General features: G+C 42.4%; 2 protein-coding genes and 1 long non-coding RNA gene across 9 annotated transcripts in view; 1 reads left to right on the forward strand and 2 right to left on the reverse strand.

The window, feature by feature from the left end:
- The first annotated feature begins 2721 nt into the window (after positions 1-2721).
- PACSIN1 (protein kinase C and casein kinase substrate in neurons 1) lies at positions 2722-121388 on the forward strand. 4 transcript variants are annotated; one of them, XM_056818061.1, is made up of 10 exons: positions 2722-3451; positions 102102-102231; positions 105110-105266; positions 107069-107304; positions 108803-108958; positions 109801-109976; positions 112127-112247; positions 112385-112512; positions 114260-114447; positions 115012-121388. In XM_056818061.1, the coding sequence occupies exons 2-10, from the start codon at positions 102169-102171 to the stop codon at positions 115119-115121; spliced, it is 1335 nt and encodes a 444-aa protein (XP_056674039.1). In that variant the 5' UTR covers positions 2722-3451; positions 102102-102168; the 3' UTR covers positions 115122-121388. The 4 variants fall into 4 exon arrangements, with proteins under 4 accessions (XP_056674039.1, XP_056674040.1, XP_056674037.1 ...); XM_056818062.1 differs by lacking the exon at positions 2722-3451 and adding an exon at positions 19948-20050; XM_056818059.1 differs by lacking the exon at positions 2722-3451 and adding an exon at positions 76881-77210.
- On the reverse strand, positions 99154-100828 carry LOC130457343 (uncharacterized). The gene is made up of 2 exons (XR_008916518.1): positions 100580-100828; positions 99154-99332 (listed from the first exon to the last, which is right to left on the reverse strand). It is a non-coding gene; the product is annotated as an uncharacterized LOC130457343 (long non-coding RNA).
- A 2156-nt stretch (positions 121389-123544) lies between the features above and the next one.
- The window catches only part of SPDEF (SAM pointed domain containing ETS transcription factor), a 53673-nt gene continuing 41362 nt past the window's right edge, over positions 123545-135855 (reverse strand). Inside the window, exons 4-7 of one of the 4 annotated variants that reach the window (XM_007483705.3) lie at positions 129537-129734; positions 128499-128543; positions 128229-128372; positions 123545-124725 (exon numbers count right to left, since the gene is read on the reverse strand). In XM_007483705.3, the coding sequence (XP_007483767.1) occupies positions 124547-124725; positions 128229-128372; positions 128499-128543; positions 129537-129734 (566 nt within the window). In that variant the 3' untranslated portion in view covers positions 123545-124546. Of the gene's footprint in view, positions 124726-128228; positions 128376-128498; positions 128589-129536; positions 129735-135855 lie in introns of all 4 variants that reach the window. The other 3 variants (XM_001369752.4, XM_007483704.3, XM_007483703.3) reach the window with 3 other exon arrangements.

A 135855-nucleotide genomic window follows, 5' to 3' on the forward strand; every position in this document is an offset into this window, starting at 1 on the left:
ACAGTTTGACACATAGTAGGCACTTAATTAACACTTATTAATGGATTTCATCTTATGAAATCTGCTTGCATTTTGACAAGAGCTTCTTGGGAAGAGTTACCTTGATTTAAAATAATAAATGTCTTTAAAAAGTGGCATGTGGGGGGGGGGGGCAAATGATCTTCACATCACATGGCATCAACAAATTACCTCTTTTGCCGAGACTGACTCAGTTTGGTCGTTAGTCTAAGTGAGTTTGCTATGAGTGGCTGTGAATTTCATGTGTGTCCATTAAGGTGTTAGATGATAACTTAATACTGTTCAATACATTGAAGACAGTGCCAGACTAGCAGGTGTCTCAGTGGAATGAGAGCTAGGCCTGGAGATGGGAGGTCCTTGGTTCAAATTTGACTTCAGACATGTCCTAGCTGTGACCCTGGACAAGTCACTTAACCCGTTGCCATTTCTGTCTTGAAACCCATAGTTAATAACGATTCTAAGATGAAAGGACAGGGTTAAAAGCAGAAGAAAACCTGGGTTTAGCTCTCATCTTTTCTCTACCATTCTATTCACCTTTCCCTAGGCACAACTTTCGCCCCCATGCTTTCAATAGGTTTCTCATGCCAGAATAATTTCCTTTGTGTTTCCATCTATCCTAATTCTTCCCATTCTTCAAAGATAATAATAATAATAGCTAACATTTATAGAGCACTTATTATGTGCCAGGCACTTTACTTTTTATTTAGCATCTCAATGGATCCTCACAATGCCCTTAGATGGTAGGTGCTATTATTATCCCTGGAAACTAAGGTTAAATGACTTGTCCAAGGTCACCTCGCTAATAAGTGTCTGAGGCTAGATTGGAATGGAGGTCTTTCTAATTTTGGGACTAGTACTTTACATACTAGGCCACTTAGCTTAAAAGTTATTATCCCTTCCCATCCCCTATGCCCAACTTCCCTTCTCAGAACAGAGCATCCGGCAGCACTCATATGGTGTTTATTATTTATTGCATTGAATTGCTATATGCATACATGCCTACCTCCTCCACTTGGAAACAGGAACCTCCTTGAGAGCATAAGGTCCTGTCATACATCTCTCAATCTCCCATAGTGCCTAGCAAGTGCCTTTTGCATTATTGCTCATTGAATGAATGAAAATCACCCCCATTCCTCAGGGCCCCTGCCTTCAATTCCCTTGAGGGCTGATGGCCCCTTTCTTCAGCTTTCTAATCCCTCAGATTCTCCAGGTTTAGGTAAACCCCACAGGCTAAAAATAGAAGTTTAGGAGAGGTCAGAGCTGTTGCTTCACTTCTAGTGGTTCTTCCAGCCCCCAAGAATGAAGGAGGAAGACAGGGATGCTTTGAGGATAGCTGATATAGGCCAATAGAGAACAAAGGGATTAGCGGAATCCTCTCCAGTGGGGTCCTGGACCGCTAGACTGAAAGGCTGTTTAACAGACTTAGAAGATTTAAAACTAGAAGGGACCTCAGAGAACACTAGTCTAACTCCTTCATTTTACCGACGAGGGAAGTGAGGCCCAAGGGCACTTTCTTTTTTTGTGAATTGAGTACATTTTAAATTTCAGAGCTTAACAATTACAAATGTTTGTGATCATTTAGTCAATCAAGAATGAAACCTCGGTCGAATCCACTAAATATACACATTGGAATAAAAAAGTACGTCATGAAAAGAATGCTGGGGGTTTTCTTTACCACAAGGAAATAATTAACGAGGTTAAACTATCTTGCACACTGAACATATGAAAATGACCAAGGTGACATAGATAGTCAGCCCTAGAGCTGGAAATCAAACCCAAATCCTGTGATTCCAAATGTAGGGATATTTTCTGTATCTAGATGGTTATCAATCAGCAAACAAGCAGACTGTCCTCAGGCGGCAGAAATCACTGCCCATCCCCCCTCCATCTCCCAATTCCCCCTCCACCCCCACACACACACACAGTTTGCCCTTCTCAGCAACTATATGTTCCTGCCCTACAGCCCAGTAGATTGTCAAATGTCTTTTCTTTCAGGAAGCCTTCCTTGATTTCCCCTGCCAATAATTACCCTCTGACCTCAAATAGAGGGTAAGCGTTAGACCGGGAGGGACTTTTACAGGCCATCTTTCCTTCATTTTAAAATGAGAAAACCGAAGCCTTGAGAGATTAGGAGACTTGTCCAGGGCCATACCAAAAAAGTAAATGGCAGACTTCAAATTCGAACCCAGGATCTCTGGTTCCAAATGCAATCTTTTCCCAATATGTCCCAACTGCCTCCCAAAAAGAACAGCAAGCAGTGAGGAAAATGGTATCCATCCGCCCCATCACCTTAATCTTTATTAATGACTAACAGATATTAAATGTAAAATTTAGCTAGTACTGTTTTTTCACCAACACTCATCCCAGGGCTTGGCACACAGAAGGCGCATGTTTATGGACTGATTATTGATTGGCTGATTTACACCTCTCGAACGCATTTACCGTGTAATATTGAGGATTTTACTTATCGGCGTTGTGCGCGTCTAGATGATATATTCGCTGAGAAGAGGAATTATGTCTTCCCTAAAGTTTCAGTATCCCCTAGCGCTTGCAACCGGGCTTTTGCATCCAGTATTGACTTTCAGGAGTGAGGGCAGTGGGGAAAGGAAGTGGGAGAGGGGGAGAGGCAATGGAGGCGTGTCGGGGGAGGGGAGAAAATCCCCACAGAGAACAAGTGTAAGAGGGAGGAATGAACGTGGGAGAGAGAAACCTAGAGAACGCAGAAGGGAAATTAGGAAGGAGGAGGGAATGGAGAAGAGAGGAGAGAGGAAAAGGGAGATGTCCTACGCAGCCGCACACTTCTCCTCCAGTCCCCCCAGTGGCCTGGCCGGAGCCAGGGGACTGGCAGGGCGGCGCGCAGCCCTAAGCCTATTTACTGCTTTTTCAGCAATCATGTTTTCACCTTGTGCTGTCACGGAGCCCGTCGTCCCCGCAGCCTGGCCTCCTATTGGCTCGCTAAAAATGCTTCTCTAATCTGCAGGCTGATCTTTTACACTGCCTCCCCCCCTCCCCTTTTTCCTCCTCCTCCTCATCCGCGCTGACCTTCCTCTTTCCAATAGACCCAGCTGAAAGGGGGAGAGAGGAAGAGAGAGGGAAGGAGGTGGGAGGGGGAAGGGGGAGAGAGAGAGAGAGAGAGAGAGAGAGAGAGAGAGAGAGAGAGAGAGAGAGAGAGAGAGAGAGAGAGAGAGAGAGAGAGAGAGAGAGAGAGAGAGAGAGAGAGAGAGAGAGAGAGAAACAGGGAGGGAGGGAGGCAGGGAGGGAGGGAGGGAGAGAGACGCTAGGCAGACGCGGGAGCCATCCTGCCCCCCTGGAAGCCATCTGGACTTGAAGGACTGGCCTGTGCAGCCTGGGATCTCCCTCTTTCCTAGCTGCCCCCACCATCCTCTCTGGAATCTCCAATGGTGACTGGCTCACTGACTGTCCCTGTCCCAAGGTAGGTCTTTGGCCCTTTACTCTCGATGAGATGTTTTTAGGGGGGTACTATATTTAAACATATAGCTCCTTTAGCCCCTGGGGGAAGGTGGGGATGCTAAATGGGTTAACCTGGGACCTACCTACAGTTTGTCTGGGCTGCTGGCCAAGAATGGTGATAGCTTTGGGGACTTCACCACTCTACTGCTACCCCCCCTCCCCTTTCATGTCCACCCCTAATGTCCATGCCCAAGCTTACAGGCATACCTGGTCTGGAAGGGGGAGGTGTCAGAGGGGTTGCAGGTATCACCTAGGTAGTAGAAGGGAGAAGTGGGGGCAGTTGCTGAATATATCACTTCCAATTCGATGGAAATTAATGTCTTTGCTCCCAGGGGAAAGGACAGGAAATGGATGCCTTGGGAAGCTTGGGCCCCTGATGGGGGGTGGGGGGAGGAGAGGGAAAGGAGACGGCAGCCATGGTTTTGAGGGGTTTTCCTGCTCTTTTTGCAAGGTTTTCAATGTTTGTTCAGGGTCTGTTTGGATGGATAGGTGAGAGGGTGCCAGAGCTGCTTGTTATATTTATGGATGCAGCTGGTAGGAGAGGAACACAACCTCCTGTGTCATCAGCCCTGTGCCTTTATCATACGGAGAGTGTCCGAGTCCTCCTAGGTATACAGGTCAGGGTGGCTGGTGGATCAGGGCCCTCCCACCTAGGGTACTAGATAAGTGCAAGAAGTAAGGTAGGGAAAGAAGAACGGATTGTGAAGCTTAAAGTGTTCAATTGTATAGACGACTGAGACAGCTGACTGCCTAGCAACAATATCTTTTCCACATCTCCCTCAGTCTGCCCTTTGGTGACTTTTTGCTCCATGAAGGCAGCCAATGAATGTTCATTTTAGCCTGATTTCATCTATACTGAAATGTCAAGAGGAGAAGGATCCACACAAAATGATTTGCTTTCAGACTTAGCATCCTTCCTTTCCTCTCCCCTCCCCAGCAGGACCCAGGAATGGTTCTGGTGTGCTTGGAACATGTGTCACGCTATTGTAACTACATGTGACATGCCAAAGGGGCCCCTGGGGAAATAACATTCTGTATGGTTGAAAGAACTGGTCATGTATAGCCTGGAGAAAAGAAAACAGAGGGAGAGGGGGCATCATCTGCTGTCTCACGGTATTTGAAGAGCTGTCATATAGATGAAGAATTAGACTTGTTTCTGCTTGACCCCAGAGGGCAGAACTAGATGCATTGGCTACCTAAAGAAGTAGTGGATCCTGTCCAAAGGAGATGGAATGAGAATACATCTGGGATATTGTAGAAGATACTCCTGTTCAAGTATAAGTCAGACCAGATGACCCCTAAGGTCCCTTCCGACTCAGATTTTATGATTTTGTGTGAATCAAAAGTATATAGGACTTAAAGCTAAAATTACCTATAGTGACCATCTACAAAGACTCAGAGAAGGAAAATTATTTGCCCAAGGTCATATATAGAGTAAGTCCCAAGACCAGATTTGAATTTAAGCCCTCTGACACCAAATCTAGGACCCTTTCCTTAATAATTCCCTTATAGCTTCTCCTCAGACACTTTCTTCTGATGGGGCCCTTTCTTTTCCCTTGGCTGGCAGAAAGAAGCTTCTGAGACCAATAGAGAGTTCAATTAAATCCCATTTTTTGTCCCCAGAAGTGAGGGAGGTGTGTCGGGAATTTATGAATTAGGAAAAAATCACAGATGAGCACTCCATATATACATTGAATATAATTTGTCATTGGTCTTTTGTTCTTTAATAGGGAGATTGCCTGAGGGTTAGTCTGTGCTTGGATCTCTCAGACCTGAGAGACAGTAAATATCCTTTCGAAAGGGAACCAGATTTAGAGTCAGAAGACACAAGTTCAAATCTTAACTCTTGTTAATGTGCTTTTGAGTAAGTCCCTTAATTTCTCAGACCTTTCATTTCCCAAGATGGAGATGTTTATATTTGTACTTGCTCACCTCATAGGACTGCTGTCATGAAGTGAATTGTTACTTATTGAACCTTATCATATCATTGTGAGAGGGCAGGCGTCTTTGTCCCCATTTTATAAGTGAGCAAAAAAGACATGTTGAAGTGAAATCACTTGTCCAGGGTTACACGTATAGTTAGCTACAGAACTACATACAGTTCAAGACCAAGTCTTCTGATTCCTAAATTTTCCTTTCTTTAGGAAAACTCTCTCTCTCTCTGTCTCTCTCTCTCTGTCTCTCTGTCTCTCTCTGTCTCTCTGTCTCTTTCTCTGTCTCTGTCTGTCTGTCTGTCTGTCTGTCTGTCTGTCTGTCTGTCTCTCTCTCTCTCTCTCTCTCCTTCCCCTCTCCCTTCCTCTCTTCTCCATGGAGGCATACATTCCAAGGACTGTTGGAATTTAAGTTAAGTATAAGCTCAGAATGGATGGATAAAGATATCAAGATGATTTCATAGTGAAAATAAAGGGCAGTGTGGATCAGTGAATGGAGTGCTGACCCTCCAATCAGAGAGCAGAGTCCAAATCCTACTTTTGACATTATCTGCTTGTGTGACTCTGTACAAATCATGGCAATTCTCTGGGCCAAAGTTTCTTCATCTGTAAAATGAAAGGGCTGGATAGATGGACTCTGAGGACCCTTCTGGCTCTCAACCTTTGGTTCTGTAAGACTTAAGTTGGATCTTTTTTTTTTTTTAAACCCTTACCTTATATACTATGTATTGGTTCCAAGATTGAAGAGTGTTATGGGCAGGATCACACAGCTGGGAAGTATCTTAATCCAGATTTGAACCCATCTCTAGACCTGGCTCTCAAAACTCCACTGAGTTACCAGCTGCTTCTTAAGTTGGATCTTAAAAGATCAAATGGAAGGAGTAAGTATTGTGCTTGAGATGCCAGGGTGGTTTGGTTAGGAAGGACTGGTTAGTGGAGGCAGGACCTTGGACAGGGCATTGTGTCCTTTGGAAATTTTGAGAACTACACTAACATTAAACACTGTTCCCCAATATGACTTTTACAGTATGGAACTTGATATAGTAGAATTGTAGATTTAATACTAGAAGGGACCTTAGGGGCCAGCTAATATAAGCCACTTATTTTATAGATAAGGGAACTGAGAAATGAAGAATTGAAGGGACTTGCCCAAGGTTATACAAGTAGGAAAGGCCAGCCAAATTTGAACTCATGACCTCTGAATCCAAAGTCAACATTCTATTGCATCATGTTGTTAAGTCAAGCCTGACTCTTCATGATCCCATTTCCTCCCTCCCTCCTTCCCTCCCTCTCTCTCTCTCTCTCTCTCTCTCTCTCTCTCTCTCTTCTTCCTTCCTTTCTTCCTTTCTTCCTTTCTTCCTTCCTTTCTTTCTTTCTTTCTTTCTTTCTTTCTTTCTTTCTTTCTTTCTTTCTTTCTTTCTTTCTTTCTTTCTTTCTTTCTTTCTTTCTTTCTTTCTTTCTTTCTTTCTTTCTTTCTTCTTTCTTTCTTTCTTTCTTTCTTTCTTTCTTTCTTTCTTTCTTTCTTTCTTTCTTTCTTTCTTTCTTTCTTTCTTCTTCTTCCTTTCTTTCTTCTTTCTCCCTTCTATCTTAGAATCAATACTAATAATCTATTTTTATATAAAGTCATATAAATGGTAAGGTTTTTGGCAATTGGAGTTAAGTGACTTGAGCAGGATCACATAGTTAGGCAGTATCTAAGGTCAGGTCCTCCTGAAAATGACTCCAGACCTGGATTTCTATCCACTGTGCTATCTAGCTGTTCCTATTTGGGCTTTTCTTGGCAAAAATAATGGAGTGGTTTACCATTTCCTTCTCCAGCTCATTGTAAAGATGAGGAAACTGAGGCAAACAGGGTTAACTGACTTTCTCAGGATCTCAAAGCTAGTATATTTCTGAGGTCAGATTTGCATTCAGGTCTTCCTTGACTCCAGATCCTTTGGCTGACGCATCATACATCTTGTAAACATCTCTAGGCCACAGAGAAGGGAATTTTCTTACAATATAGATGTGTATTTATGAAAAGAATAATTAAATAATATCCCTGGTGTTTCTCCTTGTGTGTATTTGTGCTCCAGGCAACTGCCTACCTTGCTTCTCTCTTGTCTTGGGTCTGAATAAAGGACTTTGGATGTCGGTTTTGAGACATTTCAGTTTTATCTTTCAATGACTAGGACTCTTGGGATGAGCAGTGACACAATCAGAGTAGAATTTTTAGAAAGCAGAATGTGTATGACAGACTTTTGTGGGGTAGAGGGAACCCAGAATTAGGGAGAACAGTTACTTATAAGGGGAAGAAGGTCTGAGATAAGATGATAGAAATAGGAACAGAAAAGAAGGAATGAATTTGAGATATTTTCCAAGTTCTTGTTTTAATGGCTTAGCTAAGGTGTAAGAAGAATGAAGAAGAAGGATTCAAAGTAGTCTGTCTCCAAGGTACTGAGAATTCTGATGCCACTGACAGTGCAGAGGTGAAAGGGAGGCAGGTGAAGATGATGAGCTCAGGTGTGGACCTGGTAAGTTGTGATAGGGGGCAGCTAGATGGTACAGTGGATAGAGTGCCAGACCTGCAGTCAGGAAGACTCATTTTCTTGAGTTTTTTTTTAACCGTTACAGTCTGTCTTAGCATCAGTTCTAAGTTAGAAGAGTGGCAAGGGCTAGGCAACTGGGACTAAGTAGCGTGCTCAGTCACACAGCTAGGAAGTGTCTGAGGCCATATTTGAACCCAAATGCTCCTAATGACTCTCCACTGGGCTACCTGGCTGTCACATCTTGAATTAAAATTTGGCCTCAGATACTTACTTGCTAGCTGTGTGACTCTGAGGAACTAATTTTACTCTGTTTTCTCAGTTTCCTTATCTATAAAATGAGCTGGAGAAAGAGATGGCAAACTACAGCAGTGTCTTTGCCAATAAAATGTCAAATGGAGTCATGAAGAGTTGGATGGGACTGAAAAATATCTGAATAACAACAGGACATTTAGCGAACTGAAAGGTTGGGGAAGGCAGCAAGTTAGAATTTAGGAGGTCTTAGACAAATGATTAGAGAAGGTTGCCTGAGGTTACTACATATCCCCCCTCATCCTTCATTTTAATTACAGTGAATATTTTATATATGCTTTTTTAAACTTGGGAATGAAAAATATCTGATATTGTTATTGTTCAGATCTGTGATTTCATTTTGTGTATGGTAACTCCAGATATGGCAACCACCTCTACTGATACAAATCAGCAATTCCTTTGTAACTGATAGTACTACAGATTTTCTAGGGGGCAGTAAGGGGTTAAGTGATTTGTCCAATGTCAGTATTAGAGGCAGGATTTGAACTCAAGCTTTCCAAACTCTAAGTTCAGTTCTCTATTTCTATATTGTATTGCCTTTCAAAGTTTCTTTTAAGTTGAATAATTCAGGGACAGCTCAATGGATGGAGAGCCAGGCCCAGAGACAGGAGGTCCTGGGTTCAAATCTGGCCTTAGATAATTCCTAGCTGTGTGACTCTGGGCAAGTCATTTAACCTCCATTGACTGGTCCTTTACTTCTCTGCTGCCTTGAAACCAATATACAGTATTGATTCTTATATGGAAGATAAGGCTTTTAAAATAAATAAAATAGATTGAATAATGTCAGGGTCAGCTAGGTGGCTCAGTGGATTGAGAACCACGCCTAGAGAGTCAGGAGGTCCTAGGTTCAAATTTGGCCTCGGACACTTCCCAGCTGTGTGACCCTGGGCAAGTCACTTAACCTCATTTGCCTAACCCTTATCAATCTTCTGCCTTGAAACAGATATTTAGCATTAATCCTAAAATAGAAGTTAAAGAGTTTTAAGAAAAAGAATAAATATAAACCACCAACAGAAAGTTTTATGGTGCTCTGTTCTACTAGTTTTGTATACCATATGAGTAGGATTCGTGTATGTCATTCATTTGTCAATCTCAATTCTGCCTTTTGTGATCTCCATTTCTACCTTCACTAATTTGCTAAAGCTCTTGTATCTATTAACCACAGGCCTTAATTGAGTGGAGGAAAATGAGATAAGGAGGGGTAAGTACACAGACACCTTTACAAGGAACTGAACATCAATCAGCTAATAAACATTTATTAAGCACCTACTGTGTTCAGGCTCCAGGAAAGTCCTCTGATGCCTCTTTGTTGTATGGAGGTGACCCTGGAGTGTCAAAGACTTATGACAACCCCCCCTCTAAACCCAAACAAACAAAAAGACTTATGCCAGCAGAATCTGAGTTCATGGAGTCTTATAAAGCGTGAAAGGTTTTGAGTTTGGACCTTGAAATGGACTTCATCTGTAACTAGAGAACCAGCTAGGCTCAGTTCAGAAAAGTTCGTCACCAAAAGGTCAGCTACCAAGTGACTAATTTTGGGACAGGGGAAGAAGAGGACAGCGAAATATGTATACTGTCTATGAAGGTCTGATAGGGAGGATCTCTGTGGATAAAACAAGTAGCCACACTAAGGAAACCATGTCTTAAAATTGTTTTTGAGCTCTTCTGTCTTAGTATCAATTCTAAGGCAGAAGAGCTACAAGGGCTAGGCAAAGGGGGTTCAGTGACTTGCCCAGGGTCACACACTTAGGATGTGTCTGAGGTCCAATTTGAACCCAGGTCCTCCTGACTCCGGGCCTGGTTCTCTATCCACTGAACCACCTACCTGCCTCAGCCATGTGTTTTAGACACATTGAGTAGTATATTGAAACTATGCTCCCTCTATATTAGGGACTATCAGCCAGTAAAGCATTTAATAATAATAGCTAGAATTTATATAGTGCCTACTATGTGTTAAATACTGTCCTAAGTGCCTTACAAATATTATCTAATTTAATTCTCAGAACAATCCTAGGAAGTAGACGATATTATAATCCCCATTTTACAGTTGAGGGAACCATAGCAAACATTTGTTAAATGACTTGCCCATGGCCCCACAAGCTAGTAAAGGTCTGAGGGTCAAATTTGAACTCAGATCTTCTTGATACCTGGTCTAGCACTCCACCCATTGTGCTGCCTCTACATTTATTTAGTAATTTAATGAATTTATTTTTCATTTATTAATTTAAGAGCTTTTAAATTTAAATTTTAAAAAATTAAAAATTTAATGATTAATTTAGACATATTAAATCAAGAGCTAACTATGTGGGGATAATTAGATGGCTCAGTGGATTGAGAGCCAGGCCTAGAAACAGGAGGTTCTGGGTTCAAATTTGACCTCAGACACTTCCTAACTGTGTGACCCTGAGCAAGTCATTTAATCCCAATTGCCTGGCCTTTATAACTCTTCTGCCTTGAAACTAATATACAGCATTGGCTCAAAGACGGAAGGTATGGGTTTAAAAAAATTTTTTTTTTTAAAGAGCAAACTATGTCAGGCATTGTGCTAAATGCTGAAGATACTAGAAAAGATAAAAATCACATTGGAAATAAAGCATCTAAGTGGCACACTGGATTGAGCTAGATTGAGGCTAGAAGATCTGAGTTCAAATTTGGCTTCAGATGCCAAATAATAGTACCTCGTTCCCAGGGTTGTTGTGAAGATAAAGTATTGTTTGTAAAGAGCTTTGAAACATTCAAGTTCTATACAGATGCTCAATAAACAAGAGACTTGGTTGCTCTCAAGGAGTTGATGATCTTGTACCCTTACCTTCCATCTTGGAATCAATACTGTGTATTGGCTCCAAGGCAGAAGAGTGGTAAGGGCTAGGCAATGGGGGTCAAGTGACTTGCCCAGGGTCACCCAGCTGGGAAGTGTCTGAGGCCAGATTTGAACCTAGGACCTCCCGTCTCTAGGCCTGGCTCTCAATCCACTGAGCCACCCAGCTGCCCCCATTGATGATCTTGTTGGAGAGAAGCTGCAGACACCACAGAAGCTGTTACTAGCCACATCACCTGGCAGGTGCCATGAGGGTTCAGAGGAGGTCGAGATTGTCCAAGAGTGAAGGAGCTGGGAGACATTCCCCGGAGGATTAGATCTGACAGATTCGGAAGTCCCTTCCAGCCTCAATCCCATAATCTCCAATACTCCAAACCTAGTCAAGTGATGTTAGTTCTGAAAGCCTCCATTTCCTCATCTGTAAAACTGGGGAGGAACAGGAATAGCATTTGTATTACTGACCTCACAGAATTACTGCAATTGTGTCGTAAACCCTTAAAATCCAATCAAATGCGAACTCTTGTTTTTGTTGGACTGTGATTGGGGAACCCAAATCCCAAGACTGTGAGTCTCAACTGCAGTCTCCCCCACTGGACAGGCAGCCGTATTAACATGTCTTTCCTATCAACCAGTTCCAAAGACCTTGAGAGCTGGCCAGGACTATGGACTGCTTTTTCTTTCTTCTTCACACTCCCCTCCCTCCCCCCAAGCTAACATTGTGCCAGGGACACAATAATGGCCCAATAAATATTTTATAGAATTCGGGAACAGTAGAGCTCACCTGGAGCCATTCCTCCATTTGCCCTCTTCTCCCCATTATATAGGCTGTCCCAAAAGTCTTTGTGCAATTTTAGGAATTCAAAGAAGCCAAAACATTATGGTGCACTGAGACTTTTGGGACACCCCATACTGAAGGAAAAGAGCTTTATGGTTCTGAAACTTTTGATAGCACTTTCACATCCATGACTATCTTATTTTATCCTCAGGTTGACCTTCTGAAGTAGGCAGTGCAATTCTCTGTCTTTCAGAGAAGGAAACTGAGTCTCATAGTTGTGAAGTAGAATCTTGGGATCAGGACCTAGGTCTCCTGGCACCTAGTGCAGAGGGAAGAGCAGTGGACCAGGAAATGGAAGATCCATTTCTGCCACTTTTTCACCTCATTTCTCTCAGTCTTATTTTCCTCATTCATAAAATGGGTGTATAATAATACACAAACTACATGTAAAATCTATGTCATATTGCTTACCATCATAGGGAGGGGAAATGGGAGAAAGAATTTAGAATTCAAAAAAAGTTTTTAAATGTTAAAAATTATTTTTATGTGCAATTGGGGGAAAAATAAAATAGTATTTAAAAAATAGTAATACCCTATTTGCTTCTCAGAGTTATTGGGGGCATCAAAAGGGATGAAGTATGTCAAGGGCCATATAAATATCATCATTATTATTATTACTACAATAAATTATTATCAACTGGTTGTGTTCTAGGCTTTTTCCCATAGTCCCAGGTTTAAGGGCCTGACCCTAATGCTCATCCCTTCTACTTCAGTAGTTCCCTCTTCTATAGGGTGTGTTCTTCATGGTGCTTGGACTCATGCCAGATGAGCATTTTCCTCCCAACAGTATTGCCTAGTCCCAAACCACCTCCGGTGTCCGATGTCTCTTCTATCAGAGACTCCATCAGACACCAAGGCTGCCTGCTGCTTGCAGAGCGTTGGGTATCCAGCCTTAGCAGTATCAGCTGGCCCACTTGGCCCAGCCCCAGGGTCGGGTGCTTCTGATGTAAGGTACTTACCCCTTCCTCCCATTTGGTGCTGTCTCTGCCACTGGCCCATTTCCAGCTGCCCCCTCCCTCTCTCCTCTCCTAGCTATTGTCACCGGCTCTCTGGCCCCGACACCTTGAGCAGACCCAGAACTACTCTGGGCATAAGTTTCCCCATAAACATAGTAGGAGCTTGAAAGTCCCTTTGGCAATAGTCTCTCTCCCTCAGCCCTCAGAATTCCACAGCTAAGCTGTGTTTCATTCTGTGGCCTGGATTCCCTAGGAAGGGCTCATGGGAGGAGCCAGAGCAGGGCTGATCACAAGGGGTCCCTCTTTCTCCTCATCTTCATCCCTTTCCAGAGTTTTTGCAGAGATGAAGCCAGCTTACAAAGCATTGTAATAGCAGAGCATCTTACAACTGGAATGGCCATCGGAGGTCATGGACTCCTAGCCTAGACATGGACACCCTCTGGTGATAAGTGGTCATCCAGACTTCTTGAGGAGAACTCACTGCTTCCTGAGATAGTACAGTCCACTATGGGATAACTTAGTTGAGAAGACTGCAACAAGCTTACTTTTTATTCATCAAGAAGATTCAGAACAGCTTTAGAAGGGAAAAATATAGAGAAGGGCAGGCTTTGTGAGTGTACAGAGAGGAAAGAGTACAATTCCATTTATTTCCTTTAAAAATGGAGGGGGGGATTTATGGGCTGATTAGATACACAGGAAGCACAGATCTTTTTTTCAGCCCCAGAAGATAGAACCTCTTCCTTCATCTCTGTTCAACCACTAGCAAGAAGGGTGGAGGAGGAGGGAGGAACGGAGAGTGGGAAGGGGGCGTGAGTGGAAAAGAGGTAAACTAGTCTCAGCCATGCTTCTACTCAAATACAAATAAACATTTATTTTGTACAATTGTGGGGGAAAGAGGAAAGATAAAAGTTTGGTCAAGCCTAGGTCCCATCCCTCACTGAGTTTACTTACAAAAATATAAAATAAAAACAGAGATAAGTATGATAAACAATGACTCATGAAAGAGGTATAAAATAAGGCACTCTGTAAAGGTGGGATCAGGAAGATCATTACAAGCAGAGATTATCTAGGAAGGCTTGATGGAGGAGATGGCATTTGTGTTGGGTTTCAAAGTATGGGTAGACAAGTTGAAGCATGCTACCAATCTCTTGACAGAGGTGGTGATCTCAGGGTACAGTGAGATGTATATTGTCTGAATGTGGTCCATGAGGGAATTCATAACATATTGTTACTAAGGGTTTGTTTTTCTTTTTCTTTTTCCCTCGTAGGATGGGTTGGGAGGGAGAGAAAAAAAATTTTGTTCACTAAAAAAATTAAACTAAGAAAAACATTAAAGAATGGGTAGGAATTCTATAGATATATGGGTTCCATATATGTATGTATATATATGTATACATATATATATACATATATCTTTAGATCCCATGTATCTGTCTGTCTGCCTATCTGCCTGTCTGTCTATCTATCTATCTATCCATCCATCTATCCATCTCTCTCTCTCTCATCTGCCTGTCTACCTGCCTGTCTGCCTGTCTGTCTGCCTGTTCATCCATCTATCTATCTATCTATCTATCTATCCATCTATGTATCTATCCATCCATCTCTCTCTCTCTCATCTGTCTGTCTGCCTATCTGTCTATCTATTTATGGAAAATATTCCAGTACAACAGAGTGACTAATTTGAATCCCAGAGGAAGGAGAGTGATGTATATGCTCCCAGGGGCAAAGGCTTAGGGACCACTGTCTTGAGCTCCTTGTGACTTTTATACCAATCTCCTCCCTGAGTTGTCTGCCTAGAAAGGATTCACTGACTTCATAGGACATATTTTTTGGCTTTAGTCTCACTTTGCCAGTCTTCTCCTGGAATGTCATTTGGTGATTTTCCACTCAGGACCTGGTATGATTCAATTTGCAGAGTTCATACCTCAACTCCTCCCAGTTTAGGGGTCCCATGACATTATTTCCCATCTCCAAGGGAAGCCCTTTCTTAGAGTTGGCAGAAATAAAGGGGGTGGAGAGTTCCAGATCCCCTCATTTCCCCTGTCCACTGCACTATCCTGTTGTCTCTGAGTATGGAGCAGACTCTACTCTGGGATTCTCATCCTTCTCATTTCTGAGGCTTTGTTCAGGGACCACTTCAAGGAGGTGGAGCCAAACCTAGAGGTGGAACAGCCTGGGTCAACCCATACTGATAACAGCAGCATCGTGCAGGGAATATTTCTATGCATTTGGCACCAAATTATTAGAATGCAAAACATACGCAAAATGAATGCAAATAAGCCATTCAGATGATTGCAGCTGCCAGCTTGAACATTATGCCACTTATACAGGATAGTAAAAAGGAACTGTAGAGCTATGATCTTTTAAAAATCCTATTCAGGGCCTAGGATTCTCCCCTGAGTAGTCAGGGTTTTGAATTTGGGAGGGGAGGAAGGATGGCAAAGGTAGTAGATACTCATGCCCAGAATAAGATTATTGGACCCAAGGGGATCACTATGATGTCAGTGAGAATCCTGTTTTTCAGCCCCTGAAGTGTGCTTTAGGAGGCTAATATGTTTGGAAGGCAAAGGCAGATTCTGTCATTTAAATAACTAAAGGAATCTTACATTATTCAAGAGAGAGCCAATTAAACCTTCTAAATTCAAGTCAATTTACAGAATTAACCTATGGAAGATCTCAGGATTTTGGAGCTGAATGGGGTCTTCAAGACCAATATAGAGAACTGTTCTCTTTTGCAGATGAGGAAACTGAGGTCTAGAGAAGTTTATGATTTGCCCAAGAGCCCAGAAGCAGGAAGAATTTGAATCTACATCTTTTGACTATAGCCAAGATTTGTTCTGCTAAGTCACACTGTATCTTTTTGAGACCTTCCACAATTTCCCCAGTTTACTTCCCTAGATTTATCTTCATCATTGCTCTAGATTTTCTTTCCCTTTTTCATTCCTTTTCATAGAGCCATGAATCTCTATTTTATATATAGCTTGTTTTTTGAAAAAAATATATATATATTTATATATAAGATTTGGGGCTGCAGGTCATTCAGTAGAGAGCCAGGCCTCGAGGTGGGTGGTCCTGGGTTCAACTTTGGCCTTGGACACCTCTTATAATGTGACCCAGGCAAGTCACTTAATCCTAGTTGCTTGGTCCTCTGCCTTGGAACAATGGATACTTAGTATCCATTCTAAGACAGAAAGTAAGAGTTTTAAAAGAAAAAGTATGTATTAGATTTAACAGAGTAGCAACACATTGCCATCCTTGTTCGTGTTCCCTTATGAATTTTCTTCTGTTCACGTCTATGTATTTTTAAAAAACGCTTACTTAGACTCAATACTAAATATCAGTTCCAAGGCAGAAGAACAGAAGTTATGAAATATATCCACTTCCTTTCCCCTCTAATTTGTTTAGGTATGACGTGAGATACTTGGCTAAACCTAATAATTACCAGATTGCTTTTCAGTCCCCCCCCCCCAATTTTATTGAATAGTAAATCTCTTCCCCAGTAGGTGTTGTCCTTGGTTTTACTAAATTATATATATGTATATATATATGTGTGTGTGTGTGTGTGTGTGTGTGTGTGTTTTATTAAATGCTATATATGTGTATATATATATAAATGTTCAGTTGCTTCTGGGTCTTTTGTATCTAATTTGTTGCACCGTAACTTTTCTCTTTTCACAATCCCAAATCATTTTGATGATTGCTATTTTGTAATAGAGTTTGAGACCAGGTATAACTAGACCACTTGTGCTGAAAAGTGGGCAGAGAGAAGTAGGGCTCTCTTTATGGAAAGGAAGGGGAGCTGGAAGGTCTCTTACAGGACTGTTTCCCTTTTTGTGTTCCTCAGTCAGCATCTGAGCTCCAGCTCCCATCACATCCTTCTGTTTTGCTGAAGGAATATATGTTTCATTTTTTTAACCCTTCAATTTTCCTATCCTGAGTCAAAGCTGGGCTAATTCTGTCTCTGCCCTGTAAGAAGTCTTCAGCAAGAGACCATAGAAACCAGCTCTAAAATGATGGAATTTGCAGAGTTTAGCTTAGAAGATGGAGATAGGGCACCTGACCGGAGAAAAACCGTCAAGGGGAAGTCATGTTGCAAATGCTGTAAGCAATGTGACGCGATTCCATTTGGAGCAGTGCTTTGAGTAAGGCAGGAGGCAGCTAGCACACTGAGGCTGGAACTCAGAATAGCAGGCCAAGTATAGCCTGAGCTAGGAGAGATTAAAAGTGGCTCAGCCTTATCTGAGAGTGATATTTAGAGGACAACTGTGAGGAGGTAACCGGCACCTATATTATATTATAACCAATTCTGAACAGACAGGAAGAAGGTTGGCAGCCAAGAGCTGAGAATTCATTGAAGGGATGCCTGGGAAGTGAAAGGTTTAATTAAGTCAAGGGTTCCTAACCTGGTGTATGCAGCCATTTAAAAAATTTACATTTTGATAGTCATTTTTTTTGGTGGGGAGGACCCCTTACCTTCCATCTTAGAGTCAATGCTAATACTGGTTCCAAGGCAGAAGAGCTAGGCTATTGGGGTTAAGTGACTTACTCAGAGTCACACAATTGGGAAGTATCTGAGGTCAGATTTGAATGCTCCCCTCTCCAGGTCTGGCTCTCTATCCACTGAACCACCTAGCTGCCTTTGTCCCTAGCCTCAGTTAGCACCAGGAAGACCCAAATTCAAATTTGATTTCAGATATATTCTAGTTGTGTGATCCTGGACAAATAACTTAACTTGTTTGGCCCGATTTTAAGAAAAAAAAAACAACCCTTACCTTTTGTCTTAGTATCAATTCTAAGAGAGAAAAGCAGCAAGGGCTAAGCAATTAAGGTTAAATGACTTGCCCAGGGTCACACAGCTAGGAAGTGTCTGAGACCAGATACCTCACTTTCTTCCTAGATAAATGGGGATAATAATAGCACCTACTTCTCAGAGTTATTGTGATGCTCAGATAAGAGAATAATTGTAACTAGTACAATGTCTGACATATAGTAGGTACTATATCAATGTTATCTAGTAGAAGTAATAGTAGAAGGAGTTGTTCAATCATTTTAGATGTGTTCAATGATTTGTGACCTCATTTAGGTTTTATTGGCAAAAATACCAAAGTAGTTTGCCATTTTATTTTCTGGCTCATTTTACTAATGAGGAAGAGAAGCAAACAGGGTTAAGTGACTTGCCCAGGGTCATATAGCCAGTAAGTGTCTGAGGCCAAATTTGAATTTCTATCTATCTATCTATCTATCTATCTATCTATCTATCTATCTATCTATCTATTCCAGGACTGGAATTCTATCCACAGCACCACCTAACTGTCGTCATCATTGTCATCATTGTAGTAATGGTGGTAGTAGTAGTAGTAGTAGTAGTAGTAGTAGTAGTAGTAGTAGTAGTAGTAGTAGTAGTACTGGCAGTGGTGGTGGCGGTAGCAGTGGTGTAATAACTACTGCATTATTACTATGCTAAGTGTGATATCCTAAGAACAGTTGGTACAAAGCTTTCTTTTCCAGTCAGGGTAATAATCTCTCCTTGTACATGTAAGGTGCCTGGGGAGAATGGGATAAAACTCAAATTACAAGAGTAGTGAGGTATATACATGTAGGCAAAAGAGTACTCCAGGAATTCTGATAGTGGGAGTCCTTTTCTTTCTTTCTTTCTCTTTCTTTTTTAAGTTTCTTAATTATAATTTATTTATTTATTTAGAATATTTTCCCATAGTTACATGATGCATGATTCCCCCTGCTGCCCTCCTCACTTCCAAAGCTGACAAGCAGTTCCACATACATATATCATTGTTCAAAACCTATTTACATATTATTCATATTTGCAATAGAGTGATCTTTTAATGCCAATACCCCAATCATATCCCCATCAAACCACATGACCCATCATATATTTTTCTTCTGCATCTCTAAGTGGGAGTCCTTTTCTTTCTTTGGGGAGCCCTCATTAAGTTCCCTCTAGATGTAACTCTACTGGGCTCTAAGGAATGGTGACTTTTTTCTAGGGTTCATTGCTGGCATTCTTTCCACCATCAGGAATCCTATTTCTTGAAGTTGCATAAGGAGGCTTGGGAGATAAATTTGGCTGAGACCCACTGTGGGGCTCTTTTTGGAGAGCTTGTGCTTTTGGTAAAGTGTTGCAGGTGTGAGTCTATGGCTCTCTTTTCTCTACTCACTTGACTGAAAGAATCCTTTTCTTTTCCCTCTCTTTTGATTATTATTACAATCCTACATATTTTTTTTTAAATATATTTTATTTGATCATTTCCAAGCATTATTCGTTAAAGACATAGATCATTTTCTTTTCCTCCCCCCCCCCACCCCCCATAGCCGACGCGTAAGTCCACTGGGCATTAGATGTTATCTTGATTTGAACCCATTGCTTTGTTGATAGTATTTGCATTAGAGTGTTCATTTAGAGTCTATCCTCTGTCATGTCCCCTCAACCTCTGTATTCAGGCAGTTGCTTTTTCTCGGTGTTTCCACTCCCATAGCTTATGAATGGTGTTTTTTTCTCCTGGGTCCCTGCAAGTTGTTCAGGGACATTACACCACCACCAATGGAGAAGTCCATTACGTTCGATGATACCACAGTGTGTTTGTCTCTGTGTACAATGTTCTCCTGGTTCTGCTCCTCTCGCTCTGCATCACTTCCTGGAGGTTGTTCCAGTCTCCATGGAACTTCTCCACTTTATTATTCCTTTTAGCACAATAGTACTCCATCACCAACATATACCACAGTTTGTTCAGCCATTCCCCAATTGATGGGCATCCCCTCGTTTTCCAGTTTTGGGCCACCACAAAGAGCGCGGCTATGAATATTTTTGTACAAGTCTTTGTGTCCATTATCTCTTTGGGGTACAGACCCAGCAGTGCTATGGCTGGGTCAAAGGAATCCTACATATTTTTTAAATACTAGGAGTATTTATTCATTTTTACTCCTACAATTTTTGGCAACCATGAAGGGATTTCAGAACTAGAGGAACTTCTCCTGCTGTGGCTTTCTCTCTCCCCTCTTCCCTCTTCCTTCTCCCTTTTCCACTCTGGGAAACCCTTCAAAGCTCTCTCAGGCTCATTGCCTACACCTGCCTACCACGAGAGACCAAGTAGCTGCGTCTCTCCCTCATAGAGGCTGTTTCTGCTAACTCCTTCTGCTGTTACTGCTGCTCCCTATTGCTGCTACTGGTAAGCTTTAAACTCCCTGCCCACAACCACAGCCCAGCAGAGGGGGATCCCTTTCCCCTTTTTAGGGGGGTCTGGTCCTCTCTCTTCACTGTCTTTTTCCAAAACATCCTACCCAGCTTCCTATACTTCATCTTAGCTAAAATTCTCTTCCTACTCCAACTAAGAGGAGTCCTCACAGATAAAGCCAGCCCATAATCCTTAGCGTAAACCTCCTCACCCTTGCCACTAGAAGCTATCCATTATCTAGTTGAGCCTGAGTTTGTCTTGTGATATGTCTCTCTCTTCTTCTGGTCACATGGTTCTTATCCTCCTAGTCACTTCTCTTGGATGATATGGTCAATGGAAGGAGGCAGGAGAAGAAAAAAAACTCTTTCTTCCACTCTCCCTCCCCCAGAGTGGTTCCCTCTCTGATTCTTGGCTTGAATGACAGTCTTCAACTCTTAAATTGAAATTTTTTACCACTGAGCTGAAGTTTTTGAACTGTAGAATTGCTGGGAGTTGTCTGATAGACAGATAGATATAGGTAGGTGGCACTGTAGATAGAATGCCAAGCATGGGACCAGAAAGACTCATCTTCCTAAGTTCAAATCTGGCCTCAGCCACTTCCTACATGTGTGACCCTGGGCAAGTCACCTCACCCTGTTTGACTCAGTTTCATTATCTGTAAAATTAATTGGAGAAAAAAATGAGCTGGAGAAGGAAATGGCAAACCACTTCAGAATCTTTGCCAAAAAACCCCCAAGTCCAAATGGGGTCACAGAAAGTTGGACATGACTGAACAACAACAACAACTACAACAACAACAAATGAGCCAGTTATGTTGCTAAATGGGTGAAAGCTAGGTGGATAGAGCAGTGGCCCTAGAGTCAGGAAGACCTATTAAAATCCAGCCTCAGATACTTAGTACCTGTGTGACCCTGGGCAAGTCACTTAACCTCTGTTTCTTTTAATTCACTAGAGATGGAAATGGCAAACCATTCCAGTATCTTTACCAAGAAAACCTCATGGACAGTATAGTCCAAAAAGTCATGGAGTCAGACAGGACAAAAATGTTAAAATGCTAGAGATCCAAATTCAAGCAAAATAGTTCCTCCCCTCAAGGAATTTACATTCTAGAGAGGAAAGATAACACATACAGGGTGCTGAAAAGTGGGAATGGGGTAGAGCATACATTTGGAGCAGGGGTGATGTGGCAGGAGGTTGGGCAAAATGTGGCTGGAGTTCTTCCTAAAATGTTGGTGCTGGGAGAGAGTCATCAGTGGAAGGCTTAGCTGAGAGTTTTCCCATGGGAACAATGAAGTAGGTTGGCAGATCAGGAGGAGGAAGAATCTCTGCTAACTGGTTAGGTTAATCAATTGTGATTTTTCTCTTCTTGATCGAATCAAAGAAGTTCTCACCTTAGGGTACACACAAGTGAATCTATCTGTTTGTGTCTGTGATGTCTGTGTATCTATATATCATCTATTTATCTGTCTGTCTATCTGTTCAATCTGTCTATCTATTTTTTCAGCAAGTGATACTGAAAAGGTTTGCCATTTCCTTCTCTGGATCATTTTTACAGATGAGGAAACTGAAGCAAACAGAATTTAAATGACTTGCCCAGAGTCACACAGCTAGGAAGTGTCTAAAGCTAGATTTGAACTCAGAAAGATGAGTCTTCCTGACTGCAGGTCTGGCACTCTATCCATTGTGTCACCTAGCAGCCCCCAAGCTTATTTGTACAGATTTTAAACAACAAATTATCATTTTATAGATTCTGTAACTCAAAGAGGCAGGCTTTCCTGATAAAGATATCAGAGCAATGAGCAGCTTGTTAATTGAAGTGGGAGGGCAGAACTCCACCTGTCACAAATTTAATAGTTATATTTTAGTATGTAATGCATGAATGAGTGATCCTTGTTTCTCTACTTTCTCAGGAGATCTCAGCCTACACATAGGTTATCCAATGGGTGGGAACCCCCAAAAACCAGGCAGAATGTCTAGAGGGAATTAATCTGTCTCCATAATACTTACAACTTTAAAGCTGTCTTACAACTCTAAACCTAATGAGTGACAATGAATGTCACCGTTTTAGAGGATAAAAGGAGGTTGCTGCTGCTATTGCTGTAAGTCACTGAATGGGTACAAAATATTCAGGTAGCACTCCCAGAATCTTAGAATTGGGAGAGACCTCAGGGGCTAAGTCAATCCACCCTCTGATCCACAAATCCCTTCTTTGATATCTAATTCTGTCCAAACTAACACTTGCTATGTGTGTAAGAAAATTAGTTCATTTACTTTTTGTACAGATCTAATTATTGGGATTTTTTGTTTTTGTTTTTCTGAATGATGTGCAGGTAAATTTTTAACAAGCAAAACTGAAAAATGTATCCTACAGGAGTATCTAGGTAACTCAATGAATAGAGAATGGGGCTGGGAGTGAAGAGGTCCTGGGTTCAAATCTGTCCTCAGATACTTCCTAGTTATGTGACTCTAGGAAAGCCACTTGACTCTAATTCCATAGCCCTTACCACTCATCTGCCTTGGAACCAATACTTAGTATTTATTCCAAGACAGAAGGTAAGGGTTTAAAAGTATTCTTCACACTTTTAAGTTTAATCTGCATTACTATCATCTCCTCTCTCACTTTTTAAAAAGTTCATTTATTTAATTAATTTAGAATATTTGTCCATGGTTATATGATTCATGTTCTTTCCCTCCCCTCCCCACCCTGTAGCCAATGCATAATTCCACTGGGTTTTACATGTGTCATTGATCCAGACCCATGTCCTTATTAATATTTGCACTAGGGTGATCATTCAGAGTCTACATCCCCAATCATATCCCCATCAAACCATGTAATCAAGCAGTTGTTTTTCTTCTGTGTTTCTACTCCCACAATTCTTCCTCTGGGTGCTCTATCACTTTCTTAAGTATAGACAATCAACAAAACAATAAACCTTGATTTGTAGCATTTATTGATTTCCACAGTACCTACCTACCAGCGTTATTGTAAGGCTCAGATGAGATAATGTTTGTAATGCTTAGCACAGCGTCTGACATATAGTTAGGTACTCATAGATGTTTATTCCCTATTTCCCCTTAATGTGGCTTTTGATAGCATTAACTTTTTGTATGCCACCCTGTTGAGTCATTTGGGTATCTAGTCCATCAAGACCCTTCTTTTGCACAGAAATTGTTCATCAATGCTCTCTTCATCCTGTATTTGTGAAGTTATTTTCATTTTTAAGTAAACTTAACTGACAACAAAAACAAAACTTTAAAACAGATCTTACATGGAACACTTAACATTTAAGTAGAACCAAATGCAGAAAGAAAGAAAGGGAGGGAGAGAAGAAGGAAGAAAGAACATGTTTCTGTTTTATAGCTCTAAAGTCTCTTTGAATTTCCACCTTCCTTCCTTCCCTCCCTTCCTCCCTTCCTTCCTTCCTTCCTTCCTTCCTTCCTTCCTTCCTTCCTTCCTTCCTTCCTTCCTTCCTTCCTTCCTTCCTTCCTTCCTTCCTTCCTTCCTTCCTTCCTGCCTTCCTTCCTGCCTTCCTTCCTCTCTCCCTTATTTCTTTTCCTTTCTCCTTCCTTTCACCCCTCCTTCCCTCTTCTTTATCTTCCTATCTTTCCTCTGATTTTGTTGACTTTGCTTAGATAGATAAAAATCAATAAAGCTTATATTTGTTAGCAGAAGATAACCCAAAGAGGAATGTTAGAAGGGATAGGAGGAGTTAATATGGCAAGATGTGTAGTTCAGAGAATTAAGGCAAGAGAAAGGTGAAGCAAGACTGGAGTCCTTCCTAGATTGGTAGTCCTGGGAAGAGAGCCAGGAATCATATGAAGAAGAAAACTTGGGAAGCTGATTTCTTAAACCAGAAATGAAGAACTTCATATCATTACTTGATTTAGTTTCTTTCAAATTGTCCCAAAGTTCTAACATTGGTATAAATCCTTTAGAATTTGACTCTCTGATCCAACATATGAACTATCCCTCTAAGCTTTCTGTCAATTTGACTCTCTTCACTCACCTTGAGTCTATAGTCTATAGTCTTTTGTCTTTTTTTTTTTTTGCCAAACATGGCCCTTGGAATTTTTTTTAAAACCCTTACCTTCTGTCTTAGAATCACACTAAGTATCAGTTCCAAAGCAGAAGAGCAGTAAAGGTTAGGCAATTAGAGTTAAGTGACTTGCCCAGGGTCACACAGCTGGGAAGTGTCTGAGGCCAAATTTGAACCTGGGACCTCCCACCTCTAGTCCTGGCTCTCAATCCACTGAGCTATCCAGCTGCTCCCCATATACCTAGTTTTAAGAAGGAAACAAGCAATTAATAAACACTTGCCACATGCCAGGCAATATGTTAGGTAATTTACAAATATTATCTCAGCTTTTTGATACCTCTGGGAGGGAAGTACTCCATTATGACTTCCATGCTTTGGGAAGGACATCTGTGACTTGAAGCTCTGCTAAAAGAATGAGACTAGGATGGTGAGGGAACCAGAGATCTTGGGTTATAAATCCTGGAATATAGAGAAACTAAGAATATTTAATTTAGAGAAGAGAAGATTGAGGGGAGAGACATAAGAGATGCTTTCAAATATTTGGACGCTTGCCCTGTGGAAGAAGAATTAAACTTGTTCTTCTTGGCTCTAGGAAGCAGGACTAGGAGCAATGGGCAGAAACTGTAGAGAAGCAGATTTTGGCTCTTCGTGAGTAAAATCTTTATAACAATTAGATTGTCTAAAAATGGAATGGAGAATATTTAGACATAATATTTATATATCGCTTTAAGGCTTGCAAAGCACTTTACATATATTATCTCATTTGACTTTCACAACAATCCTGGGAGGAGGGTAGATATTATCATTATCCTTATTTTGCAGATGAGGGAAGTGAGGCAAACAGATATTAAATGACTTGACTAAGGTCATTCAAGTGATAAAAATCTGAGGCCAAATTTGAACACCAGCACTGAGCCACACTTGAACACACCACACTGAAACACACATTTGAACAACACTGTACCATAGGGTTGTTATAGAGGGAACTCCTAATCAAGAATGAGTTTTACAAGATGCTGGCATGGTGGAGAAGTCCGAAGGAGTACAGCCAGATGGGAAAAGAGGAGATGGCTGTCCTGGGTGCCATGACAAATGAAATCTTGCAAGACCATTTCAGCTTTGGAATTCAGACCTCAGTAGTACCCTTTGCCTCTGAGTCCCTCTCATTAGAAGGTGGAATGGACAGCTCCTCTCACAACCTCTATTTAGACATCTCTTCATTTCCCATCAGCTGCTCTGCTTGGAGTCAACATCCTTTTGTATGTTATCTCCCCCAATTAGATTGTAAACTCCTTTAGGGCAGGGACTACGGTTCTTTTTTCCCTACTTAATACATGTTTAATTATTAATAACATAGACTGGCTGACTAGATGGTTGTTGGTTATTTCTTTCAGAGGTCCTCTGAGATTATGATTCTGTGACTTAGTTTTGTCCAGGCAAGTAATTTTTCCTTTGTGAGCCTCAGTTTCTTGATTTGTAAAACAAGAGTGAAAGTAACATTTGCACTACTCTACTTTGCAGGGTTGTTGTGAGGAAAAGTTTTTGCAAACTGAAAGTGCTCTAGGAATGTGAGCTGTTTGTATGAATGCATACTTTGTACAGTAACCTGCAATTTCGTGGAATCCCTGGGCTGTAAAAAAAGACTCTGCAATTTACTGTCTTAAGAGAGGTTGCCCAGGGTGACTCAGTCAGTACATGCCCAAGGCATATTCCGACTATAGTTATGTCTATCTTGCATATTTTCACTATGATTTCTCCAGGTAAGGAATTTCCTTTACCATATTTCTTAGTATATATGTATATTTTGCATTTTATACACATGCATGTATTATACATATATGTACACACAGCATATTCTTAGATGAAATTTTAAGCTATTAAAGCTTAAAAATGCACCAAGACTTTGGGGATACCCTATGTAAATAGATTTATACACACACACATACATACAGACACATGTATATGTATGTACATACATGTGTGTACATGTATGTATATGTACCACACATGCATATATATACACACATACACACATTTCTTATAAAATAGTTTGTACTTACCTAAACTTTCTTTTAGATCCAGCATGGTATTCTACACTTAGGAGGAACTTTAAAAAATTATTTTATTTTTCAATTAATAAGCATTTATTTTCTGTAACAAGGGAATCACTTTAAAAGACTGATATATATTAATTTAAGGTCGCCAAGGAATCAGCTATGTAATTCCTAAATGAAAAACTCAAGTCAGCCGTCAGCCTTTTTTGGAATTTAATTACAATAGGAGTAAGAAAGGAATTAGAGATAGAGAGAGAGAAAAAGGGAGAGAAGGGAATAGGGCTTAAATACCCCTTCTGTTTAGGCTGGGCCAAAAGGCCCAAGCCCTTAGATAGCTGGGGCAAAGAAAAGAGATCAGTCCCTATTACTCACGTGTCCAAAATGGAGAAACAGTCTCAGAGGCCCCCACCTTCAGCTTCCTTCAGAGCAAGCCTTCTCAGAGCCCACAGGAACCACACCGACCAACTCTCCCCTCCCCTGGAGTCTTCAGACCCCCTATCTTTAAGGAAACCATCCAAGTTCCTCCCCTCAGTTCTCCCATCTACCAATCACTGTTCATCAATTTCCCTGTGCCAATGGAGGCTCTAGCTTAACCCAGGACCGCCCAGAGGTTTCTGGCTTTTGCACATGTCTGTTGAAGGTCATATTTTCAAATGATTAAATCTTTACTCCTTTGCTACAGCCCTTTCTAAATCCTGTTAACCTGAGTAGGGTAGAGATTGGAATAATTAAATTTTGATCTAGGCTGCAGCCCTTACTCAATCCTATTAGGACTGAATAGGGTGGAGATTTATTCCAAGTATCTCCATTGTATCAATTCTAAAATCAATCAAGACTCAAAGAAATTCCTGTTCTATGCTTAAGCATAGGTCAAAGTCCTTTCCATTGTTCAGCAAAGGGTTTCTGTCCTAAAGTAATCTTAAGAAGGGAAGAGAAGGAACCTCCCATGCCAATGGGGTTCCCATTCCAATAGACTATCAGTAAGAAATTTTCCAAGTATGAAATATCCCAATGGTGAAATTTCCAACATTTATAAGTCTAAGGAAATTTGAGGTTTACATTTCTCTTCTTCCTGTTCCTTTGCCCTAATTGAAAAGAAAAACAGGAGGCAGGTGGGTCACGCAGACTTAAAGTTGGGAGGTCCTGGGTTCAAATCTGGCCTCAGATACTTCCCAACTGGGTGACCCTGGGTAAATCACTTAACCCCCATTGCCTAGCCCTTACCTCTCTTCTGTGTTGGCACCAATATACAGTACTGGTTCTAAGACAGAAGGTTAAGGGTTTAAAAATTACAAAAAAAAAAAAAGAAAGAAAAACAAAACCCTGATAACAAGTATACGTAGTCAAGCAAACAAATTCCCACATTAGCTACTTCTAAAAATGTATGTCTCATTTTGCATCTTGAATCCATGATATCTATCATTCCCCCCACCATTTCATTGTTTCAAGGAATCACTGACCAGTAAAAAGGGACTCTGCAATTTATTTTCTTTCAGAGGACTACCTGGTATGGTCAGATCTTCAATACTTTGCCCAGGATGACTCAGTGTGGGTACCACATTTCATCATTGGTCCTTTGGCATGGTGGTGGTCCTTGCATTGATTAGAGTTCCTAAGTTTTTCAGAGCTGTCTTTTATATCACTATGATGATTCTTCTGGTTCTACTCACTTTTCCTCTGCATCAGTTCATAAGTTCCCAAGTTGCTATGAAACTGTCCCTTTTGCTATTTCTTATGAAACAATAGTGTTCCCTTATATTCATAATTTGTTCAGTCAGTCTCTACTTGGTGGACATTTTCCTTAGTTTTCCATTCTTTATCATCACTAAAATAGTTGATATAGATATTTTTGCACATATAGGTCCTTTTCCTCTTTCTCTGATCTCATTGGGATAATAGACAGTAGGTGCCTAATAAACATTGGGTGAATGAATGGTGTTAATGGGCAGAACTGAATCTATGGTGGAGACACTAGACCTTTGTTACAGGGCATGAAATTTAGAGCATCCTCTGCTGAGGAAGCTTCTCATCTTGATTGCCTTACTTTTAGGAGCAGCAGTAGTTCCTTGGGAATTAAGTCTTTCCTAGTCAGCAGCTTAGAAATGTTGCATTGTCTCAGATGACCTTTCTTTCCCCTTCAGTCATACCTTAAGTGAGTCACCCACCCACCATGCTCACCCCACACTCTACCACTCCCATTCGCCTCTGTGGAAAAATTGCTGGTTTTCCTAAGCCAGAGAAATAGCATGTTCTTCAAATCTACCCTGGGGTTATGAGGAATTTCTCCTTCATGACAAGCTATAGAGAGTGATATGTAATAGATAGTAATTCCTGAGGGTGTCTATTTGATTGATTCTGGATAACTAATGGATCAAGTTTTTCCTACCCTCCTCCCTGTTCTCACCCTCTCTTCAAAAGCCTTTCAGCTTCCCCTCCCCCCTTTCCAGTTTCACTTAGTGTGAACTATGCTTTAGAGAAAATACTCTTTTCTCTTCTTTAATTCAAGTAAGGGTTTATTTGGGGAAGACATGAAAGGATGGAGAATAAGGTAAGAGGGATAGGTTTCCCTATTCTCTACAAGGAGCCTTGGTTTGGAGGATATTGGGGAAATGGGAAATGTCACAACTGTGACACAGAGTCAGTCAGAGAGATATGAGGACAATTGTCTGTCTTCTTTCTTCTTCTAATCAGCCAGGTAACCTCAGCAGCTAGTCAGCAAAAGCTTCAGGGTCTTCACCATCAGCCACACATAGCCAAAAGCTTAGTCCTCCAAGCCTCTCAGCCCAGTTCAGAATGGCTTGGCTCCAACTGTCTTACCCAGTAACATTCCAAAATGGAATGTTCATTTTGATTGACATTATATGTCAATATATCCTCTCTTTTACAGGTAGGGCCATAAAACTTTTCTGTTTTATCCAATCAAGTCTTCTTACAGGGAGCAGAGGCAAATTTTGTCCCCTTTTGCTTCTCTTTTTCAAACCAGAGGACAACACAGACCCCTCCTCCATAAGAGTATTTCCCTCTTTCAGGCACTTAATGGCCCTGGAGAGTATAAGCCCAGCTTGCTCTTCACATAGCAGCAGGATTTCGATCTCCTCTAGCAGTTTTAGCCCCTTTCAGGATTCAGTCAGCTCTCAGCTGTCTCAACCCATCCATTTGCTACATTCTGGAAGCAGCTTTTCTCATGACCTTCTGTGCCTTCTGCCTCTGACTCCTTATGAATGTGGTTTCTCTCTCTTCTCTTCCTTTTCCACTCATTTTATGCTAGCTTCTTCTTTGGTTTTCATGCTTCAAATCAATACCTCTTTAAAAAGCAGTGATCCATCTCTAACTTTAAATTTAACAATTATATCTATCAAATGTGATTCCTAGAGTTCTTATACAATATTCTAATAATCTCTTGTCAGTTATTTGATGGAAAGGCCTTGGTTATAACTTAACATAAACTCTGTAAAGAGTCTTAGACTTAAATGAGTTGTTGGACCACAATGTTCTTCAGCCTCTGATTTACTCTACAATAGACCCTCTCAGTGTGTTCATCTAAGGAGTTCTCTATCTCATCCTCAGAATGTTAACTGAACTCAATATTTTATCTGAGATGCTATGTTTCTTTTCAAGATGACTTTTATCAGTTTTCTTCATATAAATTTTTTTTGTTGCCTCATTCCGAAACCAGAATGTCCACATACAAAAGTCATATTTGGGTGCAGGTACTATTATGCCCATTTTACAGAAAAAAGTGAGATTTAGAGAGATTGAATATCTTGCTGAAAGCCATGCAGATGTTAAACCCACCCAGAGGGTGTTGAGTAGGACTATTGCTGTTGTCATGATGTCAACATCCTCCTAGCCATCTGGTATAGACTTCCTTGTGTAATAAATGGCCAGAAAGAGACACACACACACAGACACTGGGGAACTGGAGAGAGGGAGAGTAAGAATTGAGAGAATGAAGAGGGGGAAGAGACTGATCTTCCCCTCTCTTCCCTTTGGGGAAAGTAACTTGGCTTTGTCTCCTTGAGGGACAGAATATGTCTCCTCAGAGAGTGGTTCTGGGAGGTCGAGGTTAAGAAGTAGAGGAAAGAGCTTTGGTGAAATGGCACATAGCTTCCCTTCTTGGTCTCAGCTATTGTTGAGAGACCAGATGAACCTTCCTCTCTTCAAGCACACCAACTGCCATTTCTCCCCACCTCAAGATCTGGGGTTACTCCTCTACCCAGGGGAGAGGATTGCCCCATGGATCAAATTATTTGGATCCCTAGGATCCTGAGTTAACCCTCCTTTTTGGGGAGAGGTTATGGGTCTCCCCAAATCTTTAGCCCCCTTCTTTAGTGTTAGGAACTAGACAGACCTGATCTAAGTAGTAAGCACTTTGGGTTCACTCAGGGAAGGGAGAGATGAAGGTATTAGGTGAGGAAAGTGCATAGGCAGGAATCCCTATTGATAATTGGCTGACTGACCCTCCCAAATCTCGGTGGGGATCCAGGCTTTCTGCTTCAACCCCTCTTCCGGTCAGCTGTTGGCTTGGTCCTACTCCTGGGCTAATATAGTTTTTTTTTTTTAAACCCTTGCCTTCCGTCTTGGAGTCAATACTGTGTATTGGCTCCAAGGCAGAAGAGTGGTAAGGGCTAGGGAATGGGGGTCAAGTGACTTGCCCAGGGTCACACAGCTGGGAAGTGTCTGAGGCCAGATTTGAACCTAGGACCTCTCATCTCAAGGCCTGGCTCTCAATCCACTGAGCCACCCAGCTGCCCCCTGCTAATATAGTTTGAGGAATGGAGTCCAGGACAAGTTAAGGAGAGAGGTGGAGAATAGATCTTTGGGGAGAAGATTCCTCAGTAGACGGCTTCCTTCAAAGTCCCAGTCTACTGTATTTTAAGCCGAGTGAGGGATTTCAGAGGTTCACTGGGAAACAATTGATATCCAGAGGGATCCCAGCTTAGAAGATCCTCTTCTCAGGCTCTCAGCTGGAGGAGTGAGGTGAGCTGGCAGTTTTTGAGTTTTCTCAGCTTCTGTTTTCTCACTCCTGGGTTTTTTCTTCTTGCCCCTCCCTCATGTGAGCTGCTCTTTGCTCCACTGGATCTGGTTTCTCTCTTTTACAAATTCCTCTCTTACACTTGTTTTTCAGGAAATGTTAGCATTGGGGCAATAGAAAGAATGCTGAATTTGAATTCAGAAGATGGGGTTTCAAATTTTACCTCTAATGCTTACTTTTTGAATGACTTTGGGCAAGACAATTCATTTCTGTAGATCTTAGTTTCCTCTTGAATAAAGTAAGAAAGTTTGATTAATTAGCTGGTCTTTTCTAGCTCTCTACCTGGGTCTTAAACCCAAGTCTTCTGATGCAACACTAAATGTCCTTTCTTCCCATCACTCCAGCCTATTTTACCTTTGCATCTATAAGTCTTAGTTAATACATTTATTGAATGTGAGATCACTGAGAACATGAATTGTTTCTGCCTTTTTTTTTTGTATCCCCAGTGTTTGGCACATTGTAGTACCTTAAATTCTTTTTCACTTGAAATGAATTCCTGAGAATCTCTTATGTGCCTAATATTGTATAAGGCTAGTGAGGGAATTTCTGTACTCCTGTGGGATTCAAAGGTTAATAAAACCCAGTTCATGTTTCAAAGAACTAAGAATTTGGTTGATCAGATGGATACCTAGGGCAATGATGGTGAACTTTTTAGAGGGGCAAGGGATGTGAGAAATGTCTTCAGGCAACTGTGGAGAGGGGAAGAGGAGCAGCCCAGCCCCACATGCCTCTGGCTTTCTAGTAACAAATTCTGGCAAACTCTGTACTGGGGTGATGGCATTCGTGCCCATAGAGAGGGCTCTGAATGCCCCCCTCTGGCACACATGCCTTAGGTTTGTCACCATGGACCTAGAAAGTATTCAAATACCAAATGAATACCTAGGAGGAGATAAAACTAATAACTGTGAACCAATCAGAGTATACTGTCATGCTCTTTGCAGTACATTATGGATACCTATTAGGTAGGTATCCGTAAGAATCTTGTGAGTCAGCTGGTCAAGGAAGATCTTGTGAAAGAGATAGGAGAGGAGTCTGAGTAGGACTTGGTTGGGGTTGAGGGAAGGGAGGGATATAGTTCCCAAACAAAAAGAAATGAAAAGAGAACAAAAATATGGCCAGGAGGAATTATAGCCAATCAGGGCAGCATTGCAAATACATGTTTTATTTGTTATATACTTTAAAAGAAAAGCAAGAACTACAAAATGGAGAGTCACAGTTTTATATGCAAAACCCTTCTATTCTATAATGTTTATGGAAATGTTCATTTTACTTGATGTTCATGAAATTCAGAATTCTTTCAAGAAGAAAAGAACTTTATCAACTTGAAAGCAATAAAAGAATCAATCACATTATTATTAATGTCAGCTCTAATGGATTATAGTGAAGGCTCAAAGCTTTAGGAGAATAGGAGTAATATATAGACAATAAAGTTGTCAAATCTTGACTTGGTCTTGTCAGGCTGTTGCTTAGGAATCTCATATTAATCTATTCCTGTATTCCTGGTTTCAATCTAATTTAACCAGAGTGCATAGTCTTTGTAACATATTGTTTTAGCCTTTTTACTGTATTATTTAAATATTTACATCAATATTCATTAGAGATGTTGGAATAGTTTTCTTTGTCTGTTTTGACTCTTCCTGGTTTCTATATCAAAACCATTTTTGTGTAATAGCAGAAATTTGGTAAGGTCTCTTCTACTTTTGCCAACAATTTGTGTGGTATTGGTATTAATTGTTCTTTGAATATTAAAAAGAATACATTTGTAGATCCATCTGGTCCTGGAGTTTTTTTTTCCCCTGGAAATTCTTATGACTTGATCAAATTCTCTTCTGAAACTGGGTTGTTTAAATTCTCTATTCCTATTTCTGTTAATTTAGGTATTTTATAATTTTGTTAATATTGATTTCACACAAAGTAGTCAATTTTATTGTTACATAATTGGGAAAAAGTTTCATATTATAACTGTTATTTCTTCTTTATTTGTGGTGAATTCTCCTTTTTTCATTTTTTTATATTGGTAATTTGGTTTTTGGTTTCTTCCTTTCAGTCAAATTAACTAATTCACTAAATTCAATAGAAGTAATTCCTACCTGTGTCCATGATACCACATCTTACTAACTCATAGAATATCAAAGTTGAATTTAGTCCAATTCATTCAGTCTAGTTCCTACCTGAACAAGAATACCTCCTTATAATACTCCCAACAAATGGTCATGCAACCTTAAAGGAAGACATCTAAGAAGGGATAGCTTACTTTCTCCTATGGAGACTCATTCTACTGTTGGATGGCTCTGGTTGTTAGGAAGTTTTTCCTTGCAGAAACCCTAAATGTATCTCTTTAAAGCTTCTATCAATTGTTCCTAGTTCTGTCCTCCTGATCTTCTCAGATGTTCATGTTTCTCCCCATCTTACTCCCCTTGTATCTGTTGATATCTAGTGTATGTGCAGTGAGTGCCATGCCTGAAGTCAGGAAAATTCATCTTCCTGAGTTCAAATCTGGCTTTAGATACTTGCTAGCTGTTTGGCCTTGGGCAAGTCACTTCACCCTGTTTGTCTCAGTTGCTCCATCTGTGAAATGAGAAGGAAATAATAAACCACTACAGTATCTTGGCCAAGAAAACCCCAAATGGGGCCAGGAAGAGTCAGATAGGACTGAACAACAAACATATGTACAAGTTGTCTCTTCCATTGCAATGCAAGGAGTTTGTCTTTGTATCCCTAGTGCCTACCACAGTACCTGGCATATAGTAGTCACTTAGTAAATGCTTATTGATTCATTAATAAACAGAACAATGTTTAAAGGAACAGATATATTTCTTCTTCTTCCATATGACAGTTTTTCATATACATTTACAAAGTTACCATGTCGTCCCTGTCTGCCCTTCTCTAGGATAAAAACCCCTAATTCCTTCAATTAACCATTAATAATTAATAATTCAAAAGTTTGTTAGATGGCATGATCTTGAAACAGCACAAGGCCAAGAAAAGATCCCTGGGGTGCTCTACTAAAGACCATCTCCCAAGCTGACACTAAGCCATCAATAAGTATTTCACCAGTTCTGAATTGATGTCTCAACTTCCTCTCATTTTCTCTTTTTTAAAACCCTTATCTTATGTCTTAGAATCAATACTGAGTATCAATTTCAATGGAGAAAAACAGTAAGGGCTAGGCAATTGGGGTTAAATGACTTGTCCAGGGTCACATAGCTGGGAAATGTCAGATATGAACCCAGGTCCTTCCATCTCCAGGACTGGCACTTTATGCATTGAGCCACCTCACTTGCCTTTCTTGCTTTCTTCTGAACTCTCTCTAGTTAGACTTCTGGTCTCATCATTTAAGAACTCTCATTCAATTCATTCACATTCATTCAAACTCATCATTCATCATTCTCTCCAAAGTTAATTACCAGTGATCTTTCAGTTGCCAAATCTAATGCCCTTGTCCCAATTTTCATCCTTTTTGACTTCTCTACAACCTTTGACACGTTTTCTTCACTTTGATATTCTCTTCTCTCTTGATTGTTTGGGCTCTACCCTCTCTTGGTTCTCCTCCAATTTGATTGCTCCTTTTCAATCTCCCTTTTGAGCTCTTCATCCAGATCGCTCCTTCCTTCTTCAAGGCTGTGCCTTGGATCAATTTCTCTCCTATATCATTACACTTCAAGATCTCATCATTTTCCCTGAATTCAATTATCATCACGAAGGATCTTCAGATCAATTTATCCACCCCTAATTTACTCTTCTGACCTCACATTTCCAACTGCTTGTTGAATTTTCAAGCTGGATTTCCCATTGATTAACCCTCTGTTCTTCTCAACTTCCCTATTACTGTTGAGGGCACAGCATATGTCCAGTTAATGAGGTTCAAAATCCTGGTGTTAGCCTCAACTCCTCACTCTCCACCTATCTATAGCCAATCTGTTGCAAGGTCCTATCAGTTCTACCTTCACAACACTTCTCACATATACCCCCTTCTCTTTTCTGAAACAGCTGCCAGGACCTCATCACCTGTTTTCTATACTCTTGCTGAGGATTTCTGGACAGTCTCTCTGCCTTTGCCAATCCATTCTCTACTCAGCTACAAAAGCAATCAGAGAAAATCTGACCATGTGATATCGCCTTCTACCACCCCAATAAACCCATAGTGGCTCCATATTACCTTCAGAATCTAATGTAAAATCCTCTGCTGGCTCTTCAGAAATTTCTAGTATTCTTTCTTTTTCCTTTCCAATCTTCTTACATTTTATTCCCCTCTTTGTACCTTAGCAATGGTGGCCTTCTTGTTTCCCCTCAAACATACTCCATCTGGAGACGGACTGTCAACTTTGGGTGGCTGTGTCTGTCTTATACTTGGAATGTTCTCTCTTCAGCTCCACCTTCTGTTTTCCTTCCTGGATTCCTTCAGGATTTTCCTTAAATCTTACCTTCTAAGAGGCTTTTCTTAGTCTTCTCCATTGCTAATTCCTTGCCTCTGAAAGTTCCTCTAATTTACACCATGTGTATCTTCTATGTACATGCTATCTCACATACTCATATTTGAACTTCTTGAAGACTAACACTGCTTTTTGTCTTTCTTTGTACCTGGCACAAACTATCCTTGATAAAGCCATTTTGATTTTCTGCAAACACCACTTTCTTTTCTAGATGTGGGCTAGTTAACTACCCTGTTATTTAACAGTCTAGAATCTTTAGCAGGAATTGATCTGAATCTCACTAGTCAAAAGTTCATAGATTCCATTCTTCCCCTTTTTTGAACACTGGTACAACATTCACTCTTCTCTAATCATGAAGCCTCCTTTCCTTTCTCTGTGATCTTTCAAAGCTCACGGATACTGGTTCAGCAATCACATTCCTCAGTATTTTCAGCACCTTAGGTTATGATTCACCTAGGCTTGATGATGAACTTAGCTAGGTTCTTGCTTATCATTTTTCTATTTATTTGGTGTATCAATTCTCCATTATTAATTTTTTTAAACCCTTACCTTCCATCTTGGAATCAATACTGTGTATGGGCTAGGCAATGGGGGTCAAGTGACTTGCCCAGGGTCACACAGCTGGAAAGTGTCTGAGGTCAGATTTGAACCTAGGACCTCCTGTCTCTAGGCCTGGCTCTAAATCCACTGAGCCCCCTCCATTATTAATTTTTTTATGAAATTCAGTTGCAAAATATTTTGTTGGTTCCTCAATTTTGAAAGAAATTATCTTTTATTTTTAGTTTATTTTTAACTTTCTTTTTCTTTTTAAATTGAGTTATAAATTCTCTCTCTCCTTTCTACCTTTTCCCTACCGATTGAGAAGGCAAGCAAAATTATATCAATAATACATGTGAAGTCATGTAAATCATATTTCTATATCAGTCATTTTCACATTAACAAAACAATCACAGAAAACAAAGGAAGTGAGAAAATTATACTTCAGTTTTCACTCAGGGTTCAATGGTTCTCTCTGGAGGTAAATAGCATTTTTTTTTCATCATGAGTTGTTTGGATCTTGGATCATTATATTGATCAGATTTGCCATATCTTTCACAGTTGATCATCTTTACAACTTGCTGTTACTGGGTGTACTGCTCTCCTGGTTCTTTTCACTTCACTTTGGATCAGTTCATATAAGTCTTGCCATGATTTTTCTCAAAATATCTTTCTTGTAATTTCTTATAGCACAATAGTATTCCATAACAATTATATCATAGCCATTCCCCAAATGATGAGCATTTTCTCAATTTCCATTTCTTTACCACCACCACAAAAAGCTGCTATAAATATTTTTGTACACATGGATTTCCCCTCATCCTTTTTAAACAATCTCTTTAGGGTACAGATCTGGTAGTAGCATTAAAAGGTCAAAAGGTATGCACAATTTTATAGCCCTTTGAAATATATTTGTTCTCCAGAATGGTTGTATCAGTTCAAAACTCCACCAACAGTTTACTAATGTATGTATTTCCCCTCATCTTCTTCAGCATTTGTTATTTCTCATAGATGTGAGATGGTACCATAGACTTATCTTAATGTTCATTTCTCTTAATAGTGATTTAAAAACATTTTCTAAATATGATATAGATAGATTGATTTCTTCCGTTAAAAACTGCCTGTTCAATTGCCCCTTTTACCTTTTATCAATTGAGGAATGGTTCTTATTTGTATAAATTTGATTCAGTTCCCTATGTATTTGAGAAATAAAGCCTTTATCAGAGAAACTTTCAATATTTTCAATATTACTTGATTGTTTATGACACCTTTTAGAAAAATATAGTTTCCCTAATTACCTCTTTTAATTAGGTTGATTTTTGCTTTAACTATATCTGAGATCATGTTTGCTATCCTTGTCTTTTTTTTAACTTCATTTAAAGCTTAAGAGATTCTTCTGTTGTCCATTATTTTAACTCTGTACGTGTCTTTATGTTTCAAGTGTGTATCTTATAAACAATATACTATTGGATTCTACTTTCTAATCCATTCTGCTTTCACTTCCATTTTATAGATGAACTTATCTCATTCATATTTACAGTTCTAATCACTAACTGTGTATTTTCCCCTAGCTCAGTGGTTCTCAACCTTTCTAATGCCGTGATCCCGCAATACAGTTCCTCATGTTGCAGTGACCCCAAACCAAAAAATTATTTTGGTGTTTACTTCAAAACTGTAATTTTGCTACAGTTATGATTTGGAATGTAAATACCTGATATGCATTATGTATTCTCATTGCTACAAATTAAGAGGTTGAGAACCGCTGCTCTACCCTATTTTATTCTGGTTATCTATCTCTATTTCTTTTTATCCAATCTTTCCTCAAGTCTATTTTACTTCTGACCATTGTCTCTTTTAATCTACCTTCTCTTTTATCATTCCCTCCCCCATCCATAATTCTTATCCCCTTCCCTTTGTCTTTCCCTATTGTGTAAGATAAATTTCTATATCCAACTGAGTATGTCTAGGCATATCTCATTTTATTGCACTTTGCAGAATTTTTTTAACAGTTTGACGTTTGTGGCAATAATAGAACAAACCTATCGTCATCGTTTCTTGAACAGCAGGTGCTCACATCACATCTCCATGTACATTTTAGTGATTCTTTCAATATTTCAAACACTTTCATTATTATTATATCTGTTATAGTGATCTGTGATCAGTGAACTTTGATGTTTACTATTGTAATTGTTTTGGAGTACCACAAACTATTCCTATACTAGATGGTGAATGGAATCAATTAATGTTGTGTGTTTTCTGAGTGCTCCACAGATTAGCTATTCCCCTGGCCCTAAACCCATCTCTTCTGTCTTAGCATCAATGCTGGGTATTGGTTATAAAGCAAAAGAGTGGTAAGGACTAAGCAATGAGGATTAAGTGACTTGCCCAGCTAGGAAGTGCCCAAATTCATATTTGAACTCAGGACTTCCCACCTCTAAGCATGGTTCTTGACTCACTGAGCCACCTAGCTTCCCTCTGTTAATTTTCTATTTATAATTTCCTTGCAACACGCTTATTTCTTTCTATGTTTTTTTCCTCTACCAATCATCTCTTTCTTTAATATTTACAGGAATTCTTGTGGGTTTTGGAGCAATTTGTATTTTTTTTGAGGCTTTGTTTGTAGTTGTTTTCACATTGTTCTCTTCTGAGTTTATGTCTTGGTCTTCCTTACCACCATAGTAGCCTTTTTATAATCAAGTTCTTTTTTTGTTGTGATTTGCTCATTTTTTCCAATTTTTTGCTCCTTTTTCTTTATTTTGAGCCTTTTGTTAAGTTGGACTCTGCTCACTTCTAGGTGTCCTGCTATTTTCAGAGCTAGTTCTCAGAGTCTGCAAATTTTAAGCGCTTTCAAAGTGGTGTTATCTGGGAGGAAGTGTGGTTACTGATCTTTTGGTCTGCATTCTGGTCTTTTATCTAGCTGCTGCTGCAGGTGCTATCACTCCTCTTGCTCCTGGACCTGTGACTAGGTCCTCTGCTCTCCTTCAGCCACAAAATGCTAAGGTTTCTCCTCTCTGCCTTGGAAATTTGACCAGAGCCCCTGCTGTAGCCCCTGTGACCAATCACAAGCCCTCCTCTCTGCCTTGGAACCACAACCCAGAAATTCTTATGGTTAATAGACTTGCCAGTCATCACCAACTGCAATCATTGCTAGCAAAGGATCTTCTGTACTCTCTGGTCAGTTGTCTGATCTCCTTAACACTCTGAGCTGAGAACCCCCCAAACTGCTCTGCTTCTGCCGCTGCTGCTGGCACCCACCAAAATGTCACAGACCTCTGCTTCTAATCACTTTATCTTTGGCTAAAAAAATCACTTACCTTGACCTTTTGCTGGCTTTGCCACTCCAAAATTTGATTTGAGGAGTTCTTTTAAAAGCTATCTAGAAGCTGTTGGGAGAGTTAAGCTGGGTGTTGCCTGTACTCCACCACCTTGGATCCACCTCTATGAAATTGTCTTTAATGCAAGTCAAGAAATTATGAGCTGTTCTGCTCAGGACAGAGTAAGAGCTCAAAAAGATAGTCAGATAATTGAATTCCTCCATCACTTTTCTACCATGCTTCCATTAAAGGTTTATAATCTGTTTCCAGAGCTTTTCATCCGTTTCTTCTTCTGGCCCAAATGGTTCGGCATTATTGCTTCTATTTTTGTTTTCATCGATCTTCATCCAAACGTTCTCCACTTTGCTTCCCATATCTTCATAATTTACTACTTTATATCCTTCCTACCTCCAACTTTTACCCATCTTGTTCCTTTTTAATAAGGTATGTGCTTCCAAAGCCACATTCAAGTAGTGGGATTTAAGCTCATGAGATCAAACTGGTCTCTGAATTAGGATTTGTGTGCATTTATGTATAGACTACTAAGGGCATGAGTTTTACTACTGCTAGTCTTTGCAGACCTTAAATAACTAAGAAAATGCTAGCTATTTCTATCATCATTCCTACTGGGGAAAGTTAACATTAATCTGAACCCCTTTTTGGCACCCCAAGACAACCTTTGAATTTTAAGGGGTTTGAGTTTAAGACTGTAGCTATGAACTTGCTTCTCCCCTACTTGCTAAAGTAGAGTACATTGAAGACAAATTCTTTGTTTATCTGTAAACAAGTCTCTTGAGTGGTGAAGCAATTAAATGAGCTAGGCAGAGCCAGATGGAAAAGTGTACACATGTGCTGTGTGGCCATTCTAAATGTCAAGTTGTGATGCATAGTAGCGATTCCTGGTGTTGGGAAGACTTTTCTCTTGTCTGGACTGAGGTCAGCATCATCTGATCAAGGAGGCTTGGGAAAGGGACATCACAAAGAGCATAAATTTGGAGGAACGGGGAGGAAATCTCTCCTTTCACTTGGAATCATGGACTGAGGAGGCATGAGATCTGGCTTAGGGATGACACAATTGGGCCTGGGGAAAAGACTGCTAAGAGTGGCCAGTGTTTTTTCTTTCACTGGCCCACTTTTTATTATTTAATAAGTAATTATAAATTAATATGTGATTGCCTGAGAATTTTAATCATAGCACTATATATGTTACTACTCCCTATGGTAGCTAGTTAATGGTCTATTGGCAGTTTTCTCTTTCCTCCAGCTTAAAATAAGTTGATTTCACAAGATTATGGCTTTACCAGGTATGGTTTTACTAGCCTTTATTAGGTCATACTTTATCTCTAGCCAGGATCCTGTTATTCTTATATTTTTAAAGCCACAATCCAGAAATCTGCACATTGTTCTCAGATGTCATTTTTTAACCAACTATCTTCTTCCTAAATTTGCCTTTCTGTTATGAAAGTCTTTCCTTTGAACAGCAGCAGTGATTATAGATTTTTCAAGCTCTTGCCTCATCTAGGATTTTACACCATCAATCATTTCTTCTCATGCAGCTTCAGTCTCTCTTTTGCCACCAGTCCTTCCCCATTTGAGGAATCCTAAAAAGTTCTTCTCTGGATCTTCTATGCTATCCAGCTATCATCCAGCCTATGTCTTCCTCTTCTATGATTAATTTTTTATCTTTATTTTATTTCAATAACAAATTTCCATGTTTTCTCAAGTTACATATTTCATGTTGTCTCTCTCCCCTCTCACCTCCCAGAGCTGACAAGCAATTCCACTGGGTTATATATGTAATATATGCTAAAAATTTAAAAAAAGACATCTTCATCTAATGCCTCCACTTCTCCACTACCCACTCTTATCTCTGACACCCTGCCATCTGGCTGTATTTCCTTTCTTTAAATTAGAAATTGTCCTTCTAAACAACAAATCCAGTGGTTCTTGTCCAGTCTTCATCCTCCTTCATTTCTCCAAAGTTTTTGACATTGTTGGCCATCCATTCCTGTAATATTTTTTTCTCCCTTGTCTTCAGAAGCTCTATACCTTTTTTTTTAAACCCTTACCTTCCTAGAATCAATACTAAGTTCAAAGGCAGAAGAGTGGTAAGGGCTAGGCAATTAGGATTAAGTGAATTGCCCATCATCACACAACTGGGATGTATCTAAGGCAAGATTTGAACCCAGAACCTCCCATCTCCAGGTCTGGCTATCTATCTTCTGAGCTGCTTAAGCTCCATGCCTTCTTCTTTTTTTTTTCCTTTTTTAAATCCTAACCTTCCATCTTGGAATCAATACTATGAAGATCAGTAAGGGCTAGGCAAATGGGGTTAAGTGACTTATTCAGGGTTACACAAGTAGGACGTGTCTGAGGTCACATTTGAACTCACAACTTTTCTCCAAGCCTGGTTTTCTATCCATTGAGCCACCTACCTACCTCAGCTCTATACCTTCTAGAGTCTCTTCCCTCCTCTGTAATCAAATTTTCTCTGTCTCCTTCACTAGCCTATTATCCTTTTTTTCCTGTTTTCTCTGCAGTGGCTCTTTCATTTACTCTTATGACTTCAACAATCACTTCTAGGCAGATAGATGCCTCTGTAGGACTTAAATTAATATACAACACTCCAAGAATTATATTTTATGAAGATTATTAATAATCACTTGAAGCAGAAGGAATAAAAAGGAAATAGAAGTAAAAAAACCTAATTATTTAATTAAAAATTAAGACCACGTGACTAAGTTCTCCTTGCCTGTTTAAAAAGCCGGCTCCACCAAAGCAACAGGAAGGGAAGAGAGTGAGAGGAGAGGTTTGCACCAAATTTATATCCTCCCTATGTCAGCTCATAACGTGAGGAGAGTGGGGTGCTGGGAACTATAATTTTTAAGGTAACAGATTCTAATTATACACCTCACAGATCTATATCTTCAGTCCTGAGCCCACACCAGAGCCCTAGATTTGCTTCTTCAGATTCCTACAGTATTGTTCTTCTCTAGACATCTAGCCTTTCAGACTCAACATCTTCCCTTCTAAATCCATTTCTCCTTCTGCCTTCACTTTTTCTGCTATGGGTCCACACTTAGTTCACATAGTGGAGAGACTTAGGAGACCCAGAGATAATCTTGAAGACCCAGAAGACCTAGATTCATATCTTTCCTGTGTTATGATTAAAATTCCCTGGAGACTGTATATTAATTTATAATTATTTATTAGTAAAAGTTAAAAAGAAAGAGAAAATCGCAGACCACTAATTAATCTGAGTTTGCCTTGCTTGTCATTGTTTGTCAGCCAAAAGTGGCCATCTCAGCAAGTCTCCAGCCCGAAGGAGTCAAGAATAGAATGCCCCAAAAGAGACCCCCTCACTTCCTCAATCCCTTCTCTGGTAAAGCCTTTGGTATCCTCCTTCTGAGTCTCTCTGGTTGGACAGACCTGACCTCAGCCCCAGTCAGAGCCCAGTCTTCTGGATGCCAGGAGTCATTCAGGATTAGAGGCCAGCCTCTTCTGAGAGGCCAGGGAACAAGGAGCTCTCTGGCATCCTTCCTTAGTATATATAGATTCTCACCCAGTCAAAGGGTGGGACTGATACCAACCAAAAGGGTTTCCAAAAGTAACAAAGGATAGAATTTATATTAAATTCACACACCCATGACATTTAGCTATATGACCATATCAGATTTTTTGAGCATCTATTGTGATGCCCACCTTGGAAGACCAAGTAGGATAATATACAGCCTGTAGGATGTTTTTTAAGTTTTAAAACATGATTTCATGCTGGTTATTGGTATGAACTTCCCAGTTTTGCCTCATTTTATGACCTCTCTACCCAAGTTTTTGTCCCTGGGCATCATATTGGCCCCCAATTAGAACCAGGGCTCTGATACTAAGATACTCAGACCAGATTCTCTGGTTCATTTTCTTTAGCTATTCAACAATTCCACAAGCATTTATGAAGTGCTCATTTGGTGTCAGGCAATGTGCTAACCCCAAATAAGACTTTCTCTCAGGCTCTTTTCTCTTCCTTTTCTTTTTTCTCTTCTTTTTGCTGGCTTATACTCATAGAGTCCTTTGAGGGTCATAGTAATCCTGTGAAATGGGTGCTGTTATTACCTCCATTTTAGAGATGGCAAAACTGAGCCTGAAAGAGTGACTTGAACAGGGCCACTCAGCTAAAAAGTATCTGAGAGAAGATTTGAACTTAGGTCTATCTGACTTCAAGGACAGCATTTTACCCATTTTGCCCCCTAGCTACCACAGTATCGACCATAATAAACATTATTGGGGTGGGGGATACAGCTAGGTGGCTCAGTAGAAAGAACACCAGGCTTGGAGATGAGAAGTCCTGGGTTCAGATTTGGCCTTAGATAAAACTGTGTGACACTTAACCCCAATTGCCTAGTCCTTACCACTCTTTTGCCTTGGATCCAATTCTTAGTATTGATTCTAAGATAGGTAAGGGTTTTAAAAAATTCTAAGGTAAGGGTTTAAAAAAAAACAGTATATCAGAAAGGGTATTGGATTTAGAGTCAGAGGAGATGAATTCAAATCCTGTTTCTTTCTCTTCCTGTGTGACCTTAGGAAAGTCACTAAGCCTCTTTGGACCTTAACTTCCTCATCTGTAAAATGTAAAATGGTTGGATTAGATAGACGATATCTGAATACCCTTTCAGCTCTAAAATTATGATTCTAAATCAGTCATCAACAGGCATTTATTAAGCACCTACTACATGCCAGGCACTGTACTAAGAGTTGGGGCTATAAAGAGAGGCAAAAGACAGTCCTTGCTCACAAGGACATTCCAATGGGGAAGATTATACATTAGTAAACAGTTCCACAGCCATCTAAATACAGAAGGCACAAGCAGCTAAGAGAACAAGGGAAAGCCTCCTGAAGAAGGTAGCATCTGAGCTGAGCCTTGGAGGAAGCCAAGGAAATGAAGAACAAAGACGAAGTGGGAAAACTTGCCCAGTGATGGGTCAGTAAAGGCACTGAGAGGGAAGATGGTGGGATGTGTGCGGGGATGGCAAATATCCAAACAACAAGGACTGTGATTGTTGTAATATTATATGGGCCAAGACATAGGTTAGCATCTCTTAAGAGTTCATCATGGTTCCTGCCAAGCACCCACCTTTGCCCTTTCTGTCTTTCCTCATCTCTTGAAGTCCCACAGAAGAACTAGAGCCAAATTCTGCTTCTTTCACTTATTGTGACCTTGGGAAAGTCACTAAACCTCAGGAGAGTGGGGGATGATGGGAGAGTGAAGTGTGGAGTGGGATCATTCGGAAATATTTTATTGTGACAGGGAAATGTGTGTTCTAGGAACTAGAAGGGTAGCAGAGTTAGCCCCTTCCTTTCCCTTTAAGGTTCAGGTTATCTGAGAAAGGGGAGGAGAGGAGAGGAAAAGGGAGGGAAGGGGAGGAGAGGAAAGGAAAGGAGAAGGGAAGAGAGGGAAAGGGAGGAGAGGTGAGGAGAAGGGAGGAAAGGAGAAAGGAGGGGAGGGGAAAAGAGATGGGGAGGGGAAAAGAGAGAGGAGAGGAGGAGAGGAAAGGAGAAAAGAAGATAAGGGAGGGAAAGGGAAGAAAGGAGAGGAGAAGGGGAGAAAAGGAAAAGAGGTGACCAAGGCCCCCCTTGTGGACTCTAAAGCAGAGGCATCCTGCCCCCTCCCCAGGGAGCCCCCAGCCTAGCCCTTCTACCCGTGGCAGGAAGGAGCTAGTCAATTATAGATGACCTTTCCACCACCTGGAGATGGCATGTAAATTAGAGTCATTTGCATGTGTAATCTTCATAATTACCACAGCAATTATTCCCAGATGAGCCACTGAGGGCCGCGCCTGCCATCTTCCCAGTGCCCTGGATTGCTCTCCTGACACCCCCAGACCAGAGTGTTCCCCTCCTTCCACACCTAGTGAGTCCCTTCTGGGAGGGGAGAGCAGCGCCTCCAGGGAGAGGCTGCTCCTGACCTGAGGGCCTGGAGAGGGGAGGAAACCCAGAGGAAGCCTCTTCTTCCAAACTGCCAAGCACATTCCTGTCTGAAGGGTGAGCTTTGTAGGACTGGCTGTGTGTGTATGAAGGAGAAGGAAGGGTGTCCAGAACATTATTTCTCTGGGGCTGCACCCATGGCCACAAGGTTCAAATTCCTATTTACCTGGAAAGTGTTATAGAAGAGGCACAAGGACACAACCCCTCCCTACCAGGGGACCTCCAAAACCTCCAAAAAGGGGCTCAGGCTCTGACAAAGTATATTCCTTTTGCAAAACCTTATTAAAAGATGTTTTGTGTTCTCGAAATGAAGAACTGTCCTAGAAGATCTCTGGCCCCACACAGGGTCAGAAGCCATAGATTTAGAACTGGAAGGGACTTCCAAACTCATCTAGTTCAATCTCTTCATTTTACAAATGAGAGACTGAGGACAAGAGAAGTTAGATGACTTGTTCAGGGTCACAAAATCAGAGCTGAGATTCAAACCCAGGTCTTCCTGACTCCATTACACCAGAGTTGTGAGTACATGTATAAATACGTCACTGGTTTCATCAGATGTCCCTGCATACCTGCTTTAGACTGGGTTGGGTCCTCTGACTCTGAATCTTGTACCCTCTCCCCTGTCCAGTGCTGTTCCTCTCCCTACACCCATCATATTGCCTGAAATTCTTTCCCTTCAAATTGGCAGGACCTGAAGTTCTGCTAATAATAAATTCAGTCATTCACACCCAATCATTCACACCTTAGTGTGAATTAATTTTATGCTGTCGACACCTAGCCTCGAAGGAAAGAAGTGGGAAGAGTCCTGGACTATCCCTCGGCAGTTTAGGAGAAGTTGGCAGACGTGAAAGGATGCCGGGGTTTGATCCAGAGCACTTATATTTGAAGAATCCGGGTCTTACCACTCACTCACTCACCGTATCATCTTGGATTAGTTCATTTTCTTGTAGGGGAAGCATCAGTTTCCTCATCTGTAAACTTAGGGAGATTGAACTAGATAATCTCCAAGATCCTTTCCAGCTCTAAATCTTATGATCCTATTGTCATGGGGGTGGGGGGAGAAGGTCAAGGGGAAACTGAAGGAGCTGGCACAGGAAACAGAGCACTGGGCTTGGAATCAAGAAGACTTTGGTTCAAATGCAGCCTTGTATACATACTAGCTGTGTGAAATCACTTAAACCTTTGTTTGTCTCAGTTTCCTCATCTATGAAATGGGGATAATAAATCTTTATCCTAGAGCTGTTATAAGGAGCAAATGAAATAATAATTGTAGGACACTTGGTACAGTGCCTGACACATAAGTGCTCTATGAATGTGAGCTAACTGTGACCCTAGGCAAATCACTCAACCTCTGTTTGCCTCAGTTTACTCCTCTGTAAAATGGGGATAATAATAATAGTGCTGCTTCCCTGGATTGTTGTGAGGAACAAATGAGATAACATTTATTGTTTCTGTTTTATCTTTATTTCATGAGATAACATTTGTGGAGCCCTTAGCACAGTGCCTGGCACATAGTGGGTGCTATATAAATCTTTATTCCCTTCCCCTAAAGGCAGGCTTTTTGTTTTGTCTGTTGATTTGGATTGAATCTGATTCCCCTCATTTTACAGAGGAGGAAGCTGAGTCTCAGAGAAAGGAAGGGACTAGACAGATCACGCAGCTCAAGAGACCCTGCTGGGATTAATACTTGATTCTCCTCAGTCTCAGCTCAGTGCTCTTACCTCTATGGTTGGGGTACATGCTCAATATTGGACACAGGGTACTTACAATTGGGAAGAAAATGTGGAGCAACTCAGTAAGAGGCAGCCCTGGACTAATTTTTTTCTTTTACCCTTACCTTCTGTCTTAGAGTTGATACTAAGTGTTGGTCCCAAGGCAGAAAAGTGGTAAGGACTAGGCAATGGGGGTTAAGTGACTTGCCCAGTGTCACATAGCTAGTACATGAGATTTGAACCCAGGACTTCCCATTCTCTAGGTCTGGTTCTCTAGCCACTGGGCCACCTAGTTGCCCCCTCTGAGCTAATTTTTGCAAAGTACGTAGCACAGTGCTTGGCACATGCTTTTGTTGTTCCAGTCATGTCCAAGTCTTTGTGATCCCGTTTGAGATTTTCTTGACAAAGATACTAGAGTAGTTTTCCATTTCCTTTTCTAGCTCGTTTGACAGATGAGGAAACTGAGGCCAATAGGATGAAGTTATTTGCCCAGGGTCACACAGCTAGAATGTGTCTGAAATCAGTTTTGAATTCAGGAAGAGGAGTCTTCCTAATTCCAAGCCCAGTTCTCTAGCCATTGCACTACCTAGCTTACCTGTTACCTGGTATTACACAGAATACCTGGCACTTAGTAGGTACTTAAAAAAGGCTTGTTCCCTTTCTCTCCCACTTCTTGTCTGGATTAGGAGTCAGGAGCCTGGGTTCTTATCTAGCTTCTGGCACTAATTCCTGGGATGTCATCAGACTGGCCAGACTGGAGGCTTCACATACCTGGACCTGAGATCTCTTATCTGTAAATTGAGGGGGCTGGGATGGAAGAGCTCCAAAGTCTCTTCCTCCTCTAACAATCTGATTCTAGCTCATATTTAATGCACTAATAATTGATTGGGGAGGGAGAAAGGGCACCTGTTTAGGTGATGTAGTAAACTGGAGCCTGGTAGGTCAACTTTGAAAGATGTGGTTTCCTTCCAGAGTCATCTCAAGTGTCCCTTTCTACCTTCCCTGGACCCTTCAGTTGCTAGTCCTTTCCCTTCAAGGTTATCTCATCTCTGTTTGTGTTTTAATGTGCTTGTTAATTCATTTCAAGATACTGTAGTATTTTGCCTTTTCCTTCTCCAGCTCATTTTACATATGGGGAAACTGAGGCAAACAAGGTGAAGTGATTTGCCCAGGGTTGCACAGCTAGTGGTTTGTAATTTCTTTCATTTTTCAGATGAGGAAACTGACGCAAATAAAATTCAGTGACTTGCCCAGGGTCACACAGCTAGAAAGTGTTTGAGGGCAGATTTGAACTCAGGAAGAGGAGTCTTCCTGATTCTAAACCTAGTGTACTGTGGCACACAGCTGTCTTGTGTATACCTCTATAAACTCCTGTAATCTCCCTGAGGGAAAGAAATTACTATCTTCCTGTCCATAGCTCAGTGAATAAGATAGAAGGTACTTAGCAAATGCTTATTGATTGATTAATATATTTATATACACACACACACACACACACACATATATATATATATATATTCAACTTGGTAAAGGAAAGGGAACATTGAAGAAATCTCATACAGTTTTCCTTTCTACCAACCTTTTCTAGGCCCACCTGATAGTCTAAGGTACCAGTTCTTTCCTACTGCCAAAATTCATATCTTTCTGAATAGTGCTTCATTTTGGATTATAAAATTAATTATCTTTTCTTTCTTCTACTTTTTCCTATAAAAACTCAGTTTCTTAGTTCCTCTTATCTCAGACAAGAAAAACAAATTCATGTTGAGGTGCTACCTTGGAAATTAATGTTGGGGGGCTCAGAAGATAGAGTCAGGCCTGAAGATAGGTAGTCCTGAATTAAAATCTGGCATTGGACAGTTGCTAGCTGTGTGATCCTGGGCAAGTAAGTCATTTAACCCCAATTACTTAGCCTTTATTGCTTTTTTGTATTTGGATCCAATACTTAGTATCAATTCTAAGGCAGAAAGTAAGATTTTTTTTAAAAAAAGAAAAGAAAATTGATGTTAAAGAAAACTAATCAAGATACTTTCATCAATGTATTTTCTCCTAGTCCAGTTAATGAAACTGGGACAGGTAAGAAAGACAAGACAAAAAGGTGTCTGAACCCTGTTACTCCTTTATAAAGTGTGAAGATGTCCTTGATGGAATTAGCTATTGGCTGAAAAAAAAATATGCTGATGGTGACTCTAAAATGAATGCTCTTGAATAGGATTTTGCTAACTTTGTTTAAAAATTGATATATATATATATAAAATTGTATTTTAATATCCCTTGATATAAATGATTAATATGAACTTAAAAACATTATTTTGAGAAGGGCTTCATCAGATTGCAGAAGGGGTCCCTGACACAAAAGCATTCTAAATAGGAAGCAGCTTCAAAGAATGCTACCATCAGAGCAAGAGGAGATTTCTTTCTCCCCCTTCCCTTATCAGTCATGATGACTTGCTGTGGAAGTACTCAGTAGGAAATGTCCTAACTAGAAGAAAGTAGACATCAGTGGAAGAAGTTCCAAGGAGAGAGACTTCTGGCAGCAGAGAAAAGAGCCAGCTATGGATTCAAGAGAATTAGCTTTGGCATTTGGGAGACAGACTTTGAACCAGAACAGACCCAGGGTGCCCTGCTGACAGAGCTTCTCACTAGAAAGGAGAGCATTACAAAAATATAAAGATCACCGGGCTCTGAAATGCCTTATGAGTTGCTTTGCCCAACTGTGGATTCACCATTTATGCCCACTTGTCCCACTGATGCTATATATATTTCTGGGGAAGTATGTCTTAGCTTTATGGGAGCTAGATAAATAAATGGATGGAAGGATGGATGGATAGATATTTAACATATAGATAGAACAGTTTCTAAGCCTTTAATATGTGCCAGGCATTGTGCTAAGGGCTGAGGATACAAAAATAGGAGAACAAGGCAATATCTACTCTTGAGGTGCTTGCATTCTAATATTTTTCAGTTGTTGCAGTTATATCTGATTCTTTGCGATCCCATTTGGAGTTTTCTGGGTAGAGATACTTCCCTTTTCTTCTCCAGCTCATTTTGCAGATGCAAAAGGGAGGCAAACAGGGTAAAGTGATTTGCTTCAAGCCACACAGCTTAGTAAGTGTTTAAGATCAAGTTTGAACTCAAGTCTTCCTATCTGACTGCCCATTGCTCTATCTGCTGCACCACCTACCTGCCTCCTAGAAATGCTGTTATTATTATAAATTGCTGAATATGTTTATTGTAAACATACTGATATAAACCACTAGAATCACAGTTCTCTTCTCAGTAGAATATAAGCTTCTTAAGAATAGGAAAAACCTTTCATTTTTGCCTTTGTATTCTCAGCACTCAGTATAATGGCAGCACATAGTAGGTGCTGTCTCAAGTGCTGAATTAAATTGAATATTGTATAAGAACAGCCTCTGCCTCTGAAGAATTTATAATCTAGTCAGGATTAAACACTTTACCTTTTGGTCCTGTGGATGTAATTTGTCCCTCCAGGGAAAATCATACCTATCCATGACTTCAGTTCTGAGCCATTCCTCCGGCATGAGGGGAGTCCCTCCTGTGAAGACATAGGATTCTTCTATTAACCCCTTCTTTCTCTATCTGGGCTCACAATTCCCAACTTCCCCAGTGTAGACATGGCTGTCTCTAGGTTAAGTCCTTATCTGGGTGACCAGTTATGTCCAAGGAAGGCTCTCCCCCCTCAATGAGTTTGGGTGCCAAAAATGGCATATAAAACAACAGGAGTCAGTACAGTGCAAACCTTTACTGCAAGCAACAGGGAAGAGAGGGAAGGGGAGAGGGGAAAAGGGCACCCAACATACAGCTCAGGCAAACATGTTATTAACATAATTATTAACATAATTCATGTAAGGACAGTGCTGTGGGGGGAGCACAGAGATATGAGTCCATTCAATTTTATTTTTTTTATAAACGTTTGTGTCTGACTGAGTTGAATATCAGGAGTCAGGACAAAATATTATTTGTTGTTATCATGGAGAAAAAATCAAACTGTGGTAGACAAAATTATTACTCGGGGGATTTGTTATCAGAAAGAAAAGCTATTGGTAGACAAAATATTATTTTAGGGGTTTGTAATCAGGGAAAAAGATAAGCTGGCAGGAGACACAGCTATATTAACCTTTGAAAAACAATATTGCTAGTATTTTTCCACTATAAACTTAACAGCCTCCCTTAAGGGGAAACTATCATGATGGCCTCAAAACTATCAAACCTATCTTACAAGAATGGGTTCTATGCCGAGATTCTACAAGCTACAGCCCTTCTTAAGGTGGAGTTGTCATAGTGGTCTCAAGACCACTGGTCTAATCTTATGACAACTTCTCACAATTCTTTCCAGGTCTTGCTCTTGGAAAGTCATCATAAAAGATGGATCCTGGGATCTGGAGGCAGGCAGGGAGCCACTTCTAAGAACTGCAGTGTAGGGATTCTTGGGAGTGCCCCTCTCCCTAGGCTGATCTGCCTATTGTTGCTTAATCAGGGTTGCTGGGAAGGAACCCTTGTGTAATATGACCCCCCTTGGTCACTCTCATGCCAAAAGAAAGCCCAGTTGTTGGTTGACCTAAAAAGTCTGAACCCAACGCAAGCTAGAAGCTATCAAAATTGTTGGCTTCCCCCCTAAGAGAAAATAATTAGCCTTGTGCCAATTTGGCCTAAAAAAGTGAGGTTTCCTGGAAGTAACACAGCATAGGAACAGACAGGTCAATGGGATATGTTAGGGACTAAAAAAAAATAAGAGAAGGAAAGAAAAGAAAAAGAAAAATTGGGCCTGTTGTCAAAAGACCTGGATTTTTAGTCTTGGCTCTGTTTCTTACTCCCTGTGTGTAACTAAGGACAAGCTATTTGATTCTTATTGAGTCTTGGTTTTCCTCATCTCTAAAATGAGGGGATTGGACTAAATGGCTTCAGAGGTCCCTGCAAAATCCCCATGATCCCAAATCATTTCACCACTATAAGCCTCAGTTTCCTTATATCTAAAATGGAGACAATACCACATGCATGACCTATCTCACAAGGTTGTTATAAGAAAATTGCTTTAGCTTTAAAGTAAGAGGGAGTAGCCCCTCTATAGTGGACCCTTTGGTGTCTTAAACCAACAGATTCTACTGCACCTCAAAGAGGCATGCAAAGACACCTTATAAGTAGAGTGACCTATTTTTATACACACTCACAGCTTTGTTGTTCAGTCTTTTCAGTGATGTCTGACTCTTTGTGATCCCATTTCTAGCTTGCTTTCTTTTTTAGTTTTTATTTTCCCAGGATTGGTTTATTGTATTTTCCCCCTCCATTATATGCAGAAACAATTTTTGACATTTGTTTTCTGATATTTTGTGATTCAAATTCTCTCCCTCCTTTCTCTCTTTTCCTGTCCCTGAGACAGCAAGTGCTCTGATATTGGGTATACATGTGCTATCATGCAATATATACTTCCATATGAAAGAAGATACATATTGCACTTACAAGAAAAAATTCATGGAGGAAATAAAATGAAAAATTATATGCTTCAATATGCATTCAGAATCTATCAGATCTTTCTATGGTGGTGGATAGCATTTTTCATAGTGAGTTGCTTGGAGTTGGATTCTTGCATTGCTGATAATAATCAAGCCATTCACAACTGATCATCATACATTATTGTGGTTACTATATACACTGTTTTCCTGGTTCTGCTCATTTCACTTCGCATCAGTTCATATAAATATTTCAAGGGTCTTCGGAAATAACCTTGTTTGTCATTTCTAATGGTACAATAGTATTCATTCCCTTACAACCATATATCACAACTTGTTCATCAGTTTATGAACATCTCAGTTTCCAATTTTTTGCTACAGCAAAAAGAGATGTTATGAATATTTTGGACAAATTGGTCCTTTTCCCCTTTCTTTGATTTCTTTGGATACAGACTTGGTTGATTAACTTTGGCTTTCAAGACACTATTTTCTCAATTTAGTTCAAGTGCCTCTGTTTCCAGGTGATTTATCTTGATTTTTAAGTTCTTTTCCTAGTGGTCTTCAGCCTCTCTTAATTGTTTTTTGAATTGTATTTTGAGTTCTTCCAAAGCCTGTGTCCAATTCACTGGAGTTTATGTGTTTTTGCTTGGTATTCCTTGATCTTCCTCTGTTTCATTTGCTCTTTGTTCATTGCCTGGATAGAAGCTGTCGATTGTAATTTCTTTTTTATTTTTCTGTTGTTTCTGTTTCCCCCCTCTTTCCCTCCTGCAGTTGCCTGTAGTCTTGCTCCTCTAATTATGTGCTGGATCTATGGGTTTAGGCTTTTCTGTCCTGAAGGGACTCCTCTGCTCTGCTGATTGGTCAAGTGGAGTCCTGATGTCAGATCTTCCCCAGCTGTCAGCAGAAACTGAAAAGGAGCTGGGCTTCCCACCTTGTTATTAAGGTGTTCTGTAGTAGTTGCATCCTTCACTCTTGGAGTTTGATCAGCAAGGCTCTCAGAGCAGTCTGTGGGGGAGGGGTGTTAGAGTTTGAACTTCCTTGCCTTCTGAAGGCTTGATAAGATTAAGCCAGGGTGGAGTTGATCTTGCAGAGCTAGATGGGAATGTGGGAGGGGGTGAGGGAAGGGGCAAAGGAAAGGGAGGGGGAAATGGAGTGTCTCTGCTGCTATTTGGCTGCCTTCTCTGAGCTTCTCCTCCAATTGCCTCCCTGCTGCCTGTGTTCAAAGCCTTGAGCCTGATATTGCTTTGCCCGCAAGGTACTCCCTCCAGACTAGTGTCCTTGCCCACCCAGAGATTCCAGCCACTGCTGGAGGCTCATTACTGTAGGTGGAGGAGGGGTCCTGGGACCTTCCTTCCTTCTCCTTAAACCTGAGTGTCCTCAAATTCAGATTTTTGGGGGGTGTACCTTTTAAGTTGAGTCCAGCAGGAGGGTTCCTTAGCTCTGTCCTGTTGTTAGATTTGGTTTTCAGTTCCCTAGAAGTATTTTGTTTTTAATGCATGAGGAAGGGTTTTCAGAGGTCTGAACTTTTGCTGCCTCCATGCTGCCATCTTGACTCCCTCTCCTCAGCTTTTTGTCAGGATACAGACTTATAAGTGGTATTTCTGGATCAAAGAGTATGCTCGATTTTAAAGCCCTTTGGGTATGGTTCCAGATTGCTCTCCAGAATGGTTGTATCCATTCACAGTTCCACCAGAGGTTCATTAGTGGCTCCATTTCTCCACATCCCCTCCAACATATATCATTTTTACTTTTTTTTTTTTAACATTTGCCAATCTGATAGGTTTGAGATGGTACTTTTGTGGTTTTCTTGGCAAAGATATTATAGTGGTTTGCTATTTCTTTCTTCAGCTTATTTTATGAATGAGGAAACTGAGGTAAGTAGGATGAAGTGACTTGCCCAGGGTCTCAAAACTAGGAAGTGTCTGAGGCCAGATATGGACCCCGGAAGATGAGTATTCTTGACTCCTGATCCAGCAGCATATTCTCCACTGGTATAATGGATAAGACTGTAGTACCTGGAGTCCAGAAGGTTCAGATTCAAATCCTGCCTCAGATTTACTAGCTATATGATTCTAGGCAAGTCACTCTCCCTATTCCTCAGTTTCTCATCTGCAAAATAAGGAGGGTGTTGGACTTTAGAGTCTCTTTTAAAAAAAGAAAAATAACTTATCTTCCATCTTAGAATTGATACTTATTATCAGTTCCAGTGCAGAAAAGGGATAAGAACTAGGCAATTTGGGGTAAAAAACTGGCACAGAGTCACACAGCTAGGAAGTATCTGGCTAGATTTGAACTCAGAGGCCCCCAGTCTCTAGGCTTGATTCTTTACCCACTGAGCAGCCTAGCTACCCCTCTTAAGGTAGCCTCAAGCTCCATCTTTACATTAGCTGCCCACTATGCCTGGATTCTTTCCCTGCACACCTCTACCTCCTAGAATCCTTATCTTCCTTCAAGGCCCAGTTCATAATAATAATAAAAACAGCAGCATTTCTATTTATTACCAGTAAAGTCTAAGAGCAAGAGATAGAAAGAGGAAGTGCTTTTAAAATAACTAGGCAATCTAAAATACTTGGGAATCAACCTGCCAAGATAAACCCAGGAAATACATCAAGACAACTACAAAGCACTTTTCACACAAATAAAAATGATTCTGAACAACTGGGAAAATATTTATTCCTCCTGAGTAGGCTGTGAGATTCTCACAACAACCCTGGAAGATAGTTGTTATTAATATTCCCATTTCACAGGTGAGAAAACTGAAGTAAAGAGAGATCAAGTGACTTTTCCAAGATTGTACAACTAGTAAGTGTCTGAGACTAGATTTATTTATTTTTATTTATTGAAAAACCCTTATCTTCTGCCTTAGAATCAACACTATGTATTGGTTCCAAGGCAGAAGAGTAGAAAGGGCCAGGCAATGGGGAACAAGTGATTTGCCCAGGGTCACACAGCTAGGATGAGACTAGATTTAAAGCCAGGTTCTTCCTGACTCCAGGTTCAGTGCTCCATCTACCATACCACATTGTTGTTGAGTCGTTTCAGTCTTATCTTACTCTTTGTGACCCCATTTGGGGTTTTCTTGGCCAAGGTACTGGAGTGGTTTGTCATTTCTTTCTCAAGGAAACTGAGGCAAAGAGGTTTAAGTGACTTGCTCAGGGTCACACAGCTAGTAAGTGTCTGAAGCCAGATTTGAACTCATGAAGAGGGGTCTTGCTGACTCTACACCCAGTTTTCTATCCATTGAACCATCTGGATGCCCCCACCACATAGCCACATCTCAGTCAAATGCTACCTTCTGCAGCAGTCCTTTCCCAGATGCTAATGCCTATCCTTTGAGATGATCTGTCAGCAACTCTGCACATCTTGAAAGTAGCAACTGTACAAATGGGCCATCTTGTCCATTAGAATGTAAGTTCCTTGAGGGCAGAGACAGTTTTTGCCTCTCTTTGTATCCCCAGCACTTAGTACAGTGTCTGACAAAGCAATCAGTCAATCAGCATTAGAGTCAGCTATTCACCAGACTCTGGGCAATGTTCCAGGAATACCATGCATATTCTAATGGGAGAAACAAGAACATATATAAGCATATGCCACATATAATTGTTCAGTGATGCCTGATTCTCTGTGACCCTGTGAACTACAGCATGCCAATACCATCCATGGGATTTTCTCGTAAATGAAGTGGTTTGCAATTTTCTTTTCCAGTGGATGTTAAGGGACTTGCCAGGGGTAACACAGTGTTTGAGGCTAGATTTGAACCCAGGACCTTCCATCTCCAGACCTAGCTTTCAATCCACTGAGCTACCCAGCTGCCCTCCATTTGGCATTTTCTTGGCAAAGATAATGGCATCTTTTGCCATTTCCTTCTCCTACTCATTTGACAGATGAAGAAACTGAGGCAGACAGGGTTAAGTAGATTGCCCAGGGTCATACAATTAGTAAGTGTCTGAGGACAGATTTGAACCTGGGTCTTTCTGACTCCAGGTCCAGCACTCTATCCACTAAATCACTTACCTGCCTCTTATATGGCACATAATGGATGTTTAATAAATTACTGCTGATTTACTGATTGATCAATTAATTCATCCCCTGACATTTCTTACAAAAGAATACATATCATATCCAAGTCACACGCTCCCACACTCTGCTGCTGACCAGACTCCATCCTGGGAATTGTCTATCACAGAATATTAGAGCTGGAAGTAGAGCAAAATATCTATAACACCTCTCCTTGTGGTAGCCAAGAACTACAAACAGTACCTATCGATTGATGAATGACTTAAAAAAAAAAATCCATGGTACGTGAATGTGATGGGCTATTTCGGTGAAGCAAGAAAGGATGACTATGAGGAATTCTGGGTAACTGCCTAATGTACCCCTCAATTTCAGGAAGGCTTCAGTCATACTTCATTCCCTATTGCCCGAGGCCATCTTCTTTCCCCACCCCCCACCCCCACCTCCAGCTATGGAACCATGAGATCAGCTCCATTTAGTATATAGAAGGAGTGTATCCTTCAGCTCCCCAATCAGCCCCAGGACTCTCTGGACCACAGTGCCACTCACTAGGGAGAAGGGAAGTCTTGGAAGTGGGAGGGCTACCATGCCACTTGGTCTGCCTATGTGCTAAGCACTCTAAAATTATGATCTCATTTGATCCTCACAAGAACCCAGGAAGGTAGGTGCTATTATTGTCATCTCCATTTTACAGATGAAGAAACTGAGGCAAACAGAGGTTAAGTGACTTGCTCAGGGTCATACAGTTCTGATTACAAGCCTTGAATTCTATCTACTGGACCTTCTAGTAAAGATTTTTTTCCCCACTCATTCACCTTAGAATATTTGCATGAACTCATACTAAGCTAGACAACATTATAACCCTTTTTGAATAGTGGAGAAAACATGTATGTATGTATATATATATATATATATATATATATATAATTATATACATGCTAAATTCATGAGCTTATATTCTAATGGTGGAGACAACATAAGAGAGGCTTGAGGGAGGGGAACCGATTAGGAGAATATTGTAGTAGTCCATGAGAGAGGGGATGCTTTAACTAGTGATTCTGTAAGTAGTAGCTTGGGCAGTTCAGTGGTGAAGTAGATAGAGCACTGGACTTAGAGCCAGGAAGATTCACCTTCCTGAATTAAAATGAGAGAGAAAGAGAGAGAGAGAAAATATGAATGAATGAATACGAGAATGAATATCCAGGAAAGGATGCCCTAATTCTTCCCTATGAGACTAAAGGCAAGTTGAGAGGAGGAGCCACTAGATGGCATAGTTGAAAGAGCACGGGACTTGAAGTCAGGAAGACCTGAGTTCAAATTTTGTCTTTGTCACTTACAATGTGACCAGCAAGATAGTTCTCAGCCTCTGTTTTCCCATCTCTAAAATGGGAATAATGATCATAGCCCTTACCTTGCTGGTTATTGTGAGGATGAAATGACAAATCATATGGACAGTGTTTCAGGAACCTTAATGTACTTTATAAGTATTAATGGTTCTTATCTCTCTTTTACGAATATTTGTTGAAACAACTAAATCTCACAATACAGACCTACACATGGCCTTGCACATTGACACTAGGGCTCAAAGAGTCATAGGATTCCAGTTTGGGAGGTGGCAGGAACCTGATGAATTATCTAGTTCAAGCCCTTATTCATTTTACTGATGACTCCTCTCTGCATGATATCAGACAGTTCTCCCAGTTCCCATCTGCCCAAGTCTATGAGGTCTGACAGCTCATTAACTATGCCAGTCCCTTTCTTCCCCTTTCTTCCCCTCTAGCAAATACTTGGGTCCAGATCCCAGGGTGATTCTGTGGAATAACACCAGAGACAGCCTGGGTCCTGGATTCAAGTCCCAGCTCTGTAGAGTCCTAACTGTGTGACCTTGAGAGATTTTTTCTTTTTGTCTTCTTTCTGTAAAATGAAAGACTTAAAATTAAAGTGGAGGAAAATTAATTCTGTATAATTACGATGACTAATGCTTTATTCATTTATTCATTGAGGAGAAGGGAATATGAAAGGGAAAAGAAGAGGGGAGGGGAGAAATGGTGGGAAAGAGAGGGAAGGAAAGAAAGGAAGGAGAGGAAAGAAGAGGGAAAGGGAGGACACTTCTCTACTTCCTTCTTCTGGGGTAGCTAGGGTCCAATAAATACCTGGGAGGGGTCAAGTGGCTTATCAAGGAATATTCTCATTCTCATTTATAAGTTTGTGAGGTAGCCACATGATATGCAATGGAAAAAAGGATAGATTGATTGATTGATGATAGACAGACAGATAGACAGATGGATAGATAGGTAGGTAGGTAGATAGATACTATATAATACAACAACATTTATCAACCACCTACTATATGCCAGGCACTGTGCTAATGCAAAAAGAAGCAAAAGATAGTCCCTGCCCTGTGGAAGCTTGCAGTCTAATCAGGGAGAAGGCATGCAAACAAATATAAACAAAGCAAACTATATGCAGGATAAATAGAAAACAATTATTAGAAAGTAGACACTGTAATTAAGAGGGGTAGAGGAAAACATTTTGTTTGGGACTTAAAGAAAGCCAGAAAGATCAGTAGTCAGAGGGAGAACGTTCCAGGAAGAGGGGGACAGCCAGTTCAGTCACTACCTGTGTGACTTTGAACAAGTGACTTTTGGCTCTTCTGATCAATAAAAATCCAAAGGTTTTATGATGAAATCTACTCTCCACCTCCAGAGAGAGAACTGATAGTCTGAGCACAGATTATAATATAACTTTCTTCCATTTCTTTATTTCTCTTGCCTCCTTTTTACAACACAGCTAAAATTTAAACAAATAATTTCAAATGTATAACTTTTCAGATTTCTTGCTTAAAGTAAGGGTGGTCAGGGAGAGAGAGAACTCAGAACTCAATTAAAAAAAAAGAATGTTAAGAATAAATAATAAATTAAAAGAAAGAACAAGTCACTTAGCCTGAGGGGAGAGGGTGTCTCAGTTCTTCATCTATAAAATGGGATATTGGACTTGATCAGTCATTCCTCAGTTGTGCCTGACTCTTCATGATCCCATTTGGGTTTTTCTTGGCAAAGATACTAGAGTGGTTTGCCATTTCCTTCTCCAGCTCATTAGACTGAGGCAAACAGGGTAACAGCTAGTAAGTGTCTGAGGCCAGATTTGAGCTCAGGAAGATGAGTCTTCCTGATTCCAAGTTCAGTGCTCTATCCAGAGTCATCCAGCTGCCTGGAGTCAGGAAGACCTGATTTCAAATCCCATCTCAGACATTAACTAGCTGTGTGATCCTTGCCACATCACTTAACCTCTGCTTGTCTCAGTTTCCTCATCTGTAAAATGGGTATAATAATAGCACTTATACATTGGGGTTGTGAGAATCAAATGAGATGATATATATATAGTGCTTTTTAAACCTTAAAGTGCTATATAAATGCTAGTACTAGTAGTAATTGTAAAAATTCATTCAATAATTCATATTTATGATAACTTTTGAAGTCTTTTCTCCCCATGATATTCTATCATTCTCTAAAAGGGGACAGAAAGGTTGTAGAAACTCTCTTTCACGATGATGTTTCCAAGGGTCCTGGGGACAATCAAAGACTTGTGGGAAGGAAGCAGAGACTAGCATCCTTGCTTTTTTTCCCTAGTGGACAAAGGGTTATTGACCAAGGCTGTAGCTGGCCTCTCCAGTGAGTCATATTAATAGAGATTTTAGCAGCTGAAATAATCAACTATAACAATGGAAGAAAACTCGGCACATTCAGAGAAGCCTGAGTGGTAGAGCAGAAAGAAGCTCAAGGTTTTCATTATTTCCAGTGAAAGGTAAGAGACACGGACTTATAGTGTTAAGGACACAGTCAATTAAACTTAACAAGGCTTAATAATGGTTCCATGAACTATATTATGAGGAGCCCAGTTAGGTCAAGTCCTGATACCTGGGGAGTTTCTTCTTGGGAGCTGCTTCTGATTTGTGTTCTCCCTCTTTCATCCAGTTAAGAAACCCAAATGAGTAAGGGAAAGGGACTGAATTTTGCATGTGACCTCTGGTATTACTCTCCTTCCTTTATAGTCACACCTAGTGTATTGTTACAGAATATCAGAGCTGGAAGGGAACCTTAGAAACCATCTGAAAATCACAGAGGTTTAGTGAAAAGAGGGAAAAAAGAAACAAGTGTTTAATCACTACCTACTATGTGCCAGGCACTGTGCTAAGCATTTTATAAATTCATTTGATCTTCAAAACAACCCTGAGAGAGAAGTGCTATTATTTATCCCCATTTTATAGTTGAAAAAATTGAGATTTCCCAGGGTAACACAGCTAGTAAGTTGTTTTTTTATTTTAATTTTAAAATATTTTTCCATGTTTACACGATTCATTTTCTTTCCCTTCCCTCTTCCCTCCCCACTACCAGAGCTTACAAGCAATTCCACTGGCTTATACAAATGTTATCACTTGATACCTATTTCCATATTATTCATTTTTGCTATAGAATGATCTTTTAACGCCTAAACCCCAAATCACATACCCATATATACTTGTGGTAAGTGATGTCATATGTTCTTCTTTTGTATTTCTACTCCCGTAGTTCTTTCTCTTACTGTGGATAACGTTCTTTCCCATAAGTCCTTCAGGAGTGTCCTGGTTTGTTGCATTGCTATTAGTAGCAAAGTCCATTACATTGAATTGTTCCACAATGTTTCACTTTCTGTGTACCATGTTCTCCTGGTTCTGTTCATTTCACTCTGCATCAGTTCATTGAGGTTCTCCCAGTTCACATAGAAATCCTTCAGACATCAATCCTTATAGCACAATAATAGTATTTCATCACCATCCACAGTTTATTCAGTCAGTCCCCAATTGAGGGACACCCTCTCATTTTCCAGTTTTTTTGCCACCACAAAGAGCACAGCTATCAATATTTTTGTACAAGTCTTTTTCCTTATTACCTCTTTGGGGTACAAACCCAGCAGTGGTATGACTGGATCAAAGGACAAGGAGTCTTTTAAAGTCCTTTGGGTGTAATTCCAAATTGCCCTCCAGAGTGGCTGGATTAATTCACAACTCCACCAATAATGCATCAGTGTCCCGATTTTGCCATATTCCCACCAAGTTTTTTTGGATTTTTTTAACCCCTTACCTTCCATCTTCCATAGAATCAATATTAAATATTGGTTCCAAGACAGAAGAGTATGTGTAATTAGAATTTTGTACCCCAGGATTCCATTTCCCAGAATTCTACTTCTGTCCCCACGTTATGCCCTTACATTTTGGAGATAAAGTTTCTGTAACCCTGCCCCCTTCTCTCTCTTCTCTATCACAATTGGGAAAACTTCTCTTCACTCAGGTTCTTTCTCTTTCCTCTACTTCAAGCGATTATTAATAAATTTTATAAAATATAATACTCGGAGTTATTGCATAATGATTTTAATCTTACAAGTGGTAAGGGCTAGGTAACGACGGTTTCATGACTTGACCAGGGTCACACAACTAGAAAGTGTCTGAGGCCAGATTTGAACCTAGGACCTTCCATCTTTAAGTCTGGCTTTCAATCCACTGAGCTACCTAGCTGCCCCCAGCTAATAAGTTTTTGTGGCTGGATTTGATCTTGGATATTCTTGTGTAGGAGTCCAGCACCCTATCTACTGTACATGCCTGAGGTCACTTAGCTAGTCAGTGCCAGAGCCAGAATTAGACTTCAGGATACTAGATTCCTAGGTCAAATGCTCCTTCTACTATAAAAATCCTAGATTCAAGGAGACTGTGAACAGGAAAACTGCACAAACTTATCATGGTTCCCATAGCGTGAGAGTAGCAGAGAAGAGGCTTTGCCAGGAAGGACAGCAAATCTCAGAAAAGAGGTTTTGCTTGCCAGGTGATGCATGGTGCAGTCTGTTATCTCAGAAGTCTCAGGATGGCTGGGTTTGTAGTCCAAAGTAAGGAATTGCCCTGGGAATATGGATTTCCCTATTCATGTGATTCTCTTCTAGGTTTTTGTAGGGTATTCTCACTTTCCTCCACAGATTCTGTGTGTATTAGTGGAAGAGTGAATTGTAGAATTATGAGTAAACTTATATTTTGTTTTTTCTTGTCTTTCTGTTGAGTAAATCCTGCTTTTGCCTTATTGCTAAGTCACTGTTTCATGTTAAATGACCATACTTTCCCCCTGTAAGAATATAGTCAGTTTTGCTGGATAGTAGATTCTTGGTTGTAGACCTAGTTCCCTTGCTTTCCAGAATATCATATTCCATGCCTTTTAGTTCTTTAGTGTAGATTCAGCCAGATCCTGTGTTATCCTCACTGTGGTTCTATGGTATCTGAATGACTTCTTTTTAGCAGCTTATAATACTTTTTCCTTGGTCTGATAGTTCTTGAATTTGGCTATAACGTTCCTGGGTGTTGTCAGTTGGGGATTAAGTATAGGAGGTGATCTGTGGATTCTTTCGATCTCCATTTTTCCCTCTTATTCTAGAATATCAGGGCAGTTTTCTTGGATAATTTCCTGTAGGATGATATCCAGGCTTTTTCTTTTGTCATGGTCTTCTGGTAGACCAATGACTCTTAAGTTGTCTCTCCTGGAACGATTTTCTAAATCTTCTGTTTTGTGAATGAAGTGCTTCATATTTTCCTCATTTTTTTCATTCTTTTGATTTTGTTTTATAGTGTCCTGCTGCATTGTGAGGTCATTTGCTTCTAATTGTTGTATTCTGCTTCTTAAAGACTGGATTTCATTCCTGGCTTTTTGGTCACCCTTCTCCTTTGCCTCATTTTCAAGCTGATTGATTTTGGCTTTCAAGGCACTACTTTCTGTTTCCAGTTGACTTATCTTACTTTTTAAGTTTTAAGTCTTTTCTCAATTGTCTTCAGCCTCTCTTAATTGTGTTTTGAATTGTATTTTGAGTTTTTCCAAAGTCTGTATCCAATTCCTTGGGTTTTCTGTTTTATTGCTTGGTGTTCCCGCCTCCTTCTCTGCTCCATTTGCTCTTTGTTCATTGTCTGTATAGAAGCTGTTGATTGTAATTTCTTTTTTCTTTTTCTGTTGTTTGCTCATATTTACCCCTTCTTTACTTTCTTTACACAGTTGTCTGTGCTCTTGCTCCTCTCATTTTTTTGGGGGGGGGGGTTTGTGCTTTTCTGTCAGTCTTCCCTCTTGGAGCTTTGTCAGCAAATCTCTCAGTGCAGTCTGTGGGGGAGGGGTTTTGGAGCTTGAGCTTCCCTACCCTGATTGATGGGATTAAGTCCAGCTAGGTTGGGCTGGATGTGCCCTGAGGCCAAAACCTCTTGGAAGGGGGGAGCAATATGGAGGGTCTCCACTGCTGCAACTAGGCTGCCCGCTCTGCGCTCCTTCTCTAACTCCTTCCCCACCACCTGTGTTCAATGCTCTGAGCCTGGCACAGCTTTGCCCGCAAGGTACTCCCTCCAGACCAGTGCCTTTGTCCACCCAGAGGCTCCAGCTATAGCTGGAGGCTTAGATGGGGGAGGGGTCCTGGGACCTTCCTTCTTCCTTCTCCTTAAACCCTTGAATTCTGGCTTTTGGGGGGCATACCTTTTAAATTGAGTCCAGCAGGAGGGTTCCTTGGCTCTATCTTGTTGTTAGGTTTGATTTTTCAGTCCCCTAGGACATATAGTTTGTAATAGGTAAGGAAGGGTTTTCAGAGGTCTGAATTTTCTCTGCCTCTACACAGCCATCTTGACTCCACCTCCCCTAAGTCACTGTTTCGTGGTTAAGGATCAGTAGTGTCACTGTGACTGATTTATGTAAATGGGAAGCAGAGTGTGGGAGATCAGGGGTTAGAGCACTCAGTATTATAAGTGCATTTCTTTTTTTTCTAGCTCAATTTATTTTTTAATAAAAATTTAAATATAATTTTAATTGCATTAAATTTTCTTCCATGGTTACATTATTTGTGTTCTCTCCCTCCCCACTCCCAGAGCTGCCAAACAATTCCTAGAAGTGTATTTCTGCCCACTACCCTGGACTGTTATCCCTAGGACCCTTAAAGAGATGTTGAATTGTAGCCAGTTCCATGGTCATAGGCAAAGATGGCCCCATATTTGGGAAAAACCTCCAGATCTGTTACTCCAAGTGAATAAGCAAGCCCAAAAAGAGAGAAAGGAGTTACAAGTGTCATGATGGGCACCATGCCCACAGGCTATATTGTTCATGTAAGTGCATCAGGGCTCATTCTTGGTCTCCATGTCTAAAGTATTCTGTACCTGAAATCTAGTACATAAATATCAACTTTTTAAAAAAGACTAAATTAATGATTTCATTGGCAGAGGGAATTACCAATGAAAAGACCAGCATCTGCACTAAAACTTATAGTCTTAGAAAGCTAACTAAGGCACCAAAAAGTTATGTGACTTGCCCAGGGTCATATAACCAGCATGTTTCAGATGTAGGACTTGAACTCAGGGCTTCCTGAATGATATTTTACAAACTTTAGAGACTTATATTAATGCCAGCTATTTCTATTATTATTAAGCCACATTGCTGATAAAATGTAAGCTATTATTATTATTATCTTGTAAGGGGCCTTCAGGATCATCTAATCCAATTCCTTCATATTACAGAAAGAAATATGGAAACTTAGATTGAGGAGGTTTTTGTTGTTTGATCACATCTTTATGACTTTGTGGACCATAGTACATCAGTACTATGTTCATGAGGTTTTCTTGGCAAATATTTTGGAGTGATTTGCCATTTCTAGCTCCTTAAGGCAAACAGAGGTTAAGTGATTTGTACAAGGTCACACAAATAGTGCATGGCTGAATCCAAATTTGAACTCGGGTCTTCCTGATGCCAGGTCTGAGGTCACATGGCAAATTACTAATGGAGGGAGATTTTAAAATTAGTCTAATTTGGCAGAGTCTAAAGCTAGGATGACCTGTTCATTCATTCTCTTCAACTCTGTTTCTCTTTTCCTTCCCAAGTCTCTCTCTGGCTCTAATTCCTTCCTTACCTCTGTTACTATCTTTTAGTATTCTACTTCTTACACCTATCACTCCCCTCTTCCCCTACATACTCTTCTGTCCAGGTATATCAACATCCTTGTTGTTCCTTGAACAATTCCATCCCTTGGTTCCTTCTGACTCTCTCATACCTCTTGTCTTCCCTCTTTTGATTATTTTCTGCTTAAATTGTATTGACAAATGATCAAAGGATGCAAACAGGCAATTCTCAGATGAAGAAATTAAAACTATCTTTAGTCATATGAAAAAATGTTCCAAATCACTATTAATTAGAGAAACACAAATTAAAAAAAACTCTGGGGTACCACTTCATATCCATCAGAGTGGCTAATATGACAAAAATGGGAAATGATAAATGTTGGAGGGGATGTGGAAAAATTGGGACACTAATCCACTATTGGTGGAGTGGTAAACAGATACAACTATTCTTAAGAGCAATCTGGAACCATGCCCAAAAGACCATAAAATTGTGCATACCTTTTGACCCACAAATATACTAGGACTATATCCCAAAAGTGAAAAGGACTTCCCTTTACAAAAATCTTCATGACAATTTTTGTGGTGGCAACGAATTGGAAACTGAAGGGATGTTCATCAATTGGGAAATGGCTGGACAAATTGTGGTATGTACTTATAAAGGAATACTGTTGAACATCTCTTACATGGTTGTGGAGTATCTGTGGCCTAGTGCCCCTTTCCCCTAGTCAAGTCATTGGTGATCTTCTACCATAGTCCATTTCCTGACAAGGGATGCTTTGGAGCTTCCACTAAGTGTCCCTCCTCTGGTAAAACCACCTGCACAGATAGGCTAAATGAGGTTGAGAGTAGTATGATGGATTTTAAACCTGTTGATGATCTAGGGGATATCTACTCAGGCATATGAAGACTTTTCCTGGTGGAAGGGGTAGATGAGAACAATTTGTTCCAATGGCTGTGAAGGTGACTGATGAAAGCAATGCAGAGCTCTTAGAGCTTGATCAGACATCAAAGACTCCAAGTCTAATCACTGCAACCCTGGGCCATCACCGGTTGTTCTGACTTTTGTCTTGCCACTAAACTTTGAAGGTTCTGGAAGGGAAAGTGAGACTGATGACTTTGTGAAACTCTGCCTCACTAAAATCCAATTGGTATACAAGACATCAATCATTGTGATATCATTGGTTTAAAAAAATGAAAAACAAATTCTACATCATTACAACGAGCAAAGTGGCAGCAATCCCACTCAGGGATCCGCTTTTAGCAAACCATGACAAATACAGAAGGAACCTGAGTTTTCTTTGCAGCAACAGTTCCTATGCTGGGGAATTACTCTGGGAAAATAATTTCCCTCCATCTTGGGCTTCCAAAATCAGGCATGGGTCATTGGTGGGCAAGATTCTTCTTTGAAAAGTTAATTTGTTGATACCTTGACATCCCAGTGGAATTTCTAGAGAGATTCGCCAATCTTCTGGGCTGCTCTTGGCATGATGACTCATGACCTGGCTCAAGAGGCCATGAGAAATTGGCATGCCAGTTGAGTCCAGCAAAACCAGGGTTGGGCCTTCCTCACCTTTGACATGTTTTGGACATAAGAGTCCATTTCCTCTTCCCTTTCCCTTCCTTTCTCCCCCTCCCCCCCTTCCTACCTTCCTCCCTTAGATTAGGAAGGTGGCTTAAGGGTGGAAGTAGTTGGGTTGTGTTTCTTTTAAAAAGGAAAACCAAATCAAAATACCCAAAATGAAAATGGAAACCATACTGAAAAAAACAAAACAAAACAAAACAACCCCCAAACATTTCAATTCACCTATGCTCTTTGCAGCAGCCTCAGTAACTTCGTTTACTTTGTACTCCACAGGAATTAATAAAATTGAAGCAACCTTTTTAAAAAAATGTCTATGACCTACTATAATTGAGCATCAACTGAGGCTGGCCAGGAAAACTAAAGGACAATAAAAGAGATCCATTTGGGTTTAAAAAAAAAGACATATTGAAGGGGCAGCTAGATGACTCAGAAGATTGACAGCAGGTCTACAGATGGGAGGTCCTGGGTTCAAATGTGACCTCAGACATTTCCTAGCTGTGTGACCATGGGCAGGTCCCTTAACCCCCATTGACTAGTCCATGCTGCTCTTCTGCCTTGGAACCAATACACAGTATTGATTCTAAGATGGAAGGTGAGAGCTTAAAAAAAGAAATTTAAAAAGGGATATAAACAACTGGTTCTCAAAAGAGTTGCCAACTATTAACAATCATATGAAACATTGCTTAAAATTCCTAATAATAAGAAATGCAAATTAAAGGAGCTCTGAGGTTTCACCTCACACCTAACAAATTGGCAAAGATGACAAAAGACAGAAATAGTCTTTTGTCTTTCCTTAGATAGGGTGTGTGAAGACAGGAATGCTAATATACTGTGAATTGGTCTAACCATTCTGGAAAACAATTTGGAACTATAAGAAAAGCACAGGAATTAAAATACCTTTTTTATATGATCAAAAGCACTTTTAAAGCCAAGGGCTACCTAGCATTATTTGTTATGAAAAAACACTGGAAGCTTTCCCAAAGAGATCAAGAAGGAAGCAAGGGTACCCATCCAATACAACTGTGCATTGGGGCAGAATCTATAAACAGCCACAGCACAGAGAATATTGTTAAAAAACAAACAAAAAGTCTACTTCGATAATATAAAAATTAAAAGGCTTTGCATAAAAAATAAGTACAGCTAGAATAATAATAATAATGAGGGAGAAGGGGAACAAGCATTTAGTAAGCACCAACCATGTGTCAGGCACTGTTGTTTTTTTTTAATTTATTTTTATTTATTTTATTTAGTCAATTTAGAACATTATTCCTTGGTTACAAGAATCATATTATTTCCCTCCCTTCCCTCCTTCCACCCTTCCCATAGCTGATGCACCATTTCATTGGGTTTTACATGTGTCCTTGATCAGAACCTATTTCCATGTTGTTGATGTTTGCACTAGGATGTTCACTTAGAGTCTACATCCCTAGCCATATACCTTCAACCCATGTGTTCAAGCAGTTGTTTTTCTTCTGTGTTTCTTCTCCCAGTTTTTCCTCTGAATGTGGATAGTGTTCTTTCTTGTAGATCCCTCCAAGTTGTTCAGGATCACTGAGTTGCCAGGCACTGTTCTAATAAGGACTTGAGAATCATTATTTCATTCAATCCTCACAATAACCCTGTAATTCAGGTGCTTTAAGATTGTTGTTGCTGTTGCTTGGTTGTTTCACTCATGATCAACTCCCTGTAGCCCCAGTTGGAGTTTTCTTGACAGAGATACTGGAGTGGTTGGCCATTCCCTTCTCCAGCTTATTTTACAGATGAGGAAATTGAAGCAAACAGGGTGAAGTGACTTGTCCAGGGTCACACACCTAGCAAGTGTGTGACCTAGCCAGATTTGAACTTAAGAAGATGAGACCCTGACTCTAAACCTGGTATTCTATCAACTATCAGCCTAGCAGCCCCATTATAAGATTAAGAGACATTAAAATGTGATTAAAAATTCAAATAGTATTGGAGATCTGTGGTAGGACTAGTGTAGTAATAAGTACACTAAGATGATAGAGTTATTACTTTCATCCAACTCTTCTGGAGAACAATTTCAAATTGTGTTTTGCACATTGTTGTGAGAATCAAATGAGAATATATTTATAAAGTGCTTAGCACAAGGCCTGACACATAGTAGGCACTTAATAAATGTTTGTCTTTCTTTCTTTGAGTGTTCTGTGTGTGTGATAGCATTTGGACAATAAATGCTTGAGCCAGTCCTACCATAATCCTGGGCAGTTAGGTGGCACAGTATTTAGAACTCCAGACATGGAGTCAGGAAGACTTGAGTTCAGATCTGACCTTAGAGACTGACTAGCTGTGTGACCTGGGCAAGTCACTTTATACTGTTTACCTCAGTTTCCTCGTCTGCAAAATGAGCTGGAGAAGAAAATGGCAAACCACTTCATTATCTCTGCCAAGAAAATCCCAAACAGGGTCACAAAGAGTCAGACTTTTCAAAACCACTGAACAACAATCACCTCTCTGCCTATAGTTGTTTTTGTTTTATTTTGTTTGTTCTAATTTTTAGATCTTTAGCTCCCAGAGAACAGGGACCAAGTACATTTTCTTTCCTTTTTAAGATGCCCAGCACAATTGGGGAAGTTGAACATATTCTTTAGTTGGTGTTGGTGATGACAGATTCCTTGAAGAAAGCCCACACAAATGGACTCTCATGGAAGCCCTGGTTGTCAGCAGCAGCAGCAGCATACAATGGAAAGAATGCTAAATTTGGAGTTAGCAGAGTTTCAACCAATACACATATGGAGGGAATACATTTCAACATCAGAAGATAGCCCAAGAAAATATGCAAAGACAGGAGAGGGCAGGAAGACATTAGAGAATCTCTAGTTCCATTTGGCTGCAGTGTGGAGTGTACCATAGAGAATAGTGTGAATTAATGTTGGTTGAAGTCAGCTTGTAAAGTTACTGAATGCCAAGCTAATGTCCTGTCCTAGAGCAGTGATGGCAAATCCATGGCACAGGTGCCAAAGATGGCACATAGAGTGCTCTCTGATGACACATGGCTGACCTCCACTGTGTCTGATGTCTTTTTTTCACATTCCCCGCCTCTCTGCCCAGCAGCCAATGGGAGCGCACAGGGGGTAACGTGGATGGATCCCAGGTAGCAGAGCTGGAGGGGAGCAAAGAGCTTGGACCACTTCCCTCCTCCTCTCTACACTTACTGAGCACATTCCTCACTTCACCTGCCCCTCTGTCCAGGAGCCCAATGGGAGAGCTTTTTCTCTTCCCTGTGTGGGGTAAGGGGGGTTATGCAAGGCACTGGGTGGAGGGGAGGGGCACAGCACTAAGTTTGGGATGGGGGCAGGGCCTGGCACTCCATCTCTAAAAGGTTTGCCATCACCATCCTAGGGGCAACGGGGAGCCAAGAAGGCTTTTGAGCAAGGGAATGGTGTGGTCAGGACCTTTTTATGCTCTTAATCAGGCAATTAGGTGTCTCAGGGAATAGTGTGCCAGGCATAGAGTCAGGAGAAGTTGGGTTCAAATCTGACCTCAGACACTTCTTAGCTGTGTGACTCTGGGCAAGTCACTTAATTCCGCGTGCCTAACTCTTGTCCTTCTTTCTTAAGTTGTTACTAGGGCAGAAAGTAAGGGTTTAAAAAGAAAAAGTTCTTTACTTTCTCCCTGCTCCCCTCCCCTGTCAGCCCAATGACTTTACCCCATCATAGCCTTCAGCCCACATGCTTCCCTCCTGGTTCCTGGGGCAGAAGATCAGCCAGATGAGAGAACCTAACTTATCTCACTTCTCTAAACTAGTTCAACCCAATTTATCACAACCACGAGATTTTCAGACATTTTGTCATTCAGGGAGCATCATGCAAATGAATTGCCAAATTGCAGCAAATGAGTGCTGATTACAGCTGATCTAGAGATAGAAATACTTTGGTTAAGTCCAAGAGCCTTTGTCAGAGGCAGAGAACACTCTTGGTTTCAAGGATTGGAGAGGGGGTGGGTAGGTCAGCGACTGAATGGTTACTGTCCCCCAATCCTTTGTCCTTCCCCAAACGATGGGGGAGGGCTACCAAGAAGGATCCTGAGAGTGTCCCACCCTTCCCCGGCCCTAGAGAATGAGGGGGCCTTGGGGAAGAGGAGAAAGCACATGGAACTGTGAAAAAAGAACTAGTTTTTTATTCCAATCTCAACTTTGAAGCTTGCTACCTTCTGGGGCCTCAGTTTCCTCATCTGTAAAAGTGCGGGTTTGGACTAGATCACTTCTGAGGTCTCTTCCAGGTCTGGACCTTTGAGTCTATGAGCTTCTCCAAGTCAAGATTCAAGGTCAGGTCGATTTTCCCCCCTTGGCTTCAGAGCACATTCTGGAGATGGTGGTAAGGAAGAAGGGATAGGGAGAAAATCTGAAGTGTGTGTGTGTGTGTGTGTGTGTGTGTGTGTGTGTGTACGAGCCCTGAGGTCACAGAGGCAAGATCTGGGGCAGAGGTGGGGGATGGAGGACAGATGGGGAAAAGAAAGGACAGACAGGCTGAGGGGCAGCTGAAGAGCAAAGGAGACAGAGTGTCTGTCCCTGGGGCCTGATATTGAGGCAGTCAGGCTCTTTAGGAGAAAGATGAGCCAGACTGGGGGGCCAGGGACTGAGTCGTGGGGGGCTCTGCTTTCACGACCAGGGAACTCAATACCCTGCCTCAGCCCCCGACATCCAGCTTCTTCATTCCCAAGGGGGACTTGACTCCTGAGCTGAGAATTCTTCCTTCTTCCCTTCCTGCCCCCTTCACCTTGTCCTCTCAGTCTGCCAGGGGCTGGCCAAGGTCCTGACTCCCTCCTACTCTGGGACTCCTTGGGCCACCCCCAAGTCTGACTTCCCCTTAGGTAGGATTGCCAGACTTCCGGCTTAAAGAGAATGTCGTCTGCTTTTGTCCCATCTGTCTGGCATTTTAAACAGATGGGATACCCTCATTCTTGGTTTGTTTTTTGTTTTTTAATTTAGAAATGAAAAGGAATAAAGTTTAATATTATTAAACCACTGAGGATTTGGTACTTCCTAGACAAATAATGCTCTGGAGTTTAATAATGATAGTTAGCATTTATATAGTACTTTATGGTTTGCAAAGCACTTTATAAGTATCTCACCACAGTCCTAGCAGGTGAGTGCTGTTATTATCCCCACTTGACAGATGATGGATCTGAGGCAGACAAAGGACAAAATGACTTGCCCAGGGTCACACAACTCATAAATGTTCAAAGCAGGATTTGAACCTAGGTCTTCCCAATCTCAATTCCTACACTTTTATCCATTGTCTCCCTTAGTTTCCTACTTTAATTTAAATTTAATTAATTAATTTTTTATTAAAAAAACAAAACACCTAACCTTTCCATTTTAGAATCAATACTAAGTATTGGTTTCAAGGCAGAAGAGCAGTAAGGGATTAAGTAATTGGGATTAAGTGATTTGCCCAGGGTCACACAGCTAGGAAGTGTCTGAAATCAGATTTGAACCCAGGACCTGGCTTCTTATCTACTGAATCACCTAGCTATCTCAAACTAGTTACCTAAATGGTATCTAATAATAAATATGGTATCTAATAATATGATATCTAATAATAAATAATATCTAATAATAGATACCATTTATATGGAGGTAGCTAGGTGGCTCAATATATAGAGCACTGGACCTGAAGTGAGGAAGTCTTGTCTTCCTGAGTTCAAACCCAGGTGCAGACACTTACTAGCTATGTGAACAGTGGGCAAGTCACTTATATTTGCCTTAATACACTGGAGAAGGAAATAGTAAACCACTTCAATATCTTTACCAAGAAAAGAAGTGAAGAGTCAGACATAACTGAATGACTGAACAACAACCATTTACTTTGAAGTCTTTAATTAACTCTATATGTGCTATATCATTTGATTATGATAACACCTCCACAAGGTGGGTGCTATTATTATTCCCATCTTATAGAGGATAAAACTGAGGCCAAGAGACTTTAACACAGGGTCACACAAGCATCTGAGGCAGGATTAGAACTCAGGTCTTCATGCCTCCAAGGCTAGTACTTAATCACCATCCATTCCTCATCCCTCTGTGGTTTCTGGTTCTTTTTATTAGATCTGGAAGAGAACTTGTGAGAGTTGTCTGGTTCAAGTATCTCTTTTTCTAGAAGGAGAAACTGAGGCCTGAATAAGTTAAGTAAATTGCCCAGGGTCATGCATATATATTTATGTCAGAGCTGGAATATCCAGCTCCTTATATGTGCTTTACCTTATAATTAATTCAGCTGATGAAATTTAGCCCATAGTCATACAAACCCAGGTCTTTTGACTCCAGATTTATTGTTCTTTCCAATGGTACCATACTACCCCTTTGATTTTATTGTTAGGTTATGTGGAACTGTTCATGACCCCATTTGGAGTCTTCTAGGCAAAGACATTGGCATGGTTAGCTATTTCCTTTTCCTTCTCCAGCTAATTTTATAGATGAAGAAACTGAGGTAGACTGGGTGAAGTGACTTGCCTAGGGACACATAGCGTATTGGTTCCAAGGCAGAAGAGCAGTAAAGGCTAGGCAGTGGAGATTAAGTGACTTGCCCAGAGTCACACAGCTAGGCAGTGTCTGAGGCCAGATTTGAACTTAAGAAAATGAGATTTCCTGACTCTAGGTCCGGTAATCTTTCCACTGTGCCATCTAGCTACCTCTTTGATGCTGGTCTTTTATTCATCTCTTTATTTATTTTTGCTATTACTATCAAGTTTTCAATATCTGAGTGTTGGATAAATTATACCTTCATTCTACATCTTTGCTCCACTAAAGAATCCCCTCCCTGCCACGTTGGACAAAAGTCTCCCTTAGGTCTCGTTGCCCACTATGAGTGAATGTACTCGGTACAAGTGGGAAGTCCCAAGAGACCCTTAACCCTCTGATCTGCCCTACTTAAGAATTCAGGTTTGCTTTCCTGGGAATAGCACCTTCCTGTCCCAACTCCAGTTAGAAAGGGATAAGGACCAGTGATGGACAGAAGGGCAGAAAAAGTTGGGACCTCCTCCCCTCCCCCTTTAGTTTGTGCTGCTACTGGCATAGTGGATTGAGTGCCCATCCTGGAATCAGGAAGATTCAACTTCCTGACTTCAAATCTGGTCTTAGACACTTAGCTGTGCTGACCCTAGGCAAATCACTTATCTTGTTTCCCTCAGTTTTCTCATGTATAAAATGAGCGGGACAAAGAAATGGCAAACCACTCCAGTATCTTCACCAAGAAAATCCCAAATGGGATAGCAGAGTCAAATAGGAATAAATTGTCTAAAGAACAACAACAAATATTCCTTCCAGCTCTTTAGTAGATCCTACAAACTCTCTAAGTGTTTTCTGGAGCAACAACAATAATGAGATCCTTTCCAGTTCTAGTATCTCACTACTCTGGATCTTTGGGGGAAGGGAAGCTATACATGAGCTCCTCTCATCCCCTCCACTGGCAGCAAGCCTAAGGAACAAAGGTCAGCTCTAATCCTCAAGATTGTTGAGAAAGGCAATGGGATCCTTCCCAGAGAAGTCCCCTGCCTCATTCCAAAGTAGGGCTGAACACACTCTCCTCGCATTGCTGACTCATATCGATCGATGTCTAGGGCATTTTCATGTATGTGTGTGCCTGGTTAGGAATGACATTTGCACTATAAAAAAGCAGTATAAACATAAGGTTATCATGGATATCATGTGTACTGCTCCTGCATAAAAGGATGCCATGGATTTCTGTTATTGATGATATATGTGGATATCATGTATCATGGATGTTACATGTGCATATTCATTGTAGGATCTGTCCAAGACAGACTCGTCTGTCTACTCTTGGATTAGATCCATCTAACTGCAAAAAATGAAACATCACAATTAATAGACATTCTTCATCCACTTGGTTTTTCCTGTGTGCATAGTTAATACAAACTCTTACGTGATTTACTTTTGGGGAGGTATGACTAACTTTGTTTAGAGATATGATAAGTCCTTCTACCTGGAAATATTAGCAACTGACTGTTCTGCAACCTAGTCTTAGATTACTTAAAGACTGAGTGATTTGCCCAAGGTTATATGGCCAACATATGTTGGAGGTAGCGCTTGAATCCAGATTGTGTTGATTCCAAGACTGGCTCTCTAACTACCATACCACACTAAAGGATCATAGATCTCATATTCATACATGTTTGCCATTGTAAAATGCTATTTTCAATTTTTTTCATTTTAATAAATTTTCACTTAAGTTTTCCCAAGTTATATGATTCATGTACTCTTCCTCCCCTCTTCTCTCCCCACCTCCCAGAGTTGACAAGCAATTTATCTGGGTTATAAGTGTATTATCACGTAAAACCTATTTCCATTTTATTCATTTTTATAAGTGAATAATCTTATAATGTAACATACATTGTAACAAATACATGTATCTATTCATACACACGGTACAGGGCTTTTATGTTTTGGATGTATGCATACATGTTTCATAGATTGTGTGTTACAAATGTAGGCATAACAGGTTGCCATGGATTTGTTACAGATGCATTGCACACACATGGCAGAGTTTCATACTGTGTATATTTGAACATATAGATGTCACTGAATGTGCCACATATGAGTGTGTTTATGTGTTTGTGTGCACGTATATATACATATCCTGGATTTACATGCTAACTGGCTCATGAGAATATATATGCATCCTGAACTTATGTACATAGAAATAGATGCAAGCCATGAATATATGTGTATACATATGTGTATAAGCACATGTATATGAGGGATGTTATGAAGAAGGGAAATGGAACTCATAGCCAAGCCACTGGGAGGCTTACATGACAACCTAATATGTGTAGGTGCAAGCCCAAGTACACAGATATGACAAGTGTGTAGCATGGTATTAACACACTACAGACACACATGTGTATTGTAGGTGGGTGTGGGGATGCCACACACGTGCATCAAACACGTGATCCTATGTAGCACACATCATGATCACAGCTGTGCATGCATCTACAGGTATGCAATACATATGCCATACATCACTATATATGTCATTGTCAAATATTGGGAATGCATACATTTTAGTGCTATCAATGGTGTCCCAGAAATCTTAATGTGCTTTGAAACATCTGGATTCTTAATGGTGACTGTGCATGTTGAGGGGAGGGAGGAGAGAGAGAGAGAGGAAGAAGAATTTATATAGCACTTATGTGCCAGAGAAGGAGGGAGAGAGGGAGCGAAGGAGGGAGGGGGGATAAACACCTAATATATGCCAGAGAAGGAGAATGAAGAGAGAAGAGAGAAGGCAAGAGAAAGAGGGAGGGAGAGAGAGAATGATGCATATCAGTATATCCAGATGTGCACGAGTGTGTGTACACATGAGCATGCTGTGGGATAAATGTGTATGTGTGCATGGACATGTCTGGTAGGTGACTTGGGATCTGGTCTCTTGTGTGCTGAACCCAGGTGTAGAAGGATAGGGAGAGTTTGGAGGAGAGATATAGGAGCCATGGCTGAACATGTGTGTCTTCACATACCTGTGTATGCATTTTTGTGGGGTCTATACACGTGTGCCTACGTGTCAGGGAGTGGCAAACCTGTGGTGGGGCACTTAGCCATCTGTGACGTGTGGGGAACAGGTGTGTTCCCATACAGATGGTGTGTAGAAGGTGTGTGTGTGTATGTGTGTGTGTGTGTGCGCGTGTGCTGTCTACGCTGGAGGGAAGCTAGATGTGCGGAGCATTGCCCAGTTGCCATGGAAACCGGCAGAAGGAGGTGGGTGGCTGGAGAAGGAGGGCGAGGCAGAGAGGGAGGCGGGCACAGAAGGAGGAGGAGGAGGAAGAGGAGGAGGGCAAAGGGAGGGAGAGAGCAAAGGAGAGAAGCTGGCTGCCTGTAGCCCTGGCACGACTGTCTCATCTCAAGCAGAGTGGAGGCAATTGGAGAGCAGCTGGGGCTGCCTGCCCGGACGCCAGGCTCCTTTCCCCTCTCCTTGCCAGAGGAAGGGCAGGAGGAGGACGAGAACCAACTCAACCAGTCAGTCGGTCTCTGGTCTCTGCCGGGCTCCGGAAAGGAGGCCAGCTTCTGCGCCCTGGCTAGGCCCAGGTAGGCACCCAGCTGGGCAGAGGGCAGACATAGGAGAAGGGCTACAGGATCCTCAGGCATAATGAAGCTGCAGGGGTTGGAAGGGAGAAGGGCAGATTCTGTAAGGGAACATGCCGAGAGAACCCCAATGGCTTTTCTAGTCCTTCCTCTATCCACCTTCTACTCCCCAAGAAAAGGGGGTACCCAAGTGTGCTCAAGAGGGCTACAATGCAGTACAGTCCTTATTAGCTAGCTCAGTCAGGAAGGGGAGAAGGCTGGCACCCCCTGGCCAAATCCAGGGACCAGCATTCCTACTGCTTCACTCTAACCCTATCCCAGGAAATCCCTGCCTCCTAGAGTGGCGGGGGACTTGAAGGAACCCCAGGCCCAACCCCTTGGTTTTACAGAGGAGGAAACCAATGCTTGGCACTTCATTTCCATTCCCCCCTTCCCCTCCTCAGTATATCATGTCCCCCGTTCTTCCCTGCCTGTGTCAGTGCTGAAATGCAGCTGATTTCTGGGGCTCTGGAAGGCTGGAATATGTGTGTGTGTGTGTGTGTGTGTGTGTGTGTGTGTGTGTGTGTGTTCTCACCCTGTCTCACCCTGGCTACCCTTCCTAGTCTGAAGCCAGAAGGTACACGCCATAGGTGAGGAGAGGACAGGGAAGAAGCCAAGGGCACTTGGTTACAATTAGGACTTGAAGAGTTTTCTAATTTAGGTCTCATCCTCTCTCTGGTCCCCAGACCCTCCTCTAATCCCTTCTCCCTCTTCCCCGTGTCTGGGGAGCCGTTCATAGCCAGAGATCTCCTCATTTTTCCTCTGCTCCCCCAGTTCAGCACCTAGCACAGGTCCCCCACCCCGTGTGAACCATCTCCTCCCCTCCCCCTAATGCCTCACCACCCTCTGAGCAAAGGCACTGAAATCAGAGGGCATTTCTTTTCTGTTCCAACTGGATTGAATTAAAAGATAACTGAAGTCTTTTCCAACTCTGAGATCCTTTCCCTCTGAGCCCTTTCCTGTCCCATGGCACCCCTCCTCCTCCCCCCAAAGCTGCCTTCTCCACCCCCTCCTGTAGCCCTGCCTCCTTGCCTGACAGCTCCATCTTATGATCCAGGGCTGGCTAGGTGGGCATCTCTGAAACAAGCAAAATTGACCCCTGGGGGGGGGGGCAGAGTCAAGGTGCCACAATCTCTGTGAATTCCTCCAGTCACACGACCTAAGCTCATGCACTAGGACTCCTTCCTGCTTGCTGCATTGCTCTGAAAGATGATTGTTGGGGGGGGGGGAGTGGAGAGAGGGATGTGCATTGCAGAGGGAGGGAGGGAGGGAGGCAGCCAAGCCATTGGAGGGGGTGAGGCACTCCAGAGGGACAGTCAGACTCATTCCTTTGCACTGAGAAGGGCTGGGACCTGATGGGGAGTGCTGGGGGATCCTGGAGAAGCAGAGGCTTTTAGGGTACAGGCCTGGGGAAGGTAGAGAGGTACCCTATGTCTGTCTAACTCAGAGAAGAGAGGATGTGGGTAGGGAAGTCTGCTGAATGTTTTTCCTGGATTAGACTGGCAGGAATAACCCAAGTTGATTTCTGAGCCCTTCGTGAGTGAACTGGTTGTCTCCCCAATTCAGCCCAGTGGTAGTAGGGAATCACCATCCCAAGGCATGCTGGGGTATGTAAGCATGTGTATACCCATGTACACATACAAATGTGTATGTAAATGCCAAAGGATGTCCTACCCCTCTTCTTAATCTGTTTCTTCTGCCCTATTTGACCCCTGGGTGGGTACTGCTGACATTAATGTAGATGTTATCCATCAGTTTCTGGGCTCTTATTTAGGGAGATAAGCAGAGCACAAATGCTTACCTTTCCTGCGATGAAGAGCACATTCCTGGGAGCCATGACACCTGGGTCCTTCTCTCATTGACTCAATGATTATGAGCAAGTCACTCCCTCTCCCTGGGTCTCAGTTTCCCTTCTGTGAACTGAGGTCTCTAATGTCCCTTTCAGCTCTGAATTTCTAGAATTCCTTATTCTTGATCTCTTTTGGACTAGAGGCTTCTTCAGGGCAGAAGAGTGTGTGTGTAATGAAGCTGATGTGAGTTATTCAGGACAGCTTCAGGTGGAGAGGGCTAGAGATGGGCAAGAGATGTGGTGTCATGGAACGTGGGCTTGGAAGGAGGAGACTAGACTTTGTGCTCTAGCTATGTGAAAGTAAGTCATTTTATCTCTATGAGCCTTGGTTTCTTCCTCTGTTAAATGGGAATAATAATGCTTATACTATGTATATAGAATATAATGTATATTATATAATACTTAAATAAAATATTCATATCCTTTATACTATAGGGTTGTTGTGAGTAAACTTTAGAGGTTATAGAGACATGAATTGTAGTTACTCTTTTAGGGTGGTTCTGGGAATAGGAATGGAAGAGAGGAATGTCTCTCCTGAACTCTCTACCTTTTGAAAATTGCACAATCATTTCTTCCCTCACCTCCACTGCTCCCGTGGGCTTCACAGCCTTCCTATGTCCCTTTTCACATTCTCCCCAGGGTCCAGGCTAGGGTTGGGAGCTCACTCTTTCCCATGAAAGCTAGAAAGCAAAGTTGTTGCTTTGTTCTTTCCTTTGCATCCTTCCTCTTTAAGTCATATTCTTCCACTTCAAAAGGACCCCAGACAGCCACAGAGGCAATGCCCCTTGTTCTAGCCATGGCCACACAGTATCCAAAGCAAAGGCCTAGCAGAGAGAGAGGGGATGGAGAGTCCTCTTTCTTGAGAATAATAATGATTGTGATTTACTTTTATTCATAATTAATCTCTATTATGAATATATATTTACATTATGCTTGGAGGTTGACAAAGCACTTGCCATATATTATCTCATTTGGCCCTAACAATAATCTGTTATCTCCGAGGAACCTGAGGTTGAGGGAAATGAGGTAATTTACCCAGAGTCAAACAGCTAGTAAATGTCTGAGGCAAGACAAGAACTCAGGTCTTCCTGACTCCAACACCAGCATTACCTTGCTACGTGATATCATAGGTACTATGGGGGAGCAGAGTGGATAGAAACCTGATGGTTGGAACCTACATCAGCCTAGTCTCTCTGGGGCCTTTTTTTTTTTTAAATACTTATCTTACATCTTAGCATCAATACTATGTGTTAGTCCCAAGGCAGAGGAGCAGTAAAGGCTAGGCAATGAGGATTTAGTGACTTATCCAGGGTCACACAGGTAGGAAGTATTTTAGGTTACATTTGAACCCAGAACACCCCATCTCCATGCCTGGCTGTCTATCCACTGAGTTACCTAGCTGCCCTATCTGGACCTTCTTTAAACACTCTCTGGAAGAGGAGTGAAGATAGAATCTTTGGTCAAGAGAATACCTTTTGGCAATCCAGAAAGCTGTAGCTGCTCCCCATGGAGGAGAGAGGGGACTTCTTGGACTAAGTGAACAACTCTTGGTAAGAGTAACTGAGGCTGGGATAGTGACCTCTCTTTGGACTTTCCATAGACCTATTCCAAGACTCTGGACTTCTCAGATTGTCTGCCTTCCAACAATCTTGGCTCTTCTTTGCCATGCCTTCTTCCTTTCCTCTCTCCTCAACTCTTCTTTCTTTCTGGCCTCTGTTTCCCTATTCCTCATGCTTCCATTTCTCTTCCTGTTCTACACATTCTTCTCTATCTGTCCATTTCTCTCTTTCTCATCTTTTTCTCTCTCTGTATTTCTGGCTTTTCTCTCTCCCTCTGAATTTCTTCTCTTTCTCCCAATTTCTGCTTATTCTCAGTCATTTTTACTTACTTTTTTCCACAACTGTCTCTTGTCGCTATTCCTGTCTTCTACCTCTGTATTAGTAACACTGTCTCCTTCTCTTTTACAGTTTTTACTTGTATTTTATGTTAACAGGCATTTTTTATCCTTCCTTTCTCTATTATAAACAACAACAAACCCTTATAAAAATTTGCATAGTTAAGCAAAACAAATCCCACATCATCTGTGTCTAAAAATGTGTTTCTCATTCTATACTCTGGATTCATTGAGTCTGTAAGGAAGTTGTTAGTATTCTTCATTACCAGTATTCCTTATTATCAGTCCTCTGTAATCACGACTGACCACTACATTGATCAGAGTTCTTAAATCTTTTAAAGTTACTTGTCTTTATAATGTTGTTGTATTTGTGTACATTGTTCTCCTGGTTCTGCTCACTGTACCTTGTATCAGTTCATGAAAGTTTTCCTAGGTTTTTCTGAAACTGGCTTTTTCATCATTTTTTTTCTTTTCTTTTTTTAAAATAAAACCCTTGCCTTCCATCTTGGAGTCAATACTGGGTATTGGTTCCAAGGCAGAAGAGTGGTAAGGGCTAGGCAATGGGGGTTAAGTGACTTGCCCAGGGTCACACAGCTGGGAAGTGTCTGGGGTAGAATTTGAACCCAGGACCTCCTGTCTCTAGGCCTGACTCTCAATCCACTGAGCTACCCAGCTGCCCCCTTTTCATCATTTCTTATGACACCATAATATTCCATTACATTCTTCTACCATATTTGTTCAATCATTCCCTGATTATCACTTTCTCTGTATTCCTCCTTTTCTCTTTCCCTCTTTTTATTCAATTCTTTCCTATTATTACTTTCACTGAATCAGTCTTTTCTTTTCCACTTGTAAAATCATTAGGTTGGGAATAGTCTTCCTCTTAATTGTGCAAGCTCAATGGATAGTTCACCCAATTTGGAGTCAGGAAGACCCGAGTTAAAATTCGGCCTCAGATGCTTATGAGCTATCTGACCCTGGGCAAATTATTTCACCTCTTTGCCTCAGTTTCCTCAGATATCAAATGAGCTGGAGAAGGAAATGGCAAACCACTCCAGTATCTTTGCCAAAAAACCTCTAAATGGTGTCACAGAGTTGGACCTGACTGAAAGGGCTGAACATCCAATTGTATGACATTAGGCAAGCCTGTTAGCTTCTTAGGATCTCAATTTCCTTATCTGTAAAATGAGGAGGTTGGGATATTCTGAATAGAACAAAAGTCCTTTGAGGAGAGGGTCAGTTTTATTTTTGCCTGGACCCAAGCATTTAATTAATGTTTGTTGATCCATTAGGTGACTTCTTAAGGGCCTTCCAAGTGTTAACATTATGTGGTTCTGTGAGCTCCCATATTGAGGAAAATGGGCTGACTAGGGCCTGAGAGAATCAAGTTAGTCTCATGAGTCTCTGGGAAAGTGATTTGTCCAAGGTTACACAGGGAATAGTAGTGGAGCCAGAATGAGAACTCAGTGGACCTTTTCAAAGCTCTGTCAAATAAATTATTTCATTTTATTCCCTAAACAGCCCAGTGAGGTAGTCAGATAGTTGTTTTTCAGTCATTTTTCTGACATGCCTAACTCTTTGTGACCCCATTTGAGATTTTCCTGGCAAAGGTGCTGGAGCGGTTTGCCATTTCCTTCTCCAGCTCATTAGACAGATGAGGAAACTGAAGCCAACAAGGTGAAGTGCCTTGCCCAAGATCCACAGCTAGTAGGTGCCTGAGGCTGAATTTGAATTCAGGTCTTCCTCCCTCTAAACCCTGCACTTTACCCACTGAGCCACCTAGCTGGTAGTCAGAAATGAGGCAGACAGGACTGAGCGTACTATCTCTAAATTTTACAAAGGAATCTGAGGCCTGAAGAAATGAAATGACTAGGGCAATCAGGTAGGGTTTTTTCCATAGTTTTTTTCTTTTTAATAAATATTTTACTTTTCTAAGAAAAATGGCTCTAGCCAATAAAAATCTACTTATTCAAATCCAAACTTGTTAGGGTTTTGTTTTGTTTTTTTTAGAGAAGTGACTTACTGATTTACTATTTTACTTTAAATACCACCTCACCCTTTCCCCCTTTATATGTTTACCATCTACTCATGCTGAATCCTTCGAAGGAGATTGCTTTAGTGTACTTCTCTAGATCCTCACTTTGCTCCTTTGCCAAAAAATGCAAAACACAATGAAATGCCTAGGGCAACTAGGTAGCACCATGGATAGTGCTAGGCCTGGAGTCTGAAGGACCTGGGTTCAAATCTACCCTCAGACACTTCCTCACTGTGAATTTGGATTCAAATCTGACCTCAGACACTTCCTAGCTGTGTGATCCTGGGCAAGTCACTTAACCCCAATTGCCCTTCTATCTTAGAGTTGTTACTAAGATAGAAAATAAAGATGTTTTTAAAAAAGGACTAAAAAGAGAAATGAAGTTACTTACCCAAGTCACATAGCAAAACTAGAAGTTAGGCTAATTTTGGTTATTTTCTATCTACAGAAATATTTCCCAGTGAAAAGAAACGAGGCAGAGGGAGGTGTTAATAAGGGGATGGAGGTGGTTTAGTAAACTTGAGAGCCTAGAGATGGGAGGTCCTAGGTTCAAATCAGACCTCAGACACTTCCTAGGTGTGTGACTCATTGCCTTGCCCTTACTGCTCTTCTGCCTTGGAGCCAATACATAATATTGATTTTAAGATAGAAAGAAAGGGTTTAAAAAAAAAAGAGGAGGGTGAGAGGGAGCCAGAATTAAGGTATAAGGGAGAAGGGTGGTTAGTTTCCTGGGGGCTTGGGAGAGCAAATCTGGAGAGGTGCCTTGAAAATATTCAATAAGGACACCAGGACTAGAGATAGGCGTGTCTGGGAGTGTCCTAAGAGCTAAAGATCAGAGTTCAGTGTTTAGGAGTGGGAGGGAGGAGAGCTGGGTAGGGAAGGCCAGCAGGCAACCAGCTAACACTGGAGTTTCAACCTGGGTCTCACCAAACAGGTAAGAAGCAAACAAAACTATTATAACCTTAATTTCTTTCCATTTGGAACAGCCCCTGATAATCAGAGCCATTCTCCATTTCCCTAATGTTGCCTCTTTTTTGACTCACCCCTGCTGGAAGCTCTCCAGTTCTGAAATGATATTCAGGGCCCTGTCAAGGAGGGATCAATTCTTGGTTAGGATCATCAGTTCTTGGAGAGGTAGAATTCCTGGAGGAGCATGGCCAAGGAATGCTGTGATGGGAAGAAGGGGCATCCCTTGGGCCAGAGGAGGAGAAAGGGTTTGGGTGTGGAGAGTGTGGGAGTGTATGTGTATACAAGGTATTTCTTGGAATCAAGATCTAGCAACAAGGTAACAAGAAGTCTGAGATCAGCAGTTGAGTTTCAAAGGAGCCTGGAGACCTTTGGGAAGAGCCCAGAGCAACCCCAGCTAGAATGAAAGATTAAATTAATAAATAGAAGTCTGAGATGACAGCCTGAGGAAGAAGGAAATTGACAGATAAACCATTGTCTCTGAGTCAGGCTTCACCCAGACCAACAAAAGTATATTAAAATGCCTTCTATAAAAGAAGCCCAGTCTAAGTAGAGGAGGAAAAATATCTAACTCCAGTTAATCATTATAATGGGATCCCAGGTCCCAGATCTAGAGTTGGAAAGGATTGTAAAGGTCTTCTAGCACAACTTCTTAATTTTATAGCTGAAGTAGATTGAAGTGACTTTTCTAAGGACATTTGGATAATTAAGTACCCGAGACAGGATTTGAACTCAGGTCCTCTGACTTGAGCTAGTGCTCTTTGAATTCTTTAGAATTAGAGGAGGAGTTCTTGAGTTTTCTTGTGTTGTGGACCATTTGGGCAGGCTGGAGAAGCCTATGGACCCTTCTTAGAATAAGGGTTTTTAGATAATTGAAGAAAATGCTAAAAATTTCCCATTCTAGTTCATAGGTGTCTTGAAATATGTTCATGGACCTGGGTTAAGAACTATTGATTAAAATATTTTAGTGTTGGAAAAAAGGAAGCATGATGGAAAGTGGTTCAGGTTCACATCCAACCCCAACCAACACTTTCCTAGTTGTGTGATTCTTGGGCAGGTTAGTTTATTCCTTTGAATTTCAGTTTCCTCATCTATAAAATGGGGCTAATAATCATGGTGAAAGGCAGCAAGAATATAACAGATAGAAGATTCAGCTATGGAGTCAAGTTCCAATCCTACCTCTGACACATACTAATTAGGTGATTTGGGACAAAAATTTCTCCAAGTCTCAGGTAACTTTTAGTCAGTCAATCAAATTTTTTTTCCTGTTATATATAGTAAGTTTTTTCTTTTTTTATCCTTACCTTCCATCTTAGAATCAATACTATGTATTGGTTCTAAGACAGAAGGCAATGGAGGTTAAGTGACTTGCCTAGGGTCACACAGTTAGGAAATATCTGAGGCCATATTTGAGCCTAGGACCTTTTGTCTCTGGCCCTGGCTCTTGAGCTGTTTGGCTGTCCCTATAAGTTTTTTTAATAAAGTTATTGCTACCTGCTTTCTTTAAAAAATTTTAACATGTTTTATTTTTTTACATGTAGATGAAATTTTTAGTAATTGTTTTCTGATGTTTTACAATTCATATTCTTTCTCCTTCCCTCCCTCCCTTCCTCCCCTTTGCCTAGACAGCAGGTAATATAAGTTTATATATATATGTGCTATCGTGCAATATTTTCGTGTTTGTCATGTTGTGAAAGCAGACCCATGTCTCTTACACTAGAGAAAAATTCAGGGAGGAATTAAAATGAAGCATCTGCATTCAGTACTCTGTCAGTTCCTTTTGTGGTAGTGAATAGTCTTTTTCATCACGAGCCCCTGGGAGGTATCCTGGATCATTCACAGCTGATCATCATATTTTATTGCTATTACTGTGTACTACAGTCTTCTGGTTCTGCTCACTTCACTTTGCATCATAGAAGTCTTTCCAGGTTTTTTTTTCCTCATCATCCTATCAGTCATTTCTTATAGCATAATAGTATTCCATCGCAATCATATACCACAACTTATTCAGCCATTCCCCAGTTGATGGGCATCCTCTCAGTTTCCAGTTTTTTGCTACCCCAAAAAGAGCTGCTATGAATATTTTGGTATAAGGAGGTCCTTTTCCTCTAGCTTTGATCTCTTTGAGATACAGGCTTACTAGTGGTATTTCTGGGTCAAAGGATATGCACAGCAATCAATCAGTTAAAAATTTATTCATGGGTATCTGGGTGGTTCAGTGGATTGAGAGCCAGACCTAAAGATGGGAGATCCTGGGTTCCAATGTGGCCTCAAACACTTCTTAGCTGTGTGACCCCAGGAAAGTCACTTAACCCCAATTGCCTATCTCGTACCACTCTTCTGCCTTGGAATCCACACTTAATATTGACTCTAAGATGGAAATTATTAAGCATTTATAATGTGCCAGACACTTTGCCAGGCATAGGAGATACAAGCACAATGAAATAATCCCTACTCATAAAGAATTTACTTCCTAATTAGAGGAGACACTTTGTGGTGGCAAAAAAAATGGAAAATGAGGGGATGCCCTTCAATTGGGGAATGGCTGAACAATTTGTGGTATCTGTTGGTGATGGAATACAATTGTGCTAAAAGGAATAGCAGAACTGGAGGAATTCCATGTGAACTGGAACAACTTCCAGGAATTGATGCAGAGTGAGAGGAGCAGAACCAGGAGAACATTGTACACAGAGGCTGATACACTGTGGTACAATCGAATGTAATGAACTTCTCCATTAGTGGCAATGCAGTGATCCTGAACAAACCAGAGGGATCTATGAGAAAGAACACTATCCACATTCAGAGGAAAAACTGTGGGAGTAGAAACTCTGAAGAAAAGCAACTGCTTGATTACATGGGTCAGGGGATATGACTGGGGAAGCTGACTCTAAATGAACATCCTAGTGCAAATATCAACAACATGGAAATAGGTTCTGATCAAGGACACATGTAATATCCAGTGGTAAGGGTGAGTGTAGGGGAGGGAGGGAAAAAATATGATTCTTGTAACCAAGGAAAAATATTCTAAATTGACTAAATAAAATTTTCTAATTAGAGGAGACAACAAATGTTTGTATATAATAGTAGACGTATCATGTAAATATATGGACAAAATATACATATGCGTATTGTTACCTACATTCATACATATATGTCATTGTTTTCAATTGTGCCCAATCCATCATGACCCCATGTTGGGGTTCCTTGTCAAAGATACTAGAGTGGTTTGCCATTTCCTCCTTCAGCTCACTTTATAGATGAGGAAACTGAGCCAAATGAAGTTAAATGACTTGCCCAGGTTCACACAGATAGTAAATGTCTAAAGTTAGATTTGAACTCACATCTTTCCTAATTCCAATATTCTATCCATTGTACCATGCTGCCTCTCATTCTTAAAATATTTTGTTGTTGTTCAGTCATTTCAGTCATGTCCAACTCTTCCTGATCCCATCTGGAGTTTTCTTGGCAAAGACACTGGAGCAGTTTGCCATTTCCTTCTCCAGTTCATTTGACAGAGAAGGAAACTGAGGCAAACAGAATTAAATGACTTGTCCAGGGTCCCACAGATTTGAACTCGTGAAGATGAGTCTTACTGACTCCAGACCTGGTACTCTATGCCCTATTCAACTTAGCTGCCCTATATACAACATGTCCAAATGTCCTGTGTCCAAAATCAAACCGAGAAAATAAAATGTAAATAAACATAAGGTAATTTGGGAGAAGCAGCTCTCACGATTGGAGGAATCAGAAAAGACTTCATGAAGAATCTGGTAGCTGAACTTTGTGTTGGTGGAAAAGAAAGGTTTCATCAGCTATGAGTGAGGCAGTTGTTCTTTCACCGTATGGGTTTTGGCCAGGGAAAGGACTCAGGAATAAGAGATGGAGTGTTATGTTTGAGGAATAGAAGGCCAGTTTGGGAGGGAGGGAAGTAAAGTACATACACTTGGGCTAGGACGGTAGGCTGGGGCTAGGTCTTAAAGGGCTTTAAAATCTAAACAGTAGAGCTTAGATGTTATCTTAAAGGCAAATAGGGAACCGCTGGAATCTGATGAGTGGGAGAATGTCTCCATCCAAACTGCCCTTAAGGAAAGTAATTTCAGCAGAAGAATGGAGGAGGAGGTCCTTGGTTCAAATTTGGCTTCAGACACTTCCCAGCTGTGTGACCCTGGGCAAGTCACTTGACCTCCATTGCCTAGCCCTAACCACTCTTCTGCCTTGGAACCAATACACAGGACTGATTCTAAGATGGAAAGTAGGGTTTTTTTGTTTTTAAATGAATGAATAAATCATTTATTAAGTGCTTTCTATGTGTAAAACTTTTTTTTTAAACCCTTCCCTTCCATCTGAGGTCACCTTTGAACCCAGGACCTCCCGTCTCTAGGCCTGGCTCTCTATCCACTGAGCCATCCAGCTACCCCCATGTGTAAAGCATTTAACTAAATGCTGGAAACACAATACAAAACCAAAACAGTAGCTGCTGTCAAGGAGAACATATTCTGATGAGAGAAATAACAAATATAGGAGATTTTAGCTATAAGTCAGATGGGTTTTGGTTTTGGTTTTGGTTTTGGTTTTAAAGGAAGATGTAAGAGTAATCTAGGCCAGAGGTGATAAAGATCTGGACCAAGGAAGTAGCTATGTGAGGGGTAGGAGAAGACGAGCCACTGAGAAGCAGCTTATCTGTGTTGGGTGGAGAATTTCCATAATGGGAGTTCCCTGAATGAATACAATCACAAAAGAGGCTAAAAGAATATTTTTATTACATACCTCGTGAGAGGCTGTTCTGAAGTAACTATGTTGAAAAAATGTGAATTATTATTATCACTAATAAAAGGAATCTTAGAGAATTGTCTAATCTGCATTTCCATCCCTGATGACAGAGCACCCTGCTATATCGTCCCTGGCCAATGGTCATCCAGCATCTGCTTAAACAGTTCCAGTTGGTCAGTCAGTCAATCAACAAGCATGTATCCTCTCTATTATGTGCCATATTATGAGGCAGGTAGGTGGGGAAGTGGATAATGGATCTATATAGGAATGCTCTTTTTTAAAAATAGGTTTGTTAGGGTTGGAATTTTTTAAATTTAATTTTTTTTAAAACTAATATAAATGTGTGTGTGTTTATATGCATGTGTGGCACAGTAGATAGAGTACCAGTCCCAAAGTCAAGAAGATATATCTTCCTGAGTTCAAATCTAGGCTCAGATATTTGCCAGCTGTGTGATCCTGAGGATGTCACTTCACCTTGTTTGCCTCAGTTTCCTCATCTGTAAAATGAGTTGGAGAAAGAAATGGCAAATTATGCCAGTATCTTTGCCAAGAAAACCCCAGATGGGGTCATGAAGAGTTGGCAGCACTGAAATGACTGAACAACAACCACAATTATGTTCCAGGTATGTTCCTGGGTTCAAATCTGGCCCCAGACATTTCTTAGCTGTGTAATTCTGAGCAAGTCACTTAACACTGATTGCCTAACCTTTGTTACTCTTCTGTCTTAGAATTGATATTAAGACAGAAGGTAGGGGTTAAACAAACAAATAAATAAAAGAGGGATTGAACAGTTAGGGGCAGCTGGGTGGCTCAGTGGATGAGAGCCAAGCCTGGAGATGGGAAGTCCTGGGTTCAAATGTGGCCCCAGACACTCCCTCTCTGTGTGACCCTGGGCAAGTCACTTAACCCCCATTGCCTATCCCTTCCCACTCTTCTGCCTTGGAACCAATACTGGCATTGATTTTAAGATGGAAGGGAAAGGTTTAAGAAAAAAAAAATAGCCTTTGCCCTCAAGGAATTTATATTCTATTTGGGGTAAGGAGGGACAACATATAAATAACTAAGTCCATACAGGATATATATAGAATAGACAGAAGACATTCTGAAAGGAGATAATATTAGAGGCCTCATGCAGAAGATGGGTTTGTGAAATCTTGAAGGAATTCAGGGAAGTTGAGACAGGAGTCAAAAAAAATCCAGCAAAAGGGAACATCCAGTTCAAAGGTACAGAGTTGGAAGATGGGAGTTTGGGTCTGAAGAGCTGCAAAGAGGACAACATGGTTGGATCTTAATATACATGTTGGTAAGAAAAGTATGAAATTAGAAGAAAAAAAGGAATCAGATTATGAAGAGTTTTAAATGCCAAACATTGTTGCTCAGTAGTTTCAGTCATGTCTAACTCTTTGTGACCCCCTTTGGGGTTTTCTTGGCAAAGATAGTGGTTTGCCATTTTCTTCTCCAGCTCACTTTACACAGATGAGGAAACTGAGGCAAAGAGGGTGAAGTGACTTGTCCAGGGGAACACAGCTAGTAAGTATCTGAGACTGAATTTGAATTCAGGAAGATGGGTCTTTCTGATTTAAGGCCCAGTTCTCTATCCACTGTACCACTTAGTTGCCCTATAAATGCCAAACAGGGAAGTTTATATTTAATCCTCCAGATAATAAGGGACTCCTGCAGCTCATGGGGCAATGGAGTGATGGCGTCTATTTTAGGGAAGCCACCTGGGCAACTCCACAGAGGATGGATTGGAGTAGGGAGAGACCTGAGACAAGGAGAACAGTTAGAGGGCTATTATAATAGTCCAGGTGACAGTGTCCTGACCTATTCTTATGGCTGTGTGAGAAGAGAAATGGGGACCTATATGCGAGATGGTGTAAAGGTAGAAAGGATAAGAGTATTTGGCAAATGGATTTTAAATGTATGTTGTGAGAATGAGGACTTGAGGATGATTCTAACATTAGGAGCTTGGATTCCTGGAAGGATGGTGGCACACACCTTTAATTTGTAAAAAACACAATATCAGGGCAGCTGGGTGACTTAGTAGATTGAGAGCCAGGCCTAGAGATGGGAGGTTCTGATGAGTTCAAATCTGGTCTCAGGCACTTCCCAGCTGTGTGACCCTGGGCAAGTCACTTAACCCCCACTGCCTAGCCCTTACTGCTCTTCTGCCTTGGAACCAATACTTAGTAGAGATTCTAAGGCAGAAGGTAAGGGTTAAAAAAAAACCCCAACGTTGGTGGCATCTTTGACAGTAATAAGGAAGTCAGGAAAGGGACGTGTTTAAAGGAAAGAGAATGAAGATAATGAGTCCAGTTTGGGACATGTTTGCACATGAGCTTGAAATGCCCAAAAGGTAGTTGAGTTGATAATGAAGTCCTAGAGCTCAAGAAAGAGACTAGGGTTGGGTGTAGAGATCTGAGGATCAATGGCATTAAGATGATCACTGAACCTATGGGAGTTGATGAGATCTCCTTCCCTCCTTCCACATATTCCCCCCCTCCCGCAGCTCTTAATACTGTTCTCTTACAAATCGCCTTCTATCTATTCTGTATGTATCCCATATGAACCTAGTTATTTATATGTTGTTTCCCCCATTCCCATTAGAATATAAACTCTTGAAAGTAAGGGCTATTCTTGCTTTTCTTTCTATAATACAGATAGTACAGAGGGAAAAGAGAAGAAGGCAGAGACAGAACCTTGGGGAACATGATGGGTGTGATACAGATGAAGACTAAGCAAAAGGAATAGGGAAGAGGGATGAGGAATGGGCAAAAGGTAATAGAAAAAACTGAAAACGATTCGGTATTCCTGGGAAGAGAGCCAGAAATCATGTGAAGTTTTATATGTGTGAAGTTGATTTTTTTCAACCAAAATGAAGAAATTTATATTTATCATTAACTTAGTCTCTTTCAAATTGTCTCCAAGTTCTAACATTGGTCTAAATCCTTTAAAATCCCGACTCTGATCCAACATATGAGCCATCCCTCCAAGCTTTCTATCATCTGTCAATTTGACTCTTCATTCAAAGTCTAGAGACTCCCCCTGCCCCCCCCCCAAAACTTAACCCTTGGGATTTTTAAAAAACTCTTACCTTCTGTCTTAGAATCAACACACTAAGTACTGGTTCCAAGGCAGAAGAGGAGTAATCAGACTCCCTTTTTAGACCTAAGCACTTTCTTTTTCTCCCTCCCTCCTTCCCTCCCTCCAATCCTGCCTTCCTTCCCTCCCTCCAATCCTTCCCTCCTTCCCTCCCTCCTTCCTTCCTTCCCTCCCTCCCTTCCTCCCCCCACCCCCAGCCCCATCTCCCTTGCTCTGTACCCTACACTTCTGCTAATTCAGCTCAAGATCACATTAGCCTTTTTGGCTGATGCGTCACACTATTGACTCATATTGAGACAACAAAAGCTCCTTCATCTTTTTTCAGATGAACTGCTCTTAAGCCAGCTAAATAATCACACCCCTCCGACCTGGCTGGGGTCAGTCCATTCATCGCAGCCTTTTCATTACAGTGTTGGCTCACTTGGGACCCTTTCCAAGGTCTCCAGGCTCTTCCATTGCCATAGGGACACAATTGCTTTTTAGGCAGCGTTGAACCTCGAGCACCTCCAGTGTACTTAGGGCTCTATTTCTGTACGTAAGGGAGCTATGATTCACCGATGGGTCCTTTCTCCCTCCACACTGCAGTGCCCTTATAGCTGCAAAATTAATTACCCTGGGTCCAGACTAGTCATGTGCCTCTGTAAACTCCATCGCATCACAGCTCTTAAACTGGGAGGTTCTTTCAGGTCATCTGGTCCAACCCCTAGAATAGTAATAATAACAATAACAATAATAATAAGGGAATGTCAGAATAGCAAGACTGTGTCGGGGGGAATGTAAGGAAAGGAAAAAAGAGGAAGATGATTGAGACAATTTTAAACATGAACAGAGGAGAACAGAAGGAAATTCAGAAGTAAGCAGCCAAGGAGGACAGTTTTGAAAGTAATGTGTTGAATTTTTAAATATTCTTTTAAAAATCCAGCAGTATGAGAAGAAATTCATGGGTTCATGGATCTTTTATGTTTACTTTGTATATAGAAATAGTCATTTTTTGAATATATATATATATATAAATGTGGTACAGTGGATAGAGTGCTGAAGCTGAAGTCAGGAAGACTCATTTTGCTGAGTTCAAATCTGACCACAGACATTTCCTAACTGTGTTGTGACCTTGGGCGAGTCACTTCATCCCATCAGTTTCCTCATCTGTAAAATGAGCCAGACAAGGAAATGGCTAACCACACTATCTTTGTCAAGAAAACCTCAAATGGAGTCATGAAGAGTCAAGCATGACTGAAAAACAACAGAAATGTTTTTTATTTCCCATCTAAGATAACAACCCTGTGAAGTGTCTGCTATTATTATCCCCATTTCACAGATTAGAAAACGGATGCTAAAAGAGGTTAGTGAATCGCCTAAGGACTTATAGTTGTTGTTTGGTTATTTCAGTTGTGTCTGACTCTTCATGACTCCATTTGGGGTTTTCTCAACAGAGGGACTGGAGTGGTTTGCCATTTCCTTCTCTGGTTCATTTTATAGATGAGGATACTGAGGCAAACAAGGTGAAGTGACTTCTCCAGAGTCACACAGCCAGTAAGTGCTGAGGCTGGATTTGAACTTATAAAGACGAGTCTTCCTGATTTCCAAGTCTGGTGCTCTATCCACTATACTGCCTCAATACCCCAAGGACCTATAGGTTGTGTGGCAAATCTGGGATGTGAACCCAAGTCCTCTGACTTGGGCTCTTTCCATTGTAACATCTTCTAGACAGACCATCCTCCTTTGCCCCTGACCTGGCTGCCAATATTGGCCTGAATCCTTCATCTGCCATTCTAAAAACTTCTCATAAAGAATGTAGTCAAAGGAATGGAGTAGAAAGGAAAATTAATCAGAACTTTTATGAACTCTGCCTCTAATTGGAATCCACATTGATCATTGGCACCCATTTATCTGCCTGTCTATTCCTACAGTTTGAGGACTTGGGATGTGGGGGTGGGTTGTAGTTCACAAAATAATTGAAACGTCCAGTAAGTTAAGTCAATAAATCATCATTTTAGTATCATTCATGGGAGAGAATAAAGTCTAACTGGAAACCCCTGTGGGTGTGTTTGAGGCAATCAGGACACAACCAAGGAAGTTGTCACTCCCTTGGATGAAATGGTCTTCAAGTATTGACAGGAAGAAAAGGGAGGCAATACTTTCATACTGTTGTTATCCCCATTTTTTAGTTGAAGACGCTGTGGTAAATAGAGGTTAAGTTATGTGCCTAGTGTCACATTGTACCTGGCTGAGGCAGAATTTGAACTTAGGCCTTCCTGATTTTGTGTCACCTCACTGCCTCAGATAGACAGGACAAATTGGAGAAAATGGTTGAATTAAATTTATTCAGTTGAGATGATAAAATGGTCCTCGCACTCAAGAGACTCTGATTTTTTGTTTTGGTTATTTTATTTTAAGAAACAAATATTCATTTTAAATATTTATTAAGAAACCAAACAAAACCTTACCTTCCATCTTGGAATTAATACTGTGTGTTGGTTCCAAGGCAGAAGACTGGTAGGGGCTAGGCAATGGGGAATGTTTGAGGCCACATTTGAACCCAGGACATCTCTAGATCTGGCTCTCGATACACTGAGCCACCTCACTACCCCGTTAACATTCATTGAAAAAAATTTTTTTGAGTTCCAAATTCTCTCCTTCTCTCTCTAGACCCTTCGCCACTCATTGAGACAGTAGCCTTTGTGATACTCATTATCACAGTCATGTAAAATATATTTTCATATTAGATATTTTGCAAAAGCCAGTGAAAGATATGCTTTGATTTGCACTCAGAGTTCATTAGTTCTTTCTCTTTCTGGAGAAACAGATAGCATTTTTTCATCTTGGGTCCTAAGGAATTGTCTTGGGTCATTGTATTGATCATCGTAGTTAGGTCTTTCACAGTTGACAATTGTTTCAAGATTGCTGTTACTGTGTACAATGTTCTCCAGGTTCTGTTCACTTCACTTTGCATCAGTTCATAAAAGTCTTCCTAGGTTCAGGGGCAATGAGGTGGCACAATGGATATGCACAATGGCATCAGGTCTGGAATTGGAAGACTTGGATTCAATTCTGGCTTAAGGCTCATCCTAGCTGTGTGACTCTGGGCAAGTCATTTGACCTAGCCCTTGCCCTTCTGGCTTGGAGTTGTTACTAAGACAGAAAATAAGATTTTTTTTTCCAAGTCTTCCCAGGTTCAAAGGGCTTCCTGAGAAATAGAGCATCTCTATGAGGACTCCATCTGGAGATGCCTGCTCAGGACACTCTCTTGTCCTAGGCATCTTGCCCACCATGTAGATCTTTTCCCAGATGGTTTCCTCCTTTTTCTCCTTTCCTTCCCCAAAGTGTCTGTGGTTGCCATGACTCCTTTTCCTTGTGTATGTATAGAGTTAGATCCCAGTACTGCTTTTTTAGTGGGTTACGTCATTTCTTTCCTTTTGCTATCTCTAGGATAGTCTATTGGGTTAGCTAGGTGGCTTAGTGGATATTCTAGTGGGGCAGCTAGGTGGCTCAGTGGATAGAGAACCAGGCTTAGAGCCAGGAGGTTCTGGATTCAAATCTGGCCTCATACACTTCCTAGCTGTGTGATCCTAGGCAAGTCACTTAATCCAATTGCCAGTCTTTACTTAATTTACTATATTATATATATATATATATATATATATATATATATATATATATATATATATATATATATATATATATAACTTAATAATAACTTACAGAAGGTAAAGGTTAAAAGAGAGCGAGAGATTCTAACTTTGTCATCACAGGTAACTGGTGCAGGTCTGGCTCTGCTTCATCCATTTCATCCAAAGTAGTGACAACTTCCTTTGTTGTGTCCTGATTGCCTCAACACACAGAAGGTCAAGCTTCTGGCTTGACAACTATGGATGACCTTCAGGCTCTTAAACTCTCAGATTCCTCACTTCTCCCCTATTTCCAAGCTCTTTGTTTCTTATCTCTGCTAAATCTTCTTCAGTGAGAGATTTGGGAATCACCAAAGATCATAGAATTGTTCATTTAGAGCTTGAAAGGTACCTCAGGGGTCATCTAGCCCAGGCCTCTCACTTTACAGAGGCTAGTGAGACCTAAAAGGTAACGTGACTTGTCCAGGGTATCGAAGGTAATAGGTAGCAGTGTCAAAATTGGAACCAACAGCCCCTAACTCCAAATTCAACATCCTTTCTACTCTATGGCCCTCACTACCAGGATTAGAAGGCAGTTAGGTGGCTCAGCAAATAGAGGGCTGGAGTCTGGGAAATCTGAGTTCAAATATGGCCTTAGATATTTCCTAGCTGTGAGATCCTGGGCAAGTCACTTAACTTCTGATTGCCTCACAAAAGAATTCTCTGAAGAAGGAAATGGCGAACCACTTCTGTATCCTTGCCAATAAAAAGCTTTGGTCTGGGAAGTCAGGAGCAGTGGGATGCAACAGAACAACTGAACAAACCAAGATTTAGAGGAAGAACGGAATTTATACAGAAGAAGATAAACCATTGGTTCAAGAAATAGGGTTCCAAACTTGTCTCTGTTAATTTTGTGGCCCAGGGAAATTCATTTATACTCTGGGCCATGGCTTCCTTGCCTGTAAAATGAGTAAGTTGGACTTATGAACTCTAAGGTCTCTTCTAGCTCCAAAACTAAGATCCTAGAAATGCCATGATGTTTCAAGGGAGGAAACTGAGTCTATGAGAGGTTAAGTAACTTGCCCAAGGTCACACAAATAGTAACAAAGACTATATCCTATGAGCAGCTAGGTAGTGTAGTGAAGAGAACGCTGAGCCTAGAGTCAGGAAGACTCATCTTTCTAAGTTCAAATCTGGCCTCAGACACTTCCTAGCTGTGTGACCCTGGGCAAGTCACTTAACCCTCATTGCCTAGCCCTCTTCTGCCTTAGAACTGATACACAGTTATTGATTCTCTAAGAAAGTAAAGGTTTAAAAAATAAATAGAAGGGTGAACAAAGCAAAGATTCTAGACAAGAAGGGGGACAACAGATATGAAAATAATTATACTGTTACTTGGTACTCTGAGAATTTTAGATTTCTAAAATAGCCCATATCTCAGATCTACAGGGATGGGAACTCCCACTTCTTCTCTTCCCACTCAGTGCTGCTGACCCCAGGACTGGGGACACCTAATGACTCACCCCAAAATTCTCCAGGCTTTCCTCTTCTAAATTCACCAGTAAGAGAAAATACAAAACAACAGCTAGTATTTACATAGTATCTTTTAAGGTTTGCAAAACACTTTATACACATTAACTCATTTGTTCCTCCTAGCAAACCCAAGAGGGAGGTGCTACACTGATTAAGCGACTCATGGTCTCACAGCAAGTCAGGGTCTGAGGCAGGATTTGAATTCAAGTATTTTTTATTTCAGATCTAGATGTGTCCAGGTTACAAAACCAATTAGTCACAGGACAAAAGCCTCATGCCTTAAGTTTTGTGTCCAATTTTGGTCCTCAAATTTTTTTTTTTAATTCTTCCCTTCTGTCTTAGAATCAATTCTGTACATTGGTTCCAAGGCAGAAGAATGGTAAGGGCTAGGCAATGGGGGTCAAGTGACTTGCCCAGGGTCATACAGCTGAGGAGTGTCTGAGGCCAAATTTGAACCCAGGACCTTCCATCTCTAGACCTGGCTCTCTATCTACTGAGGCATTCAGATGCTCCCAAAGACCTTGAATAATTTTTAATAAAAACCCTTACCTTCTTTCTCAGAATCACTACTAAGTATTGGTTCTAAAACAAAAGAGTGATAGGGATAGGCAATTGGGGTTAAATGACTTGTCTAAGGTCACTCAACTAGGAAATGTCTGAGGCCTCATTTGAACCCAGGATCTGCAGGCTTTGCTCTCTGTCCACTGAACCATCTAGCTGTCCCTTGAGTCTTGCTTTTTTTTTTTTAACCCTTATCTTCCGTCTTGGAATCAATACTGTGTATTGGCTCCAAGGCAGAAGAGTGGTAAAGGCTAGGCAATGGGGGTGAAGTGACTTGCCCAGGGTCACACAGCTGGGAAGTGTCTGAGGCCAGATTTGAACCTAGGACCTCCCTAGGCCTGGCTCTCAATCCACTGAGCTACCCAGCTGCCCCCTAGTCTTGCTTTTTTAAAAGAAAGACATTGACAAATGGAATTCACCCACAGGAAGATGTCTAATATTGGAAGGGTTATTGGAAATCATGCCCCAGGAGCATCTTTTTGAAGGAACTGGGAATGTTTAGCCTGGAGAAGAGATGATTTGGGGGAAACATGTGAGCCATCTTTAAATATTTGAAAGGCTGTCATATAGAAAAGAAAGGAGACTTCTTCATCTTATTCCCAGAGGGCATCATGTCTAGAGCCAAGGAATAGTGGGTGGAAGTTGAAGAGGCAGGTTTTGCCTAGATGTCAGGCACAACTTCCTCAAAATCATGGCAAATTCTGGGTGGAATAGTCAGCCTCTAGGGATAGTAGAATTTTTCAAGCTGGGACTGAAAAAATCACCTGGGGTGGGAGAGGGAGATTCCTGTTCAATCTCAGGTGAGGTGAGATTTTACAGATGGGGAAACTGAGGAAATGATTTACCCATTGCTCACCATGAATCAGGGGCAGATTGGGACCTTCTGACTCTTCAGTCAGTGCTCTTGACCAATTATGTCATTATTTGTGCTGGTCACCCAGGAAAGGAGTAATTCCTGAAAAGGGTACTTCAAAAGACCCAACCTCATTGCAAGGGGAACATGAATGATTGGAGGAAGAGGGGTATGATCAAGGATCTCTGATTATAGCAGTGAGAAATTACCACAGAAAGAACATGGGCCCCTGCCATATGCCAGCTGTATGACCTTGGATAAGTCTCTGGGCTTCTATTTCCTCATCTGTAAAATGGGAATTGGACACAGAGAGGTGGCACAGTGGATAGAGTATCCCACTTAGAGTCAGGAAGACCTATCTTTCCAAGTTCAAATCCAGCCTCAGATACTTACTAGCTGTGTGCCCCTGGGCAAGTTACATCACCCCATTTGCCTCAGTTTCCTCATCTGTAAAATGGGCTGGAGAAGGAAATGGCAAACCATTAGCTATGTGCCCCTGGGCAAGTCACTTCATCCTGTTTGCCTCAGTTTTCTCATCTGTAAAATGAGCTGGAGAAGGAAATGGCAAACCATGTCAGTATTTTTGCCAAGAAAACCCCAAATTGGGCCACAGAGAATCAGACATGACTGAAAAATGACTGAAAAACAGCGAAATGTGAGTGAACTCTCCAGTTTTGATACTCTGAGGTTCTCTGCTGCTCAGTGCTTTTCTGCTCCTCCCCAACCAGAGACAGGCTGGATTTTGAGATCTTTATTCCATCTTGTGGTCTTGCACTCTCACCACATCTGGTGACTAGATCCTGTATTTGCTGGGATTCATTCTGGTCTGCCCATCTGCATGCAGCGTCATCTGTTTACAGAGGAGATTCAGGATTTCCCGGAGCAGACACAAAGACAGACTTCCCTGGCCATTGCCTGTAGACAAGACGAGGTGATTAACTCAGGGTGTGATTTGAGGGCTGTAATGCTCTACCTCCACCCTGACCTCACCCAGAACTGTCATTTTTCAATCATACCTCCATCCTTTTGTTCCATTTGAAAATGTAAAGCCTCATGGGATGAGTGAGAGAGTGGCAAGAGCCTTGCATTCTAGGACCATAAGTGGAAAGGGTTGGAGTGGAAAAGAATGGTAGGCAAGTAGCCAGTCACTAAGCATTTAGCCAGCACCTAGAATGTACCAGGCTTTGTGCCAAGCACTGTGGATGCAAAGGAAGTCAAAAGACAGTCCCTGCTCTCAGGGAGCTCACAGTCTAATCAATATACAAACCACTATGTACAAACCAGCTATAGAAAGGATAAACAGGATCATAAGGTAACATAGCCAGACCCGGAAGGGACTTCAGTGGTCATCTAATCCAACACCCTGATTTAACAAATAGGGAAACTGAGGCCCAGAGAATGACTTACCCAAGGCCACACAGCTGCTTTAAAACTTGCCCAAGGGAGCCTAGAGATTGAAGGTCCTGGGTTCAAATGTGACCTTACTGCTCTTCTGCCTTGGAACCAATATGTAGTATTGATTCTTTTTTTTAAACCCTTACCTTTTGCTTTAGAATCAATGAGGGAGATAGAGTCATCTGTACACCTAGGGATCTCGACAAATTTCATTCAAAAAGTAGTTATTTAGTTCCTGCTGGGGCACGTAGATGGCTTAGAGAGCCAGGCCTGGAGATGAGAGGACCTGGGTTCAAATCTGATGCTTCCTACCCATAAATGTGACCCTGGGTAAGGTGCTTAACCCCTCACCACTTATCTGCCTTGGAACTGACACTTAGCATTGACTTTAGGATAAAGATAAGTGTTTAAAAAAACAATCAAACAGAAGGGATAAAAAAGAATGCTGGGATGTGGAGCTTTACTGCAGAGAAGGAAGTTGAGGAGCCACAGGGAGGTGGCACCGAGCTAGGACAAAGCAATATTCTTTGGGGAGACCTTTGCAATGGGTTGGGATACTGAAAAGTGATGGGGAAGGGAAGATATTCATGAGAGGGAGATTGAGCACATAGTGTGTGTCTAGAACTGTGCATGGGATGTTCAGGGAATACTAGCACCTTTCAGGGCTGCTCATCCACCTTTGGTGTTCACCTATTACCAAGCTCTCATCTGTGGCTCTGAGAATCTACTCCAAGCGGGCTAGACCCAGTGGAGGGTATGCAACAAACCTCAGAGCTGTCAGTGAGTTAGGGAGGTGTCTACCCCACACATGTGAAGACTGTTGCCTCCCTCCATTCTGATCAAATGGGCACATGAGAACAGTTTGCTCCAACAACCATGAAGATGGCTGAAGTCGGTGCCATGGATTTCTTAGAGCTTGGTCAGATTTGAACGATGCCAAGGACATCCACTGCACTGAAGGCCACTGCCAATCATCCAGACTTTTTTCTTGCCACTGACTTCAATGACTCATAAAGAGAGAGTGAGACTGATGATGTCATGTAACTCGGCCTCACCTAAATCCAATTCACATCAAGACATCTCTCATTGTGACGTCATTGGTCTTCTTTGAAAACCCAAACAACAACAACATCAAAAGGAGGCCAGGGTATGAAATCTGGCCCAAACTACTTCCTACTGCCCTATCCAACCTTGGGCAAGTCACTTCTTTGTGGTGGATCTCATTTTCCCCTTTAAATTACACCCCTTGTAGCTCCAAATATTTGCCACCACTTATTGGGTTCAAGTCACTCTAGGTTAGATGCTTTGACCTACTATGCCCTTTTATATTTTTGTCGTTGCCTTTTAGATTATACAGGGTTTGAATACTCTCAATTAAAATTTCATCATTGAAGAGTCATGTAAAGATGCGTATCCTTTATGACTGGTATTCCCCTTTTCTGCAATGGTAGGGTGGCAGGTGGGCAAAGCATTTGTGGAACAGTTTGTGGACAGTAATCTGTGGTCATGTGGTAGAGCCTGAGGGGATGAGGCAGATATAGAATATTTTTTTGGATGAATTAGCCTAAAATATTGGTGAATAGCATGCGAGGCCTAGAATCAGGAAGACTTATTTTCCTGAGTTCAAATCTATCCTAGCTGGGTGGGTAAGTAAGTCATTTAACTCTGTTTGCCTCAGTTTCCTCATCTATAAAATGAACTAGAGAGGAAAGTGGAAAACTATTCCAGTATCTTTGCCAAGAAAACCTTAGAGTCATGAAGACTCAGATCCAACTAACATGACCGAACAACAACAAAATCAGCCCTTGTTTGCTGGTGCAATCCAGGAGGAAATCTCCAAAGTGGAAGTATTGAGATTCCATGCAAATCTGAGAATTGGTTAAGATATGGCTCAGTGCTACTCTCCCCAGAGTAACCCTTGTAAGGACCCATCTTTGGATCCTCTGCCAGGCTGGTGCCCAGATGAATAGAGGAAAAACCAGTAGATTAGGATGGAAGTCAAGAGACTTAGTTTCTGGCTTTGTTACTATTACACTTTGTGATCTTGGGCAAATCTTTTAACTTCCCTGACCTCAGTTTCTTTCTCTATAAAATGAGGAGGTTGGAATGGGCGATTTCTAAGGTCCATTATGGCTCAAAAGTTTATATACAGCTATGAGTTCTTAGGGAGATTCAGGGCTTTGAAGCTGTGGGCAGAGGTAGATCTATTGGCAGTGGGATGGAGGGAAAGGGCTTGCTCCATCTCCTCCATGTGTTTTACTGACCTCTTTTTTCTCCCCTGTCTTTCAGTGTATGAGCAGAAGTTCATCCCTGGCTGCAGCCTAGTGCCCAGCCCCAACCCCCAACCCCGGGCACCATGTCTGGCTCCTATGATGAAGCTACACCTTCGATGGAGGAGATCACCGACAGCTTCTGGGAGGTGAGATTCCCCTCTCGCCTTTCTTCTCACTTACCCCTCCCTCCCAAATTCTAGTCCTACATCTGCTTAGTGTTCCACAGAAGGGGTGCCCTGTGCCAGGTCTGTAGGGGCTCCCTCCTGGCTACCTTGGCATCAAACATCCCAGCAGCACCTGGTTCTAGATTTCCTTTCTTCCCACTCCCAAACCCTAACCCTCCACCCATTCTTACTTCCTCTTCACCTCCTTTCACCTGTTTGGAGAATTAATTTGGCATATCATAGCCACAAGAGGGAGCAAGACATCCACTTTGGTGAACTTCCATCCACTCTCCTGCCTCCTCGGAGCCATCTGCCCACTGCCCACCCACCCAAATGAAACCTTTGTTCTCCACTTCGTGTCTTTCTCATGCCTTCCACCCTGTCTTCCTTCTCTTCTGGAAGCTTAATGACTATTGTAGATGGCCTGTACCTCTGCTGCAGATGCCCTGTGTTGTGGGATGCAGTGAGAGAGTTCAGGGAGTGGTAATCAGGATCCCTATTTATTGAATAATTAAAAAGAGTATTAATATTCAAGGGGATTACCCCACAGGTAGGGTTTTTTAAACCCTTACCTTCCATCTTAGAATGGATACTGTGTACTGGTTCTAAGGCAGAAGAGTGGGAAGGGCTTGGCAATGGGGGTTAAATGACTTGCCCAGGGTCACACATCTGGGAAGGGTCTGAGGCCAGATGTGAACCCAGGACCTCCTGTCTCCAGGACTGGCTCTCTAGCCAGTCAGCCATCTAGTTGCCCCTTCTCCTGTAGTTTTGTGGTTGAGCTTTGTAAATATGAGCATTGTAGGAATGAGTGATAATGATATTGGTGGTGGGATGATGGCAGTGGCAACAACCTTGGTGGAGTGGTTGGATAAATGACCTCAAAGGTCTGGAAGACTAGGATTCAAATTCTGCCCCTGACATACATTGACTGTGTCATGCTAATTATTTGACCTATTAGTGCTCTAGGCAACTCTCTAAAAGCCCATGTTTCAGGAAAGTAGAGAGTTTCCTTCCTGGGAATTCCTTAAATGTATTAAATCACAGAGCTAATTCCTGTCCCCTGTTTTTGAGTAAATAATGACAACTAGGTGCTGCAGGAGATACAGAACTGACCTAGGAGTCATCTTCCTCAGTTCAATCCAACCTTGGACACTTCCTAGCTGTGTGACATTGGTCAAGTCATTTGTTCAGTTTGCCTCAATTTCCTCATCTGGCAAATGAGCTGGAAAAGAATATGGCAAATTGCTTCAGTATCCTTGCCAAGAAAACCCAAAATGGGGTCATGAGGAGTCAGAAACAACTGAAAATGACTGAATAACAATCATTTTCTCTTATTGAATAAATAATAAACAGTAAATAGAGCTTTTAAAAAAATTTTAGTCTGATGCAAGATTCTGGATTTCTCTTTTAGCCTCTATTTCTTTGTTTCTGATGCCCTAATTCTACTCTTCTATCTCCTTGTCTCTCTTCCTTCCTGCCCTTATGCCATTCTTACTGGCTGTTTACTTGACAAGTCACCCTCTCTAAGCCTCAGTTAGTGTATTTGTGAAATGGGGAGATTCACACTCTCATTACCTACCTGACTAAGTGGATGTGAAAAAGGCATTTTTGTACACCTAAAGGTGCTATACTGCATTTGGATGAACTATTCTACCTTTTACCTGTCCCTCTGTTTTGTTTTGTTTTTTCATCTCTTTATTAATTTCTCCCTTCATCTCTCTCCTGTCCTTAGCCTGCCTCTCTGGAGCTCTGTATTTTTTTTAATTTGGAAAACTTTATTTAATTAGTTAATTTAGAATATTTTTTCCTTGATTACAAGATTCATTTTCTTTCCCTCCCTTGCCCCACCCCCTTCCTGTAGCCGATGCATAATTCCACTGGGTTTTACATGTATCATTGATCAAGATCTATTTCCATATTATTGATATTTGCACTAGGGTGATCATTTAGAGACTACATCTCCAATCATATCCCCATCGAACCATGTGATCAAGCAGTTGTTGTTCTTCTGTGTTTCTACTCCCACAGTTCTTTCTCTGGGTATGGATAGCGTTCTTTCTCATAAGTCTCTCAGAACTGTCCTGGATCATTGCATTGCTGCTAGTAGAGAAGTCCATTACATTTGTTTGTACCACAACGTATCAGTCTCTGTGTATAACGTTCTCCTAGTTCTGCTCCTTTCACTCTGCATCAGTTCCTGGAGGTTGTTCCAGTCTCCATGGAATTCCTCCACTTTATTATTCCTTTGAGTACAATAGTATTCCATCACCAACAGGTACCACAATTTGTTCAGCCATTCCCCAATCGAAGGGCATTGGGGCTCTCTATTTCTCTATCTCCCTCCTCTTCCAACTCTCTCTATCTAGAAAATACACTAATTTTCTCTTTTCTTGCTCCTCTCTCTTCCACTTTTTTCCCCTCTCCTGCCCCCTCCCCAACCTGTTTGGGGCTCATCCACTTACTTTCCATAAAGCTGTGGTGTGACTGGGAAATGGTGGGAAATATGGGAGCCAAGGTGAGGACCAGGCTGGAATGTGGCATGGACTAGATTTCTGCTAGGTCCTCTGCTTCAGGAGTTCCTTTCTCAGAGCAGCCATTGTTGGACACAATAAGATATTTCTGGTGTGTGTGTGTTGAGGGGGAGACTTGTTGGTGAAGGAGGCTCTTAAAGCCCTTATACAACATCTCAATTTTGGTTATTATGATGATTTGGGGTAGATTGGGTTAGCTGTTGGTCTTGGAAAATGGTCAGAGAAAACAGTTCTTGATCTCCATTAGTGATGAGGTCTCTCTTGAGAGGCAGCAAAAGCTCCTGTAAACAGGGAATGGGGCTACCCATTTGTCCTTGGGATTCTTTCAGGTAGGAAACTACAAGCGGACTGTAAAGAGGATTGACGATGGCCATCGGCTCTGCAACGACCTCATGAGCTGCCTTCATGAGCGAGCGAAGATCGAGAAGGCCTATGCCCAGCAGCTCACAGATTGGGCCAAACGTTGGCGTCAGCTCCTGGAGAAAGGTGCCCCCGTGCTCTTCCCCACACTGTCCCATCCCCAAACTGGCAAGCAATGGAGCCTCACAGGAGGCTTCTCAGCCCCATTCTCAGGCCAGGGGAGGAACACAAGCAGGGCTTTCTAGCCTTAAAAGGCAAATGCGCCCTATTAGAAGCAGCTGGAGGATTGTGGTCCCTCTAGCTATAGGAAGTTGTTGTCTGAGGAGGAAAGGGGGAATAGTAGAAAGGAGTCTACTCCAAGGGACCTGCTGAGCACATTCCATTCTGACTTCAGGTACATTTTAGTCTTTCAGCCATTCAACAAGAGTGGCATAAAGGACAGAACCTTGGGTTTAGAGTCAGTGGGCTCTGCTTATTAGCTAGGTGCAGATGGGTAAGTTTCTCAATCCTGATTTTCCCTTTTGTAAAATGAAGGGGCCAGGCAAGATGGTAGCTAATTAGGTTCCCTTCCAGCTTTCAATCATATGTATAATCCTCTTAGTATTTATTAAGTCTCTCAGTTTCCTCAGCTGTAAAATGGGCATAATTGTATTTAGACAAGCAGCGTTGTAGGATTGTACATCTGGACTTTGTCCATGTGGGAAAGGACTTTGTGAACATTCAAATGTTCTTGAAATTGGAAATTCTATTATTACTTAATACCAACTTTGGGCCCAGGCCTGTGCTAGAAACAGTAAGGCTGCATCTCAGTTCACCAAGTTTGTGAACATCAAAGTTCACAAAAAGAAGAGTCTGGCCATGCAGAATGAAAGGATTAAGGTAGCCGAGGCACCTTCTGCTGAGGATGAGGAGGGGATTGAGGAATTCAAGGAACTGCTCCCAGCAATTAAAGAAAAGATTCCTTCACTGTGAACCACACAGAAATATTGGGTGAGGGAGGAAGGGAACAATTATTTATGAAGCACCTACTATGTGCCAAGTATTTGGCAAATATCTCATTTGCTTCTTACAACAATCCTGGGAAGTAGGTACTATTATTATCTCTATTTTACAGTTAACGATACTGAGGCAGAAGTGACTTTAACCAGGGTTACACAGCTACTGTCCAAGGCTAGATGCAAATTCAGTGTAGAAGTTGATCTTAATTCTTAGAATTTTACAGCAGGGTGGAGAGAGAAAACTTGAACGCACGTATACACATACATGAATATATATACACAGGCACATACTAATAGATGACCTAGGTAGCCCAGGATTTTGTGGTCTAGACAGGAGGAACTCTTGGAATTCTGAGGAGAGGGAGTGAGGTTACCAAGGTGAAGAAATAGGACTAAGGGAGGCAGCATGGCATCATGGGAGCTGTGGCTGTGAAGTCAGAGGATCTGGGTTTAAATCTGACCACTACCTTTGTGACTTTTGGCAAGGTACCTTACCTCTGAGAGCCCCTGTGAAAGTAAGGGGTGGATAGACAATAGAGCATCAGAGAACCTTTCTAGCTCATGTTTTTGTGACTTGAGCCTCAAAGGATGGACAACAAGAAAGTCTTAAGATGGGCATTAGGAAAGGGCAGTGGATAGAGCTCCAGGCCTGGAGATAGGAGGTCCCATCTAGTACAACCTGGCACATTAAAAGTGATTTTGTTGAACTGAATTAAACGCCAGAAATCCCAGGATGCATCAGGAGTCAGATGTGAGCCTTCCCTAGGTTGCCTACCTAACCCTGGGTCCTGAGTTTGGTAGAAGGAGGTGGGGCAAGAAAGGGAGGGTTGCTCTTCTTTACAGTTTTGGGGAGAGGTGAGGGAACTAGGGTAACAAGTGCCCGTCATCTCTCCCTCAGCTCATGCCTAGACTCTGGTTTCCCACCTGCAGGCCCACAATATGGCAGCCTGGAGCGTGCATGGGGTGCCATCATGACGGAGGCTGACAAAGTGAGCGAGCTGCATCAAGATATGAAAAACAACCTGGTCAATGATGACCTAGAGAAGGTGAAGAATTGGCAGAAGGACGCCTACCACAAGCAGATCATGGGCGGCTTCAAGGAGACCAAGGAAGCTGAGGATGGTTTCCGGAAAGCGCAGAAACCCTGGGCCAAGAAGATGAAGGAGGTACCCAGGGCTAGGTGGGAGAAGAGGGTCTAGGAGGAAGGGCATGAGATTCTTTGTGGGCATAATTAACAGGAAACCTATAGAAAGGTGGCATGTGGTAGTGGATAGAGCACTGGCTCCAGAGTCAGGAAGACCTGGGTTTGAATTCCTTCTCAGATACTTATTAGCTGTATAATTTGTACAAGTCATTTAACTTCTGTCTGCCTCAGTTTCCTCACCTATAAAATGAAGGGGGTGGACTCTATGACCCCTAAGTTCTCTTCTAGTCCTAAGTCCTTGATTCTATGAGAATACTTAGGAGGGATTCCTGGGTGACAGACATTCTTTCTAGGGGGATGGTATCTGTGGAGTCACTGCCCTGTCGATGACAAAAGAGGAAGGGACCCTGTTCTTATTCAGTTAGTCTAATTAAATGCCCTCTATCAGCAAGGACCAGGGCTAGTGACTGAGGATATCAAGACAAAAACAAAAGGTCCAGTCTCCAAGGACCTTATATTTTTCTAGAAGAAAAGAATGTGTATGTGGAAAAGTAAATAGAAAATGTATACCAAGTAGATAAAGTAATTTCCTGGATAAGGGAGAGTCTTAGTCACCAGAGGAAGCAGGAAAGTTTTCCTTTAGGAGATGGAACTTGAGCTTGACTTGAATCTGTGAAGGGGACAGCGAAGTAGCCCGGTGAAAACTAGGTAGCCAGGCCTGGAACTGGAAGGACCTGGGTTCAAATTGGACTTCACCCATTTATTTCTTTGCTGTGTAACCCTGGGAAAGTCATTTAACCCAAGAAGGTGGTCAGAAGATTTGAAATCTACCACCTGCTTTGGCTCATCTTATGCTACAATCTAAGGTCCCTCCCACCCAGGAGAGTCTGTTATCTCTGATCTAAGCCCTGAGTGGGAGGGTAAGAAGTAGGGAAAGAATGTGGAAGGAAAGGAGGAGATGAGGCCCCAAATGACCCCATTTTGAGTTTAGCTAGGTGGGACAATGCGAATGATTCAATCAATCAATTAACATTTATTTGGTGCCTAAAATGTGTCAGACACTGTACTAAGCCCAGAGGATACCCCCCCCCCCAAGGCAAAAGATAGTCTCTGCCCTTGAGGAGCTCACAATCAAATGGGGGGAGGGGGGATTGCTAACAAATATACAAAAAAAGAAAGCTATATATAGGTTAAATGGGGAAAAGCCCAGGAATTAGAGGGCTTGGGGAAGGCTTCCAGTAGAAGGTGGGATTTGAGTTGGATCTTAAAGGAAGGCAGGAGATAAGAGTGGAGAACATTTAAGGCAGGAGAGACAAAATGGAAAGAAGCCTGGACTTGGAGTCTGGAAGTCTTGGGTTCAAATACTGCTTCAGACTCTAGTTGGGTGTCTGCACAAGTCACTTCACCTCTTCTAGCCTCAGTTTCTCCATCTGTAAAATGGGGATAATGATAGCTTCCACCTCCCTGCTTTACTAAGGCACTATATCCATGCTGGCTATTAACTTTCCTATCCCTGATAGCTGGAGGCAGCGAAGAAGGCCTACCACTTGGCCTGCAAAGAGGAGAAGCTGGCGGTGACCCGGGAGGCCAACAGCAAGGCGGAGCAGTCAGTAACCCCGGAACAGCAAAAGAAACTTCAGGACAAAGTAGACAAGTGCAAGCAGGACGTACAGAAGGTCTGGCTCTATAGCAGATTGGGGGGGGGGGGCGGGGAGGGGGGGAGGCTGGGGGCAGGGGCCTAACATAAGCTCCAGCATGGCCAGGAGGGATGCAGGCAGGTGCTCAAGCCGCCTCACACTGGCTCCCTGGAGCTGATGGTGCAATTTGTTCAGTTTTCAGTGTGAGCATCTACATTTTGGAAAACAGTGAAGATACAAATCAGGGCCTGATATTTCTCAAGGCCAGACTTAGCAAAGCAAAGAAGAAGGAGTTAATAATGCATATTAAACTTAAAATGGTGTCAAATTCTTTGGGGGGGGGAGATCTGGCTGTTAGACACTGACCAACATGACTCCTGGATGGGGGGGGGGGGGGGGATGGGGCTCCTGGTAGAAGTGAGAATGTCAAAAGTCCCTAAACTTCATCTTGACCCTAATCTCCTTTTTTCCTCCCTCCTTCCATCCTCCCCTTCCCTTCCTTTTCCTTCCTCCCTCCCTCCCTCCCTCCCTCCCTCCCTCCCTCCCTTCCTCCCTTCCTTCCTTCCTTCCTTCCTTCCTTCCTTCCTTCCTTCCTTCCTTCCTTCCTTCCTTCCTTCCTTCCTTCCTTCCTTCCTTCCTTCCTTCCTTCCTTCCTTCCTTCCTTCCTTCCTTCCTTCCTTCCTTCCTTCCTTCCTCCCTCCCTCCCTCCCTCCCTCCCTCCCTCCCTCTCTCCCTCCCTCCCTCCCTCCCTCCCTCCCTCCCTCCCTCCCTCCCTCCCTCTCTCCCTCCCTCTCTCCCTCCCTCCCTCTCTCCCTCCCTTCCTCCCTCCCTCCCTCCCTCTCTCCTTTCCTCCCTCCTTCCCTCCTTCCCTCCCTCCACAGACCCAGGAGAAGTATGAGAAAGTATTGGATGAGATTGGCAAGTCAACGCCCCAGTACATGGAAGGCATGGAACAGGTATTCGAACAATGCCAGCAGTTTGAGGAGAAGAGGCTGGTTTTCCTGAAGGAAGTGCTCTTGGATATAAAACGCCACCTCAACTTGGCAGAGAATAGCAGGTACCTGGGTTGGGCCTGGGGTGGGGGGTGGGGGGGTGGGGATGGGGGCAGGATTAAGGTGGGGGGGCAGGATTAAGGTCCCCGCTCAGGGATTCCTAAAATAAAAGGACTGGGAACAAGAAGAGATCATCTTCTGTCTGGTTTTACACCTTGTTTTACACTTGAATCAATGCTCAATCACTGACTTAACACTTACCAGGGACAGCTTGGGGGTGCAGCAGACAGAGTGCTGGGTCTGAAGCCAGGAAGGACTCTTCTTCCTGAGTGTTCAAATCTGGCCTCAGACACTTAATAGCTGGGTGACCCCAGGCAAGCCACTTAATCCTTTTTGCCTCAGTTTCCTCATCTGAAAAATGAGCTGGAGAAGGAAATGGCCAACCACTCTGATATCTTTGCCAAGAAAATCCCAAATGGGGTCACAGAGAGTCAGACAAGACTGAAAAAACACGTGAACAACAACAATGGGCTAGGCACTGTGCTGAAGATTCAAAAGCAAAGAATGAAGAGTGCCTGCCCTCAAGGAGCTAGAATTGGACTATCAGGATAAATTCACAGATCAGGTGTAAGCAAATTAAATACAGCGGGATTTTAGGGGGGCACGAGCAACACTAGGGGACTTGGGAAAGTCCTCTTGAAGTGGCCCTTGAGCTGAGCCTTGAAGGGAGGTGACTTGGAAGAGCCGGCCAGGGAACAGCCAGTGCAGGGAGATGGAAATGGAATTTCAGGGAAATGCATGAACGCTGGTTTGGCTTTAACCTAGACTGTGTGCCATCAGCCTGGAAAGAAAAGCTGGAGCTTTCAGACCATTAAGGAAAGCAATCTTTGTTTTCTCTCTCCTTTAAAAAAACAAACAAACCCTTACTTTCTGTCTTGGAATCCATACTGTGTATTGGTTCCAAGACAGAAGATCAGTAAGGGCTATGCAATGGGGGTTAAGTGACTCATCCAGGGTCACACAGCTAGGGAGCACTTCCCCTCTCTAGTCCTGACTTTCAGTGTTCTGAGTCACCCAGCTGTCCCTTCTGTTTTCTCTTAAGAGGCACTGGGGAATCATTGAAGCTTTTCAAGCAGTGGAGTGACAAGGGCATGGCTGGCATCACAGATACATTTTCGATTACTGCCCTGCTTGAGAGGCTTAGCTAGCCCTGCTGGGGTGTGGGAAGAAGACAATACTGCGTTTAAGGTGCTCTAAACACTCTCTTTATTATTTTATTATCGTATTATATTAATATATCACCATATACATTAGCACAGTGCCTGGCACTTTTTTTGTGGTTTATTCATTTCAGTCATGTTCGAATCCTGATTTATTTATTTGTTATTTTATTTGCTTATTCATCCTGATAGTCCAATTCTAGCTCCTTGAGGACAGGCACTCTTCATTCTTTGCTTTTGAATCTTCAGCACAGTGCCTAGGCCATTGTTGTTGTTCACGTGTTTTTTCAGTCGTGTCTGACTCTCTGTGACCCCATTTGGGATTTTCTTGGCAAAGATATTGGAGTGGTTGGCCAATTCCCTTTTCCAACTCATTTTACAGATGAGGAAACTGAGGCAAACAGGGTTAAAAGACTTGCCCACAGTCACATAGCTAGTAAGTGTCTGAGGCCAGATTTGAACTCAGGAAGATGAGTCTTCCTGAATCCATGTCCAGTGCTCTATCTATTCTGCCACTTACTGCCCTTTTCCTGGCATATAGTGGGTACTTAATAAATATTTACATATCGACTGACTGACAGGCATTTAATCCTCACAACAATCTAGTGAGGTAGATGCTACAAGTGTTATTATCTCCATTTTATAGATAAGTAAACTGAGGTTTGAAGTGATGAGTCATTTGAACTTGTCCTTGGTCCTAGAGCTAGTGTTGGAGGTAGGATTTGAACCTAAGCCCTCCAAGCCTAAGTGTTTGGACATGTTGCCACCCTAAAAGCACAATTTGATGGAGAGGGCAGAGCAAGAAGGAAGAGGCTCTGGGTTCAATTTCCATCATTGTGTGGGCACAAAGTATATTTTTGGCCTAGTGCCCACTCTTTGTGTCTTGATAACTCCCAGAGAGATGGTCTGAGCTGGACCCTGCGTGTGATCTGATTTTCCACCCAAAATCTCAGGCAGGGGCACAAGTGACCTTCCCCAATTTCCCCCTTGCCCAGTTACATCACTGTGTACCGGGAGCTGGAGCAGACTATCCGGGGGGCCGATGCCCAGGAAGACCTCAAGTGGTTCCGCAGCACCAGTGGCCCTGGCATGCCCATGAATTGGCCCCAGTTTGAGGTCAGCACCCTGCCTTCTTGGTGTGGGGGATGGACTTGGGGTTGGTGAGGAAGAGGCAGGGAGGGCTAGGAGGAGAGAATCTTGGGGAGTGGGAGCAGAGCAGCCTCACAGATACCCATATCCCATCCTGCCACCAGGAGTGGAACCCAGACCTCACCCATACCATCACCAGGAAGGAGAAGCTGCCCAAAAAGAGCGAGGGTGTGACTTTGACCAATGCCTCGGGGGTGGTGGAGTCTATGGCCCAGGCTGGGGACCGTGGCAGGTGAGTACCAGGTGGGCATACCTTCTCTTCCCCACCTCCATGTTGGTCCACCACTGGAACTTCCTTGATGCCCATAGATGTGCCCAAGCACTGGACATGTGGATCTGGAACCTAGAAGTCCCTTACAATTGAGATTCTAGGGCCTTTGTAATAACAATACCATCTCCTTAAAGCATTTTATTAATTAGTTATTTGTGGATTTCTCCCTCCCTCCTTTTGTTCCTTCATTCCTTCCTTCCCTCCTTTGTTCCTTCCTCCCTTCCCCTCTCTCTCTCTCTCTCCCTTTTTTCTCTCCCTTCCTTCCTTCCTTCCTTCCTTCCTTCCTTCCTTCCTTCCTTCCTTCCTTCCTTCCTTCCTTCCTTCCTTCCTTCCTTCCTTCCTTCCTTTCTTTCATATGTATATGTAAAACTATGACTTGCTTGTTTCTAAAGCATTTTAAAAGATTTCCCCAAACCCTCTTGCATCTATCTTTTTTTTTTTGTGACTTCTGGCAGCCTGGTTCATTAGACAGAGAAGGGGAGATTGCATGTGCCCCTTGCTTTATGCACTATGCATTTTGATAGAAGACGCTTAAATCTGAATAATTTTTTTTAAGTTCATTGAATCTTTTGTTAAAATTTGAATTTTTTTTAACCCTTTACTTTCTGTCTTAGAATCAATACTGTGTATCAGTTCCAAGGCAGAATAGAGGTAAGGGCTAGGCAATGGGGGTTAAGAGATTTGCCCAGCATCACATAGCTAGGAAGTATCTGAGATCAGATTTGACCCAGGACCTCCTACCTCTAGACCTGGGTTGAATCTTACTATTTGGAATGTATTAGGAGAGAAGGCACTATTTAAAAAAATCTGGAAAATATCTTTTGTAATACAAATAATCCAATGTCCTCTTTCCTGGGATTGATTAAAATGAGGCGTTCTTGTAGCCCCATTTTACAGATGGGAAAACTGAGGCACAAGCAAAAAAAAAAAAGGGAAATCAGGATCACTTGCTTAGGGTGACTGAGCTAGTTAGAGGCAAAGCTGGGATTTAAACCTAGGCCTCTTCATTCTGGACCACTATAGAGGAATCTCCCCCTCCTCCTGACCCCATCCTCTAACACCTTTCCTCACATAGAGAAATTTGGAGCAGGGTTTTTGAAAGTCTGTCATGTAAAAGAGAGATTCAATTTATTTGACTCCAGAGGGCAGAAAACAGGAGTGATGAGTGGAAGTAACAAAGGAGGAAATTTACACTTGATGTCAAGAAAATTTTTTTAATCAATGGAGTTGTCCCAAAGTAGAATGGGCTGCCTCAAGTGGTGATGGGCTGCCCCTCTTTTTTTTTTTTTAAACTGGCATTTGTATAACACTTGAAGAGAGCTTTACAAATATTATATCATTTGATCCTTACAACAACCCAGGGAGCTAGGTGCTAGCTATTATTATCCCTATTTTGCAGATGAGGAAAATTGAGGCAAATAGAGGCTAAGTGACTTACCCCAAACACACAGCTAGTAAGCATTGAAGGCAGGATTTGAACTCAGGTCTCTCTGACTCTAGAATTTGTTCAGATGGATGCTGGATGACCAACTAGCTATAGGGGTTGTCATAGTAGAGATCCCTCTGGTATATGGATTAAACTAGATTGTCAGACGATCCTGTGATCTTTCCTATAATTCTATGGTTCTGGGATTTGTGCTGGAAGGAGGGGAGAAGGAAAAGGCCAATGATGATGTCTTGCCCCCTTCCCCTGTTCCTCTCAACCCAGTGTCAGCAGCTATGACCGAGGCCAGCCCTATGCCACTGAGTGGTCTGATGATGAGAGTGGAAATCCCTTCGGGGCTGGTGAGGCCAACGGGGGTGCCAACCCCTTTGAGGAAGATGCCAAGGGGGTGCGTGTTCGGGCACTCTATGATTATGATGGGCAGGAGCAGGATGAGCTCAGCTTCAAAGCAGGTTTGACCTGGGGCTGGGGGCAGGGGGCAGGGGCTTTGGATGAGCAAAGAATAGAGTTTCAGTCCAGGGATTAGATGACAAGTAGAACTGGAGAATGATGGAAATCGGGAACTCGGGGCAGCTGGGAGAGAAGAGTCATGAGAGGGCAGTATTAAGGTTTGGAGGGAGCACGGAATATTGGGATTGCAGCTCAATAAAGATTTTCACAGATGGGGAGGACACATAGATGTGAGAGCAGATGAGAGCCAAGGAATGTGGGACCCAAAAGGAGGGTGGCCGAGGGTAGAGATTCAGTTCAAAGCTGGACAGATTTGCTTTGTTATAGGGTCAAAGCTCTATCTAAAGTCTTAATTTTCTTTTGAAACTGAATAAAATCTGTGTATACAGAAAAAAAAAAAACTCCTATGGAATGATGGAATATTGAAAGCCTGGCAGAGAAGGATTCCAGGCAAGATCTAGGGCAGAATTAAGGACCCTCATTCCAAGGGTCTTGGGGATGCAGACTCAAACCACAGCACTTTCTTCCCCAACCATTAATCCATTTCTCCTGGTATGTCTCTCCAGGAGATGAACTCACCAAACTGGGAGAAGAAGATGAGCAGGGCTGGTGCCGAGGTCGTCTGGACAGTGGGCAGCTTGGCCTCTATCCTGCCAATTATGTGGAGTCCATCTAACTGTCTCTCTCCATGCCCCATCAGCCCACCTCATGCCTTTCCCTTCTACCCCTCCCGGCCTCTCTTCTCCTTCCATCAAAACCCTCCATCCCTTGACAGCCCTCTTCCATCTTCTGTCCTTTCCAATCCACTCCCTTCCACAATCAACCCATTCCTCTTCCTGCCCCAGCTCCATAGAGTTCCAGACATATTTTCCAATCAAGCTTTTATTTTTTTAAAAGTCGTCTTGGGAAGAAAAAAAATAGAACAAAAAAATAGAAAAACAAAGAAAAACCAGAAACAAGCATTTGCAATAGCACCATAGAGTGGGGGCAGGGAAGGGGTAGGGCTGGGGAAGTGATCCTCCCGCAGGTGTGGGGCTGCAGCCGAGTTGGCAAGGGCTCTTGGTCTTCAGATCCCACCAAAGAGGTCTGTTTCTCTGTGCCCTTCAGAAGTCTCCCAAGACCCCCTCCTCCAGAATTCCTGACCTTTCTTCATCTACCCGCCTCAGGCTGGCCCCCAGAATGGCAGAGCTGGAAGGAATCCAACAGACTGGCTAGTCTAGCCTCTCCACCCTCCCACCCTCCATCCCCATCTTATAGAGGAAGAAACGGAAGCTTGGAAAGGGGAGATGAATGGTCTCTGGTCATGTTGCAGGGGAGCAGCAGACAAGAGTTCAGGACTCCTGATTCCTCAGGCCAGGGCTTTCTCTCCTAGGTCACAATAATCCCTGAAGGCTGCTCTTCCCATCTGGTCCTCCCTACCCTTGCCTTTTCTCTCTCCATCTCTCTGTCTCTGTTTTTCTCTCTGTGTATAAGTCTGTCTTTGTCTCATCTCTTTGAGTCACTGTCTAGCTCTCTGCCTCTGTCTCCCTTCTCTGTCTCTTTCTTTGTGTGTGAGTGTGTCTTTATCTGTCTCTGACTGTCTGTCTTTGTCTCTCTTTGTTTCTGTCTGTCTTTAACTCTCTCTTTGTGTATGTTGTCTCTCTCTGATTCTGTCTCTCTGTCTCTGACTGTGTGTGTGTGTGTCTGTCTTTGTTTCTCTACCTTTCTGTATTTCTGTGTCCCTGTCTCTCCTTTCACTGTTTCTCTTACTCTGTCTCTCTCTGTCTCTTCGTTTCTGTAGTTCTCTCTGTGTCTCTCGTCTGTCTCTCTCCTGTTTCTTCCTCTCCAAGAGGCTAGCCCACTAACGGAGGGCTGAAGGAGGGGGAGGTCTTTCACATTCTAAGTCTTCCACTGGGCTTCTTGAGGTCTTCCTGTTTTCCCACACTCATTTTTTATGCCCCTCCATTTCCTCTTCTGGTGGCCATGGAAAAGGTGAGGAAGAGGGAGGTGAAAGGATGGAGGCAGGGTGGACCCCTTCCCTTCAAGCTGGGATGGATGGGAGGTAGTAGCTCCCACAGAGTAGTTTCAGGGGACTGAAGGCCAAGTCGGTGCATGTAGGTCATGCTATGATTATGTTGGGCAGGAGCTCAGCTCCCAACAGGTTTGGCCTCACTCACTCACAGCAATGAGAGTTTGGGGGTGAGGGAGTGAGGATGCCCTGAACATCTCCTGACTTTGGCTCACCCTGCCCTAGGACCTTTGCTTGGGGGGCAGAGGGTCTTCTGCCTGAGTCACTGAGCTCGGCCCCATGTCTTGGGAAGTGTCATAGGAGATGGGGATCCCCGGGCAGAACTCATCTGGGATCATCAAGTTTGCACAATGCCCACTCTTACTCCCATCCCTAAACCAGGATTAGGGGAGCTGCAGGTGAGCCCCAGGTTGGGTGGGTGGCCTTTCCCAGAGAATCAGTCTCTCAGCATCACTCCATGGCAGGGAGGTGGTGGGTAATTGTCTTTGGGTAGCCATATTACCCTAGTCCTGGAAGGGGTTATCACTCCAAATATATGCACACATAGGTACCCCCCCCCCTCCAGGAAACACTTGCTGCATGGCTTCTAGGACTCTGAAGGTCTGAAAGGGTCTGGCACCTTGCAGAGGAAATCGGAAACAGCAGCAACTCCCTTTGTCATAGAGAGTAGAGAAAAGCACTATTTTGTCATGTTTCACATTTGGAATCCAAGGAGGGAGGCCCTACCTCTTCCTCTCTCTCTTTCTAGGTATACCATTCCCCTTCCTGCCCTGGGGCAGGCACTGTGGGGATTCTGTTCCCAAGAGCCTATGTGGGTGTAAGGTTGAGAGCCACCCCTTGAGACTTTTTGTCTGTGGAGCTACTGACAAGGGAGAAGAAGAGGGATTCCCATGGTGGAGGCAATGATTTTGTTCCTCTTGACCCCGGACCTCCAAAATTCTAGGGTTAAGCTCCTATCCATCCTCCCCTTTCATCCCCAAGAGAGCTACTCTTAGAGAAACTGAGGTCACTGCCTACCCTCAACCTGGCCCTCTATTGGACAGGACTCTATATGACTCCCAAAACACTTAAGAAGAAAAATGGACAGGGAAAAAGTAGCCTTTGTTCTCTAGAAGATGGGAGCCCCAATACTTTAGCAAGGTGACTACTGCCTTTGGCCATACAGTAGTCCAACTCCCAGGAGTCTTCTCCTCGATTCCTTCATCTTTACTTTGTCAGGGAGGTGGTGAGTTTGTTTCTACCGCCCTTCTCTCCCCACCTTCTTGGCCTGGGCAAGCTTGGACCATGGCCAGATGAGCTCAGAAGGCCTGGGGTAAAAGGCTGATGATCCCTACAGAGATGGAAGAATTTCCTGCCAAAATGGAAGGCAGGAGATACTAGAGATAGAGGCTTCAAGGTCTTCACCTCCTCCTATGTGGGCAGCTGCAGGGGAACCTGGGAGGTAAACTTTACCCAAGCCAAAGGTCAGCAGCCCTTGAATAGGATGAGAGAAGACTCCACAGAGCCTTCCCAGCCCCATCCAGAGCATTCCCTCCCTGGTGGTGGTGGTGGTGGTGGTGAAGGGTGCCTGGTGACCCATGAAGCTTTAGGGTTCCACGGCTGGGTCTCTCTGTGAAGCTAATGCCGATGGATGGCCACAGAGCACCAGGTGAGACTTGATCTTAGCAGTTTTCCATCCCAGTCCTTGGAAATCTTCAGCCCTCCTCCTCCTCAAGCACGTTAAACAGAAGCCCATTCTGCTAGCATCAAAAGCCTTTATTTCTTCATCTGATCACCCTCCCCCTTACCCTTTTATTGCTGCTAAAGCAGATGGAGGTCTGAGCCAGTGGGAACTGTGGAAGTGGAATTTGAAGCTGAGGCCATGGACAAGCATCCCTTATGCAGCCAGGGTCACAAAGAACTCCCAGAGAGTGCTTTATTATTATTATTATTATTATTATTATTATTAATTTTGCCTCTGGATTCCTTGACTATCATTTTCCTAGAACCCATCCTGAAGCTTTAATTCCCAGACTCTTCGAGCCCTTGATGCCCAGTGGCAGTCTCTCAGAGGGGCCTAATTGGAGTCTGACCTCTCCCTAGGGTCAAAGGCACCCATTAGGTGCACTGCCCCTCTCCAACTTTCACCCACATCCACAAATCTTCTCTTCCCACTTTGCTTCTCACTACTGATTTCAGCTTTAGACTTCCACTCTAATTTGAGGTGGTCTCCTGCAAAACTCAAAGCATCCTTTCAGGAAAATTCCCATCAACATTGCACACACTTCCCATATTCGTCCCATCTGGACAAGCAGAAAGGGCCCAAGATTCCACCTACCTCCCAGGGTTATGAGGATCAAGTGACATAATCATAAAGCGCTTAGCACGGTGCCTGGCACTTAGTAAATGATATAAAAATGTTAGCTATTATTATTATTAGAAGCCAGCTCCTGAGCCCAAAAGTAACTCTTCTCCTGGTTAGTCCTAAAGCCAATTAGGAGAGTGGGGCTCTGGCTCTTGTTTCCTCCTCTCCTCCCCTCCTTATATCCAATATTCCCTATTCCATCCTGGTGGAAACGATAGCATATTTCTGCATCTTGGGACATGGACACCGCTCTCTCTTACCGACAGGCCCTGAGACTTCTCTCTAGTTAGGGAAGGGAAGGGATTGCTGTTTGTCCAATCTCTAAGTCTCCTTTGTCTTTCTGCTTTGGACTCCAACCTCTCCATGCCCTCAATTCTTGTCCAGGGAATTGTTTTGGGGGCCTGCATCCCTTTTGACTGCTGAGAAGTTCCCACTCCCACACTCTGTCCTAGGAGAGCTACCATATTGGCTTTCCTTCTGGCTTTTCTGGGACTTTGTCACTAGTTTCCACCCTGGACTTGCCCAGTCTTAAGGGGTATCTGCTAGGGAATGAGAAGCCCAGCAGTGTTTTTCTATGGTTCCATAACCTGAGTAGCCCCATTCCTTCATTGCTGTCCATCCTCACCACACACACACACACCTTGGACTTTATCTTAATTTGAATATCCTCCACTCCTGGGGTCCCAGAAACCCGAGATTTTCCTTCAGAGTCTGTTTCTGCTCATGGGCAAGCCCATGGAGAGACAAGGTGGTGCTGTAGAAAAGATACTGGCCTGGGGAGTTAGGTAACTAATTCTTGTCTCATTTTCTGCCAAGAATTTGCTTAGTATCTCCAGGCAAGTCACTTCTTTCTGGATATCAGTTTCCTCTCTTGGAAAAGAAGAGGGTCAGACTGGTTGGTCCCTTCCAGCTTTACCATCCTATCATTTCAAGGACCAGCAGAGGCTGGATGACCTCTTGTGGGAGATGCCATTAGACCTGTGGGAAGTGCCAAGCATCATCATGAGGAGGTGGTCAGACTTAGTGGCACCTACCCAACAGCTGTCTTCAAGTATCCAAAGAGCTGTCATTTGGAAAAGGAATTCAACTTGCCCTGCTTGGCCCCAAGAGGGAACAAAGTATAATGGATGGAAGTTAGAAAGATATTTTTTAGTTCAACAAAAGGCATAAACTTCTCATCAATTAGGTCTGCTCTAGAGTGAAAGTGGGCTGCCTGAGGAGGTAGTAGTTATGGAAGATATAATAATGGGGGTGGTTTATTCAGGCAGGAATAGAACTAGAGGATCTCTGAAACCTCTACTAACTCTGAGACTGCAGTTCTGAGATTCCCAGGGACTAAGCGTGATTGGGGAAAAGTGTCATAGAGGAAATAGAGGGACAGAGAGGACACAGACAAGGCCAGGGATGGAAGTTTGGTAGACTGCCTGGCAATTGTCTTCATCCAGCTCTTTAGCTACCTATCCTACCAGTCTCTACTATGAGGATGCCTTGGCCACCTCCCTTCCTGCCCAGTTCCCAACACCTGCGCCACAGGTTCTTCCTTTAACTCCCTGCTCCTCCCTCCCCAACTCAAGTAAAATGATCCCAGGGACATAGCCAGGGCGAAAGAATTAATGTGGTAGGTTTGGACTCGGCATTGGCTGTACTCCCAGGCTGCTGCTTATGATTTTAGTGGCCTTGGGTAAGTTATTTCCTCTCTCTAGGCTCAGTTTCCTCCCCTGTAAAATGGGAGATTGTTTTGGTTTTTATTGCCCTTCTCATTTATCTCAACCACCTTCCTCCAGAGTGGCCAGGAAAGTGTTTACATCCTGGCTAAAATTGTTTCTTATGGCAATAGTTCTCCAAATAGTGACTTGCCTAGAGATGTTTCTGTACCTTTGGGAGCATCCTTCCCAGTGATAGCCCCAGGGATAGGAGCAAAGAAGGAGTTAGGGCGAGAAAGAAAAACTAGATCCAGAGTTATGGGTTCCCTTGGACAAGTCAAGAAGAGTAGACACAGTCCTTTGTGACTAAGGCAAAGTCCTAATTCTGAAAGAGTCTGGTTCTACAATTCAGTGATATTTCCCATGAGGGCCATTGTCATCCTCTTTACCCCCATGCATGGGTGAACAGAGGCTACCGAAGGAGATTCAGAGGCCCTGGTTTCAGTCACCTTGAAAAGAATCCCAGGCCAGCCTCCAAACTGGTGAGGAGGAGTTGGTTAGGGAAGAGTCCTTCCACATGAATTAGAAAGTCACTGGAACAAACAGGATTCCAAGCTATCTGTTGCAGGAGAAAACAGGCGACCCGATGTATATTGCCATCCTTCCCTTTCTTCCCTTGTCCCATCTCCCACTAAACCTCTGAAGAATGTTCTCTTCATGGTCAACTCTGAGGTCCTAGAACAGGGCCTGGCAAGCAGATACAGTGACACGAGGCCATCCCATTGCTGTTTCATCATAGTCTGAGTTTGCATCTTTGTCCAACCTGCCTGTTCCCTCTCCCCTCTCTGTCCAACAGATATAATAGAGGGGAAGGACCCCAGGTCCCAATCGGACCCCCTGATCCCTTGATAACCCCCCAAATCTATGAATAAAGACAAAACTATTTTATTCATGTATATGAGCTTGGTTTTTGGTGGGCCTGGAAATGAGGGGGTGGAGAAGGTTCTTTTTGAAGAGTTGAGGCATGGGCCCAGGGTTTGGGAGCTCAAATGGAGCAATTGATCTGGGGGCAGGGGAGAGGGGAGGCAGAGAGGGCAGAGCCCAGTTTGCTGACCTAATACAAGCTTCACTTGTAGGTTCTTCTCAGGGTTGCCAAGGGGACCAAGGCTGGAAAACAAGTTTGTGAGATAGTCTCCTGTACCCCTCTGTGTGTCTGGAAGGATATGCTATACCTGCCCCCCCTCCATCCTCACATCTCCCATTCAATTCCTGTTCCTTCCACTTCCTGCAACTCCCACCCACATTCTAATGCCCTCCTCTCTCCAGCCCATTTGATTTTCCTTCCTTTTCCATTGACTCTTCCCTCCCTCAGATCCCTGACAGCTTTTCTACCTCGGTGTTCTCAGCCCTGGGGTCTGAGGAAGGGGGCGAAGGTCAAGGAAAGGGGGAGAATCCCCTAGAACTCCTGTTGGGGGCAGAGACAGGGATGCTATAGATGGGCCCTAGAGGGAATGGGAGTAGACAAAGAAAACCAATTGTGCAAAGAAAGAGTGGAGGAATCAGACAGGACAGGACAGGACAGCAGGGACCTGTATTGGCTGCTAAGATCCCTTCTCAAATGTGTGATTCTGAAATTGGGAGAGGCCAGAGGCAAAGGGGACGGAGACAGAGGCAACCCCTCTGTTGGAGCCATTCTGATGGCACAGAGGATGCCAGCAGTCTGTTTGTTCATCCTCAGAAGTAAACTTTTTCCTTAACAATAAAACTGCCAGGGGGTAGAAAAGGACTATCCAGGAAACTGGGGTTAACCCTCAGTACTCCGAAGCTCACTTTGGCTCCTACTCCATTTCTTAATTTGGACCCAAGGGACTTGGGTTCAGATCTTGGTCTAGTTCAGGCCACTTTGTCAGCTTCTGTAAATCTCAGGATCTCTTTGGGTCTCAATCCCCTCACCTTTATAGTGCAGGAATTGGACTCTGTGGCTTTGGAGGCTCCCAATCGACGATCCTCTGATTCTTTGGGGGCAGAGGAGGAGGGAGCCAGTTTCCCCTAGACAAGCAGGTTGCCATGAGGCTGAGAGTCCCAGACCTTCTCATTAATACTCACAGTTATTTCCACCTGTCACCTCCTCACTCACAAGCACATACTCACACCTTATCAGCTGGCATAAGTACTCCCACCCTCACAAGTCTGCAAATAGACACAGTCACAGAAACACTCCTGATGGGATGTGGAATCTCGAGGTCTGTTCACAAAGGAAATAAACAGCTAATCTCTGTAGGGCTGGGGGTGGGATGCAGGACAATCCCACTGACCTGAGCTCAGCTCTAGCCCCTCTGCAGAGGCTCCGTCAAGAAAGACACATTTACAAGGTGTGACATATATATATATATATATATATATATATATATATATATATATATATATGACACATATATGAGGTGTGATGCCTTTCTGGAGCCAGGAAAAGCCTGGGGAATCATATCTCTTCACTAACCCCCACTCTAGATATTCTTCCAAAGGCTTTCTTTTTTTCTCTTTTTTAAACCATCACCACCCATCTTAGAATTGATACTGTATCTTTGTTCTAAAGCTGAAGAGTTTAAAAGATGAGGCAGTGGGAGTTAAGTGACTTACCCAGGTTCACACAGCTAAGAAGTATCTGAGTCCAAATTTGAACCCAGGACCTCTCATCTCTAGACCTGGCTCTCTATCCACTGAATTACCATACTGCCTCCTCCCAAAGGTTTTCAATGATAAAAGCTTCCTTTGACAAGGGTATGTATTGGGTTTTAGACAGAGAGGCACCTACATTTTTCATAATTGCAGACATTGGTCAGTTGGGTAGGATGTTCGGGCTTGGGGATTCTTAGGATTATGCTGGGGAGGAAAAGTAGGAGAAAAACTGGTCTGACCTCTTCCCCACCCTGATCCTTGGTCTTGGGGAATGATCCCTCTCACCTCACCCCAGATCCTAGCTTTATATCAAACTCCAGAGATTCAAGGGGAACCAGGCTTGGAGCTAAAAAAAGGCAGATTCTCCTTTCAGCCCCCTAGCATGCTCATTTCTATGTCTTTGCATTGGCCCATACACCCCCATTCTCCCAAACTCCTTTCCAAATTCCAACTCATCCTTTAAGCCCCCCTCATCTTCTTCCTCTGAAAAGCCTTCCCTGGCAACTCTCTCCCCCAGCACAGACAATCTACCCCTCCTTGCCTCCCTCCTTTAAATCCTTCTAGCTTGTACTTAGGCACATATTGTCCTGGATTGCCATTTTTTATTTCTGTACACATGTATGTATATGTATATGTGGGCACCTCCCCAATGAGACTGCAACTTCCTTCAACTCAAGGAGGAGCCTTGGATTTCCCTAGCACCCATCCTCCCACCCACCCCCACCCCTACCAAGCCCAAGCACAGACCAGGTTCCCAGTGAACCTTTATGAGATGAATTGTCAATAGAGAGACTGATAACTGGCAGCAAGGAGCCCTGGGAGACTCTTGTTGGGCTGGGGTCCCAGGGAGGTCCTAGGGAATGGGAAGAGCAACAAGGAAGAGCTGGAAGAGTCCTCCCTTGTGAGGTCATTCCAAGGAAGTCTTGGGTCCCAGGGACTCCTGTGCGTTCGTGTGTGTGTGTGTGTGTGTGTGTGTGTGTGTGTGTGTGTGTGTGTGTGTGTGTGTGTGTGTTCTCTCTCCCTCATGGGTAAGTATGGGAGCAGGTGAACATTTTTTGAGGAGAGTCAGGTCAGCAATTTGGTCAGAGAAAGACCCCACCCTCAGAGGGTTCCAGTCCCCAAGGAATATATTTGTGCTTGTTCAAAGAGAAGCCCTCCCCAACACAGGCCCCTTGTACCTTGGACAGGGCTCAGCTCTGAGCTGGGGCAAGGAGCCAATCTAGAGTGGAGCCTTACCAGTCCCCTTAGCCTGAGCGCAGTTCCCAGTGGCTCTGACTCAGGACAGGGGGTTCTGGGTAGAGTAGGCAGAGCCTCAGATGGGGTTGGGGGGGCAAAGCTGAGGGAGAGGTAAGCCAGTGGGATGAGATCAGGGCACCAGTCTTGCTTTGTCCCTCTTCTGGCTCCCAGCCGGTACCCAGAGATGCTCCCAGTCAGACAGGATGCACAAACTGGTAAACCAATCGCTGGGAAATGTCAGGTTTGCGAATGATCCCCTTCTTGTAATACTGGCGGATGGAGCGGCTCAGCTTGTCATAGTTCATGGCCGGGCGATTCTTGCGGATGCCCCACAGCCGGGCTACCTGGGCTGAGTCCTCGATCTTGAAAATGCCTGGAGAATGTTTGTGATGTGAATGTAAGGAATCAGGGTAGGAGACCAGGGTGAAGAACAGAGAGATAAGGAAAGAGAGATGGAGTTCATTTAGATCCGTTTGAGAATTTTGGTTGGGGGAGGTGTTTGGAGAGTCAGACCAAGGTCTTTGCTTTAGACCAAACTACAGAAGGGAAACAAAGGAGGGATCTGATTGGGAGGGGAGGGCAGATATTCTTTCCTCCTAAACCTCCACTGCCCTTAAGCAAATTAAAAGTATCCCCAGTCTCGTAAGTCTATGAGTCCATCTTTGTGCCTTCAGGCAAAACTATATCTGAACCACTAAGGATGGATAACTCCCAGGTTGCCCTTTTCCTTTAAATCCACTTTCTAGGATGGGGCAAAATTGTATATTTTCTCTTGGTTATGCATTTTGGCATTCCTTCAACCTGTTCCACCAAGAAGCTTCTTCTAATGGTTCCCTACAGTTGCTCTTGCTGTAAGCTGAATCTCCGCCATTCTTCAAAGCCAAGTTTGAGTTCTACCTACATCCTTTTCACTACTTGAGTTCATGATGTTGTTGTTCAATCGAGTCTGACTCTATTTGACCCCATGGACATTGTCCATTGGATTTTCTTGGGAAAGACATTGGAGCAGTTTGCCATTTCCTTCTCCAGGGTCCCCCTTTTACAAATGAGGGCCAGTATGCTGAATATTTTGGTGATGACCTGGGAACCCTTGAAAAAAAAAGGAAAAGCACAAAATGGTCCTCAGTTCCATATGGGCCCCTTCCTCTCCTGTAGTGAGTGAGGCTGGCAGAATATTGGGGAAAGGCCTATTTTTAGATTACCTATAACTCTCCTAATTGCTGAATGTGCCATCTTTGTCCAGTAATCACCAGGAGGGATCACTCCTGAAGGAAATTAATCAGAATTTTTGGGAAGAAATTAATTACATCAATCTTCACATGCTCACAATAAAGGTAACTGGAAAATATCAGGAAGTTGCAGCTAATTGGGAGAATGGTGTGTGGGTTCTCCTTGGCAAAATCAAATAGAAGGGTGGCAACTAGATGGGTTAGTGGAATTGAGAGCCAGACAGAGAGACAGGAGGCCCTGGGTTCAAAACTGGCCTCATACACTTCCTAGCTGTATGATCCTGGACAAGTCACTTAACCCCCATTGCCTAGCCCTTATTGCTCTTCTGCCTTAGAACCTATACACAACATTGATTCTAAGATGGCAGGTAAGGGTTATTTGGTTGTTGGTTTTTTTTTAAGATCAAATAGAAGATGAAGCTAATTTTGTCATGTGGGGCAAAGGCAACAAAAACTGGCTTTGTGAGAGACAGGAAGCCAACCCCCTTGCATTGCTAATGTCGAGTATAAGCAAAAAAGATCAACATGAAAATAAAAACATTTTATATATTGATAACATCAGAGGCAGAGAGAGGAAAGAGGTAGAGTAATTATATGACAATATCACTTTTGTTGTTATTGTTGGGCAGCTAGGTAGCACACAGAGAGTGTTGGTCCTGGAGTCAGGAGGACTCATCTTCCCAAGTTCAAATCTAGCCACAGACACTTACTAGCTGTGTAACCTTGGGCAAGTCATTTAACCTTGTTTGCCTCAGCTTCCTCAACTGTAAAATGAGTTGTAGAGAGAAATGATAAACCACTCTAATATCTTTGCCAAGAAAACACAAATAGAGTCACAACTGATGGGATTGAACAATAAAAGACAACTTAACATTTGTTGGCTACAGTGTCATAGTCAGCATAGCGGAGGCTGGTAGAAAATATGTTGGAAAATAAGCTTCAGGATCAAGAAACCAAAAAGGCTGAAAGCTTGCAGCTTACACAAAAAACATATATCATGAATATGTTACTCAAGAAGATGAGTACCAAATAATCCTTCAAAAACTCTGAAAATAGCAATAACTGAACGGACAGAAAATGGATGGTTACTGATGTGTGGGATCATTCACAAAGCAGCTGTCAAAACAGTAACTTGTTAAAGCAAAAACAAAAACTAAAAACTAAATCAGAACTTAAAAAAAGAATAAGAAGCCAAGCAGGAATTATTGTGGTAGCTGGGGAAAAACAACTCTAAAAAGTGAATAGCCATTGACCAGGAAATTTTGAACAGCAGTGTAATATGAAGGTGAAATTCTAACTATGAGGATTTCTGAGAAACATGGGGAGACTTGTATGAACTGATACAGAGTGAAGGAAAGACCAGAAAAAAAATATGCCATGAACACAGCTAGGTGGTACAGCAGATAGGGCATTCAAATCTGGGCTCAGACATTTACTAGCTGTGTGACCCTGGATAAGCCACTTAACCCCCATTGCCTAGCCCTTACTACTCTTCTGCATTGGAACCAATACGTGATATTGGCTCTAAGAAAGGTAAGGATTTAAAAAAATACTTTTTATTATATAGGATGGCTCTCTGGGAGTGGAAGGGGAAGGATACTGGTCATAACTATGTCTTGTAAAATAGAAAATCAAAAAGCTGTATGACCAGTAAAGGAGGTGGAGTGAAGCTAGGCATGCAGGGAGACCAAAGGATAACAGACAGTGAGTGCCCAAGGGCTATGATAGTACCCTTTTGCCCTTATAATAATGAGATCTAGTCAAGAAAATCTCTCTGGTATAATTTATGGTAGAACATGGATAAGTATTACACACAGGATGAGAAGGTGTGAATAGGTTTGTTTTCTTTTTTCCTTGTTGGAAGGAGGATCTTTGCCGAGAACACAGATATAATGAAGTATAAATCAATGTAAATAGAAGTCTCTAGTGGGATCTGTCCTTGGTTCTGTTTTGTTCTTTTTTTATCAGTGATTTGGATAAAGGCACAGACAGATATCATGCTTAGCAAATTTGCAGATGACACATTGTTGAATTAAGTAGCTACAGAATCAGAAAATCCTAAAAAAGATTCCAATAATTCTAAAATATAAGACCAAGTCTTATCAGATGAAATTTAGTGGTGATAAATGCAAAGTCATATCTGGGTCTAAAAAACAATTGCATAAGCTCATGATGGTAGAGGCATGGCTAGGTTTGTGTGAAAAAGATATGGGAGTCTTATTAGATTAGAAACTCGATAGGAGTCAGAATTGTGATATGGAGGCCTAAAATGCTAACATGATCTTAGATTGTATTAAGTGAGGCCAAGTACCAAAAAAAAAAAAGAGAGAGAGAGATGATCAATTCTGCCTGTTTAGAGTCTATGCAGAGTACCCAGTTCTTGGTGCTAAATTTTAGGAAGGAAGGATACTGAGAAGCAGGAGAACTTTCAGAAGAGGAAGACCAGGATAGCTAAGGCTTTGAGAACTTTCCAAAAGCATGGATTGAAGAAACTGAGGATGTCTTCTCGCCCCTTTCCCATCCCTGAAGTCTTATTATCCCCTCCTCTCCTCTAGCCTCTTGTTTAGGGGTCCTACTTGCCTTCAGATTTCCCAATGCCCAACATGGCCCTTGCCACCATTCTTCTTACTGAGAATTCTCCACTCACCTTTCTCCTTATTGAGCCATCGGATGAAGCGGCCATAGCTATGTGGTTTGAGCAGGAGCTCTTTAAGGAACTGCCAGAGATGGATAGGCTGGCCAGAGCAGGAAGAGTCCACTTCATTGTTGTTCCAGGTCTCCTCACTCCCTACTGCTGGAGGAGAGATAGACTACTGAGTCCTGGAGGGCCTAGAAGGACTCCCGGTTTGTCTTGGCTTGTCTGCACCCCCTCCCCTACCCCTTACCTCCCTAAACCCAAGCCTCCCAAGGGTCTCACCACAGACATGCAGAGCTCCTGAAGTTCTCTCTTTCATCCAGGCGGCTGTAGCAGAAGGAAGGGCTTGATGAGAATCACAGAGACACCAGCCTGAGTGTCAGGGAAGAGGAAGGCAGGGACCTTAGAACCCTGTTCCAAGAGCTGGAAGAAACTCAGAGGCCATCAAGTCCAAACCTCTTATTTTACAGATGAGGAAACTGAGGCCAGGAGGTAAAGAAATTTACCCCATTAGAGGTGGGATTGGAACCCAAGTCCTCTGTCTCAGATGCAGCCTTCTTTCTCCTGGACCATACTGAACTGCAGGGCTCAAAGTAAGTGTGTTATTAATGTGGATAGCAATAATAAGATCTTAGGATGCACTAAGAGATGTGGTATCCTGAAAGAAGGAGGTTCAGTTCTAGGGGCTCCATTTTAGGAAGAATATTGGCATGTTGGAGTTTGTCCAGAGGAGGATGACTTAGAATGGTTGTGGGGACTTAAGGGTCAGAAGTACATGGCAGGATATAAGACAGGACAGGAGTTAGTGCTGAGGATGGGGATAGAGATGGAATTAGGACTGGGAAAGGGACCCCAAGTAGGGCTGGATCAGAGGATCACAAAATTAGAACTGGAAAGGACCAATCCAACTCTTCTCTCCCATTTTGCATATGAGGAAATCAAGTTAAATGGTTTGCCCAGAATCAATGCAGCTAATAACTAACTGAGGTAGGATTTGAACCTGATCCTTGTGACTGCAAGCTCAATGTCTTCTATCCACCATATCAGGGAATGGGGATGACACAGGAGATGGGTTTGGGGGGCAAGATCAAAGGACTTGTCTCTTTTCCCTAGAAGAGAGTAAATGACTTCCCACCTGGAGCCCAGATATATCTTCTTGGTATGTTCTGTTCCAGGATAAGGGTCAACATAGGGTAGAATGTCACCGTGGTTAGCAGTGGCCAGTGAGGAAGAGCAGTAGAGTGCCTAGAACCCTTGCCCCTTGGGTTTGCTATAGCCCAGCCTTTGTCCCACTGTCCTTCACCCCCTGCCCATGCCTACCTGATTTCCAGATATCCAAGTGGGCATGCAGAATATCACCACATAGGGGGGAGCGTTGGCGGAACTGCTCTTCTGACATAGCACACAGCTCCTTGCCCCCCAGCTCTTGGAAGGCTTTGCCCACTGGAGGCAGCCGGTACTGGTGCTCCGTCCAAAGCAGCCACTTCTGCACATTTCCAGGATTCCAGTCATTGGGGTCTGTTGGGGGGAAAAGTTCTACTCTCAGTTCCTGAGACTACAATGCCTCTGCTTGGGGAAGGGTACTGAGGCTTCTCTACACCTTTTCCCTTCCTTGTTCCCCAACATCTATTTTTCCTTTTCACAGGACACAGGTATGCCTTATCTCCCCAACCAGACCCCTAAAGGCAGGGGTGCATTTTTATTTATTTTTTGCCTTTTTTAATGCATTTTTATTTATTTATTTTCAAGTCCTCACCTTCTGTCTTAGAATCAATACTAAGTATCAGTTCCAAGGCATAAGAGCCCTAAGGGCTAGGAAATTAAGGTTAAGTGAGCTAAGAAGTGCCTGAGGCTAGATTTGAACCCAGTATCTCCTGTCTCCAGGCCTGGCTCTCTATCCACTGAACCACCTAGCCATCCCAGGGCACACATTTTTAATCTTCCTTGTATCTTTCTCAGTGCCCATAATGAGCACATAATGAGTGAACAATGGAAAACCTCTGGAATCCTTTCCAATTCTATGAAGTACTTATTGACATTCATGCTATGATTTGAAGGATCCCTTCAAAGATAGCTCCCTTGCCCCTAAGAAAGATATCTTCCCCCAAAGGCTACCAGAGCACATGCAATTCAAGCACCAAAGATTTATTCTTCTGGGTGTTGAAGGTTTTTTCAGCTTTTCCCTGTTTAAAATTCTCAAGAATAAATTTAAAATCTTACACAGATTCAAAAATCAATTTCAATCAAAATCAAAAAGTATAAAATAGCTATGTAGCAGCAGTTCAAGGGTGGGGAAAGATCTGGGGTTTTGAAGAAAATCCAGTGTAAGGCATGGCACGGGGAAGTCAAAAATGACTTGAGCCTCAGGCTTCATTAAGAGAAATCTTGTTCAGAACAACTCTATTTCATCCTGATCAGACAATGTTTGGAGTCAATTCTGGATGCTCATTTGATATTGACTCAATGGAGAGTGTCCATGGAAACCTGGATGGGCCTGGAGACTTAAGGAGAGATGGGATTGGGGTTGTGATTTTATTGATAATATAATTTCTTCTACCTTCTCTGAAATTTAGAGACTTGCCCAGAGCCCTTCAGCCATTATTATGCAACAAAGGCAGGTCTTGATTCCACAACTCTCTGATTCTGAAGGCCAGCTTTCTGTCCACTAGACCACACTGTTCCTGGATGCCATAGATGCAAATTGAAAACTTATGAAGGACTCAGGTAACACAATGCTGATTGCATCCTACTAAAATCTCAGCTTTAGATGACTCCCATCTGCCTTTGCTCCTACACATCTGCTGCTTTACATAAGAGAAGAAAACCACACAATTACTCTGATTGGGTCCACTACAAATTTATGTTTTTTTGTGATTTAGCCATTTTCAATCATGTCTGACTTTCTGACTGCTTTTGAAGTTTTCTTGAAAAAAAAATACTAGAATGGTTTGCCATTTCCTTCTCTAGCTCATGTTATATATGAGAAAACTGAGGCCAACAGGGTGATGGGACTTGCCCAGGGTCAGACAGCTAGGAAGTATCTGAGGCCACATTTGAACTCAGATTGTTCTGACTCGAGACCCAGAGTTCCTTCCAGTGCACCACTTAGCTGCCCAATCCTACAACTCCTTTATCCATTCACTATTCCACTCTCCAAGGAAACTCTTCCAAACTTTTTCATCTCTCCTTAAACTTCACATGGTTTTCCCTCCCCATACTCTCTCAAGTGAGAACTTTGTCTTATATTTCCTTTTTTTTAACCATTACCTTCTTTTTTATAATTGATACTTAAGTATTGGGTCCAAGGCAGAAAAATAGAAAGGGTTAAGTGATTTGTTCAGAATCACACAGCTAGGAAGTGTCTGAGGTCAAATTTGAACCCAGGACCTCTCATCTCTAGACCTGGCTCTCTATCCACCAAGCCACTCAGCTCTCCCCCTTGCCATATATTTCACAGGAAAAAACCCAGGGTTCATTCACTGTGAGTTTCCTCTTTTCTCTTCTTCCTCACCTCATATCTAGCCCCTCCTTCATCTCTATCTCACAGAAACAGGTGGTCTTACTCCTTACCCAAGCTAACCCTTCTATCTGCACAACAGACCCCATTCCATACCCTCTTCTCCAGCAGGTTGTCTCCTTCTGTCATCTCCATTTATCTTCAGTCTCTTCCAGTCTACTGGCTTCTTCCCAACAGCCTATGAATAGGTTCGTGTCTTCCCTTATTCTCCAAAAACCCTTACCAGATCCTTCCATCCCTGCTCTCATCCTCTGTCTTCTCCCCTCTGTGCTCAGCCCTTGAGAAGACCATGTCCAACAGGAGCCTCTACTTTCTCTACTCTTATTCCTTAGTCCCTTGCAGCCTGGTATCTGACCTATGGTTCCCCTGAAACTATTTTCTTCAGAGTTAGCAATGCTTTTTCCCAATCTTCATTCTTCTTGACCTCTCCGGCACCTTCTGCTGCCCACCCTCTTCTGGATATTCTCTTCTCTCTGGGTTCTCTCGTGGTTTTCATCCTACCTATCCAGCCTACTCCCTCTCAGTCTCCTTAGCTGGGTCTTCCTCCAGGACACCCTCTAAGTGTAGGTGTCCCTCAAGGCTCTGTTCTGGGTCCTCTTCTCTTCTCCCTCCACACTACTTCACTTGGCCATCACATCAGCTCCCATAGATTTAATGGCCATCTCAGTGCTGATGATTCTCAGGTCTACCTTGTTGCTCCAATTTCTCTATCATCCCCCAATTTCACATTTCCACTGGCCTTTTAGATATCTTGAGCTGGAGGTCCAATAGACATCTTAAACTCAATATTTCCAAAGCAGAACTCAATTTCTTTCCCCCTTCCTAACTTCCCTACTACTTTTTTTTTAATCCTTACCTTCTTTTTCATAATACAATGTATTGGTACTAAGGCAGAGGAGACATCCAATGGGAGTTAAGGGACTTGCCCAGGGTCACACAGTTAGGTAGTATCTGAAGCCAAATTTGAACCCAGGACCTCTTGCCTTTAGACATGTCTCTTAGCCCACTGATCCACTAGCTGCTCCTTAAATGCTAGTTATTATTAGCTTTTTTTTTCCTTTCAAAGATAGTTTATTTTCCCAATTACATGCAATAATAATTTTCAACATGCATTTTCCAAAATTATAAGACCCAAACTCTCTCCCTCCCTCCTTTCTCTCTCCCCACTCGGAGATGGTAAGCAATTTGATCTGGGTTACACATATGCAAAACACACTTCCATATTGTTTTAAAAAAAGATTCATATAAAACCCAATCCCCAAAATAAAACCATAAATACACTGATTAAAAGATAATGTATTATTCACATTTTAAAAACCTTAACCTTTCATCTTAGAATCAAAACCATGTATTGGTTCCAAGGCAGAAGAGGGGTAAGGGCTAGGCAATGGGGGATAAGGGACTTTCCCAGGGTCACACAGCTAGGAAGTGTCTGAGGTCACTTTTGAACCCATGACCTTCTGGCTCTAGGCCTGGCTCTCTATCCACTGAGCCATCATCCCTATTACCATTGAGGGCAATACCATTCTTCCAAATCCTCACGCTGGATGAAACCTAAGGGTCATCCTCAGCTCCTTTCTGCCTCTTACCACTCATATTCTAAATGTCACCTTTGCAACATCTCAAATAAATGCCCCCTTGTCTCCTGTGACACTGTCACCTGGATGATGGCCCTCACCCCCTCACACCTGGACTACTGCACCAGCCTGATGGTGAGTCTGTCTGCTTCAAATCTTTCCCCATTCCATCTATCCTCCATTTAGATTTTCCTAAAGCTCAGATCTAACAATGTTGCCCCCTACTCAATAAACTCCAGTGGCTCCCTATCACCTCCAGGATCAAACATCAAATCCTCCATTTGGCATTCAAAGTCCTTCAGTTTCCTCATCTGCAAAATGAACCTGAGAGGGAAATGGCAAACTGCTCCAGTATCTTGGCCAAGAAAACCCCAAATAGGGTCATGAAGAGTCTGAAGTGACTGAACAACAATAACAAACAGATGCTGATGACTGTGGTTATGAGAAAATAAAATGTCGGTTTGCAAAGGACAAGATCGTTTGGCCCAATCCTTCCATTTTATGCATGAGGAAACTGGTTAAGATCTGAACCTTGCACCTCCAAGATCATTGATCTTTTTCCCTTAGCCATACCACCCAACAACTCTTCAATGCCTGCAAGCAAAGCTGAGCTACAGGATAGTATAATTATATTAAAGGAAACCAGCCAGCGGACCAAGGGGTCTGGCAGGAGGTCTTCAGTGGGAAGGAGCTTGGCTAGGCTCTCTTCTGGCCCAGGGACTCGTGTCTACCTCATAGAGAAGACTATTGGCCTCGAATAATAGCAGTCATAATAATAGCTGACATTCATCCAGCACCTGTATGTGCCAGATACGTGCCAATATTCTCTCCTCTGATCCTCCCAACAGCGTTGGAAGGGAGGTGCTTTTATCATTCCTGGGGCAGTGGCTAGAGGGCTGGGTCTAAAATCAGAAAGATTCATCTTCTTGAGTCCAAATCAAGGGAAACTAGGGAAGTCACTTACCCTCTCATGAGCAGAGAGGGAAATAGAAAACCACTCCAGTAGCCTTGCCCTGACAACCCCAGATGGGGTAATGAAGAGTTGGACACGACTAAACAACAGTTATTATCCCCATTTTAGAAATGAGGAAACTGAGGTTAAGTGACTTGCCCAGGGTCACACAGCTAGTAAGTGTTTGAGGCCAAATTGGAACTCGGATGTTCCTGACTCCTCAATTTATTCAGCCTTTCTGAACCTCAACTCCTTGATCTGTAAGATGAAGATCACACCCTGCACCTGACCCGGAAAGAGAGTAGCTGAGATCACTGGCCTGAGAGCAAGATTAAACATTTTGGCTTTCTATAGAAATATCAGTGTTAACTGCTTGATCCCATGGGTCGAGGGGGATGTGATTGGGGATGTAGACTCTAAATGAACATCCTAGTGCAAACACCAACACGGAAGTAGGTTCTGATCAAGGACACAAGTAATAACCAGTGAAATTGTGTGTTGGCTAAGGGAAGGGGTGGGGGCAGGAAAGGGAGAAATAGAATATGATTCTTGTAACCAAGGAATAATGTTCTAAATTGACTAAATAAAATTTAAAAAAAGAAAAGAAATATCAGCGTTACAGATATAATACTGGATTTGGAGCTAAAGGACCCCGAGTTTGAATCCTGCCTCTGCTGTTTTTAATATCTCTATCACTTGAGACCTCTGTCCTTAACTTCTGTTTGCCTCTGTTTCCTCATCTGTAAAATGAAGGTGCTAGACAAGATGTTCTCTCCCTGCCTCCAGCAGTCTACAGTTTCTGTTATTACAACATAAAAGGGCAGGTGGGAAAGGAGGGGAGCAGAAAAATAAACAGTCTGTTTCACAGTTGTGCCTGGGGCTAACCTAGTTCTGCTGCAATCCCCCTCTCCCTCCTTCGGTCTCTGACTCAAAATAGGCACCCGGGAGGAGAGCCGGCCTGACCCTGGCATGGAGCCGGCGAGGTCTGGGCATCTCCTCAGAGGGTCCTTTGCCTCCCTTGGCAGCCGCTCATTCTGCTTCTCCTTCAGGGGCTGTCTTGGGCATGGACAGATTTCAGCAGATACACAGAAGAACTCCCCCAGCACCACCACTCGGAGCTATCTGACAGTGGAAGGGGCTGCCCAGGCAGGACGGAGATTCCGGCTCCCGGAGTTCATCACACAGAGCCCGGAGGAACTTGTGCCAGGGATGTTAGCGAAGGGAACAGGTTGGACCAGATCCCCACCGAGTTCTCTTCCAGCTCTGAGGTCCTGTGATTTAGAGGCAGGGAAGGGGGAGAAAGATCTCTGGCCCTTCCTGGGGATCTTTTCCCCTCTCTTCTCCACCCTGCCTGTGCGGTTGGCAGGGAGGGGTGGGCAGGGGGGCAGGGGCAGCAGGAACACAATGGGCTCTCCTAATGAACACCCTGGTCCCAGGGGCCCAGTGCCCAGGCTCTGATGACCTGCCCTGGCTGCCCCTGCTTAATCAGACCATTTTCTTGCCCGTGTCAAAGCAATTTGTTCCTGTCTCCATTGTTCAGAGAACAGAGGCACCTCCCTGGGAGCACCTGGGGTGGGGAGGTGGGGAGGGTGG

This window comes from Monodelphis domestica, chromosome 2, assembly GCF_027887165.1.
Source record: "Monodelphis domestica isolate mMonDom1 chromosome 2, mMonDom1.pri, whole genome shotgun sequence".
NCBI lineage: Eukaryota > Metazoa > Chordata > Mammalia > Didelphimorphia > Didelphidae > Monodelphis > Monodelphis domestica.

Bases quoted from the DNA above. Each gene is read 5' to 3' on its own strand.
- PACSIN1 (XM_056818061.1), top strand. From the start codon at position 102,169: ATGTCTGGCTCCTATGATGAAGCTACACCTTCGATGGAGGAGATCACC. The intron at 102,232-105,109 runs GTGAGATTCCCC...GGATTCTTTCAG, and splicing joins TCACCGACAGCTTCTGGGAG to GTAGGAAACTACAAGCGGAC. The intron at 114,448-115,011 runs GTTTGACCTGGG...ATGTCTCTCCAG, and splicing joins TGAGCTCAGCTTCAAAGCAG to GAGATGAACTCACCAAACTG.